Source organism: Oncorhynchus tshawytscha, linkage group LG06 (genome assembly GCF_018296145.1).
Source record: "Oncorhynchus tshawytscha isolate Ot180627B linkage group LG06, Otsh_v2.0, whole genome shotgun sequence".
NCBI classification, from domain to species: domain Eukaryota; kingdom Metazoa; phylum Chordata; class Actinopteri; order Salmoniformes; family Salmonidae; genus Oncorhynchus; species Oncorhynchus tshawytscha.
The window spans coordinates 21,266,752-21,410,930 of NC_056434.1; the positions used below are offsets into that span (position 1 = coordinate 21,266,752).

The 144,179-nt window shown below is 43.6% G+C and overlaps 1 protein-coding gene and 1 long non-coding RNA gene across 2 annotated transcripts; both read left to right on the forward strand.

Moving 5' to 3' along the window:
- The first annotated feature begins 1,947 nt into the window (after positions 1-1,947).
- LOC112252233 (potassium/sodium hyperpolarization-activated cyclic nucleotide-gated channel 2) lies at positions 1,948-113,270 on the forward strand. Its single transcript, XM_024423295.2, has 8 exons — positions 1,948-2,659; positions 31,503-31,926; positions 49,212-49,373; positions 61,114-61,332; positions 92,422-92,568; positions 92,850-93,090; positions 95,467-95,631; positions 110,370-113,270. Exons 1-8 carry the CDS (start codon positions 2,271-2,273, stop codon positions 111,335-111,337), a joined length of 2,715 nt encoding a protein of 904 aa, XP_024279063.1. The 5' UTR covers positions 1,948-2,270; the 3' UTR covers positions 111,338-113,270.
- Positions 3,586-15,579, forward strand: LOC112252234. Its single transcript, XR_002953818.2, has 5 exons — positions 3,586-4,593; positions 8,619-8,795; positions 8,900-9,015; positions 9,115-9,227; positions 10,166-15,579. It is a non-coding gene; the product is annotated as an uncharacterized LOC112252234 (long non-coding RNA).
- Positions 113,271-144,179: the final 30,909 nt, after the last annotated feature.

Consider the following 144,179-nt stretch of genomic DNA (forward strand, 5'->3'; position numbering starts at 1 on the left):
GCTAACTAGCTGCAAACGAGTGGCTACTGTTAACTAACGCCTCTGTCCCGAAGCAAGCACCAGCTAGCCTTGAGCTATGCCCACATACCAGCTAATTCTAGGGCTACAATACCTCCTTTGCCAATTGGCCTGGACCCTTTATTGTCGACACAGAGTCCAGCCATCACGACTGGACTGCCGACGTGATCGCCCAATGTGGTCTCAACAGGCTATTCTGTTACGATGTCACCAAAGAACCATCTACTAGCCCCGGCCCGCTAACTTTTCTGAATGCTGTGTCCCCTGCTCGCCTAGAGTAGTAGTGACGATCAAACGGCACCCTGACTCACCTATTGCTGCTCTTTTGACCCTATGATCACTCGGCTACACAGCTGATGCCCCCTGGACTGTTTCAATAACACGGTAAACATTTTGTTTACCTGTCGGCCCCAGCCTCAAACTCAGGTCCTGTATGTACCTAACTGACCTGCTCTGCCCATTCATTGCCATTTACCCATTGTTGTCTTAGCTCTCCTGGTCAACAACTGTGATTGCTTTATGCCTTTCTCTAATGTCAATATGCCTCTCTGTTTTGGCTAGTACTTATTGTTTTATTTCACTATAGAGCCCTGAGTCCCGCTCAAAATGCCTTTGATAGCTCTTTTGTTCCACCCCACACACATGCGGAGACCTCAGCTGGCTTAACTGGTGCTACCAGAGACGAAACCTCTCTCATCGTCACTCAACACCTAGGTTTACCTCCACTGTACTCACATTCTACCATACCCTTGTCTCTACATTATGCCTTGAATCTATTATTCCACGCCCAGAAATCTGCTCCTTTTATTCTCTGTCCCCAATGCACTAGACGACCAGTTCTTATAGCCTTTAGCCGTACCCTTATCCTACTCCTCCTCTGTTCCTCTGGTGATATAAAGGTTAACCCAGGCCCTATAGCCCCCAGTTCCACTCCTATTCCCCAGGCGCTATCATTTGTTGACTTCTGAAAAGCGTAAATGCCTTGGTTTCATGCATGTTAACATCAGAAGCCTCCTCCCTAAATGTGTTTTATTCTCTGCTTTAGCACACTCCGCCAACCCTGATGTCCTAGCCGTTTCTGAATCCTAGCTTAGGAAGGCCACCAAAAAATCTGAAATTTCCATCCCCAACAACATGGTTAAATAAAGGTTAAATATATATATATATATTTTTTAAATATTAGGGTAAGCCCATGTGCCTTACCCTAATAATTTAGTCTATTTTCCCCTCTTAATTTCCGCTACTGTTCTGACTTTGTGGTTCACATGTAGCCTATAACCTGTTAATGAGAAATGTAATCATTGAATATTGTAATTTATTGCTTGCCTACATTGTACTCCCTCCTCGATTTTTAGCCTGCCAAAATCCCCACTTCTAATTTCCTTAATTTTGTGTCTAGAGTCAAATACTTTCTATTCAACAAACTTCACTTCAGGATAGGCAACCGAAATTAATAATTCATGTCTGTTATATTAAACAGAGGAGGGAGTAAAATGTAGAAAAGCAATAAACATTTCAGAACAACTACTATTCGAATAAGACATGGGAGAGATGACGAAGTTTGGCAAATATATTTATTTATAGACTAATACACTTGAAACAAATAGCCAAACCGAAAACTGCAGACATTACTAGTGCCTCCCCCGCGATCAAACCGATATAAAAAATGTAATGAAACGCAGCCTAACGAGTTCAGAAATATCAATTAGCATGCAAATCGTAGCAATGAAGAATTGAGTGTGTGTGCGTTCAGTGAAGTGGGGAGGGGGGATTCTGGCAGGGGGGAAATTTTCGGCACAACACCGGCTCCTTTGGTGGTGGAGGTGATAGGAACCGTGGAAGTATGAAGATTAAGAAATTTACACCACGAGGGGGAGCAGCGTCAACAAGAACTGCAAGAACTCGAATAACAATGAGCTGTGGCTCATGCAAGGCGAGGAGTCCGCACCTAGTGTTCCTACACGCGCCACAAACTGTGCTCTGTTATGCCAGGGAGATGCTGCTGGCGGTGGCGCCTCAGACTACAGGGCTGAACAGGACTCAGCCACAGGAACTAACCGGGTTGGCTACTGGTTGGACAGGTGAAGGCATTACCGTTATGATATGCAACAAAAGCGGAGATTGCAGAAGGGACCCCAACATTTCTGGGAGCCTGTCCTCCATCATATTTTAGGCAGGAGAAGCAGACAGCAGGAATAGTTGAACCCGACGACGGGAAAAGGCAGTCTAGATGTAATTCAAGAGTCGCCAGCATGGACGGTTCTATTACCTCAGCGGGGTCCTTAGCACAGGGGCATGGGACCGAGGTGGCCGGGGCAACAACTACTGCCACTGTGAAAAAGGACCCCCGAGTTTCCTTCTCAAATGCCCCTAGTAGAAAAGCATCGTCCTCTGTGCAGAACCAACAGAAGATGAATTCTGTCTCATGTTTTAAATCTGAGGATATATCCCAGATTGTGACAGATGATGGGGAACCAAATGACAATCGGACATACATGCAGCGGCAATTTAGTTCCATGCTTCAGCCTGGAGTTAATAAATTTTCACTGCGTATGTTTGGGAGCCAAAAAGCTGTTGAAAAGGAACAACAGCGCGTCAAATCGGCCGGTAATTGGATTATTCATCCATACAGCGATTTCAGGTAAGTGTAAAGTGGCACTGAGGTTGGGCGCAAATTGGTCATCCATGGGCTGAACAAGTATAATCATTTAACCAAGACACATAACTTTAATTTAAATCACAATTAACCAAATTGATATTACGCATTGGAAGTAAACTATGGAGGAATGTTAAATGTGCAGATTTGTTGACATCCATCTTTTGCTGTCAGTGAGGTTTGCAGCTTTTCATCAGTAATGTATCGCCACTAAATGCAAATCTGAAATTATAGACCACAAAATATTGTCAAAACACCGAATCTAAAACCCGAAAAAGTCGTTTACACATTCTCCTCATCATTACGCAGTTTTGATAGATTTGTGTCTAATGACCTTTTCCATGATGGAACATAGTTGGTTTAGGGACCCGTGTTGCGTACTGCTCAAAACTTAGTAGTTAACATACAAAGGAAAGGCCGATTTATAGTAACGTCTCACGTTTGAAATGAATAGTCTGGGACTTGCGGTGATGCCTCCTGCATAAATCAGCTGACCAAAAATGACTTGTTGGTGGTGAAGTTACTTGGTAAACATAATATTAAACAATTATTTAGGCAAGCTAGCCTAGTGGTTAGAGCGTTGAGCCAGTAACAGAAAGGTTGCTATATCGAATCCCCGAGATGACAAGGTAAAAAAAAAACTGTCCTTCTGCCCAGTTAACCCACTGTTCCTAGGTGTTCATTGTAAATACAAATTGGTTCTTAACTGATTTGCCTAGTTAAATAAAACATTAAAGCTGCAATATGGAACTTTTTGGAACACATAGAAAAGTGAGTTATAGATCTGTCATCCTCAATGAAAGCAAGATTAAGAAGCAGTAGATCTATTCTATGTGAGCTATTTCCATGCTTCCCGTTCTTAAGTTTCATTTTTTAGTCTTTTACTTTCGGTTTTGTACACCAGCTTCAAATAGCTGAAAATACAATATATTTCACAGCTGTTTAGATGGTACAATGATTATCTACACTATCCTTGCTTGTTTTATCACATAAACTGATATTAGCAAGCAGGAAACGGAGGAACGATTTCTGCATAGTGTATCTTTAAATACACATTAAACAGTAAAACAGATTAAAGAAATAATTGTCCTATAGTTCCTTTATAAAAAATGCTTTATGGACAATGTATTAAGCATGCTTTCAGTTTATTTTTATTTAATTTTTATTTAACCTTTATTTAACTAAGCAAGTCAGGCTTTTCTATTATAACACATTTTGTCAAATTCCCTTATCGTGCCTGATTGATTACAGCGTTGTACTCAGATATCTGATATGTTTTTTGTTAAATAACTTGGTAAATTGAGTAAATGGTTTCAATCGTTTTTTCACCATTCATTTTTCCGTAGGGTAATTTCAAACTACTTCATAAGGTTTGTGTTTTGTGTATGCTTATCCCGGCATTACGTATTGATAACCACAGACAAGGTAACTTTTATCAGTATATTCTTCTGTAATAACTTTCCAAAAATAAAATGCTAATTAGCCGCTAATGTGGCTATGATACAGAACTACACATCTTGATGCAAGTTTTGACTTAACCACTCAAGGCGCAGGGTGGAAAGAACCTCCACATTTCTTCATGCAAACTCATCCACAAGTAACCTAGCAAGTAGATATTACAGCCTTTCTAGTTTCTCGTGTAAATCATTTATATTTTGTATTTCTTGTGTGTATTCTTGTTTAGCATTTTTCAAATTACCTAGCTAGCTACCGTAGCATTTTTCATTACTCTAATTTTTTTAATTACCCTGGCCTTTTTAGCTAACTAGCTAACCTTAGGTCTCTCCGTCGATCAGAAGCAAGGATGGTTCTGTACTCTACACCGGATTGTAACCAGTAACGTTACTTTGATAAGCACACGTGTATTTGATCGTTTTCCGTCCTCTGAGTGAGAGGCTTCGCTGGAGTTGTGTGATAAGGTAAGCCCTGTTTGCTAGCTGCTAACAAGCTATTTTGGTCAAAGAGCTGTGGTTAGCTAGATGCTTTTGAAAATTAGCTAGATAATCACCGACTGTAGTTACGTGTACAACACACTTTACTTTCCTTACAAGTAAAAAGAAAACCAACATAGGATAGCATAATGACTGTTTTGATCTTTTATTATTTACCTATTATTAAGTTCTTTGTGAGCTAGCCAGCTTCATAACGTTAGTCACAGTTTGCGTAGTCATACTTTTTCACTTGGTGACATGCTAGCTAACGTTAGCCTACCAGGGCAGATATGCAGCTAGCTGAATATCGCCTGGTGAGCTAGGTAGTTAGGCACCTTGGTTGGCTAGTTATCTACATTAGCTAACGTTAGCTAGCTAAAGGTTGCACGATATCTCACCCTGGTGTAGTGGGACTTTACCAATAAGCGGTGACATGTTAAAACAAATCAGATTTGATTTGTCACATGCACCGAATACAACAGGTGTGTAGACCTTACCGTGTAATGCTTACTTACAAGCCCTTAACCAACAATGCAGTTTTAAGAAAATAGAGTTGACAATATTTACTAAATAAACAAAAATAAAAAGTAACACAATAAAATAACAATAATGAGGCTATATTGTGGGTCTGCAGGGTAGCCTAGTGGTTAGCGCATTGGACTAGTAACCGGAAGGTTGCAAGTTCAAACCCCCGAGCTGACAAGGTACAAATCTGTCGTTCTGCCCCTGAACAGGCAGTTAACCCACTGTTCCTTCGTCATTGAAAATAAGAATTTGTTCTTAACTGACTTGCCTAGTTAAATAAAGGTAAAATAAAAATATACAGGGGGTACAGAGTCAATGTGCAGGGGTACAGTTTAGTTGAGGTAATTTGTACATGTAGTTAGGTTAAGGGTAAAGTGACTATGCATAGATAATGAGTAGCAGAGGTGTAAAAACAAAGGGGTGGGGGGGGGATCAATGCAAATAGTCTGGGTCGCCATTTGATTAATTATTAAGCAGTCTTATGGCTTGGGGGTAGAAGATGTTAAGAAGCCTTTTGGACCTAGACTTGGCGCTCCGGTACCGGTTGTCGTGCGGTAGCAGAGAGAACAGTCTATGACTTGGGTGACTGGGATCTTTGACATTTTTTTGGGGGCCTTCTTCTGACACGGCCGAGAATATAGGTCCTGGATGGCAGGAAGCTTGGCCCCAGTGATGTACGCACTACCCCCTGTACCGCCCAGGGTTGGGTAGGTCACTTTCTAAATGTAATCCATTACAGTTACTACTTACCTGTCCAAAATTGTAATCAGTAATGTAACTATTGGATTACCCAAACTCTAATGTAATTTGATCACATTCAGTTACTTTTAGATTACTTTCCCCTTAAGAGGACAGTCAACTTAGAGCATGTAAACTTCTGACCCACTGGAATTGTGATTGTAAGTGAAATAATCTGTCTGTAACCAATTGGTAGATAAATTACCTGTGTTATGCACAAAGTAGATAACTAACTAACTTAACTACAGGTTACCCCTTTAAGTCTATCAAATGTGTGCGAGTTTGAGCACGTGTCCATTAGGCCTATAGATTTTTTTTATCAGCGTATATTACATTGGCTGGGATCCGAACTATGCAGCTGTTGCAAGAGCGCATTTTTCACTGGCTGTCCACTGGTTTCAAAAACAATGATTGATAAGCAGCTTAAACTTCTTGAATTCAACCATTATTGGGTTGAAATACACATTTAGATTTGTGAACCACCATCCACAACAACCACAATCCGTAAATTGCAAATAGCTAAACGAGGGAGCAGCAGTGTGATTCACATAAATGCGCTATGTAGAAATCAATAAGTGATATCTGTATCGCCGTAGACTACATCACTGCTGTCATCCTTACCTCCAAGCGTTTATGGAAATTGGATAATCTTTGGATGCCGACAGCAGTCGCACCATTGGAAGACATACCTTGGACCAAAGCCTATTGCTGTGCTTTTCCCACGATCGATCAAAAACATTTGGTGTGTCATCATAGTGGTCTCTGTCTTGTGGTCAGACTCGCTCAGGTGGAACAAACTTAAACTTGCGCAATTTTTCAATGCTGATTAGAATGTCATTGAGAAAACTGGAAAGTGTGAAATATGTTTTTTCCAAAACATCCTTTCTGAATTTAAAAGTAATCCTTGAAGTAATCATCTAGTTTTTCCAAAGTATCTGTAATCTGATTATATCATTTTTTGTTGGTAACGTAATGGATTACAGTTACCGTTTTTTTTGTAATCCCTTAAATGTAACATGTAATCCTTTACTCCCTAACCCTGTTAGCGTCTTACGGTCAGATGCCGAGCAGTTGCCATACCAGGCGGTGATGCAACCGACCAGGATGCTCTCGATGGTGCAGCTATATAACTTTTTGAGGATCTAGGGACCCATGCCAAATCTTTTCAGTCTCCTGAGGGGGAAAAGGCCATCTTCATTACTTTCTTGGTGTGTTTGGACCATGATAGTTTGGACACCAAGGTACTTGAAAATCTTGACCCGCTCCACTTCAGCTCCATCGACGTGAATGGGTGCTTGTTCGGTCCTCCTTTTCCTGTAGTCCACGATCATCTCCTTTGTCTTGTTCATGTTAAGGGAGAGGTTGTTTTCCTGGCACCACACAGTCCCCGGCCACTAGGAGCGCCGCTTCTGGATGAGCATTTTCTTGTTTGCTTACGGCTTTATACAGCTCGTTGAGTAAGGTCTTTAGTGCCAGCTTCGGTTTGTGGTGGTAAATAGATGGCTACGAAAAATATAGATGAAATCTCTCTTGGTAGATAGTGTGGTCTACAGGTTATCATTAGGTACTATACCTCGAGACTACCATTACCTACTTGCCGGCGAATTCTCACAAGGCACCCTGATCTCCGCCCCCTGTATTTACTTATTTTCTTCACGTGAATGACAGGGATTTGGGCCATGTCTGGGAGCAACATTACTTATATCCTTTGCGTCGGACTCATTAAAGAAAAATCTTCATCCAGTCGAGGTGAGTAATCGCTGTTCTGATATCCGGAAGCTCTTTTCGGTCATAAGAGATGGTAGCATCAACATTATGTACAAAATAAGTTACAAACAGTGTGAAAAAACACACAAAATAGCACAATTGGTTAAGAGCCCGTAAAACGGCAGACATCCCCTCCGGCGCCATTCTTCTGAATTAAATGTGCCTAACATTAGTGATTAGCGCTAACTAGCTAACATTATTTAACATTAATTAACATGTCACCACAGGGAAAAGTGTGACTACATATGAACGGTGACCTAACATTAACTAGCTGGCTATCAAAGGACTTGTGGGTTCAATGTTTTCCCATACAAAACACAAAACGGTTTTGTTCCACGAGTGCATCTGTACACGACTAATCAAATGACCTGTGAAGTCAGTTATACACGTCAACAGGGATGGAAATTAAACTAGCCCGAGGATAATACTTTTCAGACTGGGCTAGTAGACAATGTGCCAAACTAGCCTGACACAACAGTGAAATGGCTAGTAGAAAATATGCCAAACTTTACAAACATCGCATGCCACAGATTTAGGACCCGGGCTAGTAGAAAATTGTGGTCTGCTGGCCAGTGCCCAAAATCCTTATGTTCCATCCCTGCATGTCAGTCCCTTTCAGATGATCCCCCTATCACTGTTTGTCCTCCTCAATGACCTCACCGCTGAGGATTTTAACTTCCCCCTTGATAATTAGAATCAGAAGTACAGTCATATAGCTCATCACAATACTAAACCTATTCGGCAAATAGTACCCTAGACAGTCCTGATCATCTAGTTGAGCATTCCAGATGATTCCATCCCAGCAGAAATGTCCCATTCACATTGTAGGATTTTAGATGTGCAGATAGATGAAAGCCCAGTCAATTTTACAGTTATTTTTTTGCAAGTGTTGGTTCTGTGGGTTATGGAATTTTAATATAGATTTGACCATTTTAGTAATCAACTTAGCTAGCTAGTAAAAGTAACATTTTTTTTTCTTTCAGATTGGTGGACCGGAAACCCAGTGGCAACAATCAGGTCTGTATCTGTCATTTTCCGGTGGGAAAGAGAAATGGCCCTGTATTTACCAGAGAAAGATCCAGACTGTTGATTGGGAAAAAAGAACAAACAATGAGGCATGAGGATTGGGTGTTGAGGGACCATTTGTCACATTGTCCAAGGTGGGTTTGTGTTATGATAAACAACGCATTTTCTGTCCAGATAAAGATGTTGATAGGGCATTGAGAAAGACCCACCACTGACCTAATGTCTCTTTGTTTTCCAGTCCAAAAGGAGTGCATCCCTTGTGCCATCTGGTGCACGGACATCCTTTGCCAGTGTGATCCGAGTGCAAGTGTCAAGTTGTAGAGACTACAACAGATCGAGCCTGTGGACGGACAGGTCAGTAACTCATCAAATATGATACAATATTGTGTAAAACATAGAATTCATAAATGCATCCACATTTTTACTTTATGTCCCCTTTTCCACATGTTTTAGACATGAGGAGTGACATGCGGAACACCAGGCTCACCCCACGAGAAGCAGTGCATATTCAACGCCATCCTCAGCAAGGAGATATGCTGGAAATGATGTACTCTCTAACTCTGGGGGTAAGACGTAATTTAAACATCACAACTATAAATTCCCACTGTGCCCATTATAAAATGCAATATGAATTGTGTCGTACTAGTGAATGAAACTGGGAGGAGATGCACTCAGACCAGCCTTTGTGATTGAACTTACATTAACTACATTACTTTAGTTGGCTGCTTTGAGCAACACTTGAATGTAATATAACCTATTCTAGGAGCCTATTGTTTGTGTATGATCTTTATTCATTGTTCACTTGTTTTTCAACAATTTCAGGTATAGATAGGGATGACTGGGACCTTAAGCTAGTAAGACACAGGGAGCAAGAAATTATTTGAACATCACAGTTATAAATTCCCACTGTGCCCATGATCAAATTAACTACATTACTTTAGTTGGCTGCTTTGAACAAAACTTGTATGTAATATAACTATCATGTTTCAGTTATGAGCCAGATGCAGACAGTGTCGAAGAATCAAAAGTTTATTTCTAGTACAGGGGCAGGCAAACAACAGGTCAAAGGGAGGCAGAGGTCAGTAATCCAGAGAGGGTGCAAAAGGTCAAGAACGGCAGGCAGTCTCAGGGTCTGGGCAGGCAGGGGTAAATAGTCCAGTGAGGTGGGGCAAGGTATAGAACGGCAGGCAGGCTCAGTGTCAGGGCAGGCAGAATGGTCAACACCGTGAAGGACTAGAAAACAGGAGCAAGAACAAACAGGAGCAGGGGAACAAACACTGGTAGGTTTCACGAAACAAAATAAACTGGCAACAGACAAACAGAGAACACAGTGATAAATACACAGGGGATAATGGGGAAGATGGGTGACACCCGGAGGTTGGTGGAGACAAGCACAAAGAAAGATGAAACAGATCAGGGTGTGACAATAACCTATTCTGGGAGCCTAGTGTGTCTGTATGAACTATGTGGAATAATTTTGGACCATTGGCTTCCCTGAAAACAGTTGCTGACAAGCGGAGCAATAGGAGGCTGTCAGATGTTGTCACGCTGGATGGGGATGGTGATGGAGGCTTTGGTGGTTCACACAACGAAGAAGCAGATATCCCTTCCAGTGATGTGGAGATGATGTTGGACCTGGTGCCAGGAAGGATTGTCTTCACAGAGGCAGTAAAACCCTCCTTCCTTCATATAGGAATCCTTCAACTTCACTGTCTCTTCAATAGTAAGGTCCCTTGCACCATAGGGACACTTGACCTCCAACACAGCTGTGGTGCCCACCCAGAATCCCAGACCCCGTGAACAAAAGCCCTCCTGCACATCCATCCCTGTAGCCATTTTAAATGCCTTGATGCCCTCCTCTTTGTTACCTGTGCCCCACTTTATAGACACCCATCCAACGACTGTGATCTGAGGACCCTTTTTTAGCAGTGATGGAGTAACACGCTTGGCCCTGCTCCATAATTTATGGCTGTCAACCTCCATCTTCTCATGGTGTGTCAGTTGGGGTTGGTGCACTGTCGAACTGTTGCCTGCCATATAGCTTTCGGCTGCTCCACCAACAGCGCCATGCCAACCAGGACGCCAGCTTGCCCAAGGTGCCTTTTTTTATTTACATTTTTTTTAACAATTTCCAGTACAGACAGGGATGACAGGGAGGGTAGCAGTTGTTCTGGCTCAGGTTCAGGGAGACATGCCATTCCACTGAACCTGCCCCAGAGATGGTTCCTTAGCTACTGAAGATCCTCCTCTGTGGGCTCTCAGGACAGAGGGTTGTAGTCTTCGGCCAGGTACAGGTCCTCCACTGACTGCCCCTAGTTGGGCACGGCTGGCTTCCTCCACTAGCATTCCACATCCGGCTGATATTGTGACCCACCAAAATAGGCTGCATGGCTACCCGTATGAGATCCACGGAGGCATAGAGGGAATCACCTGGTCACCTAAAGAGACCTGCCAAGACCTGCCAAGATGGAAGATGCCTTTCAATACATTAATTTGAACACCTTGAAATACATTTGTTGTAAAAAAATGTGCTGTATAAATAAAGTTTGATTTGAAGGATGACATAATCTGGTTAATGATAATTGATTAAGTGTATCTTTCTTTGTAGAATGTTGACAGCTGTATAGAACACATTGTATTGCTAAGATTCTCAAACTTAACTTGATAGCTACACTCCGATACAGGATAAACTTTATCTCTCATATTGGCCCTGACCAAACCGATAAGTTGCCCCTCACTATAGCTATACTTCTCCACATGGTATCATGGTATCAAGGTATCAACTGTCGCAGATGCAGACAGTTTTGAAGTAACAAAAGTTTATAACAAAAATGGGGGTAGGCAAACGACAGGTCAATGGCAGGCAGTGGTCAACAATCCAGATCAGAGTCCGAAACAGGAGACAAAGGGCTGTGAGACATAGTTTTAATCCTAGACACATGAAAAGTGGGATGTATACGGAGGGTACGGGGCAACAGAAGATGAACAGCAGAAGGGGCTAATCATTGTGGGGATGGGGAAAGGGCCAGTAAAATGGGGGGAAAGTTTGCAGGACTCCACCCGGAGGGGCAGATCTCAAGTAGACAGCCATACCCTCTTCCCGAGACGACACTGGGGAGCCGGAGTCCGGTGTCAGTCCGCTTGTCGCCGATACCTGGAGGTAGTCTTGAGAAGAGCCGACTGGGCTCTCTTCCAGGTACGGCGACAGTGGCGGACAAACATCTGGCCCGAGGGTATGCCGGCCTCTTGCTCCGGGAAGAGCGGGGGAGGGTGTTGCCCTCGAAAGGCGAGAGTCCGGTGGCAGAGCAGGGGAGGGTGTAGCGGGCTTATTCAACACACACGAGTTGCTGGCTCGAGGTGGTGGGGTTGGCGGAGACAAGGCAGCGAAGAGTGGTCTCAAGGTCTTGATTGGCTTGCTCTGACTGGCCGTTGGACTGAGGGTGGAACCTGGAGGACAGGCTGGCCGACGACCCAATGAGTGTGCAGAACGCCTTCCAGAACCGGGACTAGAACTGAGGACCCCGGTCGGAGACCATGTCCACCGGGAGTCCATGGATCCAGAAGACGTGCTGCACCATGAGCTGGACCGTCTCTTTGGCAGAGGGTAGCTTGGGGAGAGGAATGAAATGGGAGGCTTTGGAAAACAGGTCCTCTACTGTCAGGATTGCAGTGTTGCCATCAGACGGCGGGAGACCTGTGGAAAAGTCCAGGGATATGTGAGACCAGGGATGGTGAGGGACAGGCAATGGTTGAATGAGACCAGCTGGAGCTTGCCAAGGAGTCTTGTTCTGCGCACAGATCGTGCAGGCAGGAACCATGGTAGGTCACCAAAAGCGTTGCCGCACAAAGGCCAGGGTCTGATGGGAGCCCGGGTGGCAGTCTAGCCTGGAGGATAGGTCCCACTCCAGGAACGAGGGGTGGACAGCATCAGGATCAAACATCTGGTTATCTGGGCCCCCCGGGGTTTTGCTGGGAACATTGCACCTCATGGACCTGCTTCTCTATTCCCCAGCTGATTAACGTCGCCAGGCACGAGGAGGGAAGGATGGTCTCGGGGTCCAAGGGCATAGCCGCGGGGCTATAGTGGCATGGCAGCGCATCCGGCTTGATATTCTTGGATCCCTGTTGGTAGGAGAGGGAGAAGTTAATCCAGGTGAAAAGCAGGGCCCACCTAGCTTGCCTGGAATTGAGATGCTTGGCGGTGTGGAGATAGTCCAGGTTCTTGTGATCAGTCCACACAATGTTCCGCCCCCTCCAACCAGTGTTTCCACCCCTACAACGCCATCTTCACTGCGAGAAACTCACGATTCCCCACATCGTAATTCCTCTCTGTGGCGTTGAGGTGATGGGAGAAGGCGCAGGGGTGTAACTTGAGGTCCAGGGCAGAACGCTGGGACAGGACAGCCCCACTCCGACATCCGAAGCATCGGCCGGGACGGGTCAGGGCGGAACCGATATGGGAGCTGTGGTGAAGCAGTGCTTGAGGTCCCATAATGCCCGGTCAGCAGCTGGGGACCATGTGAACGGAACCTTGGGCGAGTTGAGTGCATACAGCGGGGAAGCCAGGGTGCTGTAGCCCCGGATAAAGTGGCTATAAAAGTTGGCAAAATTCCAGGAGACGTTACACACTGCACTCTGGACGTAGGCTGGTGCCAATCCAATACTGCTCTCACCTTCCCGGGATCAATATGTTAATTTCCTGCAACGATGATGTAACAAAAAAGGGGGATGGAATTCACATTTCTCCGCTTTCACAAAAAGCTGGTTCTCCAGGAGGCGCTGGAAGACCTGTCGGACATGGAGCACATGTTCTTGGGCTGAGTGGGAGAAAATGAGGATGTCGTCGAGGTGGACGAAGATGAACCGGTTCAACATGTCGCGGAGAACATCCTTAACCAGAGCCTGGAACACAGCTGGAGCATTGGTAAGGTCGAATGGCATGACCAGATATTCGTAGTGACCGCTGGCTATATTGAAGGCAGTCTTCCACTCGTCCCTTCCCTGAATCCGCACCAGATGGTAGGTGTTCCGCAGGTCAACTTGGAGAAAACGGTGGCCCCCTGGAGTGGCTCGAAGGCCGAGGTGATGATTGGTAGCGGGTAGCGGTTATTCACTGTGATGTCATTGAGGCCCCGGTAGTCGATGCACGGGTACAGGGTTTTGTCCTACTTCTCCACAAAGTAGAACCCTGTGCCGGCGGGGGAGGCAGAAGGACAGATACACCCTGCAGCTACGGAGTCCTGTAGTTCTCCATAGCCTTGGTCTCCGGACCCAACAGAGAGTACAGTCGTCCCTGGGGCGGGGTGGTGCCAGGGAGAAGGTCGATCCCACAGTCATAGGGTCGATGCGGAGGAAGTGAAGTGGCCCGGGCCTTACTGAAAATCTCCTGTATATCCTGGTATTCCGCGGGAATGGCAGAGAGGTCCGGGGCAACTACCGAGCCCACAGGAAGACTTCCCAGGGCAGGCTGTGCTGACTTCAAGCAATGGGTGTGGCAGAACAGGCTCCAGCCCATGATGGCTCCATCAGTCCAGTTAATGAGGGGATTCTGTCGCTGGAGCCAAGATGATCCCAATACCACAGGAACCTGAAGAGACTTAATTAGCATGAATTGGACTGCCGCGCTCTGTTCCCCTGACACTCGTAGGTTGATGGGAGTGGTATTGTGGGTGACCCGGCCTATAGAGCGCCCGTCCAGTGCTCTAAGATGCATGGGAATGGAGAGGGGCTCAGTGGGGATGCCCAGTTCGGACACCATGATAGCTTACATAAAACTCCCATCGGCCCCAGAGTCGATGAGTACGCAGAGAGATTTCGTCTGGTTACCCCACAGCAACATGGCATGGAAAGGGGTGCGAGTAAGGGGAGAGGAAAAGTTCTCCTTAAGGCCCACCAGAGTACTCGTCCCTACTGGTGAGCCTGATCTCTTAGTGGACAGGAGGACACATAATCACCAGTAGTCCCGTAATACAGGCAACTCTTCGTGTGAAGCTGGTGTAGGCATTCGGCTGGGGACAGCCTAGCTCTGCCTAGTTGCTTCGGCTCGGGAAGAGGTGAATTGGCAGACTTTGGAGACTCTCGGGTAGCCTCGGGTCCTCTCGGCCATGGATGACGTCGGGGTCTTCCGGGATACCTCGGAAGCGAGGTGAAATCTTTGGGAGGGCGTGTGACCTCCTCCTTCCTACATTACTGTAGCCTCCCATCGATCCGGATGGTCAAGGCAATGAGCGAGTAGAGATCCGTCGGTAGTTCTCGGGCTGCTAGCTCGTCCTTAACTAACTCCGATAATCTGTGCAGGAACGTGTCGAACAGCGATTCCAGGTTCCAGGCACTGTAAGTTGCCAGAGTCCAGAAATCCCCCGCATAGTCTGCCACACTTAGGGAGTCTTGCCAAAGCTGCAGTAACTTCCGGGCAGCCTCTCTCCCAGACAATGGAGAATCTAAAACCTTCTTCACCTCCACCACAAACTCCTCCAGACTGAAGCATTTGGCCGACTGTTGTTCCCACACGGCCGTAGCCCAGGCGAGAGCCCTCCAAGACATCAGCCTGATAAGGTACGTTATCTTCGAGCGATCCGAGGGGAAGGAGGAGGGCTGCAGTTCGACGATGAGATAAACGCCGGACAGGTTCCCGACTCTCCAGCGAAGCATTCTGTGGGAGGTAAGCAGAGTTCTCGGGAAACCGGGCTAACAGCCGGGTTACTGAGGGGCTGGAAGGTTACCATCGTGGTTGGCGGCCAGACAGACAACCTGCGGAATTCCTCCAGCAATGTGTTCAACATGCAGTCATGGCGTTTGGCCAAGGTTTGGAACCCTTCCATAAAACCACGAAGCAACTCCTCATGCCTTCCAATGGTGGCTCCTTGGGAGGAGAGGGCATTGCAGAGCTGGTCCGAGTCTGCTGTCCATCATGGCCAGACCCAGATGCAGACAGTTTCGAAGTAAGAAAAGTTTATTACAAAAACAGTGGGGCAGGCAAACAACAGGCCAAGGGCAGGCAGAGGTCAGCAATCCAGAGCAGAGTCCGAAAGGTACAAAACGGCAGGCAGGCTCAGGATCAGGGCAGGCAGAGGTCAGTAATCCAGGGTGGTGTGACAAGGTACAGAACAGCAGGCAGGCTCAATGGTCAAAACCGGGAAAACTAGAAGACAGGAGCTAGAGAAAGACAGGAGCACGGGAAATACACTGGTAGGCTTGACGAAACAAAACGAACTGGCAACAGACAAACAGAACACAGGTATATATACACTGGGGATAAATGGAGGATGGGCGACACCTGGAGAGGGCAGGAGACAAGCACAAAGACAGGTGAAACAGATCAGGGTGTGACACATGGCCAGACTTATTGTGGTATTTTCCCCTTTTAAATGCTCTAATGCGCATCATTGAAACATGTCATAAGGTCTGAAATAGACACCAAAGTTGACATATTGTACAAACAATTATCTAGTAATTATCTAAGTAATACAAAATACGTTTTTGATCTGCTGGAGTTTAGTCAGTGGCTAGCTAAGACAAAGGGGACAATAGAAGTTCAACACTTTATTCAATTCATTTCAATACAGCACATGGATTCATCATGTATTGTGCACAGGTATCTGATCGTGCTAGTGAACGGTAGCTGACAGTGTCGGCTAGAGATGACGTGCAGGAGCTTCCTGCATACATTTGTAGTCTTGCTGAGGTCTTCTCTGTTGCTAATTAGCATTTTACATTTTTGATAGTAAATTGAAGCGAATATATTGATGAAACTGACCTTGTCCGAGAGGTCAGTTTCATGTTATCAAAACATCACGCCAAGGTAAGCCTACACGAAACACATACTTTATTTGAAGTGTTTGTAAAATTCACAATTTCACCATTACATATTAATAAAATTATTTTACCTTTATTTAAAGTCAGTTAAGAACAAATTCTTATTTTCAATGACGGCCTAGGAACAGTGGATAGAACGACAGATTTGTACCTTGTCAGCTCAGGGATTTGAACTTGCAACCATCCGGTTACTAGTCCAAAACTCTAACCACTAGTTGAACTGGATGCCGAATTGGAATGAGCTGGACAGATGGATGAGCTACCTGGATGTCTTGTGGACAGCATAAGCTCAGCTGAGTTACATCCAGCATCCAGCTCAGAATTACATCCAGCATCCAGCTCAGAATTACATTCAGCATCCAGCTCAGAATTACATTCAGCATCCAGATCAGAATTACATCCAGCATCCAGCTCAGTTACATCCAGCAAGTGATTATTTGTAAATATTTTATTTATTTATTATTAACGTTTCAAATTGTACAACTATAAATGGCAGCTGGATTATACATAAAAAATGCAAATACATACCAAACACAAGTTTGAGAAAAATAACTAAATAATACAAAAAGAAAAAACTTAAAAGCATTTTTCAAATGTCACAAGTATTCAGACCACTTGACTTTTTCATTACAGCCTAATTCTAAAATTGATTAAATAAAAACAAATTCTCAGCTATCTACACACAATACCTAATAATGACAAAGTGAAAACAGGTTTTCAGAAAACAGAAATACCTTATTTACATACGGTTGAAGTCGGTAGTTTACATACACTAGTTTTTCAACCACTCCACAAATTTCTTGTTAACAAACTATAGTTTTGGCAAGTCGGTTAGGACATGTACTTTGTGCATGACACACATCATTTTTCCAACAATTGTTTACAAACAGATTATTTCACTTATAATTCACTGTATCACAATTCCAGTGGGTCAGAAGTTTACATACACTAAGTTGACTGTGCTTTTAAACAGCTTGGAAAATTCTGATAGGCTAATTGACATAATTTGAGTCAATTGGAGGTGTAGCTGTGGATGTATTTCAAGGCCTACCTTCAAACTCAGTGCCTCTTTGCTTGACATCATGGGAAAATCAAAAGAAATCAGCCAAGACCCCAGAAAAACAATTGTAGACCTCCACAAGTCTGGTTCATCCTTGGGAGCAATTTCCAAACGCCTGAAGGTACCACGTTCATCGGTACAAACAATAGTATGCAAGTATAAACATCATGGGACCACACAGCCATCATACCGCTCAGGAAGGAGACATGTTCTGTCTCCTAGAGATGAACGTACTTTGGTGTGAAAGGTGCAACTCAATCCCAGAACAACAGCAAATTACCTTGTGAAGATGCTGGAGGAAACAGGTACAAAAGTATCTATATCCACAGTAAAACGAGTCCTATATCGACATAACCTGAAAGGCCGCTCAGCAAGGAAGAAGCCACTGCTCCAAAACCGCCATAAAAACACAGACTACAGTTTGTAACTGCACATGGGAACAAAGATCGAGAAATGTCCTCTGGTCTAATGAAACAAAAATAGAACTGTTTGTCCGTAATGACCATTTTTATGTTTGGAGGTGAAAGGGGAGGCTTGCAAGCCAAAGAACACCATCCCAACCATGAATCACGGGGATGGCAGCATCATGTTGTGAGGGTGCTTTGCTGCAGGAGGGACTGGTGCACTTCACAAAATAGATTGCGTCATGAGGGAGGAAAATTATGTGGATATATTGAAGCAACATCTCAAGACATCAGTCAAGAAGTTAAAGCTTGGTCACAAATGGGTCTTCAAAATGGACAATGACCCCAAGCATACTTCCAAAGTTGTGGCAAAATGGCTTACAGACAACAAGTCAAGGTATTGGAGTGGCCGTCACAAAGCCCTGACCTCAATACTATAGAAAAATTGTGGGCAGAACTGAAAAAGCGTGTGCGAGCAAGGAGGCCTACATACCTGACTCAGTTACACCAACTCTGTCAGGAGGAATGGGCCATAATTCACTCAATTTATTGTAGGAAGCTTGTGGAAGGCTACCCGAAACGTTTGACCTAAGTTAAAACATTTTAAAGGCAACGCTACCAAATGCTAATTGAGTAAACTTCTGATCCACTGGGAGTGTGATGAAAGAAATAATTCTCTCTACTATTATTCTGACATTTCACATTCTTAAAATAAAGTGGTGATCCTAACTGACCTAAAACAGGGAATTTTTACTTGGATTAAATGTCAGGAATTGTGAAAAACTGAGTTTAAATGTACTTGGCTCAGGTGTATGTAAACTTCCGACTTTAACTGTAATTAGCTATTTTAGCATGATTTGTTGAACAGCTAAGAAAGTGTAAATTGATTGGTCTGGCTAGCTTCACCAAGTGTACAGTTGAGGACGCAGGTACTCCAGGAATTCCTAAGAAAGCGAAGCCTCCTGGCTTCATAACTCATGAAGCCGATGCAGTAAAAGACACTAATCTGATCGTGTCAATTAATTTAATGTCTATCAGCAAGTATCCCCCACGAATGACATGTTAACAAAGATATAAACAATTGACACAGTGATGAACTTGTGATCATTGCAAAATGTGTTGTTTACTCAGGAATTAGTCAGCTAATGTTGTTTTTTATTTATTCATTTATTTCACCTTTATTTAACCAGGTAGGCAAGTTGAGAACAAGTTCTCATTTACAATTGCGACATGGCCAAGATAAAGCAAAGCAGTTCGACACATACAACAACACAGAGTTACACATGGAGTAAAACAAACATACAGTCAATAATACAGTATAAACAAGTCTATATACGATGTGAGCAAATGAGGTGAGATAAGGGAGGTAAAGGCAAAAAAAAAGGCCATGGTGGCAAAGTAAATACAATATAGCAAGTAAAACACTGGAATGGTAGATTTGCAATGGAAGAATGTGCAAAGTAGAAATAAAAATAATGGGGTGCAAAGGAGCAAAATAAATAAATAAAATACAGTAGGGAAAGAGGTAGTTGTTTGGGCTAAATTATAGGTGGGCTATGTACAGGTGCAGTAATCTGTGAGCTGCTCTGACAGTTGGTGCTTAAAGCTAGTGAGGGAGATAAGTGTTTCCAGTTTCAGAGATTTTTGTAGTTCGTTCCAGTCATTGGCAGCAGAGAACTGGAGGGAGAGGCGGCCAAAGAAAGAATTGGTTTTGGGCGTGACTAGAGAGATATACCTGCTGGAGCGTGTGCTACAGGTGGGAGATGCTATGGTGACCAGCGAGCTGAGATAAGGGGGGACTTTACCTAGCAAGGTCTTGTAGATGACATGGAGCCAGTGGGTTTGGCGACGAGTATGAAGCAAGGGCCAGCCAACGAGAGCGTACAGGTCGTAATGGTGGGTAGTATATGGGGCTTTGGTGACAAAACGGATTGCACTGTGATAGACTGCATCCAATTTGTTGAGTACGGTATTGGAGGCTATTTTGTAAATGACATCGCCAAAGTCGAGGATTGGTAGGATGGTCAGTTTTACAAGGGTATGTTTGGCAGCATGAGTGAAGGATGCTTTGTTGCGAAATAGGAAGCCAATTCTAGATTTAACTTTGGATTGGAGATGTTTGATATGGGTCTGGAAGGAGAGTTTACAGTCTAACCAGACACCTAAGTATTTGTAGTTGTCCACGTATTCTAAGTCAGAGCCGTCCAGAGTAGTGATGTTGGACAGGCGGGCAGGTGCAGGTAGCGATCGGTTGAAGAGCATACATTTAGTTTTACTTGTATTTAAGAGCAATTGGAGGCCACGGAAGGAGAGTTGTATGGCATTGAAGCTTGCCTGGAGGGTTGTTAACACAGTGTCCAAAGAAGGGCCAGAAGTATAGATAATGGTGTCGTCTGCGTAGAGGTGGATCAGAGACTCACCAGCAGCAAGAGCGACCTCATTGATGTATACAGAGAAGAGAGTCGGTCCAAGAATTGAACCCTGTGGCACCCCCATAGAGACTGCCAGAGGTCTGGACAGCAGACCCTCCGATTTGACACACTGAACTCTATCAGAGAAGTAGTTGGTGAACCAGGCAAGGCAATCATTTGAGAAACCAAGGCTGTCGAGTCTGCCGATGAGGATGTGGTGATTGACAGAGTCGAAAGCCTTGGCCAGATCAATGAATACGGCTGCACAGTAATGTTTCTTATCGATGGCGGTTAAGATATAATTTAGGACCTTGAGCGTGGCTGAGGTGCACCCATGACCAGCTCTGAAACCAGATTGCATAGCAGAGAAGGTATGGTGAGATTCGAAATGGTCGGTATTCTGTTTGTTGACTTGGCTTTCGAAGACCTTAGAAAGGCATGGTAGGATAGATATAGGTCTGTAGCAGTTTGGGTCAAGAGTGTCCCCCCCTTTGAAGAGGGGGATGACCGCAGCTGCTTTCCAATCTTTGGGAATCTCAGATGACACGAAAGAGAGGTTGAACAGGCTAGTAATAGGGGTGGCAACAATTTTGGCAGATAATTTTGGAAAGAAAGGGTCCACATTGTCTAGCCCGGTTGATTTGTAGGGGTCCAGATTTTGCAGCTCTTTCAGAACATCAGCTGAACGGATTTGGGAGAAGGAGAAATGGGGAAGGCTTGGGCGAGTTGCTGTGGGGGGTGCAGTGCTGTTGACCGGGGTAGGAGTAGCCAGGTGGAAAGCATGGCCAGCCGTAGAAAAATGCTTATTGAAATTCTCAATTATGGTGGATTTGTCAGTGGTGACAGTGTTTCCTATCTTCAGTGCAGTGGGCAGCTGGGAGGAGGTGTTCTTATTCTCCATTTACTTTACAGGGTCCCAGAACCTTTTTGAGTTAGTGTTGCAGGAAGCAAATTTCTGCTTGAAAAAGCTAGCCTACTGTTAGCCTATTGTTAGCATACTAGCTAATGGTTAGCCGCTAGCTAGCTAGCTAAAGGACATTTCGGACTGCTCGCTCACTAGCTGTTGTGACAGTAGACCTTTCGTTTTTAGCCTGTATTACATGTCGACAGTTAAAAGACATTAACCTCCTAGTTATGTTATTTACTAATTATGAATTTCATGTCCAAATGTTGCTTCATATGTAAGTGCTCTTTTGGAGTTCGTAGCTATATGAACTAATCATTTCTGCTAGCTAACTACCATAGTAACTGAAGTGGTTTATCTTTATGAATAGCTATCCCATTAATATCTGGGGACTACAGCAACTCCAAGCCGTGCCCACTACATGTTGTGCCCACTGCCATTGTGGGTATTCGTGACAGTACGACACCCATTAGCATTACATCGCTACAGGCCGCGCCCAACAGCATTAGCTAGCAAGGTTATACACATATCTGCTGGAGCCAGACCCTATTGAACCCAACTCTCGCAGCGCACTACTTGGTGGGCGGGGTGTGTAGTCGATCGCCACTACACTTGCGCCCTACAAGCCATGCCCCCCCAGTCTGCGGTCCACAGATAGACCCTACTTGCCTAGTTATCTGTTTTCCATTTGTCTAAGTAGCCAGTTGGCTCTTTGCTATACTAAATGTGTTGTTGTTTTATAACGAATGTCTCTAATTCATGAATGTTGGGGCAGTTACCCACTCAGTTTGCGTAGCATGTACTTTTCTAATAGTAGGGTATGAGGGAACTTTACAGTGATCACAACTGTAGTTACCATGTTGATCATTTTGCATTTGTCCAGCTACTGTTACCAACTTTTATGTAGACCCACAACTTTTGTTTAGTCTGGACAATATTGCAAAACATGTTGATGCTTTCAGTAGCACTGAAGGTGTTGACTCATACTGATTTTCTATTCCTTTGCATGGGTGAACGGGATGGATGCCACACACCAATAACTCAAGCTGAACTGGAAGAGGTGGCTGCAGCTATGGTCCATGTTGTATCTACAATTGTCTCCCTACTGACAGGACAATACATACACTGTTTTGAAGGATCCTGCCCAACCCAAATGCTTCAAGTGGCACAATTACGTAAGAGGCTTGAACAAACACTTGTAGCTGAACGCATTGCTAATACCGTGCCAGAAACATTGCCATTCCCATGCTGTTTCATTCTGTGTATCTCAAATAAACGTGTGTGTGTGATACGTTGTGGTATTTCTTTCCCTGTGTTGACAGTTGCAATGGTTAAAATAACAAGCATTACAAATGTATTTTCATTTTCTTTCTTTGATTTTGGTCTAGGTGCCAGTTCCCACATCTTAAGTTGTGTACTCTGTAGGGTTTTCTCTCTATATAATATTACTTGTTGATGAAACTAACTCATACGCTGTAAAATATAAAGTACCAGTCAAACGTTTGGACACACCTACTCATTCCAGAGTTTTTATTTGGGATGGTGTGGGTGTGCTTTGCTGGTGACACTGTCAATGATTTATTTAGAATTCAATACACATTTAACCAGTATGGCTACCACAGCATTCTGCAGCGATACGCCATCCCATCTGGTTTGTGCTTAGTGGGACTATCATTTGTTTTTCAACAGGACAATGACCCAACACACCTCCAGGCTGTGTACGTGCTATTTAACGAAGAAGGAGAGTGATGGAGTGCTGCATCAGACGACCTGGCCTCCACAATTACCCGACATCAACCCAATTTAGATAGTTTGGGATGAGTTGGACCGCAGAGTGATGGAATAGCAGCCAACAAGTGCTCAGCTGGTTGAGAGAATGCCGAGTGTGCAAAGCTGTCATCAAGGCAAAGGGTGGCTACATTAAAGAATGTTTTTATAACATATAACATTATAACATATATTTTGATTTGTTTAAAAATGTTTGGTTACTACAGTATTCCATATGTGTTATTTCATAATTTTGATGTCTTCACTGTTATGTAGAAAATAGTCAAAAATAAAGAAAAAGCCTTGAATGAGTCGTTGTCCAAACTTTTGACTGGTACTGTTTATACAGTGAGCTCCAAAATTATTGGGACAGTGGCATTTATTTTGTATTTTTTGCCTCTGTACGCCAGCACTTTGGATTTGAAAGTGCAGACTGGCAGCTTTAATTTGAGGGTATTTTCATCCATATCGGGTGAACCGTTTAGAAATTACTTTTTGTACATAGTTCCCCCATTTTAGGTGACCAAAAGTATTGGGAAAAATTCATTTATATGTGTATTAAAATAATCAAAAGTTTAGTATTTTGTCCCATATTCCTAGCACGAAGTGATTACATCAAGGTTGTGACTCTACAAAAGTGTTGAAGGCATTTGCTGTTTGTTTTGGTTTTGTTTCAGGTTATTTTATGCCTAATAGAAATTAATGGTAAATAATGTATTGTGTCATTTTGGAATCACTTTTATTGTAGATATGTTTCTAAACACTTCTACATTAATGTGGATGCTACCATGATTATGGATAGTCCTGAATGAATCGTGAATAATGATGAGTGAGAAAGTTACAAACGTACAAATATCATACCCCCCCAGAAATGCTAACCTCACCTGTTATTGTAATAGTTAGAGGTTAGCATGTCTTGGGAGTATGGTATTTGTGCATCTCTAACTTTCTCACTAAACTGACAGTCTGAACTTCAACCTCATAGTCATTTGATAATTTCAAATCCAAAGTGCTGAAGTACAGAGCCAAAGCAACAACAAATCTGTCACTGTCCCAATACTTTTGGAGATTACTGTATACAGTGGGGCAAAAAAGTATTTAGTCAGCCACCAATTGTGCAAGTTCTCCCACTTAAAAAGATGAGAGGCCTGTAATTTTCATCATAGGTACACTTCAACTATGACAGACAAAATTAGAAAAAAAAGTCCAGAAAATCACATTGTAGGATGTTTAATTTTTAAATTTTAATGAATGATTACCTTGCGCACCAATCATTTTAACTAAGCTTCGTTGATGGACTGTATTTCTGCCCAATGACCACTGATCTTCTTGAAATCTAGCTGGGTAGATAGCCAATGAGCTGAGGTAAACGCCAGTATGTAATGGTTTTGGGTTGGAGCACCATTCCTTGTTTGATATCGCATGCGTAACGAACTCCATTCTCGCCTTGACGATCAGAGGAGTTGCTGTGAGGCTTGTTACGCGCAGCTGTATTCGGAAAGTTGTATTTTCAACGATTTCATTGAAGATATCATGGCAAATAAATCAGGAAAAGCGAAGTCAAAGTCTAAAGTGAAAGTGAAAAAGTGAAAGTGAGACAGATTTTTTGTTTGAGGAATCTTTGAGTGTTATGATTCAAACAGGAACTGAGAAGCTGTTTCTGCAAGGACAGGACGTACTTCTGGACAGGTAAGTGCTAATGCCGTTTTATGAAATATAAATATAAAAATGTATAATTTTAAAAAATATTTGCAATGAAATGTGTTGTTTGTTTGTGTGTGTGTGTTGGTTTGTTTGGGTGTGTATATATATATATATATATATATATATATATATATGGAATATATATATATTCCATGTCAGATAATATTTTCCATTGTTTATTGTTTTATTCAAATGGAATGGAGTAGAACAGCAAACACACACATGGCCACTGCGCCTGCTACTCCTCTTCATTTCTATATGAAATAGCCATTGGGTGCTGTTCAGGGGAGGGCAGGCCCACAACAATGGCCGGAGTTGAATGGAACAGCACTTCACCTTAGTGACTGTTCCCTCTGTTCTATATCTAGGGTGGCAGGGTAGTCTAGTGGTTAGAGCGTTGGACTAGTAGCCGAAAGGTTGCAAGTTCAAATCCCTGAGCTGACAAGGTACAAATCTGTTGTTCTGCCCCTGAACCCACTGTTCCTAAGCCGTCATTGAAAATAAGAATTTGTTCTTAGCTGACTTGCCTAGTCAAATAAAGGTAAAAAATAAGTGCAATACATATCTGTTCATTTTATGTGATGATAAAAGGCTCATACAATACAAATATTTTTTTAATGTTTTCTTTCACAGTGATAGCGACTCCGACTGGGAGCCCCCGCTGCCAAGCTGCCAGCTCTACCTCTGCCCCCAGTGGTTTTCATATGCCACAGTTCATTACTGCAGGCATGACTGTGCCTCAGGGCCAAAAGGGCACATCATGGAGGCGTCGTTGAGTTCTGTGTCACATGAACGGCACCACTTGTTCAGTTTGCCTCTGCTTTACATCAGAAAGAGACTGCTATGGGACATGGCACAGGCAGCAAAATATTGTGTCGAGGACTTCCAATGGGTGTACTGTTTTAAAAAAAAAAAATGTCTAATATTTTTTTAAACATTTTTTGTGTGTGTGTGTGTTACAATTGCTTTTTGATATGTTGTATATAGTTATTTGCACTGTTGTATATAGTTATAGGTAATTTCACCAATTCGGCCACTTGGGTACATTTGGGCAACTTGTGGGACATCTGGGTGACTTCATGCTAAATGTCATGTAGCTCACCCATTCCTGAAGTTATCAGTCTGAAACTTTGCACACCCACAGTTGCCCTCTTGTGTTATCCATCAAAGTGATCTCCAGCATCCTATCTGACTGTGTGGCTATTCTAGTACATGTGAAAGATGATACTACAACAATAAAAAACAGAACATGTATGCTCTTTCTTTCTCTTTTCTTCCACCAGATCTACTGTGTTATATTCTCCTACATTCAATTAACATTTCCACAACCTTCAGAATGTTTCCATTCAAATGATACCAAGAAAATGCATATCCTTGCCTCTGGGGCTGAGCTACAGGCAGTTAGATTAGGGTATGTCTTCAGGCGGAAATTGAGAACAAAGGGATGCAGCCATAACAGGTTTTAACAATTAATTTTATGACATTCCATCCTGGGGTTTTACTATTGAAATGAAATAAAATATAAATTAAAAAACGTTCATGAGAAATCGTGGGAATCGATTGGAAATGCAGGACTTATTTTGGCATGACAAATCAAGGGAGTCTTATTTTGAAATCAGAAACCACAGGACTTTTATTTTAGCATGACAAATCAAGGAACTCTTATTTTGAAATCGGAAATTGCAGGACTTGTATTTTGGCAAAACAAATCGAGGGACTCTTATTTCGAAATCGGTAATACGGGCCTCTTATTTTGAAGTGTGTTATACTGGATGTAACTCTGAGCAGGATGCTAGATGTAACTCTGTGCTGGATACTGGATGCTGGATGTAACTCTGACCTGGATGCTGGATATAACTCTGAGCTGGATGCTGGATTTTGTTAACTCTGCACGGGATGCTATACTGGATGTAACATCCAGCATCCAGCTCAGTGTCACAGCCCCCACTGATCATCAGCTTGAGCTACACTGAGTGTACAAAACATTAAGGGCCTCTTATTTTGAAGAGTGTTACATCCAGCTCAGAGCTGGATGCTGGATTCTGGGTGTAACTAAGCTGAGCCGGATGCTTGATGTAACTCTGTGCTGGATTCTGGATGTAACTAAGCCGAGCCAGATGCTTGATGTAACTCAGCTGAGCTGGATTCTGGATGTAACACTGAGCTGGATGCTGGATGTAAATCAATATTAGGAAGGTGTTCTTTATGTTTTGTACACAGTGTATATCCTCTCACCTGCTTTGTCCTTATCCCTCACTATTCTCATCCCATTGTCACAGATCCCAAACAGGGGCGGATTGGGACATGAATTCGACCCTGGCATTTTATCCAGCCCACACCACTGCATGTGTCACCAACTTAACCCCCCCCCCCGGCAGGCCATCAGCCATACACACACACCCCATACCCACACATACACCTTGACTCTGCACACCCTACTTAGACACAGGCAGGAGTGCTGATGCATAACATTGCATTTTGAAATGTTACATGATCAAAACACAATTTTCTATCGAGGATGGGGGAGAGGAGTGTAGCTTGCTCATCAAAGCAGAAGGCCCCAGCGTGGGCACAGGAGCAGACATTTTCATTACAGTAATCGTGAGGATAATGCACATTACTGTTTGACCCATGATTGTAGCCGCCCAAAATATATGATGTTTTGAGTGAGGTGACAATGTAGAATGTGCTCTATCTATGTTTATAAGCACACTTTCCTTTTAAAAAAATGTTTTTTTACAATCCATGACCATGGCGGTTTAACTGATGACAGAATCAGAGCTGGTCTCTTTGCTAATGTTTTATGTTTTACGTTTAATGTGAGTTTGCTTGACCTCAGCTCAGCCTATCAGCAAACACAACAAGCTCTCACACTCTCACATCAGAATTAAACGTTCATCCATGTTTCTTGTACAGAAAATGTTGAAGTTGTTCCAAACATCACATTTTGAAGTGTTTAAAGTTAAGTTTAGGCATTAACTCAGAATTTTAAAGATTAGGCATTAACTCTGAATGTTTAAGTTTAAGGATTAAGGTTTGGGATAGGTTTAAAATAAAAATCTGAAAAAGTACTTTCTATTGCTGGATTCAGACATGGATGGACCTCGAATACGGACTTGTATCACGGGTGACCTGGCTGAGAAAACCGGGCTGGCCCATCTGGATAGGCGGGAAGCCCGGCCATTTCCCATTGATCAGCCAAAGGCTCATTATAGATTTGATTAACAGAAATTGCACTCAAATATTTTGTCTTTAAAATATGCCCATATCATCCTTTTCATTGTTTTATTTTTATATAAAAATATGTATATTTGTGAGTGTCAATTTCGACCAGTCCACCCCCAAAAATGTTTTGTCTAGCCCATCTGGCATTTGACAGAATTGCCAGAAGGCCCGTCTGCCCCTGCTTCCAAATCAGTGGCTTCTGTCTAAGACAGTCTTTCCCTCCTATGGTGACAGCTATTTTTAAGCCAACTGATAATCAATGCCATTATGCACAGTGCCATTCTAAGAAGCTCCAGGATTTTTTATTTAGTCGATTCCAGGTCTTGATTTGCCAAGAAAGAGTTACAATATTATCTATTCTAGATTTAATGTAGGAGTGGTTTTTAAGGTGAAGTATGAATTATGCTATTAAACAAATCAAATCAAATCAAATCAAATTTTATTTGTCACATACACATGGTTAGCAGATGTTAATGCGAGTGTAGCGAAAACAGCGCACCCTCCACTCTTTCCCTCTTTCCTAATCATGAACTCATCTTTTAGAGAAATACAAATTACCAAAAGGGACTTACAATGACCCATAAGACTTCTTAGTGATGTAAATGTAAAGCATTACTGTTATGTCATGTTTGTAAGGTAGCGTACAGTTTTCAGGCTAGGTTGACATAGGAAGAAATATTTAGGATACGTTCTCATGAGGTCATTGGTGAGAAAATGGGGAGAAAAAAGGGTTTTACTCTAATATTACAGGCAGCTTTGATGAAACTGCTTTAAAACTATGTGTTGACATGTCAGTGATGAGTTTGACTTTCTTGTAAACTTGACAGAGACACTTTATAGCCAAAGGAGGTTACTCGGAACTGTTACGACTGCGAACAATGGGCTCCTGTGTTGTGACCTCTGAAAAGTCTTGATTGCAAATGTGATAGTCAGGGTTTTGTAGAATATGCACGTTTGACAGTTAGCCTATAGCCATATGTTTGAGTTTGATTACGGCCTGTTATGAAGTTATTACTTTTCCATTGACAGACAAAACTGCCAACATGACATACCATACTGACACATAGCCTACTGTGCACCGGGCTTGGTGTTTAGACCGAGGGTGGTTCTCCCATATGGTCAAGCCATTTGAAAACTTTTCTGCAAAATGTATGGCATTTTTGTCATGTAGCCAACTGCAGAAACTTCCCGTTATAATTATGATAGGCCTACATCTCATCACTCAAACAGTCGAGTCATCGATGTTAGATTCCAATCTAGCAGGATCAGTCAGTCAATACATGACTCAGCACCACACACCTATCAGTTACGCTCTTCACAAGCATTAGACTCCCGTTACCTTGAGTTGATTAGACAGCAATATTGATATCCACTGATATTATACTAGGTGCAATATTCAATATGTTTTTTCAGTTGTGCTCTTCAATATTAATCCATGTTATTGTCAAATGTAATATTCCATATTCCATACAGGCCTACTTGTCATTTAAAGTGTGACTATCTCAGGCTATAACTTAGCAGTCACAATAATTCAAATATGCTGATACTATCCTGGTTACACTTACACTATATATACAACAGTATGTGGACTCCCTTGTTGACAGGTATATAAAATCGTGCAAACAGCCATGCAATCTAAATTGACAAACATTTGCAGTAGAATGGCCTTACTGAAGGAGTCAGGGACTTTCAACGTGGCACCGTCATAGGATGCAACCTTTCCAACAAGTCAGTTTGTCAAATGTCTGCCCTGCTAGAGCTGCCCCGGTTAACTGTAATTGATGTTATTGTGAAGGGGAAGTCTAGGAGCAACAACGGCTCAGCCGCGAAGTGGTAGGCCAGTCAAGCTCACAGAACAGGACCGCCAAGTGCTGAAGCCCGTAGCGCCTTAAAATCGTCTGTCCTCGGTTGCCACACCCACTCATGAGTTCCAAACTGCCTTTGGAAGCAATGTCAGCACAATAACTGTTCGTCGGGACCTTCATGAAATGGGCTTCCATGGCCGAGCAGCCGCACAAAAGCCTAAGATTGTCAGGCGGTGGGTGTAGCTGGTGCATGAAGTCAGGCGCAGGAGAGCAGAGATAAGTGAACAACGCACTTTAATAAAGGCAAATGCACAAAGTAACAAACCCAATGTGCGAACAAAATAACGGTTACCACTAAACACGGGTAAAACAGCACCCTGGAATAAACCAGCCGGAAACGTACCGACCTGACAATAAACAATCACGCACAAAGACATGGGGGAAACAGAGGGCTAAATACACAACACATAATGAGGGAAATGAAACCAGGTGTGTGGTAAAACAAGACAACACAAATGAAAAATGAAAAATGGATCAGCAATGGCTAGAAGACCGAACATTGCCCGAACAAGGAGAGGCATCAACTTCGGAAGAAGTCGTGACAAAGATGTATTTTACATTTTTTACATTCCCTTAGTTCCAGTGATGGGAAATCTTAATGCTACAGCATACAATCACATTCTACACAATTCTGTACTTCAAAATTTGTGGCAACAGCCTTCCCTTTTCTGTTTCAGTATGACAATGCCCCCATGCACAAAGTGAGGTCCATACAGAAATGGTTTGTCGAGATCGTTGTGGAAGAACCTGACTGGCCTGTACAGAGCCCTGACCTCAACCCCATCAAACACCTTTGGGATGAATTGGAACGCAGACTGTGAGCCAGGCCTAATTGCCCAACATCAGTGCTCAACCTCACTAATGCTCTTGTGGCTGAATGGAAGCAAGTCCCCATCTTGTGGAAAGCCTTCCCAGAAGAGTGGAGGCTGTCATAGCAGCAAAGGGGGAACCAACTTCATATTAATGCCCATGATTTTGGAATGAAATGTTTGATGAGCAGTTGTCCATATACTCTTGGTCATTTAGTGTATGTCACCCTTTGTTATTGTAGCAAGGATTTAGAATCAATTCACCATCCAGCGCTACTCTCATAAGACCCCCTCTCTCTTCTCGGCTCCCCTAGTTAGAGTAAGCAGAGAGGGTATTTGTCAGATGGATACTGGCATGATATCTTTACTGGCGTGATATGCACAGCAAACAGCAACAGAGAACATTTGCTCATAATGAAAACAGTGCTACAACAGTTTTCACTTGCACTCAAACTCATGATATACCCCAGTGACTTACTGTACTTTTACTGTTATTACAATGAGTAACAGCCCATCAATTTCTACACTTTTGAATGGACGATTGAATTGCCAATTGATCCACATCATCATTCCTACAATAGAATGATGAATACAACAGAATACAATAGAATACAATACAACAGATGACTTTGATAAGAATTCAATTAATATATTTGTGTGATTTTTTTGTTTTGTTGTGATAACCAGTTGAGAGGGGGAAGGTGGATATTTTGTATAATCTTCCATCTCCCCTGATCCAACAGTTGATGAAGAATGCCATTGTGGGAGTCAACTGTTTATACCTAACCTTACCTGGAGTTGAAGTTCAGGTTTCCTGAGTTCCTCCACCTTAACTGTCTCTCTGTCCCCTAACCTGCTTCTCCACTTTGCTCTCTAGGTTCTACTGGGATTTCACCATGTTGATGTTCATGGTGGGCAACCTCATCATCATCCCAGTGGGGATCACCTTCTTCAAGGACGAGACCACCGCGCCCTGGATCATCTTCAACGTGGTCTCTGATACCTTCTTCCTCATGGACCTGGTCCTCAACTTCCGCACAGGCATCGTTTTAGAGGACAACACTGAGATCATCCTGGACCCCAAGAAGATCAAGAGGACGTACCTGAAGACCTGGTTTGTGGTGGACTTTATCTCCTCCATCCCTGTTGATTATATCTTCTTGATCGTGGAGAAGGGGATCGACTCTGAGTTGTATAAAACAGCCAGAGCCCTGAGGATCGTGCGCTTTACCAAGATCCTCAGTCTGCTGAGGCTGCTCAGGCTGTCCAGGCTAATTCGCTATGTCCACCAATGGGAAGAGGTAAGCTGGGCTCTAGAACTTACTTTGTCCAATAGCAGGAGGAGATGGGATTTGCAATACATTTCTATAATTTACACAGGCCAATAGACGCGTGGGTTGTTATTAAGCAACAAAATCGTTGTTATTAAGCAACAAAATCGTTGTTATTAAGCAACAAAATTGTTGTGTGTGCAAATTCAGGGCAAAACAACTGTGAACTCAAAATAATTAATGACAACATGTAACAACATGCACAAGCATTATTTTCGTGACGTTGTCAGGCAGCCCGTCTATGAGAGGCTACACACTATGGGTCAAGTACTTGCGTTGACCAATGGAAAGAGAGAAAAGGATGGACAAGGCATAGGCCAGAATCCCTTTTATAATACAATTTCAAGGCAGCAGTAGCAAGAATAAAACACAAGTGAGTCAGATTGAACATCATCAACCCATCCTATTTATGGGAAGTGTTTCTCCAATAATAGGCAAGTCTCACTATCACAGGCCTTCAACACTGTTGTCTCTGTACCTGAAGTGATGTATATCAGCAGGATGCTGAGATTCACAGCTTTGCTTTCTCAGCAGTCAGTGGTCATCATCACAGCATTGGGCCATGGAGTGCAGCCAGTCACATATAGCGACAACATGAAAGACAGCAGTTCATGTTCAAAGGAAAAGAACATGAAAACAGCATACCCACAACAAAGACGGTTTTGAATGAATTCCTGTGATCAACAGCTGTCCAGACAAGCAGTATGGCTTATTAATCACACAGTCTCGCTGTCTTCATGTATATTTCCTGTCTTAGATCAAAACCAAATATCCCATTTGATCAGCATGTGTGTTTATTGACTGTCTTGAATCTGAGGTGTGAATGTTAATGAGATGTGATTAAGTGGTTTGCCTAATACAGCACAGGGGAACTTCTAATGGTGCCTTCATAGACAAACAGCTCTATTACACATCTCTGACAGGAATAATTCAGGTTTCCATTCTACACTGGATAATCTATTTATATTAAGGATACAGTGCATTCGAAAAGTATTCAGACCCCTTCACTTTTTTCCACATTGTGTTACGTTACAGCCTTATTCTAAAATTGCTTAAATCATTTTTTATCCTCATCAATCTGCACACAATCTGCACACAATACCCCAATAATGACAAAGCGAAAATAGGTTTTGAGAAATGTTTGTACATGACTGATTGTACGTGATTTGGAAAGGCACAAACATGTCTATATTATGTCCCACAGTTGACAGTGCATTTCAGAGCATAAAACCAAGCCATGAGGTTAAAGGAATTTTCCGTAGAGCTCCGAGACAGGATTGTGTCGAGGCACAGATCTGGGGAAGTGTACCAAAACATGTCTGCAGCATTGAAGGTCCCCAAGAACACAGTGGCCTCCATCATTCTTAAATGGAAGAAGTTTGGAACCACCAAGACTCTTCCTAGATCCAGCCGGCTGGCCAAACTAAGCAATCGGGGGAGAAGGGTCTTGGTCAGGGAGGTGACCAAGAACCTGATGGTCCCTCTGACAGAGCTCCAGAGTTCCTCTGTGGAGATGGGAGAACCTTCCAGAAGGACAACCATCTCTGCAGCACTCCACCAATCAGGCCTTTATGGGAGAGTGGACAGACGGAAGCCATTCCCCAGTAAAAGGCACATGACCGCCCACTTGGAGTTTGCCAAAAGGCACCTAAAGGACTCTCAGACCATGAGAAACAAGATTCTCTGGTCTGATGGAACCAAGACTAAACTATTTAGCCTGAATGCCAAGCATCACGTCTGGGAGAAACCTGGCACCAGCACTACGGTGAAACATGGTGGTGGCAGCATCATGCTGTGGGGATGTTTTTCAGCGGCAGGGACTGGGAGGACTAGTCAGGATCGAGGGGAAGACGAACGGAGCAAAGTACAGAGAGATCCATGATGAAAACCTGATCCAGAGCGCTCAGGACCTCAAATCAAATCAAATCAAATTTTATTTGTCACATACACATGGTTAGCAGATGTTAATGCGAGTGTAGCGAAATGCTTGTGCTTCTAGTTCCGACAATGCAGTAATAACCAACAAGTAATCTAACTAACAATTCCAAAACTACTGTCTTATACACAGTGTAAGGGGATAAAGAATATGTACATAAGGATATATGAATGAGTGATGGTACAGAGCAGCATAGGCTAGATACAGTAGCTGATATCGAGTACAGTATATACATATGAGATGAGTATGTAAACAAAGTGGCATAGTTTAAGTGGCTAGTGATACGTGTATTACATAAGGATGCAGTCGATGATATAGAGTACAGTATATACGTATGCATATGAGATGAATAATGTAGGGTATGTAAACATTATATAAGGTAGCATTGTTTAAAGTGGCTAGTGATATATTTACATCATTTCCCATCAATTCCCATTATTAAAGTGGCTGGAGTTGAGTCAGTGTCAGTGTCAGTGTGTTGGCAGCAGCCACTCAATGTTAGTGGTGGCTGTTTAACAGTCTGATGGCCTTGAGATAGAAGCTGTTTTTCAGTCTCTCGGTCCCAGCTTTGATGCACCTGTACTGACCTCGCCTTCTGGATGATAGCGGGGTGAACAGGCAGTGGCTCGGGTGGTTGATGTCCTTGATGATCTTTATGGCCTTCCTGTAACATCGGGTGGTGTAGGTGTCCTGGAGGGCAGGTAGTTTGCCCCCGGTGATGCGTTGTGCAGACCTCACTACCCTCTGGAGAGCCTTACGGTTGAGGGCAGAGCAGTTGCCGTACCAGGCGGTGATACAGCCCGCCAGGATGCTCTCGATTGTGCATCTGTAGAAGTTTGTGAGTGCTTTTGGTGACAAGCCGAATTTCTTCAGCCTCCTGAGGTTGAAGAGGCGCTGCTGCGCCTTCTTCACGATGCTGTCTGTGTGAGTGGACCAATTCAGTTTGTCTGTGATGTGTATGCCGAGGAACTTAAAACTTGCTACCCTCTCCACTACTGTTCCATCGATGTGGATAGGGGGGTGTTCCCTCTGCTGTTTCCTGAAGTCCACAATCATCTCCTTAGTTTTGTTGACGTTGAGTGTGAGGTTGTTTTCCTGACACCACACTCCGAGGGCCCTCACCTCCTCCCTGTAGGCCGTCTCGTCGTTGTTGGTAATCAAGCCTACCACTGTTGTGTCGTCCGCAAACTTAATGATTGAGTTGGAGGCGTGCGTGGCCACGCAGTCGTGGGTGAACAGGGAGTACAGGAGAGGGCTCAGAACGCACCCTTGTGGGGCCCCAGTGTTGAGGATCAGCGGGGAGGAGATGTTGTTGCCTACCCTCACCACCTGGGGGCGGCCCGTCAGGAAGTCCAGTACCCAGTTGCACAGGGCGGGGTCGAGACCCAGGGTCTCGAGCTTGATGACGAGCTTGGAGGGTACTATGGTGTTGAATGCTGAGCTGTAGTCGATGAACAGCATTCTCACATAGGTATTCCTCTTGTCCAGATGGGTTAGGGCAGTGTGCAGTGTGGTTGAGATTGCATCGTCTGTGGACCTATTTGGGCGGTAAGCAAATTGGAGTGGGTCTAGGATGTCAGGTAGGGTGGAGGTGATATGGTCCTTGACTAGTCTCTCAAAGCACTTCATGATGACGGATGTGAGTGCTACGGGGCGGTAGTCGTTTAGCTCAGTTACCTTAGCTGGTCTGCGCATGCTCTGAGGGCGCGGCTGGGGATGCCGTCTGGGCCTGCAGCCTTGCGAGGGTTAACTTTAAATGTCTTACTCACCTCGGCTGCAGTGAAGGAGAGACCGCATGTTTTCATTGCAGGCCGTGTCAGTGGCACTGTATTGTCCTCAAAGCAGGCAAAAAAGTTATTTAGTCTGCCTGGGAGCAAGACATCCTGGTCCGTGACTGGGCTGGATTTCTTCCTGTAGTCCGTGATTGCCTGTGGACCTCAGACTGGAGTGAAGGTTCACCTTCCAACAGGACAACAACCCTAAGCACACATCCAAGACAGCGCAGGAGTGGCCAGACGGAAGCCATTCCTCAGTAAAAGGCACATGACAGCCCTCTTGGAGTTTTCCTAAAGGCACCTAAAGGACTCTCAGACCATGAGAAACAAGATTCTCTGGTCTGACGGAACCAAGACTAAACTCTTTGGCTTGAACGCCAAGCATCACATCTGGGGGATACCTGGCACCAACACTATGGTGAAACATGGTGGTGGCAGCATCATGCTCTGGTGATGTTTTTCAGCTGCAGGGACTGGAAGACTAGTCAGGGTCGAGGCAAAGGTGAACGGAGCAAAGTACAGAGAGATCCTTGATGAAAACTTGCTTCAGAGTGCTCAGGACCTCAGACTAGGGCAAATGTTCACCTTCCAACAGGATAACAGCAGTGCTTCTTCTCCGATTGATTTTGAGATTCAAGGGGGCTATCATCGTTAAATAATATAACTGATTTTATTTAACCTTTATTTAATTGGCAAGTCAGTTAAGAACAAATTCTTATTTACAAAGACATCCTACCAAAAGGCAAAAGGCCTCCGACGGGGAAGGAGCTCAGATAATAAAAAAAAGAAAAAGAAATATAGGACAAAACACACATCACGACAAGAAAGACAACACAACAGTACGTAAAGAAAAACCTAAGACAACAACATAGCATGGCAGCAACACAACATGACAACAACATGGTAGCAATACAACATGGCAGCAGCACAACATGGTAGCAGCACAAAACAGGGTACAAACATTATTGGGCACAGACAACAGCACAGTGGGCAAGAAGGTAGAGACAACAATACATCACGCAAAGCAGCTACAACTGTCAGTAAGAGTGTCCATGACTGAGTCTTTGAATGAAGAGATTGAGATACAACTGTTCAGTTTGAGTGTTTGTTGCAGCTTGTTCCAGTCACCAGCTGCAGCGAACTGAAAAGACAAGCGACCGAAGGATGTGTGTGCTTTGGGGACCTTTAACAGAATGTGACTGGCAGAATGGGTGTTGTTTGTGAAGGATGACGGCTGCAGTAGATATCTCAGATAGGGGCCTAAGAAGGTTTTATAAATAAGCATCAACCAGTTGGTCTTGCGACGGGTGTACAGAGATGACCAGTTTACAGAGGAGTATAGAGTGCAGTGATGTGTCCTATAAAGAGCATTGGTGGCAAATTTGATGGCAAAATAGTAAAGAACATCTAGCTGCTCGAGAGCACCCTTACCTGCTGATCTATACATTTTGTCTCTGTAATCAATCATGGGTAGGATTGTCATCTGAATCTGGGTTAGTTTGGCAGCTGGTGTGGAAGAGGTGAGATAGAGGAAACCAAGTCTAGATATAACTTTAGCCTGCAGATTTGATATGTGTTGAGAGAAGGACAGTGTACCATCTTGCCATACTCCCAGGTACTTGTATGAGGTGACTACCTCAAGCTCTAAACCTTCAGAGGTAGTAATCACACCTGTGGGGAGAGTGGCATTCTTCTTACCAAACCACATGACCATAGCCTTGTGGTTAGAGCATTGGGCCAGTAACTGAAAGGTTGATGGATTGAATCCCTGAGCTGACAAGGTAAAAATCTGTCATTCTGCCCCTGAGCAAGGCAGTTAACCCACTGTTCACCGGGCACCGAAGACATGGATGTCGATTAAGGCAGCCCCCCGCACCTCTCTGATTCAGAGGGCTTGGGTTAAATGCGGAAGACACATTTCAGTTGAAGGCATTCAGTTGTACAACTGACTAGGTATCTCCTGTTCCTTTGTTTTGTAGGTGTTCAGAACAAGGTTAAGGGCTTAAGCTTAAGCTTTGTTGTAGAGCGTTTCACACAAAATCCGGGGAGGGGCCAGCTGAATATAAGACTGTATCATCTGCATATAAATGGATGCGAGAGCTTCCTTCTGCCTGAGCTATGTTGTTGATGTAAATTGAGAAGTGCGTGGGGCCTAGGATCGAGCCTTGGGGTACACCCATTGGTGACAGGCAGTGGCTGAGACAGCAGATGTTTTGACTTTATACACTGCACTATTTGAGAGAGGTAGTTAGCAAACCAGGCCAAATAGCCCAAAGATAAACTAATTCTCCTTAGCTGGCCCACAAGAATGGAATGGTCTACCGTATCTAAAGCTTTGGCCAATTCAATAAAAATAGCAGCACAACATTGCTTAGAATCAAGGGCAATGGGGACATCATTGAGGACATTTAAGGTTGCAGTGACACATCCATAACCTGAGCAGAAACCAGATTGCATTCCAGAGAGAATACTATAGACATCAAGAAAGCCAGTCTGTTGATCATTGACCAGTTTTTCCAGCACTTTTGATACACAGGGCAAAATAGAAATAGGCCTATAACAGTTAGGATCAGCTTGGTATCCCCCTTTAAATAAAGATCGAACCGTGGCTGCCTTCCAAGCAATGGGAACCTCCCCAGAGAGGAGGACCTTACTCACAAATGTTTTTAATAATGTATGTGTTTTGGAAAACTAATGAATTTGCATGTTGATTCATGTTCGATGAAGAAGTCCATGTTTGTTTTTATATCAATCATTGACAGGTGTGATCTTTGAAAGGGTTATGTTCAGTGGTAAAAAATGCTGCAACAAATACATTCTAAAAGCTTTAACAAGAGCAAGGTATTGTGTTTCATTTGAAAACAGCATCACATTTTGTAAAAGCAGAATATTTCAGGTCCTCCTACCCCCCCTAACCTTTGACACCCTAACAGCTAATTCCATGGGTGAAAGCACATGATAAGCACATGAAAAGGTCAGAGATAGGCTTGGCAATGATAGGGGCAGCAACCTTAAAGAAGAAAGGGTCTAAACCATCTGACCCAGATGTTTTTTTGTGGTCGTTTAACTTCTTGGTGACAGGGGGGCAGTATTGAGTAGCTTGGATGAATAAGGTGCCCAGAGTAAACTGCCTGCTACTCTGTCCCAGATGCTAATACAGTATATGCATATGGTTAGTAGTATTCGATAGAAAACACTCTGAAGTTTCTACAACTGTTTGAATGATGTCTGTGAGTATAACAGAACTCATATGGCAGGTGAAAACCTGAGACAAATCCAACCAGGAAGTGGGAAATATGAGGTTTGTAGTTTCATTTAAGTGATTGCCTATCCAACATGCTGTGTCTATGGGGCCAGATTACACTTCCCACGGCTTCCAGCAGACGTCAACAGTCTTGAGAAAGTTGTTGAGGCTTCTATTGTGGAAGGGTGTCGAATAAGAGCTGTTTCAACAAGTGGACTAGGCTGAGACCAATCAGTTGTTTACTGCGCGGTCACGCGGGCACACCATTCCTTCTTTTAACTCTGTAATGAATACGCTATTGTCCGGTTGGAATATGTTTGAAGATTTATTATAAAAAGACCCTAAGGATTGATTGTAAACATTGTTTGACATGTTTCTACAAACTGTAATGGAACTCTTTTGACTTTTTGTCTGGATTTTGCGCTCGCGCATTGTGCCTTTGGAATAGTGAACTAAACGCGTGATCAAAACGGAGGTATTTGGACATAAATATGGACGTAATCGAACAAAACTAACATTTCTTGTGGATGTGGGAGTCCTGGGAGTGCATTCCGATGAAGATCAGCAAAAGTAAGTGAAGATTTATAATGCTATTTATGACTTTTGTTGACTCCACAATTTGGCGGGTAACTGTATGGCTTGCTTTTGTGGCTGAACCTGTTCTCAGATGATTGAATATTGTGCTTTTGCCAAAAATGTTTTTTGAAATCTGACACATCGGTTGCATTAAGAACAAGTTTATCTTTAGTTTAATGTAAACATATTTCTTTCATCAAAGTTTATGATGAGTATTTCTGTTATTTGATGTGGCTCTCTGCAATTTCTCCGGATGTTTTGGAGGCATTTCTGAACATGGCGCCAATGTAAACTGAGGTTTTTGGATATAAATATGAACTTGATCGAGCAAAACATACATGTATTTTGTAACATTGAGTCCTGGGAGTGTCATCTGATGAAGATCGTCAAGGGTTAGTGATTAATTTTATCTATATTTCTGCTTTTTGTGACACCTCTCTTTGGTTGGAAAATGGCTGAATGCTTTCTGTGACTAATTGCTGACCTAACATAATGATATGTTCTGCTTTCGCCGAAAAGCCTTTTTGAAATCGGACACTGTGGTTGGATTAACGAGAAGTGTATATTTAAAATGGTGTAAAATACTTGTATGGTTGAGGAATTTTAATTATGAGATTTCTGTTGTTTTGAATTTGGCGCCCTGCAACTTCACTTGCAGGGCGCCCCCAAGCCATATGAGTTCTGTTATACTCACAGACATCATTCAAACAGTTTTAGAAACTTCAGTGTTTCCTATGCATATCTACTAATAATATGCATATCTTAGCTTCTGGGCCTGAGTAGCAGGCAGTTTACTCTGGGCACCTTATTCATCCAAGCTACTCAATACTGCCCCCAAGCCATAGGAGGCTTTAATGGCTAGCTCAGAATATAAGGTTTTAATGGCTAGCTCAGAATATGAGCTTTCCAAAAGTTGTTTATATATTGGAGTCATCATGCCAGACTACCTGGCCTGATGACTCCTTGCTGTCCCCAGTCCACCTGGCCGTACTGGTGCTCCAGTTTCAACTGTTCTGCCTGCGGCTATGGAACCCTGACCATTTCACCAGATGTGCTACCTGTCCCAGACCAGCTGTTTTCAACTCTCTAGAGACAGCAGGAGCGGTAGAGATTGGCTATGAAAAGCCAACTGACATTTACTCCTGAGGTGCTGACCTGTTGCACCCTTGACAACCACTGTGATTATTATTACTTGACCCTGCTGGTCATCTATGAACATTTGAACATCTTGGCCATGTTCTGTAATAATCTCCACCCAGTACAGTCAGAAGAGGACTGGCCACCCCTCATAGCCTGGTTCCTCTCTAGGTTTGTTCCAAGGTTCTGGCCTTTCTATGGAGTTTTTCCTAGCCACTGTGCTTCTACACCTGCATTGCTTGCGGTTTGTGGTTTTAGGCTGGGTTTCTGTACAGCACTTTGTGACATCAGCTGATGTAAGAAGGGCTTTATAAATACATTCGATTGATTGATTGATATTATAGGGCTCATTAATTTTGGGAGCCCAGATAATTTATTTATGAATCCCATCATTGGATGGTTCGGTAGTTGGGTTTCCCAAGGGACTCCATAGGTCAGCATAGTTTACCTACACTACATGACCAAAAGTATGTGGATTAATATGAAGTAGGTCCCTCCTTTGCATCTTTAAAAGCTTACACTATAGGGAAGGCTTTCCACTAGATGTTGGAACAGTGCTGCAGGTACTTGCTTCCAATCAGCCACAAGAGCATTACTGAGGTCAGGCAGTGTAGTTGGGCGATTAGGTCTGGCTCGCAGTTGGTGTTCCAACTCATCCCAAAGGTGTTAAATGGGGTTGAGGTCAGGGCTCTATGCAGACCAGTCAAGTTCTTCCACACCGATCTTGACAAACCATTTCTGTATGGACCTCGCTTTGTGCACAGGGACATTGTCATGCTGAAACAGGAAATGACCTTCCCCAAACTGTTGCCACAAAGTTGGACAGAATCATCTAGAAAGTCATTGTATGTTGTAGCATTAAGATTTCCCTTCACTGGAACTAAGGGGCCTAGCCTGAACCATGAAAAACAGCCCCAGACCACCAATTCCTCCACCAAACTTTACAGTTTGCGCTATGCATTCGGGCAGACAGCGTTCTCAGATTTGTCCGTTGGACTGCCAGATAGGCAGTGGAGATTGCATGGCAATCATGTCATCAACAGGTGTGGCTGAAATAGCCCAATCCACGAATTTGAGGGTGTGTCAAACTTCCTTTTGTATATATAGTGTAATGTTGTAAATATAGAAAAAAAGGAGTTGCCTGGTAATGTGTATGTATCTTTCAAATCTTGGGATGTTCTCAAACCATTACTGTCCATGATATTGGCATGGGTATGGATTGCACATTTAGACCATTGTGGGGATGCAAAAGGCCACCCTCGAGATTGCAAAGCATTATTGTGTAATATTTCAGTATGGGCATGCCATTTTGATTCCCAGTTACATTGTTATTTAATTTTGTGCCAAATATAAATTGTGTGAGTAGTAATAGGACCACAGCGTAGTTTACATTGTTTAAGGAATATACAGTATGGCTGAGGGTTTTGCAAAAAGTACTTTAATCATATGAATGAAATTGGAGCCAATACCCATATGTTCCAAGACAGACCAAGAGGTATGACCATTCTAGTCTATCGAAAGCTTTTTCTGCATCAAGAGATACAGCCCAAGGAGCTGTTGTTTCTGATGAAGAATCTAAGATATGTAATAGTCGACAGAGGTTATCCGAGTATAAACACTTTATAACAAACCCGCTTGGTCTGTGTGGCCTAATTTGGGTAAGTCTCGAGATGACAACATTTTGGAAAACAGTTTTTTATCTGTATTTGTCTAAGACAGGGGGCGATAGTGAGAACACTGGGTGGTATCCTTACCTTTTTTCATAAAAGTGAAATTAGTGCTCTATTCACATCTCTCCCAAATGAACCTTTGTGAACTGCTATATTAATCATTTTGAGCAATAGTGGACCTAATTGATTCCAACATTTTAAATAGACCCCAGGAAGAAATACTGTTCCATCCAGGTGATTTGCCTTTATTCATGCTATCCAATTCCCTTTTTAATTCATTGAGAGAGATTTAGGCTCCCAGCAAGGTGGCTTCCTCTGTTGAGAGAAGAAGAGTTCGTAATTATTTTAGAAAGTACCTAGTCTGGCTTGGTGTGGATTTACAATCAGAGGTGTATATGCATCGAGCACAGTTCTTTATAGAAGCTTGAGAATCTTTGCTGATGAATTTGGGTTCTGACAGTAATTCCCCTGTTCCAGATTCAATAGATTCAATCAGTTAATTGATCATTACGTTTACTGTTGGCCAGTAAACAACTGGGACAATTACCATGGAAGTAATGGTTGAGTCTAACTTGATGGATGGCAAATTCTGCTCTCTGCCTGATCAATAAATATGTTCTGTCTTGACTTTGGAAAGAGTAATAGCTACCTGGTCTGAAAAGAGTTTGTTGAGAACGCTCCAACGCAGTTAACAACATTTGCATTATTTTTAATAAATCCTTCGGCAGCATCCCATAGTATCCAGGGGTCATCGACTTAATTTTTATTGATCATTATTAATTAATTTAGTCACATTTCAAATCGATCAAAGAATGTTTGATTCTGTAGTAATGAAATGTTGAAATGCCATCTTATGGCTCCTTTAGGAGATTCCGAAATGTGAAGTTGTCAGTAGTAAGCGTAGTGGTCAGACAAGCTCATATGTTGAAGATAGAAATAGAGGTGTAGATAATACTATGCAATCGATTCGTGAGAAAGATTTATGGCTGTTTGAGTAATAAGTGCACTCTTTTGATTCAGGATTATGTGCTCACCAGGCATCAATAACGTTGTAATCAGAGAGTATATACTGGAGAGCCTTGGTTGTAGTTGGTCTTATTAAATTTGTTTTGAATGTCCAAAATGGCATTCATGCCTTTCTCAATAACCAGATGGAATTCAGTTAATTCTAACAATATGCTGTTCAGAGAATCCAAAAACATTGGATCATATGAATTTGGAGTATACTCATTAATAAAGGCAATTTTCTGTCCATTATGGATACATTTAAGGAAATTGATTCTGCCTTCTTTGTCTTCGCCTCTACCCAAGAAAGTTTATTAGTATCATTATGATTACAGCTTCAGTTTTGTTTGGGGCTGATGAAAAAGCAGCAGCTTGTAGAAATGACTATATAAGTGTTTTTGGAGCAGGTGTGTTTCTTGGAGCATTGATTGATTTATAAATCTTGGTTCTCTTCAAACTAGAAACCACATATCCTGAGGCCGCATTTATTGTAGGTGGGGATTTTAACAAAGCAAATTTGAGGAAAACGCTACCGAAGTTCTATCAACACATTGACTGTAGTAGCCGTGCTGGAAAAACACTCAACCACTAATATTCTCTATTCCGGGATGCCGACAATGCCCTCCACTGCCCTTCCTTCGACAAATCAGATCACAGCTCCATTTTGCTCCTCCCTTCCTATAGGCAGAAACTCAAACAGGATGTACCCGTGCTAAGGTCTATTCAATGCTGGTCTGACCAATCGGAATCCATGCTTCAAGATTGTTTTGATCATATGGACTGGGATATGTTCCGGGTAGCCTCGGATAATAACATTGATGTATACACAAACATGGTGACTGAGTTCATCAGGAAGTGTATAAGGGATGTTGTTCCAACTGTGACTATTAAAACCTACCCAAATCAGAAACCATGGATAGATGGCAGCATTCGTGCTAAACTGAAAGCGCAAACCACCGCATTTAACCATGGCAAGGTGACTGGGAATATGGTCAAATACAAAGTGTGTAGTTATTCCCTCCATAAGGCAATCAAACAGGCAAACGCCAGTACAGAGACAAAGTGGAGTCGCAATGCAACGGCTCAGACACGATACGTATGTGGCAGGGTCTACAGACAATCACGGATTACAAAGGGAAAACCAGTCAGGTAGCGGAAACTGACGTCTTGCTCCAAGTCAAGCTAAACACCTTCTTCGCTGCTTTGAGGATAGCACAGTGCCATCAATGTGGACCTCTACCACGGACTGTGAGCTCGCCTTCAATGTGTCCGATGTGAGTAAGACATTTAAACGTGTTAACCCTCGCATGGCTGCCGTCCCATATGGCATCCCTAGCCGCATCCTCAGAGCATGCGCAGACCAGCTGGCTGGAGTGTTTACGGACATATTCAATCTCTCCTTATCCCAGTCTGCTGGGATAAGGAAACACTGAACTAACTTACTATCGCCCTGTAGCACTCACTTCTGTCATCATGAAGTGCTTTGAGAGGCTAGTTAAGGATCAAATCACCTCTACCTTACCTGACACCCTAGACCCACTTCAATTTGCTTATCGCCCAAATAGATCCACAGACGATGCAATCGCCGTTGCACTGCACACTGCCCAATCACATCTGGACAAAAGGAATACCAATGTAAGAATGCTGTTAATTGACTATAGCTCAGCCTTCAACACCATAGTACCCTCCAAGCTCATCAGGACTTTCTGACGGGCCGCCCCCAAGTGGTGAAGGTAGGAAACAACACCTCCCCTTCACTGATCCTCAACAATGGGGCCCCACAAGGGTACATACTCAGCCCCCTCCTGTACTCCCTGTTCACCCATGACTGTGTGGCCACACATGTCTCCAACTCAATTATCAAGTTTGCAGATGACACAACCATAGTAGGCCTGAATACCAACAATGAAGAGACATCCTACAGGGAGGAGGTGAGGGACCTGGCGGAGTGGTGCCAGGAAAATAACCTCTCCCTCAACGTCAACAAAATTAAGGAGATGATCGTGGACTTCAGGAAAAAGCAGAGGGAGCACGTCTCTATCCACATTGGAAAGGTGGAAAGCTTTAATTTCCTCAGTGTACACATCACTGACCATCTGAAATGGTCCACCCACACAGACAGTTTAGCAAAGAAGGCCAAACAGCAGGAGGCTGAAGAAATTTGGCTTGGCCCCTAAGACCCTTTTACAGATGCACAATTGAAAGCATCCTGTCGGGCTGCCTGGTACGGCAACTGCACCGCATGCAACCAAAGGGTGGTGCGCTCTGCCCAGCGCATCAACGGGGGCAGACTGCCTGCCCTCCAGGACACCCACAGCACCCGATGTCACAGGAAGGCCAAAAAGATCATCAAGGCACGGCCTGTTCACCCCACTATCATCCAGAAGGCGAGGTCAGTACAGGTGTATTAAAGCTGGTACCGAGACACTGAAAAACAGCTTCTATCTCAAGGCCATCATACTGTTAAATAGCCATCACTAGCCGGCTACCACCCAGTTACTCAACCCTGCACCTATATACAGTGCCTTGCGAAAGTATTCGGCCCCCTTGAACTTTGCGACCTTTTGCCACATTTCAGGCTTCAAACATAAAGATATAAAACTGTATTTTTTTGTGAAGAATCAACATTGTCTTGTTGGAAGACAAATCTCCGTTCCAGTCTCAGGTCTTTTGCAGACTCCATCAGGTTTTCTTCCAGAATGGTCCTGTATTTGGCTCCATCCATCTTCCCATCAATTTTAACCATCTTCCCTGTCCCTGCTGAAGAAAAGCAGGCCCAAACCATGATGCTGCCACCACCATGTTTGACAGTGGGGGTGGTGTGTTCAGGGTGATGAGCTGTGTTGCTTTTACGCCAAACATAACGTTTTGCATTGTTGCCAAAAAGTTCAATTTTGGTTTCATCTGACCAGAGCACCTTCTTCCACATGTTTGGTGAGTCTCCCAGGTGGCTTGTGGCAAACTTTAAACGGCACTTTTTATGGATATCTTTAAGAAATGGCTTTCTTCTTGCCACTCTTCCATAAAGGCCAGATTTGTGCAATATACGACTGATTGTTGTCCTATGGACAGAGTCTCCCACCTCAGCTGTAGATCTCTGCAGTTCATCCAGAGTGATCATGGGCCTCTTGGCTGCATCTCTGATCAGTCTTCTCCTTGTATGAGCTGAAAGTTTAGAGGGACGGCCAGGTCTTGGTAGATATGCAGTGGTCTGATACTCCTTCCATTTCAATATTATCGCTTGCACAGTGCTCCTTGGGATGTTTAAAGCTTGGGAAATCTTTTTGTATCCAAATCCGGCTTTAAACTTCTTCACAACAGTATCTCGGACCTGCCTGGTGTGTTCCTTGTTCTTGATGATGCTCTCTGCGCTTTTAACGGACCTCTGAGACTATCACAGTGCAGGTGCATTCATACGGAGACTTGATTACACACAGGTGGATTGTATTTATCATCATTAGTCATTTAGGTCAACATTGGATCATTCAGAGATCCTCACTGAACTTCTGGAGAGAGTTTGCTGCACTGAAAGTAAAGGGGCTGAATAATTTTGCACGCCCAATTTTTCAGTTTTTGATTTGTTAAAAAAGTTTGAAATATCCAATAAATGTCGTTCCACTTCATGATTGTGTCCCACTTGTTGTTGATTCCTCACAAAAAAATACAGTTTTATATCTTTATGTTTGAAGCCTGAAATGTGGCAAAAGGTCGCAAAGTTCAAGGGGGCCGAATACTTTCGCAAGGCACTGTACATAGATGTGGAATCACTGGTCACTTTAATAATGTTTACATACTGCTTTATTCATTTCATATGTATATACTGTATTCTATTCTACTGTATATATTTCTTAATTCCATTATTTTACTTTTAGATTTGTGTGTATTGTTGTGAATTGTTAGATATTACTGCACTTTTGGAGCTAGGAACACAAGCATCTCACTACACCCGCAATAACATTGCTAAATATGTGTATGTGACCAATAAAATTTGATATGATTTTATGCCACATTTCTGTTGATTTTGAAGAATAATGTGATAAATACCTTAGAAGTTTTTGAACTGTCCTACTTTATCAATATAAAATGGAAAATACCTGTTAATGTTTTGTGGTCATTTGATAATTAGAAAATAAATGATCAAGCATTTTAACCTTCAATCATGACTTGAAAAAAGTATTTAGTACACAATTATTATCATGGAAAAAAATGTTTTATTTTTATTTTTGCAAAACAATATATTTTTGTGTCCCTTGCTTGAGCATAGTACTTTGACATTTTGGAATTACCAATGAGGAGTTTGTAAATGCACCATATAAGAGCAGGGAATATACAATAACAGGAGGGAACAACACCAAAAGAGAAGGGATCTAATTCTGCAGTACACAGGACTTGAAACACCATAATAGTGTTTTTAAACTTTTCCCAGCCTCTGGCAAGGTGTTGCACATCTCCTGATTATGTGGTGTGTGGTACCATTTCATGTTTCAGAACACCTCAGGGTGAATGTTTCAGTACACCTTAAATCTGTCCCAATACCCTCACAACCATGTGTTTCAATCCTCCAGCAAAGTTAAGGTGCCGTCTCCTTTAAGGTATTGGCAGCTCAGTTACCACTAGTTTTAGTGTTTCAGTGTTACAAAACACTACATTTTAACATTGACAAGCCACTGCATTTATTTAGATATGTGTGCACTGCGGGTAAATTATACACAAGCAGAAACAGCTGTGCAGGCACCTTGAAAAACACCCACATACAGTACCACCCAAACACAGGAAACACAGGTGCCTCGGTAACACAGGGAGTTTGTTTTTAATTGTAGGGCTTTTGAGACAAAGCTGGAAAGAGGTGATACAAAAGGATGCTTGCTTGGCCTTTTTCACCACAGATATTCCAATACAGTCACTTGGAGAAACAGCAAAGGGATACATTCCAGCCTTCTGTTGTATATCAGAGCAGGTTCTAATTTTGCATTCAGTTAAGCTTTAAACACACGGGTTGGCGTGAGTGAGGTCTTGTAAGATGACTGAATCGCCTGGCTCACACTCTGTTGGAGCTCTACATTGTAAACAACAGTCGGGAGCATCTCTTCTCTCCCCTGTCTTCGTAGAGGGGTGTTAATGGCCTAGTTACTATATAGGGCAACTTCTCCTGTCTCAGGTGTGGTAGCCTTTTGGTCTTATGTTTTTGGGGGCTTAATTGGTTCTCCTGCAGGGGTTTTCTGGAACACACACGCATGCACACTTGCACGATAGGGAGACAGGCCCTTTGACCACAGCCAAAGGGCCACAGCTGAGAAGTGTTTACAAGGCTGTGACCATAACACCAGTGCATCACTCAGGGCTGGGTGTTCTAAACAAACACTCACCATAATAGGACAAGCCTTGGTCTTGGAGAGGGAAGGAAAGGGGAGGGAGGGAGAGGAGAGGTGGGTGGAGGAAGGGAAGGAAGGGAGAATGAGGGAGGATAGCTGTCTTATGTCTGATTGATTGAAATTTTTGACATTCCACACTTACTGTATCTCTCTTGATCATGTTCATCTCAAAAGAGCTATTAGTGCCTGATGAGTGCAGGAAATTAGTGTCATCATCGCAGAAGTTATTTGGTGTGCTTCATTTCTCAAAGTAACTTACGAAAATGCAACAGCTGTGTGTTCAGAAAAGCAACTGTGCATAATCGGTATCGGCAAACTTACTTACTGAATTTCGATAACTAATCCAATCATGAATCCAAATCCTGTCCATATCCTGTTGTAACCAGATAATGCAAATAATGTAATCTGGCTCCATCTTTTAATTTTTTTTATCATGTGTTCATTGTCTTTGTTAACGTAAGCTAAATCCATGTGAAATGGTGAATGAATAAGGTGTTACACACCACTGACTGTCCTCTCTTTCTGTCCCTCTCGTGACAGATCTTCCATATGACCTATGACCTGGCCAGTGCAGTGATGCGTATCTTCAACCTGATTGGTATGATGTTGCTGCTGTGTCACTGGGATGGCTGTTTGCAGTTCCTGGTTCCCATGCTGCAGGATTTCCCCCAGGACTGCTGGGTCTCCCTTAACAAGATGGTGGTAAGTGCTGCTAATGCCATGTTCAAAACAATTGGGAACTCTGAAAAATATTAGGTCAAATCATGATGTCAGTGATCTTCAGGTCAGAAAGTGGCACTCGCGAAAGGGGCCCAAATTCTCGAGTTGGAATACCGCTCAAATCGATTTTTCCCAGTCTGAGTTCTCAGTTGTTTTGAATGCACTGAAGTTAGATATCGAGGATTTCCGAGTTCCCCTTTCCCAGTTGTTTTGAACGCGGCATTAATACACACTCTAGAGCGGGAGTGTCAAACAAATTTCCCCCGAGGGCCGCACTGAAAATAGGTTACATCTCCTTGCGGTCCAAATTTGCTAAACATAGTCCTGTATCAATCGTTTTTTGAATTTTCGCTCCCTGACTGTCTAGCTTTCATTTCTGTGATTATTGTGAGCTGGACACAGTCAAGAGACTGTATGAATTTAAGTCCACTATAATTTCTACAGTTTCGATTTGGTTTTAGTCATTTAAAAGTATACTGGGTTTTGTTTTCCCCGCGGGCTGTATGTTTGACAACCCTGCTCTAGATTTTAGATCCATTCCGTACTCTAGGGGCTTGTTCCCGTACACCAGACTGGACTCACTGGACATACGTTTGGTATTTTACGTTAATGTTTGCGTCTACGAAAGTATGATGTGTTACATTTTCTCTGGCTACTGAAGACAGAAGGTTTACGTAGGAGCTGTGGCAATTTTAGCATATAAATATTGGTGGAGCAAAAAATATATATATTGGGGTGTGCATGCCAGCAAAATCACTACACAACACTAAACAATACAAGAATCACACTATAACGGTGACAAACGGTACCCACAAACTGTTAGGACCAACATAAAGCTGTCCCAACAGCAGTACCAACAGCAGTCCCAAAACCTTACCACTGCTACACCTGGCTATCAGCGGAGCCTTGTCCGCTTGCCCTGCGGTAGCAGAGAGAACAGTACTGCTTGCTGAATAGTGCCGCTTGCCACACGGCAAGCAGAGAGAACAGTCTATGATGACTAGGGTGGCTGGAGTCTTTGACAATTTTTAGGGCCTTCCTCTGACACCGCCTCGTATAGAGGTCCTGGATGGCAGGAAGCTTGGCCCCAGTGATGTACTGGGCTGTTCGCACTACCCTCTGTAGTGCTTTGCTGTCAGAAGCCGAGCAGTTGCCATACGAGGCAGTGATGCAACGAGTCAGGATGCTCTCAATGGTTCAGCTGTAGAACCTTTTGAGGATCTGAGGACCCATGCCAAATCTTTTCAGTCTCCTGAGGGGGAATAGGTTTTCTCGTGCCCTCTTCACAACTGTCTTGGTGTGCTCGGACCATGTTAGTTTGTTGGTGATGTGGACACCAAGGAACTTGAAGTTCTCAACCTGCTCCACTGCAGCCCCGTCGATGAGAATGGGGGCATGCTCGGTCCTCTTTTTTCTGTAGTCCAGAATCATCTCTTTTGTCTTGATCACGTAGAGGGAGAGGTTGTTGTCCTGGCACCACACAGCCAGGTCTCTAACCTCCTCCCTATAGGATGTCTCATTATTTTCAGTGATCAGGCCTACCACTGTTGTGTCATTGGCAAAACTTGATGATGGTGTTGGAGTCGTCCCTGGCCGTGCAGTCATTAGTGAACAGGGAGTACAGGAGGCGACTGAGCACGCACCCTTGAGGGGCCCCTGTGTTGAGGTTCAGCGTGGCGGATGTGTTGTTACCTACCTTTACCACCTGGGGTATTTACAAATTCTACCTATTGGGAGGGGCAGAAAACAGTTTTCAGCCAGCGTTTGAGTTGTGAGACTCTGCTGTAGAGCTCATCACTCCCCCTAACTGGTAGGGGGCCAGAGACAATTACTCGATGATGACACATGTTTCTGGCTGATTTACACGCTGAAGCTGTGTTGCGCTTGGTGACCTCTGACTGTTTCATCCTAACATCTTTGGTGCCGACGTGGATAACAATATCCCTATAGTCTCTACACTCGCCAGTTTTAGCTTTAGCCAGCACCATCTTCAGATTAGCCTTAACGTCGGTAGCCCTGCCCCCTGGTAAACAATGTATGATCTCTGGATGATTCGTTTTAAGTCTAATACTGCGGGTAATGGAGTCGCCAATGACTAGAGTTTTCAATTTGTCAGAGCTAATGGTGGGAGGCTTCGGCGTCCCAGACCCCGTAATGGGAGGAGTAGAGACCAGAGAAGGCTCGGCCTCTGACTCCGACTCGCTGCTTAATGGGGAGAACAGGTTGAAAGTTTCTGTCGGCTGAATGAGCACCGGTTGAGCATTCCTACAGCATTTCCTTCCATAAGCTATGAGAAAGTTATCCGGCTGCAGGGACTGTGCGAGGGGATTTATCATACTATCTGTACTTACTGGTGGCACAGACAGACTCTGTTTCATCCTTTCCTACACTTGAACATAGCCTTATTATTATTACAGCATATTGGATGACTATCATTCATATCCCACTAGCCCAGCTCAATGTAACATCGATAGGTTTAGGCTACTACATGATACTAAAATTTTCCCAGTACCCATCAAGAGATTGCTACAACCTAACCTATGAATGAAGGTTTGCAACGTGGGTGCACAGGTCATGATCATTTTTTGTAATCAAGGTGACAGACAGTGACACATTCAATACCGGATTGCACACTCTTGCCTGCATCTAGGTTATAATCATTAGTCCAACAGTTGCAAATGAGAGTTTCTATTGGACAAATTCAGGTATGTTTATCTCCGTTTGGATTGCTTCCATTAAGAAACATTTTTCAACAATGAATACACCCCTGATCACGTGCAAACACAGATCACTTTCATAGCAGCCACTTACAAACAGCTTGTTGTATATATAATTCCTTCTCACATCTATCTATGTTCTCTCCTCCTTTCACCTTTTCCCTTCACTTGTGGATTAGACGTGTTTAGATAATTTACCTAAACACATCAGCTGTCTGTGACCAGGCGAAAAAACATTTGCAACCTGCATAATATCATGACTGCTAACCACTACACACAGCCTACATCATTGTCACGTCATAGTCAACATAGCTAGTAGAAGTAACGTGTTAGTAAACCAGCTACAATCATGCAGCACAGTGTACACTCAGCTGCAAGCAATTTAGCGGTTAAACTGGTGGAAGAGTTCTAGTGTTGGATTGCCATAGTCAGCTAGCTAACATAGCATCCCTTTCTGTTTGATCCAGGTGTTTGAGTAAGCTAAACTTGCTTGCTGCATTCGATGCTAGCTAAGAAAGTGAAAGCGAAGTGTAGAAAATCTATACTATGAAATATAGCTAGCTCTCTCTCTCGCTTCTCCTTAATTTTGGAAGAAATTAATTTGTTCAAAACTGTTGTCTTTCTCCCTATTTGAGTCAACTACTCATCACATTTTATGAACTGCAGCGCTAACAAGATGTAGCTTATGCTTTCAGTACTAGATAAATTCTCTGAAGCTTTGATTGGGTGGACAACATGTCAGTTCATGCTGCAAGAGCTCTGAGAGGTTGGAGGATGTCCTCCGGAAGTTGTCATAATTACTGTGTAAGTCTATGGAAGAGGTTGAGAACCATGAGCCTCCTAGGTTTTGTATTGAAGTCAATGTACCCAGAGGAGGATAGAAGTTAGTTGTCCTCGGGCTACACCATGGTGCTACTCTACAGAATGCTGCTGAGGATACTGTAGACCTTCATTGCCAAACAGTGTGTTTTATTTGGTGATGTGAATATATTTAGTATAGTTTTTATCTAAAAGTAAAAATATTTTAATGTTTCACTATTCCATTTTTATGAAATTCATTGAGGAGAATGGTCGTCCCCTTCCTCCACTGAGGAGCCTCCAAATGTATGATAAGTTACATCATCCAATTCGTATGCTATTGTACGACTGGGGTAAGACGTATGATACTATACGTCCTCTAATTAGTATGATATTGCACGACCACTATTCCATTCATGATGTAACGTAAGGTACTAAATGTAATGTAATGTATCGTAGTAAATGGAAGGGAACAGATTTACATACGGAATGTCATGAATTGCCCTGAGGCCAGGTTGAGACACAGATGAAGCCTATTCCTGGACTAAAAACACTTTCAGATTGAGATTCTCCACTGAGGATGCTTTATAGTCCAGGAGTAGATTTAATCTGGGTCTGGAAAATCTACCAATCTACCTCAAAAGAAGTCTGAAGTAACTAATCCATAGCTCACTACACTTTAGTAAGGGGATGGATTCAGTACACATCACTGCATTCTGTATCAGAAAGTAGGCTGACCCTCTTTGAAGTTGTAGATCGATGCTTTGCACTCTTTATGTTTATAAACCCTGCTGCATAAACTTCTGCCTACCTTACTTCATTGTTAACTTACAGACGTACAAGATACCAGACCCAGTCTCAGGAATAGCTAACCTGGGAGATTCTGTAAATCTGCTTTTAGTTTTTTCGCACCTTCCTTGTTGAATAATCTCCAAGGCTCTCTAAAATGTGACGAATTGGTGACTCTAAGGCAATTGAAACGGCTGATTGAGGACCTTTTTACTGAAGAATGTGTTTGTTTTCTATGATTGTGTTTAGATTTTCGTGTATTGATGTGAAGATTAATGTCTATATTAATGTGTGTTGATGTGAATCGGAATATTGATGTGTATCGTGTATTGATGTGTGTACAGGAATCTGTAAAAGGGACCTTGGTCTCAGCATGACACCCTGCCAAAATGAAGGTTAAATAAAAAAAATACATAAAAAAACACACACACGAACACACGCATCTCGGTCCCTTTACGTTGCTCAGAGCTGGGCTCTCTCTCTGTGTGTACTCCGCGCCAGTTTCCCTGAGAACAGTTGTCCCGGTGATCAGTCACAGCCTGAGAGCAGGCATCTCCCAGCAATCAAGGTCATCATCTCTCCAGAGGCGAAAGGCTTCAAATGAAAGACGCAGCGTTAAATGATCCATCTCCATGTCACTCGAGACTTGTTCACTTTGAGTGGCTGCTTGACTACTCACTGCATCCCGCTCCCCTACACGGCAAGCTCTGCAACCTCCATGCTGCTCAGAGAACAGAGAGAAATACACACAAATTTTTGTTTTATGCCTTCCACAAGCCATAGCCCTAACTTTAACCACTTGGACCTAAACTTAACCCTTTGAGTTCTTGTTGTAGACTCAGGTGTGAGAGGCTTTCTGCCGACTAGCTTTAGGCCCTGTGGGAGAGAATTGCCAGAAGGTCTCTCCATCAAACAGTCAGTCATCATGTTAGTATGCATTACCTGACCCTCCCTGATCTGACCATTGACACAGACTGTTCTGCTATAAGCCAGGATTTAAGTTTACAGCAGGCTGATCAAATTAAATCAAATAAAAAATGTCCCCTCTGTTATGTAAGTCAGGGCCAGGTGCTTTCATTTGATGTACTGTATACTGTATAGGTCTTAGATCAATGGAATTATAATAAATCCCTGGATCTGGGTAGAGTAATCCGAATCCCTTGCCAGGGATCATCCGGTTAGAGGACGCAGAACAGCCATGGGAAATACAATTACTCATATGAATGACATATGCACTTACACACGCGTGCGCACGTGTGCATGCACACACACACACAAAGTATACTTGACTGATGTGTGTGTTATATCACTGTCTCTTTATCTTTAACCCCTGTAGCATCAGACAAGAACACACTCACTCGCTCACACATGCACACACACACACACACACACACAACACACACACACACACACACACACACACACACACACACACACACACACACACACAGTAGCTGATCATTAATATTTCAAGCATCCTACCATGCCTACACCTGGCCCTTAGGGTTGGCAAAAATGCCCAGACCAGTTAAGGCAGCTAATATGGTAAATGTAGCTGAAGAGGTTACACATAAACTCCGAGCCACAGCAACCATTACACACACACACACACACATCCACGACCACCTGCATGCACACAACCACGCAGGCATGCACCCTCACACACCCACACACACCATGAACCCCCTTCTCCTTGTACCTCGCACCTCCCTCCAGGATCTTGGAACAGATCATCAGAGATAATTTCATACATCGAGCACCACCCACATTCCACAGTCTTCCTCAGAGCCAGTGCCTTATGAGAATCAGAGTCTATACAGAATATATAGAGAGACTCACCTGTTCTAGTCTAAACACCATGCAGGCTGTCTGTTGATTTTATTGCTATGGGGATTGGGGGACTTGGTGGCCCAGTGTACTCCCCCATGTTTTCTTATTTGATCCCAGTGGGGCTCCACTCCCATACCTGTAGAGATGGATGCTTGTTCTCTGTTAATAGATCAGCATTACTGTCAGCTGCCTGGCTCTGTGGCTGCAGTACTGGCGTGGTGCCACACACACACACACAGACACACACAGACACACCCACACCCCCACACACACACACACACACACACACACACACATATATATGGTATTGTCCTACCGAGACACATAGGAAATGAATGTGTCAGTGCAGTGGAGGTTGGTCAGTCATCTGCACTGGGGACTGGGTTTATAGATCACAGACACTCTGTGTGTGTGTGTGTGTGTGTGTGTGTGTGTGTGTGTGTGTGTGTGTGTGTGTGTGTGTGTGAGGCAGCATAGAGACGTTAGTATAAAATCCTGTAAATTCAGATAAGCTACAGCGAGCGGGCCGAGCCAGAGCAGCTCGCTACAACATGCCTCCAATAGTGGCCCTTTTTCATCCATGTTTGTACCGTTACCTCTGGCTCTGGCACAGTTATTAGCTACCTAAACTCATATGTCAAATAGGCCTGGTGATTGTGAGTATACATCATACTGATAGATCTTTTATGTATTGGGGCTTCATCTTCCATTAGATGGATGTGTGTGTTTCCTTGCACATAGTGTATGTGTGTGCATGAATGTGCCGTGTTTATTTCCATCTCAGAGCTTTGTGAGGGGCTGCTGCTGGTGTTTGCCTGGCAGGCACACTCTGTAGGCAGCATGCTGATAGACCAGAGAGAGAGAGCAACCTTGGGAAAATCCTCTGCATTATCATTAACAGCAGACTCGCACATTTCCTCAATGAAAACAATGTACTGAGCAAATGTCAAACTGGCTTTTTACAAAATTACCTTACAACAGACCACTTATTCACCCTGCACACCCTAATTGACAAACAAACCAAAACAAAGGTAAAGTCTTCTCATGCTTTGTTGATTTCAAAAAAGCTTTTGACTCAATTTGGCTTGAGGGTCTGCTGTACAAATTGATGGAAAGTGGTGTTGTGGGAAAAACATCCGACATTATAAAACCCACGTACACAAACATCAAGTATGCAGTTAAAATTGGCAAAAAAACACACACATTTCTTTCCACAGGGCTGTGGGGTGAGACAGGGATGCAGCTTAAACTTCACCCTCTTCAAAATATATATCAATGAATTGGCGAGGACACTAGAACTGCAGCCCCCGTCCTCCGCCTACTAGAATCTGAAGTCAAGTGTCTCAAGTCAAGTCAAGGGCCCACAGCAGCACCTACAGGTTCTGCACAGATTCTGTCAGATCTGGGCCCTGACAGTAAGACAAAAATCATGGTGTTCCAAAAAAGGTCCAGTCACCAGGACCACAAATACAAATACCATCTAGACACTGTTGCCCTAGAGCACACAAAAACTATACATACCTTGGTCTAAACATCAGCGCCACAGGTAACTTCCACAAAGCTGTGAACGATCGTAGAGACAAGGCAAGAGGGGCCTACTATGCCATCAAAAGGAACATAAAATTTGACCTACCAATTAGGGTCAGGCTAAAAAATACTTGAATCATTTATAGAACCCATTGCCCTTTATGGTTGTGAGGTCAGGGGTCCACTCACCAACCAATTATGAGACAAACACCAAAATGAGACTACATGTAGAATTCTGCAAAAATATCCTCTGTATACAATGTAAAACACCAAATAATGCATGCAGAGCAAAATTAGGCCGATATCCGTTAATGATCAAAATCCAGAAAAGAGACGTTAAATTCTACAACCACGTAAAAGGAAGTGATTCCCAAACCTTCCATAACAAAGCCATCACCTACAGAAATATTAATCTGGATAAGAGTCCCCTAAGCAAGCTGGTCCTGGAGAATATAACACAATTAGACCCAGCCAAATCATGAGAAAACAAAAAGATAATTACTTGACACATTGGAAATAATTAGGAAAAAACTGACCAAACTAACTGACCAAACTAGAATGCTATTATCAAACTAGAATGCTATTAGAAAACAAACCCAATTGTTATAAACTCCCATATCTATTGAGTGAAATTGTCACACCCTGACCATAGTTTGCTTTGTATGTTTTTATTTTTGTTTGGTCAGGGTGTGATCTGAGTGGGCATTCTATGTTGTGTGTCTAGTTTGTCTGTTTCTGTGTTTGGCCTGATATGGTTCTCAATCAGAGGCAGGTGTTAGTCATTGTCTCTGATTGGGAACCATACTTAGGTAGCCTGGGTTTCACTGTGTTTGCGGGTGATTGTTCCTTTCTTTGTGTTTTGCACCAGATAGGGCTGTTTTGAGTTCTCACGTTTATTGTTTTCGTTAGTTTATTCATGTATAGCGTCTTCATTAAAGAAACATGAATAACCACCACGCTGCGTTTTGGTCCTCCTCTCCTTCAGATGAAGAAAACCGTTACAGAATCACCCACCACAACAGGACCAAGCGGCGTGGTAATGGGCAACGGCAAAAGCAGCAGCAGGAGAAGCAGCAGCAGCAGTGGGAGAGGCTGCACTACTTGGAAGAATGGACATGGGAGGACGAATTGGATGGTAAAGGACCCTGGGCTCAGCCAGGAGAATATCGCCGCCCCAAAGAAGAACTGGAGGCGGCGAAAGCGGAGAGGCGCTGGTATGAGGAGGCAGCGCGGCGTCGTGGATGGAAGCCTGAGAGTCAGCCCCAAAAATTTATTGGGGGGGGCTCACAGGGAGTATGGCTACGCCAGGTAGGAGACCTGAGCCAACTTCCTGTGGTTACCGGGGGGCGAGAGAGACCGGGCAGGCACCGTGTTATGCTGTGAAGCGCACGGTGTCCCCAGTGCGGGTGCATAGCCCGGTGCGGTACATTCCAGCTCCGCGTATCGGCCGGGCTAGAGTGGGCATCGAGCCAAGTGCCATGAAGCCGGCTCTACGCATCTGGTCTCCAGTGCGTCTCCTTGGGCCGGCTTACATGGCACCAACCTTGCGCACGGTGTCCCCGGTTCGCCTGCATAGCCCAGTGCAGGCTATTCCACCTCGCCGCACTGGCAGGGCGACCGGGACCACTCAACCGGGTAAGGTTGGGCAGGCTCGGTGCTCAAGATCTCCAGTGCACCTGCACGGCCCGGTCTATCCATCACCACCTCCACGCACCAGCCCTCCGGTGGCAGCCCCCGTACCAGGCTGTCTCTCCGGTCCATCCTTACAGGGGCTCCCTCTCCAGCGCTGCCGGAGACTCCCGCCTCTCCGGCGCTACCAGAGCCTTCCTCCTCTCCGGCGCCGCCTGAGCCACCCGTCTGCCCAGTGCCGCCTGAGCCACCCGTCTGCCCAGCGCCGCCAGTGCCGCCCGTCTGCCAGGAGCCGCCAGTGCCGCCCGTCTGCCAGGAGCCGCCCGTCTGCCAGGAGCCGCCAGTGCCGCCCGTCTGCCAGGGGCCGCCAGTGCCGCCCGTCTGCCAGGGGCCGCCAGTGCCGCCCGTCTGCCAGGGGCCGCCAGTGCCGCCCGTCTGCCAGGGGCCGCCAGTGCCGCCCGTCTGCCAGGGGCCGCCAGTGCCGCCAGTCAGCCAGGGGCCGCCAGTGCCGCCAGTCAGCCAGGGGCCGCCAGTGCCGCCAGTCAGCCAGGGGCCGCCAGAGCCCCTCTGTCCCGAGCTGCCGACCCTCTGTCCCGAGCTGCCACCCCTCTGTCCCGAGCAGCTGCCCCTCAGTCCAGTGGGGTCATGTAGTAGGGTCGCCGTAGATAGGAGGCCAAGGAAGCGGACAAGGTGGCGGACTAAGACTATGGGGAAGAGGGGGCCACGTCCAGCACCATAGCCGCCACCGCGGACAGATGCCCACCCAGACCCTCCCCAATAGGTGCAGGTTTTGAGGCCGGATTCCGCACCTTGGGGGGGGGGTACTGTCACACCCTGACCATAGTTTGCTTTGTATGTTTTTATTTTTGTTTGGTCAGGGTGTGATCTGAGTGGGCATTCTATGTTGTGTGTCTAGTTTGTCTGTTTCTGTGTTTGGCCTGATATGGTTCTCAATCAGAGGCAGGTGTTAGTCATTGTCTCTGATTGGGAACCATACTTAGGTAGCCTGGGTTTCACTGTGTTTGCGGGTGATTGTTCCTTTCTTTGTGTTTTGCACCAGATAGGGCTGTTTTGAGTTCTCACGTTTATTGTTTTCGTTAGTTTATTCATGTATAGCGTCTTCATTAAAGAAACATGAATAACCACCACGCTGCATTTTGGTCCTCCTCTCCTTCACCACAAGAGAACCGTTACAGAAATACCAGGGTGTGCCATCACAGCATCAAGATTTGTGACCTGTTGCCACAAGAAAAGTGCAACCAGTGAAGAACAACACCTTTGTAAATACAACCCATATTTATGTTTATTTATTTTCCCTTTTGTACTTTAACTATTTGCACATAGACATTTGTAATGTCTTTATTGTTTTGGAACTTTTGTGAGTGTAATGTTTAATGTTCATTTGTATTGTTTATTCCACTTTTGTTTATTGGTTAGTTCTCTTGCTTTGGCAATGTTAACATATGTTTCCCATGCCAATAAAGCCCTTAAATTGATTTGAGAGAGAGCTCTGCCTCTGTCACACACCCAAGGCGTTGGGACCAGGTCGGGGGCTGAAGCTGCCCCTAGCACAGAGAGAGAGAGGAAGGGCCATATGAGCACACATGTATACACATCCATTGGGAGTGCTGAGTGCCCCCAAGATCAGCACCTATCTATCACCGTCCCGTTATTTCCTTCCATCCACGTCCCTCCGTCACATTTTAAAACAATCTGATGCCTCCCTCACATTTCCCTTTATTTCCCCCTGAACCATTTCCCAACAAAATAATTTTTAATGGAATGCAAATGGGGTCGAGTGAAATTCAAAACGGATACAATCCAATCCAGAAGGAGTCAATCAATGACAGTTGGGACTGCTCTCTTTGGGACTGCTTTGTACAGCCAGGACAGTCTAACTCCGAACCAACAGTCCTACAATTAGCTGAGTAGAAGCAGTGACATCACTCTAAAGGATTAAACCTGTAGCCAGGCAGCGTTTTTTAGTCAGTGTTGCTGTTAGCGGGCTGAGGAGAGAGTGTTTAACATTTCTCTAGTCTCATTGTATAGACAAATCAAAGGCAGAGTGGCTCCTCATTAGAGCCCAGTCTGAAGTGGCCTTCTACACTTGAACCAACAGCACTGTGCTGGAGTGATTAGGCCTTCAACAAGCAGCTAGCTAGCACAATGGAGTCATAATGTCTTAACTACTACAGAAAGGGGATTGCAGCTTTCTTTCACACACTTTCTTTTATTGCCTCTCTATCTCCATCTTTCTCTGTCTTTCCACTATCTTTTCATTTCTCACCTAAGCCTTACAATTTGAGAGTTTTAGGTTGACCGTAGTCTTGTTTCGGCACAGTGATATTGAAAATGTGGTTTTATTGCAGTGTTACTCTTTCTCTATAATGCACTCTTTTGTAATTGAAACCCTGCTCTTTCTCTCCCAACAGAATGACTCGTGGAGCGAGCTGTACTCCTTTGCCCTGTTCAAAGCCATGAGTCACATGCTGTGTATCGGTTATGGGCGCCAAGCCCCAGAGAGCATGTCTGATATCTGGTTGACCATGCTCAGTATGATCGTGGGAGCCACCTGCTACGCCATGTTCATCGGCCACGCCACCGCCCTTATCCAGTCCCTGGACTCATCCCGGCGCCAGTACCAGGAGAAGGTAGGTACACCTTCCAACTCATCCCAGGCCGTCAATGAGGTCTAAGCCATTTAACAAAAAAAGAAAATCATTTTTATTGAACCTTTATTTAACTAGGCAAGTCAGTTAGTAAGAACAAATTCTTATTTACAATGGCAGCCTACCCCGGCCAAACCCGGAGGATGCTGGGCCAATTTACAATGACCAGGTGAAAATTCAGGGCCATAGACATAAGTTATAACTATTGCCTGGAATTTTCCCTGGTTAAGTCACAAACTCAGGAAAATTCCTGTCACTGCCAGTGTTACTCAGTCTCAGTGTCCTCACAGATCATCAAAGCACGTGGTCATGTCTCCTAAGAAGGAGAACATTGCTCTATAAGGATATTGCTTCTTAGATCCTCTGTGATCTGGCAGTGTGTTATTCAGTCCGTAGCAGCACGTCCCCCTGGGTTGCAGTAATTGGTCCGGCTTTGTTGTCTAATTGCAGCATCTGGCTAATGTTGAGAACAAAGGAGCACAGATGAGAACAGTACCTCCAACTCTGCTTCTGTCATCTACTGTTTGGCTCCTCTTGTCTTGTTCCTGGCCCTCTCAAACGTAGTTTTTTAATTATCTTGGAGAGATAATCATCTTGTTTTCTGGGTCACAATACAGTATCAGGGAGCAACTAGGGGAAATGAGGAGTTTATACAGTATTCAGTATTTTTGGTTAAAGCTATGATTTGAAGATGTTATCGCAGGTGTAGAGGAATACTTGTGTTTCTAGCTCCTATAGTGCAGTAATACAGTTGCCTTCAGAAAGTATTCACACTTGAACTTTGCCACATTTTGTTATTACAAAGTGGGATTAAAATGTATTTAATTGTAATTTGTTGTCAACGATATACACAAAATACTTTTATCAAAGTGGGAGAAAAATTCAAACATATGTAAAAATATATATAAATAAAGATGAAAAATAAAGCACTAATATACACTACATGACCAAACGTATGTGGACACCTGCTCGTCGAACAGCTCATTCCCAAATCATGGGCATTAATATGGAGTTGGTCCCCCTTTGCTGCTATAACATCCTCCACTCTTCTGGAAGGCTTTCCACTCGATGTTGGACCATTGCTGCAGGGACTTGCTTCCATTCAGCCACAATCATTAGTAAGGTTGGGCACTGATGTTGGGCGATTAGGCCTGGCTCGCAGTTGGCGTTCCAATTCATTCCAAAGGTGTTCGATGGGCTTGAGGTCAGGGCTCTGTGCAGGCCAGTCAAGTTCTTCCAAACCGATCTCAACAAACTATTTCTGTATGGACTTCGCTTTGTGCATGGGGGCATTGTCATGCTGAAACAGGAAAGGGCCTTCCCCAAAGTTGGAAGCACAGAATTGTTTAGAATGTCATTTTATGCTGTAGCATTAAGATTTCCATTCACTGGAACTAAGCAGCCTAGCCCGAACCATGAAAAACAGCCCCAGACCATTAATCCTCCTCCACCAAAAATGTACAGTTGGCACTATATATATTCGAGCAGGTAGCATTCTCCTGGCCTATCCCAAACCCAGATTGGTCCGTTGAACAGCCAGAAGGTGAAGCGTGATTCATCATTCCAGAGTCCAATGGCGGCGAGCATAACACCAGTCCAGCCAACTCTTGGCATTGCACATGGTGATCTTAGGCTTGTGTGCAGCTACTCGGCCATGGAAACCCCTTTCATGAAGTTCCCGACGAACAGTTCTTGTGCTAACCTTGCTTCCAGAGGCAGTTTGGAACTCGGTAGTGAGTGTTGTAACCAAGGACAGGTGATTTTTATGCGCTTCAGCGCTCGGCGGTCCGTTCTGTGAGCTTGTGTGGCCTACCACTTCACGTCTGAGCCGTTGTTGCTCCTAGACGTTTCCACGTCACAATAACAGCACTTACTGTACAGTAGACCAGGGCAGATCTAGCAGGGCAGAAATTTGATGAACTGACTTGTTGGAAAGGTGGCAAACTATGACGGTGCCACGCTGAAAGTCACTGAGCTCTTCAGTAAGACCATTCTACTGCCATTGATTGTCTATGGAGACTGTATGGCTGTGTGCTGGATTTTATACATCTATCAGCAACGGGTGTGGCTGAAATAGCCAAATCCACTCATTTGAAGAGGTGTCCACATACTTTTGTATATATAGTGTGTCTTGATAAGATAAGTATTGACCCCCCTGTGACAATACATTTTAAAATCACCTTTGGCAGTGATTACAGCTGTGAGTCTTTCTGGGTAAGCCTTTATTAGTTTTCCACACCTGGAGTGTGCAACATTTGACCATTATTATTTTCTAAATAGTTCAAGCTCTGTCAAAGTAGTTGTTGATCATTTCTAGACAACCAATTTTAGGTCTTGCCATAGATTTTCAAGCAGAATTAAGGCAAAACTGTAACTCGGACACTCAGGAACATTCAGTGTCTTCTTGGCTACATTTATTTATTTTTATCCTAAAAACACCCCAGTCCTTAATGATGACGAGCATACCCATAACATGATGCAGCCACCACAATGCTTGTAAATCTATAGAGTGGTACTCAGTGATGTGTTGTTGGATTTGCCCCAAACATAACTCTATGCATTCAGGACATAAAGTTAATTTCTTTGCCAAGTTTTTTGCTGTTTTACTTTAGTACCTCATTGCAAACAGGTTGCATATTTTGGAATATTTTTATTCTTTACAGGCTTCTTTCTTTCCACTCTGTCATTTTGGTTAGTTTTGTTGAGCAACTACAATGTTGTTAATCGATCCTCAGTTTTCTCCCATCACAGCCATTCCATGTAACTGTTTGAAAGTCCCCATTCGCCTCATGGTGAAATCCCTGAGCGGTTTCAAATAAAATCAAATAAAATTTGATTTGTCACATACACATGGTTAGCAGATGTTAATGCGAGTGTAGTGAAATGCTTGTGCTTCTAGTTCCGACAATGCAGTACTAACCAACGAGTAATCTAACCTAACAATTCCACAACTACTACCTTATACACAATAGTGTAAAAGGATAAAGAATATGTTCATAAAGATATATGAATGAGTGATGGTACAGAATAGAGTAGATGGTATCGAGTACAGTATATACATATGAGATGAGTAATATAGGGTATGTAAACAAAGTGGCATAGTTTAAAGTGGCTAGTGATACATGTATCACATAAAGATGCAGTAAATGATATAGAGTACAGTATATAAATATACATATGAGATGAGAAATGTAGGGTATGTAAACATTATATTAAGTGGCATTGTTTAAAGTGGCTAGTGATACATTTTTTTACATCAATTTCCATTATTAAAATGGCTGGAGTTGAGTCAGTATGTTGGCAGCAGCCACCCAATGTTAGTGGTGGCTGTTTAACAGTCTGATGGCCTTGAGATAGAAGCTGTTTTTCAGTCTCTCGGTCCCTGCTTTGATGCACCTGTACTGACCTCGCCTTCTGGATGATAGTGGGGTGAACAGGCAGTGGCTCGGGTGGTTGTTGGCCTTGATGATCTTTATGGCCTTCCTGTGACATCGGGTGGTGCAGGTGTCCAGGAGGGCAGGTAGTTTGCCCCCGGTGATGCATTGTGCAGACCTCACTACCCTCTGGAGAGCCTTAAGGTTGTGGCAACTGATTGTGAGGAATTCTAAGTCAGGTGAACAGAAGGACTTTAGTTCCTGTATGTTGTTATGATCACACCACGTCTTGTTAATCATAAGGCATAACCCCCCCCGCCCCTCTTCTCACCAGAAAGATGCTTGTTTCTGTCGGCGTGATGTGTGAAGAAACCAGCTGGCTGCACCGACTCCGATAGAGTCTCTCGAGTGAGCCATGTTTCCGTGAAGCAAAGAACGTTACAGTCTCTGATGTCTCTCTGGAATGCTACCCTTGCTCGGATTTCATCAACCTTGTTGTCAAGAGACTGGACATTGGCGAGTAGTATGCTAGGAAGTGGTGCACGATGTGCCCGTCTCCGGAGCCTGACCAGAAGACCGCTTCGTTTGCCCCTTTTATGATGTCGTTGTTTTGGGTCGCCGGCTGGGATCCGATCCATTGTCCTGGGTGGAAAGCAGAATACAGGATCCACTTCGGGAAAGTCATATTCCTGGTCGTAATGATGGTGAATTGACATTGCTCTTATATTCAGTAGTTCCTCCCGACTGTATGTAATGAAACCTAAGATTACCTGGGGTGCCAATGTAAGAAATAACACGTAAAAAAAACAAAAAACTGCATAGTTTCCTAGGAACGCGAAGCGAAGCGGCCATCTCTGTCGGCGCCGGAAGTTTCCTTCCTCTCTGGCAACTGAGTTACAGTAGGCAGGACGCCTATATTTATGTAGTGACTGGGTGTATTGATACACCATTCAAAGTGTAATTAATAACTTCACCATGCTCAAAGGGATATTCAATGTTTGCTTTTTTATTTTGACCCATCTACCAGTAGGTGCCCTTTTATTTGTATTATTTGAAAAAAACATTTTTGCATTTAATTTTAACCCTCTATGGTATGGTGTTGCCCTCAGGCAACAAACAACCTTTTTGGACCTCACACCGCCCACACCGCCCTTTTTTAAATAAAAATAATAATATATAATATCACACAACATGTCTGTGTCCAATGAAATGAGGGGCTGAAGTGGGTGTGGCCTTTTGTCTGGGGGTGGAGCAGTCCTTTCAGGAAGCAAAGCCACATGGGACACAGTGCCCCCAATTGGTAAGATAAAATCACTTTTTAACATGTTTAAATTTCAATAACTTTATATTAAAAAGTATGAGTATGTAAAGAAGTATGTGTAATTGTTTAAAGACATTTGGTTTTTATTTGTACACTAAAACTGTGTTTTTTGGTTCATTGCCTCAGGGAAACATTGTGCAGTTAGACTACTTTTGTCCAGGCAATATCATGCTAAAGTGTGAAGATGTGCTTACATGCATATTTATGACCATAGTCAATGTTTTTACTTTACTATCTACTGATACTTACTGGAAATGGACACAAGAACATTGTATGGGCGGAAGGAACATGATCGAGCAGTTAGGGTCATTCCCTCTGACAGTGAGCTTGAGGAGAGTGACAATAAAGACAGTGAGCTTCAAGAAAGTCAGGAAGAGTGGATCCCCGAATCCAGTTTGAGAGACAGTTAGGAGGTCAGGGGTCAGTTAGGGGTCAGTCAGCAAAGTAACGTGTGTGTGCACGTGTGTGTGTGGTGTGTGTGTTTGTTTGCAAGACCTGATGATATCATGTCCCCCCACCAGTACTTCAAGCTGTTTTTCTCTAAAGACATTCTGTAAGTTATTGTAGGGTAGTCAAATCTATATGTGATACAATGTAATGCAAACAATCCCCTTAACCTCACTACAAAAGAATTGGAGCAGTTTCTGGGTATTGTGGTGTACATGTCATTGTTTGGTTTACCAGGCACCCACATGTTTTGGAACGAAGCCTGCCGAGTGTCCCAAGTAGCTGACACCATGATACTGAATAGATGGGAGGCCATCAAAATCCCTGCACTTCAGTAACAGTGAAGAGAGACAGAAGGAAAAGATTATCCACTCCACAAGATATGACCACTGATCACTCATCTAACCTCAAAACTGAAGTCAATCCCAATGGGTGAGAAGCTGGCTGTTGATGAGCAGATGGTCCCATTCAAGGGAAGAAATAGATTGAAGCAATACCTGCCATCAAAACCAAAGACATGGGGCTACAAGATACTCGTCTTGGCTGGCTCTGATGGTGTCCCGCACAACTTGGAAATCTACACAGGGAGAGTTGTATAACCACCTGAGCTAGCAGATGTGGGAGCAAGTGGCAACGTTGTCCTCTGCCTGGCCCAGCCTATACCCAAGCAAGAACTACAAGCTCTTCTTCGACAACTGGTTTTTCGAGTGTCCCTCTTGTCCTCACACTGGCTCAGCAGGGAATTCACTGCACTGGTACTGTTCGTGGCAACAGACTACCAGGCGTCAACTTGATGTGCGATGCTGAGCTGAAGAGAGCAGGACGTGGATCTTTTGAACAGAAGATGGTCATGGATGGAGAAACCACCTTGCACGTTGTGAAGTAGTACGATAACTGCTCAGTGACCCTTCTGAGTGATTACACTGGAGACCTCCCAGTTACCGAGGTTGACAGATGGGATCGCAAGTGAAAGATGATCACCAAAGTCCCTTGCCCTGCTGTGGTGAAAGAATACAACAAGAATATGGGTTGGGTGTATCTGCTGACTCACTGATTGCACTGTACCGGAACAAAATCAGATCAAAGTAGTGGTACCACCGGCTGGTGTTCCACTTCCTGGATATGATCATCGTGACCACCTGGCTGCTCTACCGAAGTGATTGTGAACGCACTGGTATGAGCAAGAAGGAAGAAATGAAGCTGTATACCCTCAAGTCATACATCGCTGAAGGCCTATGCAAAAGTGAAAAGAGTCTGGAGTGCAAGAAAGGTCGTCCCAGTTCCACAATTGCTGGTGAGTATGAGGAGAGGAGGAGAAAATAACCCGCTGCTCCAATTCCAGTCCCTGATGTGCGCCTGGATGCCACAGCCTACTGGATGATTATGGCTGAAAAGAAGGGGAGATGTAAGGTACCAGGGTCACAGGTACACCAAAAGCCAAGTGCCGGAAATGCGATGTCCACCTCTGTTTCACATCCACCAGCAACTGCTTCCTGAGGTTCCACACAGAATAGGAAATCAGAGTGTGCTTTGTCAAAAAGAGAAACACTGATTCAAACAATAACCCACACAAGCACACATTCAGACACACTGAAACACACATATACTCGCACACACAGGCTAACCCCTCCACACACACACACACACACACAAATACACACTCTCACACACACATAGACAGTCATTTGGATGTTGGTTTATATGTTTATATGAAATGTGAGAAACATTTATACATGAGGTGTTCGTTGTAATTAGTAGTAGTTTGTTTATTTGATTGTTTGACGTTTTGACTTTAAAGCTTCTAATTGTGATTGGTTGGAACCATTTGTGGTTGATGTTTGTCAAAATATAACTTTTTCTAATGCATATATTGCCTGTTTTCCTTATTCCACTTATCATATGTACTATAGAAAACCTTGGTGTTTCAGTAACCTCGTAGCAAATTTAATGATGGATATATTATCAGGGACCCCCAAGCTCCCAAAAAAATGGGGTGAAATATTTTTTTTCCCCCCAAAATAAACATTCATTCCATAGAGGGCTAAATTGTTGTCAACTGTGTGCGTACTGGTTGCGAAGTCAGGTGCAGGAGAGCAGAGATTTGTTAACAGGCGCACACTTTATTTAGGCAAAAGTGCCAAAACATGCAAAACAGTCACAAGAATTATGTTTAACAATAAACATTTTTGTGAAAAATTACATGGAAAAGACAAGCCAGTCTGGCGCGTCAACAATACACAACAAAACACACGTAACACAAACAATCTTACACAAAGACATGAGGGGAACAGAGGAATAAATACATGTAGATTGATTGGGGAATGAAAACCAGGTGTGCAGGGAACAAGACAAAACAAATGGATACATGAAAAATGGAGCGGCGATGGCTAGAAAGCCTGTGACGTCGACACCCGAACGCCGCCCGAACAAGGAGAAGAGCCGACTTCGGCTTTTTTTCTATTCTTTTTCTCTTTTTTTAATGGTTTTTCATTAACCCCTCCACCACCACCACCCCCTCTTCAGAGGACAAATATCTATTTTTATTTATTTTTACAGCTTTTCTGCTACACATGCATATTTTGCATATTTTGCATTTCCATCCACTTAGCTTGAAGCTAGCCCGGCCAGAGCTCCTGTGCTACCACCGAAGCATACTCCTGGGCTACAATATCCGGACCCACGACCGCTCTATCGATGTCACCGCATGAAGAGGCATAAACAGACTTAACCCCCATCGCGACATCCCCCAAAGGCTAACTTTCTAGCCCTTGCTATCTGCTTGCTTGCTAATTCAGCCTGCTAACTGCTAGCTTGTTTAGCCCCGGCCTGCTAACTGCTAGCTTGTTTAGCCCCGACCTACTAACCGTTAGCTTGTTAGCACAGGCCTGCTAACTGTCTGAATCGCCGCGTCCCCAGCCAGCCCAACCTCTCACTGGACCCATATTTACTTTCAATCTCTTTTCGATTTTTAATTCGATTATACCTTCCGGTAACCTGCCTCACACAATGTGATACGGAATCGCTACTATTTTTAATTTTTAGAACACATTCAAGAACCTCCAGAAGCTAACCAGCTAACTAGCTACAAGCTATTTAGTCATTGTTAGCCACTGCTAGCGGCTTTTACCTTCTGCACAGCCAGCCAGTTTTTTTTTGCCTGGATAATACTCGCCAGTCTAGCTTCCCTGTCCCATCCACCGCTGCCCCATGGACACTGTGATCACTTGGACTGTCCATTAATCACGGTACTCCATTCTGTTTGTTTATGTTTTATCTGTCGGCCCCAGCCGCACTCAGGCTCTGTGTGTAGTTAATACGACCCTCTCTGCCTAGTCAACGGCATTTTACCTGCTGTTGTTGTGCTAGCTGATTAGCTGTTGTTGTCTCACCTACTGTTTTAGCTAGCTGGATGGTTCCGACCTAGAATATGTGAACATCTATAAGTACCTAGGTGTCTGGCTAGACTGTAAACTCTCCTTCCAGACTCATATCAAACATCTCCAATCTAAAATCAAATCTAGAGTCGGCTTTCTATTCCGCAACAAAGCCTCCTTCACTCACGCCGCCAAACTTACCCTAGTAAAACTGACTATCCTACCGATCCTCGACTTCGGCGATGTCATCTACAAAATAGCTTCCAATACTCTACTCAGCAAACTGGATGCAGTTTATCACAGTGCCATCCGTTTTGTTACTAAAGCACCTTATACCACCCACCACTGCGACCTGTATGCTCTAGTCGGCTGGCCCTCGCTACATATTCGTCGCCAGACACACTGGCTCCAGGTCATCTACAAGTCCATGCTAGGTAAAGCTCCGCCTTATCTCAGTTCACTGGTCACGATGGCAACACCCACCCGTAGCACACGCTCCAGCAGGTGTATCTCACTGATCATCCCTAAAGCCAACACCTCATTTGGCCGCCTTTCGTTCCAGTTCTCTGCTGCCTGTGACTGGAACGAATTGCAAAAATCGCTGAAGTTGGAGACTTTTATCTCCCTCACCAACTTCAAACATCTGCTATCTGAGCAGCTAAACAATCGCTGCAGCTGTACATAGTCTATCGGTAAATAGCCCACCCAATTTTACCTACCTCATCCCCATACTGTTTATATTTATTTACTTTTCTGCTCTTTTGCACACCAATATCTCTACCTGTACATGACCATCTGATCATTTATCACTCCAGTGTTAACCTGCAAAATTGTAATTATTCGCCTACCTCCTCATGCCTTTTGCACACAATGTATATACTCTCTTTTTTTTCTACTGTGTTATTGAGTTGTTAATTGTTTACTCCATGTGTAACTCTGTGTTGTCTGTTCACACTGCTATGCTTTATCTTGGCCAGGTCGCAGTTGGAAATGAGAACTTGTTCTCAACTAGCCTACCTGGTTAAATAAAGGTGAAATAAAAATCAATAAATAAAAATACACATTTGACATACATGGTACTTTTATATAAAGCAGTCACATAACAATAATACATGACCAAACATAAGCTATTTAATCCCAACCTTCAGCCACTCTCAGCCCATCCCAACTTTCACCATAGACTACCAATAGGTGCCCTTTTTTTGTGCGGCATTGGAAAACCTCCCTGGTCTTTGTGGTTGAATCTGTGTTTGAAATTCACTGCTCGACTGAAGGACCTTATGTGTGGGGTACAGAGATGAGGTAGTCATTAAAAATCGTGTTAAACACTATTAGTATATGCAACTTATTATGTTAAGTTATTAAGCACATTTTTGCTCCTGAACTTATTTAGGCTTGCCATAACAAAGGGGTTGAATAATTGACTCATGAATTTCTAAACATTTCTAAAAACATGATTCCACTTTGACATTATGGGGTATTGTGTGTAGGCCAGTGACAAAAAAACTAAATTTAGTCCATTTTATATTCAGACTGTAACACAACAAAATGTGTAAAAAGTCAAGGGTTGTGAATACTTTCTGAATGTCTTTATGGTGTGTAAAGACAGTATGGACCGTATATGAATAGAAAAGGTGTGTAAAGCAGTAGTTATATAGGATAAGCCATACTATAATTAGGGCTTTGGCTGTCACAGAATTTTGTCAGTTGGTGATTGTTTAAAAAAAAAGTAATAATTTCACCTTTATTTAACCACGTAGGCCAGTTGAAAACAAGTTCTCATTTACAACTGCGACCTAGCCAAGATAAAGCAAAGCAGTGCGACAAAAACACAGAGTTACACATGAACAAACGTACAGTCAATAACACAAAAGAAAAGAAAAATTTAAAATCTATGTACAGTGTGTGCAAATGTAGAAGAGTAGGGAGGTACGCAATAAATAATTACAATTTAGCATTAATACTGGAGTGATAGATGTGCAGATGATGATTTGGAAGTAGAGACACTGGGGTGCAAAATAGCAAGAGGGTAAGTAATAATATGGGAATAAGGTAGATGGGTGTGTTATTTACAGATGGGCTGTGTACAGGTACAGTGATCGGTAAGCTGCTCTGACAGCTGACGCTTAAAGTTAGAGAGGGAGATATAAGACTCCAGCTTCAGAGATTTTTGCAATTCGTTCCAGTCATTGGCAGCAGAGAACTGGAAGGAAAGGTGGCCAAAGGAAGTGTTGGCTTTGGGGATGACCAGTGCCATATGCCTGCTGGAGCGTGTGCCATGGGTGGGTGTTGCTATGGTGACCAGTGAGCTGAGATAAGGCAGGGCTTTACCTAGCAAAGACTTGTAGATGTCCAGGAGCCAGTGGGTTTGGCGACGGATATGTAGTGAGGGCCAACCAACGAGAGCATACAGGTCACAGTGGTGGGTAGTATATGGGGCTTTGGTGATAAAACAGATGGCACTGTGATAGACTACATCCAGTTTGCTGAGTAGTGTGTTGCTATTTTGTAAATGACATTGCCGATCGGTAGGATGTTCAGTTTTACGAGGGTATGTTTGGCAGCATGAGTGAAGGAGGCTTTGTTGCGAAATAGGAAGCTGATTCTAGATTTAATTTTGGATTGGAGAATCTTAATGTGAGTCTGGAAGGAGAGTTTACAGTCTAACCAGACACCTAGGTATTGTCAAGCAAATAACTGTTGGTCTCACAGTAATTGACAGTTAATTAACATAAACACATTTAGCATCTCCTGGCTTCCAGCCACTGCAGACCTTTGGAACATCTACATTTTAAAAAGTCTAATAAATCCATGTAATATAGCCTATACCTTCACAATAAATCCATTATTTATTTTATACAGGTCTAAAGAAACATGATATTATGAAAATGTAGTCTATTTCAGAAGAACAGAATAGCATACTCTGAGTTGTCCTTAGGTTAAGTCCCGATCTGGCTATGCCAAATGGCTGTGCGCTACACTAGTTCTTATAGTAGACAGGATTTTCTTAAAATTTTGTGGCATTATTTTATATTATGACGAATACAATTGAATAAAGCTGAATAAAATAGAAAGGATATTTTCTCCAAACGATTTGAGGGAGTGCGCACATGGGCTATTCTGTGTTGAGTGGTCAACAAATAACAAATAAATAGGTACTCCTATTTCTTTGTCTATTTCTAGCAAGGCCCCCAATAACATCAGCGTGGCTGTAGTGGAGTGGTTCGAGAGTTTCAAGTTCCTTGGTGTCCACATCACCAACAAACTATCATGGTCCAAATACACCAAGACAATTGTTTGGGCCTTCCTCTGACACTGCCTAGTACATAGGTCCTGGATCGCAGGAAACTTGGCCCCAGTGATGTACTGGGCTGTGCGCATTACCCTCTGTAGCGCCTTACGGTCGGATGCCGAGCAGTTGCCATACCCGGTCAGGATGCTCTCGATGGTGCAGCTGTAGAACCTTTTGAGGATCTGAGGACCCATGCCAAATCTTCTCAGTCTCCTGGGGGGGAAAAGGCATTGTCGTTCCCTCTTCACAACTTTCTTGTTGTGTTTGGACCATGATAGTTTGTTGGTGATGTGGACACTAAGGACCTTGAAACTCTCGACCCGCTCCACCCATTGATGTGATTGGGGCCGTGTTCGACCTCCATTCCTTTTGTCTTACTGACGTTGAGGGAGATGCGAGTCTAATGATGATTTGAAAAAAGTTGCTTGAAAGGCATGAGCTCTGCTAAGTTTTTTAAAGGTTGGGCATAAGATTAGCAGTATGGTTATGGTTAAGCTAACGTTAGGTTTAAAATCACATTTTAAGACGATCAGTTGTATAAATAGGCAGGGTTTATAACTTTGGCTGTGGTAACTAGTGATGACCTGACACAACACATCCGTCCCTACTACTCCCTATTCAGGGACCAAGATTTCCTTGACTAACTGGTGCCCCCGCACTTTTGACTCTGTACCGGTACCCCCTGTATATAGCCTCGCTATTGTTATTTTACTGCTGCTCTTTAATTATTTTTTAAAACTTTGATTCCTTATTCTAATGTTTCTTTAAGGTATTTTTATTTTATTTTTTAAACTGTGTTGTTTGTTAGGGCTTGTAAGTAAGCATTTCACTGTAAGGTCTACACCTGTTGTATTTGGCGCATGTGACAAATACAATTTGATTCAACTTGATTTGAGATAGAGAGATAGATCGCTAGCTAAAGAGATGCACACGTCTCCTGTCACTGGAAAAGCATGCAAAGCCACAAAGGCCCCCGTTCTTCCTGGAACTGCACTCTCTCTCATGCTCCACTTCTATAATGTCTAAACTATGTGACTATCGTGGTCCAGCTAAGACAGCTCATCACATCCAGATCTCCCTCAGGCCCACATACATTATGGCTTTTTATTAATCATCAACTACTCAACTACAGTATACAGTGATACACACTGAAGCAGTCATCAGATAACATAGTGATAATGGTACAATGAGTCTGAAAGTTTCTTTGTACAGGATAGTGTAAAAGCAGATGACAATGCGTGGTAGTATTGACCCAGCTCAGTGTAAACAGTTGGCCATGGTTTCAGTGTTGAGACAGAATTGCCATAATACTTTTGGCACCCAGCAATCCTCTTTTCCAGATACTAGCGTCACAAATGAGAAAAAGCTATGGTCATTGTTTGCATGGTCCACACTGTTAGACATTGCGTAGGCTACTGATTTATCAGAATGCACACAGTGTGGTGTCTAGGCTTCAGTGCATCAGGGCTTTTTGTTTCTGATTAGACACACTAAAGGTACACTCTGTTCCTCTCAATCTACCTCTCTCGGTCACACAGTCCATGTAGACGAACACATGCTCACATGGACGCACATATGAACGCATCACACACAGACACACACAGACACACTGAGATACACACAGACACACACACATAAACACACATATACACTGAGATACACACACATAAACACACATGGGCATGTCTGCTGGGTGGCTTCTCTAGTTTTCTCATATAGGATACACTGTTGTTAACCTGTCTGTCTGTCATATTGAGGACAGTGCAGAAAGAGTGCAGCAGCAGCATGTCCCTGTGTCCTCTCCTCTACTGTTGGAGATGACACAACCCCCATCCCTCTCTCATCTTGACGTCCTTGGGGTCCTTGACGTCTAGCTGGGTGAAACACAATTTGCCTGAGGACACAGCGTTCCCGCGGTCACCCCACCTTGAGCATTAGGCGTCATGTAACTGTTACTGTCCTCCTCCGGAGGGATGGAGGGATGGAGCAGCACTTCTAAATAGGTTCTGAGGAAAATGTGACCCAAGCGGCCTTTAGGGAGGTACAGTGCTCCACTCAACCGACTGTCACCATTTACTCAACGCAACCCCTAACGAGTCAATATTTCCATAGTGTGATGGGTATGTATTTGCCCGAACCTTTGCTACTTGTGAAAGCTCGTAGTAATAAGAGTCTAGAAAAATTGAGCAAGCTTTAAAGACCTACTCCTTCTGTCTGACTTCTAGTGAAGTGGAATATCTAATACATGAACTGTCGTATGATGGACTCTCCATAGACTCACATAGGGGTCCTTCTCACACAAGATTTGTATGGGTCTTTGTCTTGTGCACTGTTCGCAGGCTCTATGTGTGTGTTTGATTGCTATGGGGTCCCTTTATCATATACGTCTTGCTCAGTTTGATGTTGCTGCTCATTGGCCCGCAGTTAAACAGTGAGTCAGAGCTGTAGAGATCAGAGCTACAGACTAACATCCATCAGCTACCTGCACCCACCAACAGCCCGACAATTTAGTAGTAGGGCTGGGTACAGCACACACTCTGGTTCAGGAAAACCGCAAACACAGTGGGGGAACCCAAACATTTTCCTGGTCAGGTCAAAAGGTCAGGAAAAACTACTGGCCAGTGGTGTAGTGGAGGGTATACGTCATATATACCACTTACTTTTCAATGGACATTGTGTATACTCATTATTTAATCCCCACTATGCATACCAAAGTAGTCTAGTGGAGGTATTCGCTGTATAAATTAATTGGGCTGATGGAACAGATCAGAATGTTTAGCTTAATGTTGATAAGGTATTATTTCTTAAATTTTTGGGGCGGAGCAATGTGCACGGTTGTAGAACGCTGTTCTAAAATGAGCACTGCACATGTGAGTGGTTTCATGGACAGAGATGGAAATGTCCATTCGAAATTTAGAAAGAGGGGAGATCTAAAGATGCAACAATTGTCATGGATTGCTTATATTGTATGACTAGGATAATGCCTTTGGCTGCTAGACAATGAAAGTAAGTTGAAAGGAAACCAATAGAACAGGAGAACGCATATGAGGAAGTCTTTATAAAATAGTTTCTATGGTGGGATTTTAGCTATAGGCAACTTTGAAGCAAAGTAAGACATGCCTCAATTTTAAGTAAAACATCCAGGTTTCAAACAATTAAGGAACAGGAAAAATAGACCTAACCGTCTTCTGGAAGATGGAAAGGCTTTCCCAAAAACCATCTAAATTAAATGTTAACTACCATAAAACTTAAATCAAGTTCAGTCACATTTCAGCAAAATAAATGCCTGTTTCAAGTAAATGACTGGTCTAAATGAATTGTTAATGAGGTTACCATGAATTGTTTATGAAATTTGTTTGATTTGTTCCATTAAATAATTCAATAATGACTCAAAAAAATTATTGCAAAAATACATTTTTATCATTAGTAAGAAACTGCTAGCCATTGGCTGCGAACGGCTGAGAAGCAGCCAATGGACCCTCAGACAATCGTCCAAAAGTAAAAACGGTCAAAAACGCACAGTCAAAGAGGAGAATAAATGAGTTTGTCAAGGATAATACAGTTGAAGTCGGAAGTTTATATACATTTAGGTTGGAGTCATTAAAACTTGTTTTTAAAATTTCTTGTTAACAAACCATAGTTTTGGCAAGTCAGTTAGGACATCTACTTTGTGCATGACAAGTAATTTTTCCAACATTTGTTTACAGACAGATTATTTCACCAATAATTCACTGTATCACAATTCCAGTGGGTCAGAAGTTTACATACACTAAGTTGACTGTGCCTTTAAACAGCTTGGAAAATTCCAGAAAATTATTTCATGGCTTTAGAAGCTTCTGATAGGCTAATTGACATCATTTGAGTCAATTGGGGGTGTACCTGTGGATGTATTACAAGGCCTACCTTCAAACTCAGTGCCTCTTTGCTTGACATCATGGGACAATCAAAAGAAATCAGCCAAGACCCCAGAAAAAAAATGTAGACCTCCACAAGTTTGGTTCATCCATGGGAGAAATTTCCAAACGCCTGAAGGTACCATGTTCATCTGTACAAACAATAGCACACAAGTATAAACCAACACAGTCTCACAATCAATTTGTGCATATATGTACAAAATGCATTTCAGCAAATTTCATGCGTTGTTGTGCGTTTTTCTGGCTTAATTCGTGAGAAAAGACACAAATTTATGTGCTTCTTAATTTGTGCGAAAAGACACAAATTTAACTAGTAGGCTACACACAAGCCTTTTCAACAACCATATAGACGCGATAGTTTATATTTAATTTTTGTTCTTAAACTCCATGTAGGATCAGGAAAAATCCCTTGAGTTGCGCACCTTATGCAGGTTTGGTCCTCGTTTGGTTACCATGTGTCCATATCGAGTGGTGTGGTCATGATGTCTAGGTCCGCTTGTCAACGGATGTGGAAAACATAGTGCAACCTAGAAGTTTGGTTTCTAGTTTTGAGTCGGTTGATCCACTTCCATCTCTGACACGTGGAAACCGGTGGGGGGAAGGGAGGGGGTGCACTCCACACATATGCACGTAGGCCGGAGGGGTCCGGGCGCGGCCGGCCAAAGTTGTGGTTCCCATGGTTGCCCACTTGTAGATTGACCCATTGGTTGTGTTAAAGAGTCGTCTGTCCGTAGGGTGGGGGTTAGGGTGAGGTCCAGTTGGAGTTAGGGTTAGGTATAGTTAGTAGAATGGTTAAGGTTAGGGTTAAGGTTAGGGTTAGGGTAAGGTATAGTCGCGTATATGGTTGTTGCAAAGGCTTGTGTGCCTACTGGTTAAATTCGTGTCTTTTCACACTAATTAAGTAGCACATAAATTTGTGTATTTTGGAACGAATTGAACCACACAAAAATCTGCTGAAATAAATTTTGTACATATATGCGCGAATTGGAAGTGAGTCTGGTATAAACACATGGAAATAGAAACACATGGGACCACACAGCCGTCATACCACTCAGGAAGGAGACACGTCTCCTAGAGATGAACGTACTTTGGTGCGAAAAGTGCAAATCAATCCCAGAACAACAGCAAATGACCTTGTGAAGATGCTGGAGGAAACAGGTACAAAAGTATCTATATCCACAGTAAAACAAGTCTTATATCGACATAACCTGAAAGGCCGCTCAGCAAGGAAGAAGCCACTGCTCCAAAACCGCCATAAAAAAGCCAGACTACGGTTTGAAACTGCACATGGGGACAAAGATCGTTCTTTTTGGAGAAATGTCCTCTGGTCCTGATGAAACAAAATAGAACTGTTTGGCCATAATGACCATCGTTATGTTTGGAGGAGAAAGGGGGAAGCTTGCAAGCCGAAGAACACCATCCCAACCTTGAGGCACAGGGGTGGCAGCATCATGTTGTAGGGGTGCTTTGCTGCAGGAGGGACTGGTGCACTTCACAAAATAGATGGCTTCATGAGGGAGGAAAATTAAGTGGATATATTGAAGCAACATCTCAAGACATCAGTCAGGAAGTTAAAGGTTGGTCGCAAATGGGTCTTCGATATGGATAATAAAGCATACTTCCAAAATTGTGGCAAAATGGCTTAAGGACAACAAAGTCAAGGTATTGGAGTGGCCATCACAAAGCCCTGACCTCAATCCCATAGAACATTTGTGGGCAGAACTGATGAAGCGTGTGCGAGCAAAGAGGCCTACAAACCTGACTCAGTTACACCAGCTCTGTCTTGAGGAATGGGCCGAAATTCACCCAACTTATTGTGGGAAGCTTGTGGAAGGCTACCCAAAATGTTTGACCCAAGTTAAACAATTTAAAGGCAATTCCACCAAATACTAATTGAGAGTATGTAAAACTTCTGACCCACTTGGAACGTGACGAATGAAATCAAAGCTGAATAAATCATTCTCTCTGCTATTATTCTGACATTTCACATTCTTAAAATAAAGTGGTGATCCTAACTGACCTAAAACAGGGAATCTTTACAAGGATTAAATGTCAGGAATTGTGAAAGACTGAGTTTACATGTATTTGGCTAAGGTGTATGTAAACTTCCGACTTCAACTGTATATATATATATATATATATATATATATATATATATATATATATATACTGTATATATATATATATATATATATATATATATATATATATATATATATATATATATATATATACACACTGCTCAAAAAATAAAGGGAACACTTAAACAACACAATGTAACTCCAAGTCAATCACACTTCTGTGAAATCAAACTGTCCACTTAGGAAGCAACACTGATTGACAATACATTTCACATGCTGTTGTGCAAATGGAATAGACAACAGGTGGAGATTATAGGCAATTAGCAAGACACCCCCAATAAAGGAGTGGTTCTGCAGGTGGTGACCACAGACCACTTCTCAGTTCCTATGCTTCCTGGCTGATGTTTGGGTCACTTTTGAATGCTGGCGGTACTTTCACTCTAGTGGTAGCATGAGACGGAGTCTACAATCCACACAAGTGGCTCAGGTAGTGCAGCTCATCCAGGATGGAACATCAATGCGAGCTTTGGCAAGAATGTTTGCTGTGTCTGTCAGTGTAGTGTCCAGAGCATGGAGGAGCTACCAGGAGACAGGCCAGTACATCAGGAGATGTGGAGGAGGCCGTAGGAGGGAAACAACCCTGCAGCAGGACCGCTACCTCCGCCTTTGTGCAAGGAGGAGCAGGAGGAGCACTGCCAGAGCCCTGCAAAATGACCTCCAGCAGGCCACAAATGTGCATGTGTCTGCTCAAACGGTCAGAAACAGACTCCATGAGGGTGGTATGAGGGACCTACATCCACAGGTGGGGGTTGTGCTTACAGCCCAACACCGTGCAGGACGTTTGGCATTTGCCAGAGAACACCAAGATTGGCAAATTTGCCACTGGCGCCCTGTGCTCTTCACAGATGAAAGCAGGTTCACACTGAGCACATGTGACAGACGTGACAGAGTCTGGAGACGCCGTGGAGAACGTTCTGCTTCCTGCAACATCCTCCAGCATGACCGGTTTGGCGGTGGGTCAGTCATGGTGTGGGGTGGCATTTCTTTGGGGGGCCGCACAGCCCTCCATGTGCTCGCCAGAGGTAGCCTGACTGCCATTAGGTATCGAGATGAGATCCTCAGACCCTTTGTGAGACCATATGCTGGTGCGGTTGGCCCTGGGTTCCTCCTAATGCAAGACAATGCTAGACCTCATGTGACTGGAGTGTGTCAGCAGTTCCTGCAAGAGGAAGGCATTGATGCTAAGGACTGGCCCGCCCATTCCCCAGACCTGAATCCAATTGAGCACATCTGGGACATCATGTCTCGCTCCATCCAACAACGCCACGTTGCAACACAGACTGTCCAGGAGTTGGCGGACGCTTTAGTCCAGGTCTTGGAGGAGATCCCTCAGGAGACCATCCGCCACCTCATCAGGAGAATGCCCAGGCGTTGTAGGGAGGTCATACAGGCACGTGGAGGCCACACACACTACTGAGCCTCATTTTGACTTGTTTTAAGGACATTACATCAAAGTTGGATCAGCCTGTAGTGTGGTTTTCCACTTTCATTTTGAGTGTGACTCCAAATCCAGACCTCCATGGGTTGATAAATTTGATTTCCATTGATCATTTTTGTGTGGTTTTGTTGTCAGCACATTCAACTATGTAAAGAAAAAAGTATTTAATAAGAATATTTCATTCATTCAGATCTAGGGTGTGTTATTTTAGTGTTCCCTTTATTTTTTTGAGCAGTGTATATATATATATATGGTACTGTATACAGTACCATTCAAAAGTTTGGACACACCTACTAATTCAAGGGTCTTTCTTTATTTTTGCTATTTTCTACATAGTAGATTAATGGTGAAGAAATCAAGACTATGAAATAACACATATGGAATCATGTAGTAACCAAAAAAGTGTTAAACAATATTTTAGAATCTTCAAATTAGTCACCCTTTGCCTTGATGACAGCTTTGCACGCTCTTGGCATTCTCTTGGCATTCTCTCAACCAGTTTCATGAGGTAGTCAATCTGGAGTGCATTTCAATAAATTTATTTCATTCTTAATGCATTTAAGCCAATCAGTTGTGTTGTGACAAGGTAGGGGTGGCATACAGAAGATAGCCCTATAAGTCCACATTATGGCAAGAACAGCTCAAATAAGCAATGTTGAAAATATAAAAAATATAGAAAAACCCACGGATGGTCCAAACCTTTGACTGGTACCATGTATAAAGAGGCATACTAAGACCAAATAAACTTGATGCTGTGTGTAAATGATAACACATTAGTGCAGAAAATTAATACATTTATTAAAATGCTGCAAGTGAATGCTGTAATTTATCAATTAAATGCAAGTCAGAAATAGCTGTGCGATTTAAGGAAATAGACGCCTGGCTCAAATAGAAGCCTGTCTCTAATAAGTGTCCATAGTGTTCAGTGATTTAAGAAAATAAACAGTCTGGCTATTCTTTGAAGTTTTGTGGTAGCTAAGTAGCCTATGCCTACCTGGCAGAATGATATCATGATTATTTGCATCAATCCAGTGGCCATCAATCCATCTAACGTTCTGGGTGTAGTGGGTGAGAAGTCAGGCGCAGGAAGCAGAGAGTTCAGGGTAGTGCTAATTTAATGCACAAAACGGCGAACATAAGCCAACCCCACGAAAACACAGGGCGTACAACAAAACAACGCCCCAAACACGGGGACTTAAACTGTCCAGCAAAACCCACGAAATGGGAAACACGTAACCCACAGACGTGCACACAAGTTACACAAAACAATCCCACACAAAGAGCAGGCGGGCCGGCTGGCTAATAAAGCCCAACTAATCAGCAAATACACAACAGGTGTAACCAATAAACAGACAAGGAGGGGGAGGAAAGAATCAGTGGCAGCTAGTAGGCCGGTGACGACGACCGCCGAGCGCCACCCGAACGGGAAGGAAGGGGAGCCACCTTCGGTAAGAGTTGTGACAGTACCCCCCTCCCGCAGCGTGCTGACGCCGGCCTCGAGGTCGACCCAGAGGGCGAGGCGCAGGGCGATCCGGATGGAGGCGATGGAAATCCCTCATCATCGACGGATCCAAAATGTTCCCCACCAGTACCCAGCACCTCTCCTCCGGACCGTACCCCTCCCAGTCCACGAGGTACTGCAGGCCCCTCACCCGGCATCTCGAGTCCAGAATGGCCCGTATCGTGTACGTCGGGGACCCCTCGATGTCCAGAGGGGGAGGAGGGACATCTGGCACCTCACCGTCCTGCAGGGGACCAGCTACCAACGGCCTGAGGAGAGACACATCAAACGAGGGGTTAATACAATAATAGGAAGGGAGTTGTAATCGATAACACACCTCGTTTATTCTCCTCAGGACTTTGAAGGGCCCTACACACTGCAGCTCCAGCTTCCGGCAGGGCAAGCGGAGGGGTAGGGTTCGGGTCAAGAGCCAGACCCTCTCCCCCGGTTCAAACACGGGGGCCTCACTGCGGTGGCGGTCAGCACTCCTCTTCTGCCATCCACTGGCTTGTTGGAGGGATCCCTGGACGGTCCACAATCACCAAAACCGTAGTGTTCCCCTGAGACGGTCAGGAAATCTATGGATAGGTGAGACCATGGTCGTTGTGGAACGGGGAGGGGTTGTAAATTCCCTATAGGAAGGTGCCTAGGAGCCTTACTCTGGGCGCATACCGAACAGGAAGAGACATAAACCCTAATGTCCCTAGCCAAGGTGGGCCACCAATACATCTCCCGGAGCCCCCCCCACTGTCCTTGCCACCCCAGGGTGACCCGAGGAGGGTAGGATGTGAGCCCACCGAATCGGTTGTTCCCGGACACCAAGCGGCACGTACTTCCGCCCAGCCGGACACTGAGGAGGCGCGGGCTCCGCCCGTAACGCCCGCTCGATGTCCGAGTCCACCTCCCATACCACTGGTGCCATCAGCCTCGAGGCGGGAAGGATGGGAGTAGGCTCGGTGGACCGATCCTCCGTGTCGTAAAGGCGGGACAGTGCGTCAGCCTTTACGTTCTGGGAGCCCGGTCTGTATGACAACGTAAAACGGAATCGGGTGAAGAACATGACCCACCTTGCCTGACGTGGTTTCAGTCTCCTAGCTGCTCAAATATACTCCAGATTCTGGTGGTCGGTCCAGATGAGAAAGGGGTATTAGTCCCCTCAAGCCAGTGTCTCCACACCTTCAGAGCCCTGACCACCGCTAACAACTCCCGGTCCCCCACATCATAGTTACGCTCCGCTGGACTGAGCTTCCTCGAAAAGAAAGCACAGGGGCGGAGTTTTGGTGGCGTACCCGAGCGCTGTGATAACACGGCACCCACCCCAGCCTCGGACGCATCCACCTCCACTATGAATGCTAGAGAGGGGTCCGGATGCGCCAACACGGGTGCATCCGTGAACAGCGCTTTCAACCTGTTGAAAGCTCTGTCCGCCTGTGCTGACCACCGCAAACGCCCCGGGCCCCCCTTCAGCAGTGAAGTAAAGGGAACCGCTACCTGGCCAAAACCCCGGATAAACCTCCGGTAGTAGTTGGCAAAACCCAAAAAACGCTGCACCTCCTTCACCGTGGTTGGAGTTGGCCAAATACGCACAGCATTAATGCGGTCACATTCCATCACCACCCCCAAGATGGAAATGTGATAACCCAGGAAGGAGACGGCTCATTTGGAGAACACACACTTCTCAGCCTTGACGTATAGGTCATGCTCCAGCAGTCTACCAAGCACATTGCGTACCAGAGACACATGCGTGGCGCGTGTGGCTGAGTAGATCAGAATGCCATCGACATAAACAACCACGCCCTGTCCGTGCAGGTCCCTGAGAATCTCGTCTACAAAGGATTGAAAGACGGCTGGAGCATTCTTTAACCCATACGGCATGGCGAGGTACTCATAGTTTCCCGATGTGTACCAAACACGGTTTTCCACTCGTCTCCTTCCCGAATACGCACCAGACTATACGCTCTCCTGAGATCCAGTTTTGTGAAGAACTGTGCTCCGTGAAATGATTCCACTGCTGTAGCGATGAGAGGTAGTGGGTACCTAAACCCCACTGTGATGACATTTAGACCTCTATAATCAATACACGGACGCAAACCTCCCTCCTTTTTCTTCACAAAAAAGAAACTCGAGGAGACGGGTGAGATGGCAGGCCGAATGTACCCCTGTCCCAGAGATTCCGTGACATATATTTCCATAGCCAACGTCTCGTCCTGGGACAATGGGTACACGCGACTCTTGGGAAGCACAGCGTATTTATTATGGATCCCCATTAGCTACACTTCCTGGGGTCCAGCAAAACTAAGGCAGTTATAAAAAAATGTCAACATTACAATACATTTACAACAGATTTCACAACATATTAAGTGTGTGCCCTCAGGCCCCTACTCTACAACACAAAATCCTTGTGTACATGTGTGTATAGTGCTATCAGGGATCAAGGTAAGACCCAGGTGCAGGCTGTCGAGGTAACAATGTTTATTGTCACAACAGGGGCAGGCAAAGACAGGTCAAGGCAGGCAGGGGTCGAAGATCCAGGGTAAGGCAAAGGTACAGGACGGCAGGGGGAAACAGGGTCAGGGACAGGCAGAGTTCAGTAATCCAGAGGTGGAGCAAAGGTACAGGATGGCAGGCGGACTCAGGGTCAGGGACAGGCAGAGTTCAGTAATCCAGAGGTGGAGCGAAGGTACAAGATGGCAGGGGGAAACAGGGTCAGGGACAGGCAGAGTTCGGTAATCCAGAGTTGGAGCGAAGGTACAGGACGGCAGGCGGACTCAGGGTCAGGCAGAGTTCAGTAATCCAAAGGTGGAGCAAAGGTACAAGACGGCAGGGGGAAACAGGGTCAGGGACAGGCAGAGTTCAATAATCCAGAGGTGGAGCGAAGGTACAAGACGGCAGGGGGAAACAGGGTCAGGGACAGGCAGAGTTCAGTAATCCAGAGGTGGAGCGAAGGTACAAGATGGCAGGGGGAAACAGGGTCAGGGACAGGCAGAGTTCGGTAATCCAGAGGTGGAGCGAAGGTACAGGACGGCAGGCGGACTCAGGGTCAGGCAGAGTTCAGTAATCCAAAGGTGGAGCAAAGGTACAAGACGGCAGGGGGAAACAGGGTCAGGGACAGGCAGAGTTCAATAATCCAGAGGTGGAGCGAAGGTACAAGACGGCAGGGGGAAACAGGGTCAGGGACAGGCAGAGTTCAGTAATCCAGAGGTGGAGCGAAGGTACAAGACGGCAGGGGGAAACAGGGTCAGGGACAGGCAGAGTTCAGTAATCCAGAGGTGGATCGAAGGTACAGGATGGCAGGCAGACTCAGAGACAGGCAGAGAGGTCAGGCGGGCGGGTACAAGGTCAGGACAAGCAAATCAAATTTAATTGGTCACATACACATGGTTAGCAGATGTTAATACGAGTGTAGCGAAATGCTTATGCTACTAGTTCGACCATGTAATAATATCTAACAAGTAATCAAAGAACGCGGAGCAAGGCTAAAAACCAGGAGGACGAGGAAAAAGAGGCTGGGAAATGATAGGAGCTGACAGGAAACCGCTGGTTAGCTTGAACGAACAAGACGAACTGGCCACAAACAGGCATAAAACACAGGTATAAATACACAGGGGATAATTGGGATGAGGGGCGACACCTGGAGGGGGTGGAGACAAGCACAAGGACAGGTGTAATAGATCAGGGCGTGACAAGTGCGGATGTTATCGTGTGTTTGTATGCATGTGTCTGTACCTATGTTTGTGTTGCTTCACAGTCTCCGCTGTTCCATAAGGGGTATTTTTATCAGTAAAAAAAATCGAATTCTACTGCTTGCATGAGTTACTTGACGTGAAATAGAGTTCCATGAAGTCGTGGCTCTATGTAGTACTGTGCGCCTCCTTCACTTTGAGCCAGGAGAGATTGACATGAACATTATTAATGTTAGCTCTCTGTGTACATCCAAGGGTCAGTGTCACATAGTCGATTTAGAGCCATCACTAATAAACCCAATGTGTCTTCAATGTTAGTGACATGCTGCAAATTTGTAAAGTTGAAGTGACACAGCTTTAGTCGTTCTTTACCTGTTGCTGTGGTTTCATAGCATTAGAAAAGGAGACACCCTTACATTGGCCTACCTACCTTGATATTGACTACTATGGAAGATGATTGTGAACTGAATTACTGCTCTCTCCAGTCAAGCAGCCTTGTTTAACACTTTTGAATAACTTTATAAGCAGTCATAAATATTAATAAGCATTTTAAACTTTCAAGCATGACAAATTACAAGCATCATAGAGATAACTAAATAATCTATGAACATTGATTTTGCTAAATGTTTTATAGGAAGGTACAAGGAGTGTGAATGACATGCTTCCATGGATGTTTATGCCAGGACCGATTGCAATTAAGAATGAATTAGATTATGATTATGAGGAAAACAAAATAATACGATTAAATGTTTCGAGGGGGATTTCCATACCTAGTTAATTAGAGAGAATGATATTAACAGCTACTTGTTCTTATAGGTATCCAGATGTGAGTGTGTGTGTGTGTGTCCCTGCCACAAGGACTGGAGCCCTACATAGGGTCACAACTGTGTTTCTGACATTACCCTCTGTAACCTTCCCATTGTGTTACACTGTCACTTGTCCAATGTGCTTGTAATACAATGAAGGTGCTTTAACAGAGGAGAGCGCATTATAGGCTACATCTGCATGGCTTGGCAACCGTAAGACTACTCTAGCAGAGAGTCAACAGACAGAGAGCCAATCTGTGAGCTCAGGGTCAGCATGAACATGTAACTCTATCGTGTATCAGGACTTAGAAATAATGCAGGCAGAAATACAGGAGAGCACATTCATACCCCAACGAAACTGACATCTCGCTGTACGGCACAAAAGGGCCTAGACACAGGCCCGACTACCGTTCTGTTTTAGCTCAACCTGCCCCCCCCCGAGTTATTCCCAACAACAAAACATGAAGAGAGGTAGAAAGGGGAGGGGTAGAGATGAGAGAGAGACTAGATAGAAAAAGGGATGATGGATAGAGGAAAGGTAGATCAAAGAGAGAGGAAATTGAGGTAGAAAGGAGAGAGAGTGAGAGAGATGACAGAGATATGGAAGAGAGGTAAAGAGAGGAGGGACCAGTACGGAGGTAACAGAGGTAGAGAATGGTAGAATGGAGAGAAGTGTGGAGAGGATATAAAAATAGAGAGAGGAGATAGAGGTATAAAGGAAAGATGGTTGGGGAGGACGGACTCTGTGTTGTCCTGAAGAGAGTAATGATACCAGGCGATGGAAGCAGACAGGGTCACATCTCAGCACATCAAACTGCCCATATGTCACTTACCTCCTCAGCAGTGGCAAAACAGGCGAGGTCATTGTTGCTTCCATCCTCCCATTCATCCATTCATATAAATCCTGCCTGTTGGGATGGGCTATTGACATGCATGGAAAACATCAGTACTCTAAATGAATGCATGCATTACGTGTCTGATAATACTTTACTGAATTCCCCTCACTGCATAACCACACACATTTGGTGATGTGATGCATGTCTTATGTGATGCATGTCTAATGTGATGCATGCTATATGTTGAAAGGATACATCCATGTTCGATACACATCTGTCAGTCTGAAAGAAACAAGCATTGCGTCTGAAATTACACCCTATTCCCTAGATGCCATGATTATACGATGGGAGTGACCATGTTACTCGTGTAGCCTTGATTGATTTCCTGCTTGACAGCTGACTTGAAAGAAACAGTCCATTTTAGCACATATTTCATATTGTTGATATAAAGTGGAAAGGAATATTTACAATTGAGCCAGACAGTATAAACAATCATCAGTACTATGACTATCCACTGTATGACTAACTTCGACAGTATGTTCAATGAAAAAGCTAAGCACATAATATACCTCCCCAGGCCCATACATAAAGAAGGCAACATGTTGGGGCAGAGAGGGAGAGGGACCAAAGCCCCTGAGGTGGGGAGTGGCTGGATTGGCCCCTGAACTCCCAAGTGAGCCCGGTAGTGAGTCCTGAATCTGTATTGCAGCAATGAGTCACAGCTGGAGAGAGGGAGAGAGAGAGAGAGAGAGAGAGGCAGAGAGAGAGAGAGGCAGAGAGGCAGAGAGAGAGAGGCAGAGAGAGACAGAGGCAGAGAGAGACAGAGGCAGAGAGAGACAGAGGCAGAGAGAGACAGAGGCAGAGAGAGACAGAGGCAGAGAGAGACAGAGGCAGAGAGAGACAGAGGCAGAGAGAGAGACAGAGGCAGAGAGAGAGACAGAGGCAGAGAGAGAGACAGAGGCAGAGAGAGAGACAGAGGCAGAGAGAGAGACAGAGGCAGAGAGAGAGACAGAGGCAGAGAGAGAGACAGAGGCAGAGAGAGAGACAGAGGCAGAGAGAGAGACAGAGGCAGAGAGAGAGACAGAGGCAGAGAGAGAGACAGAGGCAGAGAGAGAGACAGAGGCAGAGAGAGAGACAGAGGCAGAGAGAGAGACAGAGGCAGAGAGAGAGGCAGAGGCAGAGAGAGAGGCAGAGGCAGAGAGAGAGGCAGAGGCAGAGAGGAGAGGCAGAGGCAGAGAGAGAGGCAGAGGCAGAGAGAGAGGCAGAGGCAGAGAGAGAGGCAGAGGCAGAGAGAGGCAGAGGCAGAGAGAGAGGCAGAGGCAGAGAGAGAGGCAGAGGCAGAGAGAGAGGCAGAGGCAGAGAGAGAGGCAGAGGCAGAGAGAGAGGCAGAGGCAGAGAGAGAGGCAGAGGCAGAGAGAGAGGCAGAGGCAGAGAGAGAGGCAGAGGCAGAGAGAGAGGCAGAGGCAGAGAGAGAGGCAGAGGCAGAGAGAGAGGCAGAGGCAGAGAGAGAGGCAGAGGCAGAGAGAGAGGCAGAGGCAGAGAGAGAGGCAGAGGCAGAGAGAGAGGCAGAGGCAGAGAGAGAGGCAGAGGCAGAGAGAGAGGCAGAGGCAGAGAGAGAGGCAGAGGCAGAGAGAGAGGCAGAGGCAGAGAGAGAGGCAGAGGCAGAGAGAGAGGCAGAGGCAGAGAGAGAGGCAGAGGCAGAGAGAGAGGCAGAGGCAGAGAGAGAGGCAGAGGCAGAGAGAGAGGCAGAGGCAGAGGAGAGAGAGGCAGAGGCAGAGAGAGAGGCAGAGGCAGAGAGAGAGGCAGAGGCAGAGAGAGAGGCAGAGGCAGAGAGAGGCAGAGGCAGAGGCAGAGGCAGAGAGAGAGGCAGAGGCAGAGAGAGAGGCAGAGGCAGAGAGAGAGGCAGAGGCAGAGAGAGAGGCAGAGGCAGAGAGAGAGGCAGAGAGAGAGGCAGAGGCAGAGAGAGAGAGAGGCAGAGGCAGAGAGAGAGGCAGAGGGGCAGAGAGGCAGAGGCAGAGGCGGAGGCAGAGGCGGAGGCGGAGGCAGAGGCGGAGGCGGAGAGAGAGGCGGAGGCGGAGAGAGAGGCGGAGGCGGAGAGAGAGGCGGAGGCGGAGAGAGAGGCGGAGGCGGAGAGAGAGGCGGAGGCGGAGAGAGAGGCGGAGGCGGAGAGAGAGGCGGAGGCGAGAGAGAGGCGGAGGCGGAGGCGGAGGCCGGAGGCCGGAGGCGGAGGCGGAGGCGGAGGCGGAGGCAGAGAGAGAGGCGGAGGCAGAGAGAGAGGCGGAGGCAGAGAGAGAGGCGGAGGCAGAGAGGAGGCGGAGAGAGAGGCGGAGGCAGAGAGAGAGGCGGAGGCAGAGAGAGAGGCGGAGGCAGAGAGAGAGGCGGAGGCAGAGAGAGGCGGAGGCAGAGAGGCAGAGGCAGAGAGAGAGGCAGAGGCAGAGAGAGAGGCAGAGGCAGAGAGAGGCAGAGGGAGAGAGAGGCAGAGAGAGAGAGAGGCAGAGAGAGAGAGAGGCAGAGAGAGAGAGAGGCAGAGAGAGGCAGAGAGAGAGGCAGAGAGAGGCAGAGAGAGAGGCAGAGAGAGAGGCAGAGAGAGGCAGAGGCAGAGGCAGAGAGGCAGAGAGGCAGAGGCAGAGGCAGAGGCAGAGGCAGAGGCAGAGGCAGAGGCAGAGGCAGAGGCAGAGGCAGAGGCAGAGGCAGAGGCAGAGGCAGAGACAGAGATAGAGAGAGAGCTTATGCAACATCATCCTACTTCAGATAGGGCTAGCATCACTACACTATTATCAGTCCATGTGGCTTGCCAATTAGTCACTTTGAATCAATAGGACCACAACTTCCTGTTGGTTCATTCATGTGTAGATTCATTAACACTTCCCCCTCCATGATGTCATGGTGGGTAGGGCCAAATGGGTGGTATGAAAAACAAGGCTGTTGATTCAATCACAACATATTTCCCCATTGTTTGTGGCTGTTTCTGCATCTGTTTTTGTACAATATTTTATTCACATATTTTATAACTAAATGGAAAGGGCAAAGGTTGTCCATGGTTGGAGGGGTGTTGTTCACTGTATTGCTCTAATACACAAGCTGTGTCACATGGTTAGGCTACCGTTTTCTTCTCTCACCACTAGCTTTGTTGTGTGACAGGAGTGTGCATTGTTTACTGAAACCCAATGATGCTCGAAACTGGGAGAAAACCCAATTATCTGCTCTTATAAAACCTAGACAGCATTGTCAATGAATTAGCAAATACCCTGTTTATTCTTCTGTTCAGCAACAAAGACATTATACACTGACTGTACAAAACATTAGGAGCACCTTCCTAATATTGTGTTGCACTCCCTTTTGCCCTCAGAATAACCTCAATTCATCGGGGCATGGACTCTACAAGGTGTCGAAAGAATTCCACAGGGATCCTGGCCTATGTTGACTCCAATGCTTCCCACAGTTGTGTCAAATTGGCTGGATGTCCTTTTGGAGGTGGATCCCAGCAGCGCTGCAGTTCTTAACAAACTCAAACCAGTGCACCTGGCACCTACTACCACACCCCCGCACTTTAATCTTTTGTCTTGCCCATTCACCCTCTGAATGGCACACATACACAATCCATGTCTTAATTGTCTCAAGGCTTAAAAATCATTCTGTAACCTTTCTCCTCCCCTTCATCTACACTGACTGAAGTGGATTTAACAAGTGACATCAATAAGGGATCATAGCTTCACCTGGATTCACCTGGTCAGTCTATGTCATGGAAAGAGCAGGTGTTCTTAATGTTTTGTACACTTAGTGAACATTAAAGGGCATCATAAGACAATACTGGAGCTACAATATATCTTTCATAAAAGTAGGTGTAAAGTGTGTTTTAAGCGAGCACAATTGACACAATTTGATCGGCAGCTCCCTCAAAAAGAGAGAAGGAAACACTAAATTAAACTTAAATTGTGTAAATCATAAAAATTACATTTGAGCAGGGATCTTCTCTCTATGAATAAGCATAGAATATACTTAGCCAGCTACCGCTTTACAAACATCAGTTCAGAACTGTAAGCTACCCCTGTGCATATACTCATCAATTCCATTTAAAATAGTGTACATCTAAGCCTCTTAGAATGGTGTCCAAGTACAGAAATGCATGCTGCTCACATTAATAACTAACCCTGTCTTCCACTGAATACAGTCATCATCATACCAAAGAGTGGTTCCATGTCCAATAATAGGACTACTGTAGGCAGCTAAACAGTTGTGGCAGGGTTATATTGGTTTGTGTTGACTGAGAGCAGGCCTGTGTTTGGATATACATTAAATATAGCAGGTACACTTCTCCACTGACAGAGTAGAGCATGAATACATCTCTGTAGGTTTCCGGAGCTGTCACGTTTCCTCAAAAACTTTTTTGGGTCCTCCCAACAGCTCTCTAGCATATATAGGTCAGGAGATGGCTGTGAACGTGTCCTCCCAGTCTTTCCTATATGTTCAATGTACACCATGAGGCATAGGAAACATATAGTATCACTGAAAGATGTTTAGCTCATGGTTTAGAGATATACAATCTGTTTTTATGGTGAATTATATTGAATGAGAATGCATATATCGACCACAATGCATTGAATACTAGTATTAATGTTCGTATGACATTGAAAGAATAGTTTGGTTAAAATGTACATTTGTCAAACATCGTCTAATACAGTCTACAGATGCCATTGAATATTGACTTTCGGAAATTGGACTAGCTTATATATACACACGTCTTTGTCCCCCAAACTTTAATTTGGGGAATAACTTTTTCCTTTAATAAGCAGGTGCTGTAGAGCATATTCCACATTCTCCATTCATATAAACAGAATGCTGTTTACTTTGACCTTTTTCTTCCCTCCCTCTGTCTCTCTCCCTCTGTCTCTCTCCCTCTGTCTCTCTCCCTCTGTCTCTCTCCCTCTGTCTCTCATTCTATAGTACAAACAAGTGGAGCAGTACATGTCTTTCCACAAACTGCCAGCTGACTTCCGACAGAAAATCCATGACTACTACGAGCACAGATACCAGGGCAAGATGTTTGATGAGGAGAGCATCCTGGAGGAGCTTAATGAACCACTGCGGGAGGTAAAACAACAAAACACACCATCAAAACTCTGACAATGTCTCACACTTAAAGAGTGGAACAAATGATCCAAAAATACATGGATTTCTCTGCAAAGCTTCATCGTTGTCTTTTGCAAATATGTCCCTTAACAACATTTGAAGTTCTGAGCCTCTTGTTCTACTAAGTCATTAAACCAAACAAATGAGTCCATACATTTTGTTTCCATTTCCCCACCTTTGCTATGTTAGATTTAGACTTAACAAAATTGCAATTCAGTAAAAGTCATGATATTTACCCTTAGGAAATTGTCAACTTCAACTGCCGTAAGCTGGTGGCGTCCATGCCCCTGTTTGCCAACACCGACCCCAACTTTGTGACGGCTATGTTGACTAAGCTCCGCTTTGAGGTCTTCCAGCCTGGAGATTACATCATCAGGGAGGGCACCATCGGCAAGAAGATGTACTTCACCCAACATGGTGTGACCAGTGTCCTGACCAAAGGAACCATGGGCATGAAGCTCTCAGATGGATCCTATTTTGGAGGTGTGGATGGTCAACAATATACAGTATTACTACTTTTCTAGGATTGAGTTTTCTACAACTTTCCTAAGATCTGCTGCTGGAAAACCTGGGATCAATAGATTCTATATTATTCTATTCTATAATGGTGCTAATAACACACATCTACTATAGAACATAAGTTGCATACATTACAGTACATTCATATAGACTTAATTCCTGTTCTTTGCTCCATATAAATCCAATGGTTTACATTAAAACTGTAGCAGACAAGAGAATGAAAAGGAAAAGAAAAACACCCTGACATTTGAGTTTGACTTCTTCTCGTTAGTCTTCTCGCCCCGCAGCCAGTTTTATCCCACTTCCCCATGCAGCCTGTCCTCCCCCTGCCTGTTTGGGGACTCAGCGCTGTTGTTGATCCACAAAAAAGCAGTCATTTTCTCAGGGTCTGGGGACATTCTTCACACCCGGCTCCTCTTCAGATGAGTTTCCACTAATTACCACAGCCACAAAGGCATTTGTAAAAATGTATGAATCGAAAATGAGCTTTAATCACTTAGCAGTGTGGTCAAGGTTAGGCTGACGTTAGGTTTAAAATCACATTTTAAGATTAATTGTAGAAATAGGCAGGGTCCATGACTTTGTGGCTGTGGTAACTAGTGACGACCCTTTAGAAGAGCAGAGTTCACTTCAGTGGTGCTGTGGGTTGGGCTGTGAGGTGACAGGAGCATGGGCGGGTGTTGAAGGAATGTCTGAGATCCACAGCAGCACAAATGCCCATTAATAACAGCTAATTAGTCCACAGAACACTGATGACAGAACCATTATATGCCACTAGGAAGCCAACCTTTTTTTACATGGCATGGGTTAGGAGGAGAATACTTGATCAGAATATCTGTTAGATTTGTGGTGGTGTTTGTGGTTGATTCATCTGCTATTGCTGACAATGTATATGATTGCTGGAGAAAATAGGAAGAGTGAATATGGAAAGAAGGTAGAAGCAAGGTAATGGAGTGGCAGGTAGCCTAGTGGTTAGAGCATTGGGCCAGTAACTGAAAGGTTGCTTGATCGAATCCCTGAGCTGACAAGGTAAAAATCTGTTGTTCTACCCCTGAACAAGGCAGTTAACCCACTGTTCCTAGGCAGTCATTGTGAATAAGAATTTGTTCTTAACTGACTTGCCTAGTAAAATAATGTAATAGTTGATCAAATATGTTATTTTACCTTTATTTAACTGGGCAAGTCAGTTAAGAATAAATTCTTATTTTCAATGATGAGGGATTAAATGTGGGCATTAGGGAAGTATATGTCATCTCTACATGACATAGCCCATATTTGTTTTTAAAGGGTGAGTAAGTGGGTGTAGTAGGGTCAGAAAAGTCACATCCCAGCATTGAGTTCTGCTGTTTGCCTCTGCATCGCTCAGCACAGCTGAGAAAACAGAGTATGATTAATCTTGTGAAGAACTGTAAATCCCCCACTAAATAGCGAAGAGACACATGGCTGCGCTGACACTCAAGGTCACACTTTAATACCCTCTGAATAAGGAGCCATTTTGAGAGTGGGGGAGCGGATCTGGGGTGGAGAAGGTCACTGAGGTTATTATGTAAATGTATAACTCATGTATAGAACATCACTTTGTTGCTATTTAATGGTGTGTGGGCGTCTATCCCGCGGGTGGAAGCTGATATTGACTGCGCTTGTTAATTCCTCTATTTCCATGGCCCCCAGGGGGTTTGCCTACCGCTGGAGAGGCTGATCTGTAGAGTGAAGCCAGTGCAGGGTTTCCACTTGTTGCCAAAGCCACAAAGGCGATATTCTAAAAATGAGTAAAAGCAAGTAAATTACTGCATACAGTAAATTACATTCCAGTGGGGGGTTTTCTTCACAGAGAGCCAGAAGATACCTTTCACACGTGACAGGGGAGTGAGTCGGGAAAGCCGGGGAGGCAGCGGAGTAAAAAGAGCACATGGTTGCCAAGACAACAGTCAGTCACAGGCCAGAGAAGGAAGGGTAACACCTGAATGAAATGAACCTTGGCTCCACCACCTCTCCAGCTCTGCAGCTCCCTCCCTTCACTAAGCTGTCACAGTTGGGTCTTTGTTTTAACGGCCTATCTCAGTAAAATGACCCATTTCCACGTGTGATAAATTGATACTGTAGGATTGTGTGTGCTTTGTATTTGATTCCTACTAGTGTAACCATGTTTTTTCTGAGGTTAGAACAACAGGACTAAATGAGCGTGTCATGTCCAAGTGACTTTTGTCATGAGCATGACATTCAAATGGCTCATGTTTCTTTGACATGTTTCTGTAGCTGAGATACAGTAATGATGGTCCCTCTGGCTGTGTAGTAATTGTGTCTGTCTCTGACACTCCTGTCTCTCTCTCCCTCCCACAGAGATCTGTCTGTTGACCCGAGGTAGACGGACGGCCAGTGTGCGAGCGGACACGTACTGCCGTCTCTACTCCCTGTCTGTGGATAACTTTAATGAGGTGCTGGAGGAGTATCCCATGATGAGACGAGCCTTCGAGACTGTGGCCATCGACCGACTGGACCGGATAGGTGAGACCATCCTACCACCAATAAAAAAAGCCGATACATGATTAGCTATGGGCATAGTTGAGGCATTTTGTGTCATTCATAGAATCAGCAGAACAAAGACGAACATATCTATCGATGAAACCTATTGTAACTATGCAACTAATAATTTATCTTTGATTTCCCTTTTTTTATATGTCATATTAACATGTCATATTCATAGCTATCAAAAGGATATGACTTTTGCAAGATGTGAATATTGTCTATGACTTGAGTGTGCCATACTCCCCTTGTTTACACTAAATGTGCTCACAGGATGTGTGATGCTCATTTGTAAAAGTGATTTATCAGCACACTGTCTAAACAGCTGTCTATGCTCTCGTGTGTGGGAAGGAGGGAGCCGTTTTCCCTCAGTTGCTGCTCTTACCACCAGTGTTGCTACGCTGTCAGTCACTCAACTGTCATCAGAAAGCACCTGGTTAGTGAATTCCGTGCCATGAGTGTAAACAAATCATATATTTTTGCTAAACGGAGCAGGCAAGCCCCCTGTCTCGCCCAGGTTAATGTGATGATGACGTTATCCCTCGTTCACGTGACTTCACATGTTTACAAAAGGGGCCCTGCATCCCCCACCTGCCAGTGGTTGCCATGGCAGCTAGATTCCACATCACGTACGAGCTGTTCGTTTCACTCATTTGGAGGAGATTAAGGTGTCTTTGGTCATTGACAACAGGCTAACAGCTACCCTGAACAGAGCATAGTGGAACATAGGACTAGGAATATTCTGTTTAATTTGCCTGCTGTTTCCTGACAGCAGAAGTCTCTTGCATCAAAGGCTCAGTATTTCATGTGGCCTGACTAACAAGTATAGAACGCTAATTAATTCCAAATCTAAACAGAAATTCAAAGGAGGATGACAATTATCTTTCAACCTAGGAGTTTTTTTGGAACACGGAGTCTTTTTCCGAGACCTTCAACTGAAGCCCTAAAGAAATCATGTTTATATATTTAATATCTGCTGTCTCACAGTTTACATAGTGTATTACAACGCTCTGGCTCCTTTAGATGTCTATGGGAGAGACAGCCCAGCAAACTGGGAACATTCCCAGAACATTAGCTAAGATACCCATTACTTTCTAGTTAGGGTTTTATCTAACATTAGTATGATAACATCCCAAAAACATTCAATTGATAACATTTTTTTTAATCCTTTGAGTGTTCGCATAACATTCACAAAAATGTTGTGCACAACATCTTTAAAACCTACAACAGAACATTCCCCAAAAGTTCTCATTAGGTTTCCAGGTAATGTAATAACCCAATTTACCAGAAGAAAATGGTTCTGTGAAAGTTCCCAGAACATTCGTTAGGTTGCGGCAAATGTTAACATGGTTAATTGTTAATTGCAGCAAATGTTAACATAAAATTGTCCAGTCGTGCTGATGATTATACAATGTTTGTATAAAATATTCACCTGATGTTGCCAGAACATTTCCAGAACACATGTGGGGGCGTCACAAAAGATATGTTCTAAAACAGAAGAAACTGTCCAGTTGTGCGAATAATTATACAATGTAAATTGCCATTAAATCTGGAGAGAAACATAATGGAGATGTTTTCCAATCTGCTTAAGTTTTAAAAATTAAGGAGCTACAAACTTGTGTGCTGAGAATGTTGTGGTAAAACCGACATTTTCTGAGGACCTCCAAGACCAGGTAAAATGTATATTGCGTGAACATCAATGGAATATTATGTTAAACCTAAAACAAATATGTTATTTTAACCACATCAAATGGACTATTTTGGAAATTGTGGAACATTGTGGGAATTGTTAGATTTTTTTATTTTATCCTTATTTTACCAGGTAAGTTGACTGAGAACATATTCTCCTTTTTATTTAATTTTATATTTCACCTTTATTTAACCAGGTAGGCTAGTTTGCAACTAGTTTGCAACTGCGACCTGCCCAAGATAAAGCAAAGCAGTTCAACACCTACAACAACACAGAGTTACACATGGAATAAACAAACATATAATCAATAATACAGTAGAAAAATCTATATACAACATGTGCAAAGGAAGTAGAATAAGAGGTAAGGCAATAAATAGTCCATGGTGTCGAAGTAATTACAATATAGCAATTTAACACTGGAATGGTAGAATGTTGCAGAAGATGAATGTACAAGTAGAGATACTGGGGTGCAAAGGAGCAAGATAAATAAATAAATAAATACAGTATGGGGATGAGGTAGTTTGGATGGGCTATTTAGAGATGAGCTATGTACAGGTACAGTGATCTGCTCTGACAGCTGGTGCTTAAAGCTAGTGAGGGAGGTAAGAGTCTCCAGCTTTAGTGATTTTTGCAGTTTGTTCCAGTCATTGGCAGCAAAGAACTGGAAGGAGAGGCGGCCAAAGGAATAATTGGCTATGGGGGTGACCAGTGAGATATACCTGCTGGAGCGCGTGCTACGGGTGGGTGCTGCTATGGTGACCAGTGAGGTGAGACAAGGTGGGGCTTTACCTAGCAGAGACTTGTAGATGACCTGGAGCCAGTGGTTTTGGCGACGAGTATGAAGCGATGGCCAACGAGAGCGTACAGGTCACAGTGGTGGGTAGTATTTATGGCTTTGGTGACAAAACGGATGGCACTGTGATAGACTGCATCCAATTTGTTGAGTAGAGTGTTGGAGGCTATTTTGTAAATGACATCGCCGAAGTCAAAGATTGGTAGGATGTTCAGTTTTACGAGGGTATGTTTGGCAGCATGAGTGAAGGATGCTTTGTTGCGAAATAGGAAGCTGATTCTAGATTTAATTTTGGATTGGAGATGTTTAATGTGAGTCTGGAAGGAGAGTTTACAGTCTAACCAGACACCTAGGTATTTGTAGTTGTCCACATATTCTAAGTCAGAACCGTCCAGAGTAGTGATGCTGGATGGGCGTGCAGGTGCGGGCAGTGATCGGTTGAAGAGCATGCATTTAGTTTTACTAGCATTTAAGAGCAGATGGAGGCCACGGAAGGAGAGTTGTATGGCATTGAAGCTCGTCTGGAGGTTGGTTAACACAGTATCCAAAGAAGGGCCAGAGGTATACAGAATGTTGTTGTCTGCGTAGAGGTGGATCAAAGAACCACCAGCAGCAAGAGCGACATCATTGATGTATACAGAGAAGAGAGTCGGCCTGAGAATTTAACCCTGTGGTACCCCCATAGAGTCCGCCAGAGGTCTGGACAACAGGCCATCCGATTTGACACACTGAACTCTATCAGAGAAGTAGTTGGTGAACCAGACGATGCAATCATTTGAGGAACCATGGCTGTTGAGTCTGCCAATAAGAATGTTGTGATTGACAGAGTCGGAAGCCTTAGCCAGGCCGATGAATACGGCTGCACAGTACTGTCTCTTATCGATGGACCTTGAGCGTGGCTGAGGTGCACCCATGACCAGCTCTGAAACCAGATTGCATAGCGGAGAAGGTACGGTGGGATTAGAAATGATCAGTGATCTGTTTGTTAACTTGTCTTTCAAAGACCTTAGAAAGGCAGGGTAGAATAGATATAGGTCTGTAGCAGTTTGGTTCTAGAGTGTCTCCCCCTATGAAGAGGGGGATGACCGCGGCAGCTTTCCAATCTATGGGAATCTCAATCGATACGAAAGAGAGGTTAAACAGGCTAGTAATAGGGGTTGCAACAATTTCGGCAGATCATTTTAGAAAGAGAGAGGTCCAGATTGTCTAGCTCTGCGGATTTGTAGGGGGACAGATTTTGTAGCACTTTCAGAACATCAGCTATCTGGATTTGGGTGTAGGAGAAGTGGAGGAGTTTGGGTGAGTTTGCTGTGAGGGGTGGAGGGCTGTTGATCGGGGTAGGGTTAGCCAGGTGGAAAGCTTGGCCAGCTGTAGAAAAATGCTTATTAAAATACTCAATTATAGTGGATTTATCGGTGATGACATCACTTCCCAGCTGTCCAGTGGGCATCTGGGAAGAGGGGCAGCTGGGAAGAGGTGCTCTTATTCTCCATGGACTTTACAGTGTCCCAGAACTTTTGGGAGTTTGTGCTACAGGATGCAAATTTCTGCTTGAAAAAGCTAGCCTTAGCTTTCCTAACTGCCTGTGTATATTTGTTCCTAACTTCCCTGAAAAGTTGCATATCACGGGGGCTGTTCGATGCTAATGCAGAACGCCACAGGATGTTTTTGTGCTGGTCAAGGGCAGTCAGGTCTGGAGAGAACCAAGGGCTATATCTGTTCCTGGTTCTAAATTTTTTGAATGACACATGCTTATTTAAGATGGTGAGGAAGGCACTTTTAAAGAATAACCAGGCATCCTCTACTGACGGGATGAGGTCAGTATCCTTCCAGGATACCCCGGCCAGGTTGATTAGAATGGCCTGCTCGCTGAAGTGTTTTATGGAGCTTTTGACAGTGATGAGGGATGGTCGTTTGACCGCAAACCCATTACGGATGCAGGCAATGAGGCAGTGATCGCTGAGATCTTGGTTGAAAACAGCAGAGGTGTATTTGAAGGGCAAGTTGGTTAGGATGATATATTTGAGGGTGCTCGGATTTGGGGTTGTACCTGGTGGGTTCATTGATAATCTGTGTGAGATTTAGGGCATCAAGCTTAGATTGTAGGATGGCCGGGGTGTTAAGCATGTCACAGTTTACGTCAACTAGCAGCACGAGCTCTGAAGATAGATGGGGGGAAATCAATTCACATATGGTATCCAGGGCACAGCTGGGTGCAGAGGGTGGTCTATAGCAAGTGGCAACGGTGAGAGACTTGTTTCAGGAAAGATGGATTTTTAAAAGTAGAAGTTTGAATTATTTGGGTACAGATCTGGATAGTAAGACAGAACTCTGCAGGCTAACACCGCCCCTTTTGGCAGTTCTATCTTGTCGGAAAATGTTATAGTTAGGGATAGAAATTTCAGGGTTTTGGGGTGACTTCCTAAGCCAGGATTCAGACATGACTAGGACATCCGGGTTGGCAGAGTATGCTAAAGCAGTCAATAAAACAAACTTAGGGAGGATGCTTCTAATGTTAACATGCATGAAACCAAGGCTTTTACGGTTACAGAAGTAAACAAATGAGAGCACCTGGGGAGTAGGAGTGGAGCTAGGCACTGCATGGCCTGGATTAACCTCTACATCACCAAAGGAACAGAGGAGCAGTAGGATGAGTACGGCTAAAGACTATCAGGACTGGTCCTCTAGTTTGTTCAGAGCGGAGAGTAAAAGGATCAGGTTTCTGGGCGTGAGAGAATAGATTCAAGTTATAATGTACAGACAGAGGTATGGTAGGATGTAGGTACATTGGAGGTAAACATAGACATTGAGTAATGATGAGAGAGATATTGTCTCTAGAGACGTTTAAACCAGGTGATGTCACTGCATATGTGGGAGGTGTAACTAAATGGTAGGTTAAGACATATTTACAGCAACAACCTGGGGAATAGTTACAGGGGAGAGGAGGGGGGATGAATTAGCAAATTTGAATGTTCTGTGCAACCTACAGTACCAGTCAAAAGTTTGGACACACCTACTCATTCCAGAGGTTTTCTTTATTGTCACTATTTTCTACATTGTAGAATAATAGTGAAGACATCAAAACTATGAAATAACACATATGGAGTCATGTAGTAGCCAAAAAACTGTTAAACAAATCAAAATATATTTTAAATTCTTCAAAGTAGCAACCCTTTGCCTTGATGACAGCTTTGCATACTCTTGACATTCTCTCAACCAGCTTCATGAGGTAGTCACCTGGAATGCATTAGTTGAACATTTATTTGTGGAATTTCTTTCCTTCTTTATGCCTTTGAGCCAATCAGTAGTGTTGTGACATGGTAGGGGTGGTATACAGAAGATAGCCCTACTTGGTAAAATACCATATTATGGCAGGAACAGCTCAAATAAGCAAAGAGAAACAACAACAAAAGTTGTGGCAAAATGGCTTAAGGACAACAAAGTCAAGGTATTTGAGTGGCCATCACAAAGCCCTGACCTCATTTCCACAGAAAATATGTGAGCAGAACTGAAAAAGCGTGTGCGAGCAAGGAGGCCTACAAACCTGTTTCAGTCACACCAGCTCTGTCAGGAGGAATGGGTCAAAATTCACCCAACGTATTATGGGAAGCTTGTGGGAGGCTACCCGAAACATTTGACCAAAGTTAAACAATTTAAAAGCAATGCTACCAAATACTAATTGAGTGTATGTTAACTTCTGGCACACTGGGAAAATGATGAATGAAATCAAATCTGATATAAATCATTCTCTCTACTATTCTTTCTACTATTTTAAAATAAAGTGGTGATCGTAACTGACCTAAGACAGGGGATTTTTACTAGGATTAAATGTCAGGAATTGTGAAAAAACTGTTTAAATGTATTTGGCTAAGGTGTATGTAAACTTCTGACTTCAACTGTATATGTATATATATATGTATATAGGTAAGCGTATGTATGCATGTATATGGATATATAAATATATGGGTGATTGGAAATGATGCAGACAATTACATTGATGGAAGCAACAATCTATCGGCAACATTAAAGCTGACCCAGCCCCTAAAAAACCCCAACATAAAACCTTATACAAATCTGTTCATATACACCCTAAAGAAGAGTATTACACATTTTAAAAACATTTTCTGAGAAGCGAGTACTTAGATATGTTCATTTTCACATTTTAATATATTTTTTGGAATGTTTGGGAATTACAGAGACCTTTGTAAAAATTATATAGTAATATAGAGTGGGAAAGCAACCGTGCTTTTGGACAATTAATAGGACACTGCAGTATATAAAACCGAATAAAAATATCTGTCTTGTCCAGGACCAGAGACTACGCAGACCGGTGCACCATAGCCAACCAGAGCTACAGTAGGCCTTCATGCAAACAAGCCATTTGCCACATAGGCCTGTCATCATTCACTTTGAACTGGACTGTGTGTTTACAGGCAGTAGGACCTGTCATCACTCACTTTGAACTGGACTGTGTGTTTACAGGCAGTAGGGCTTGTCATCATTCACTTTGAACTGGACTGTGTGTTTACAGGCACTAGGGCCTGTCATCATTCACTTTGACCTGGACTGTGTGTTTACAGGCAGTTGCAACAGAGTGACTTTAGATCACTAGAACACATTCGCCAAAAGCCACCTGAATGGATTTCTACAAATATGTTAATACCACAGGAGTCCTCTTACATTTGTGAACTGTACAGTAATCAAACAACTATGAATGTTGTCCTCTTAGGTCTCTCTTTATGTTGTGTTGTCCAAAATATTGAGTCATTGACACTGAAACAGTGCATGCCGAATGGAGGCAGCTGACAAGTTACCAAACCAGCTGTGATTTACAACCTGAGAGCAATATTTATTGGACTACCAACAAATGTACTGGTGAATTATATTAATCATGCATTGACCTGCATCCATCTATTCTGTCAACAAAGCCTTAGTGTACATCATCAAATGTTGAGTCAAACATAATTTATTTTTAAAACCTAAAGTTGGTTTTGTAGCATAAACTGGGAATTTTATATTTTTGACTGACATTATAATTGTCTGTATGGAAATGCTATCAGTTCCACATTAAATAACAGATTAAATATGTACTAGGAACATTCTTGCAACATCAGTTGAATGCTTTTTGGACCCTAAAAGAAAGATTGCAGAATCATCCGCACAACTGGACAGTTGTTGTGTTTTGTGTACAGTACTGTGCAAAAGTTTTAGGCAGGTGTGAAAAAATGTTGTAAAATAAGAATGCTTTCCAAAATAGGCATGTTAATAGATTATATTTATCAATTAACTAAATGCAAAGTGAGTGAACAGAAGAAAAATCTAAATCAAATCCATATGTGCTGTGACTACCCTTTTCCTTCAAAATAGCATCAATTCTTCTAGGTACATTTGTATTTGTATTTATTATTTATTATTTATTTATTATGTATTTATTATGAATCCCTATTAGCTGCTGCCAAAGCAGTAGCTACCCGTTTATACAATTTTAAAAACCTTACAATACATTCACAGATTTCACAACACACTGTGTGCCTTCAAGCCCCTACTCCACCACTACCACATATCTGCAGTACTAAATCCATGTGTATGTATAGTGCACATGTTATCGTGTGTGTGTGTGCGTGTGTGTGTGTCTGTGTGTGTGTGTGTGTGCGCGTCTGTGCCAATGTTTGTGTTGCTTCACAGTCCCCGCTGTCCCATAAGGTGTTTTTTAATCTGTTTTTTGAAATCTTATTTTATTGCTTGCATCAGTTACTTGATGTGGAATAGAGTTCCATGTAGTCATGGCTCCATGTAGTACTGTGTGCCTCCCATAGTCTGTTCTGGACTTGGGGACTGGGAAGAGACCTCTTGTGGCATGTCTTGTGGGGTATGCATGGGTGTCTGAGCTGTGTGCCAGGAGTTTAAACAGACAGATAGCTCTCATAAATAAAAGTAGTGATGAAGTCAATCTCTCCTCCACTTTCAGCCAGGAAAGATTGACATGCGTATTATTAATATTAGCTCCCTGTGTACATCCAAGGGCCAGTCGTGCTGCCCTGTTCTGAGCCAATTGCAATTTTCCTAAGTGTCACGGCTGGCTGAAGGACTGGACCAAGGTGCAGCATGATAAGCGTACATTTTCTCTTTATTAAAAATGACGCCGACAAAACAAAGAACAAAACCAAACCGTGAAGCTTTGGGCTATGTGCCCTGAACAAAGTCAAAGTTAACTTCCCACAAAACAGGTTGGGGAAAAGGGTACCTAAGTATGGTTCTCAATCAGAGACAACGATAGACAGCTGTCCCTGATTGAGAACCATACCAGGCCAAGACATAGAAATACAAAACATAGAAAAAAGGACATAGAATGCCCACCCTAGTTACACTCTGGCCTAACCAAAATAGAGAATAAATAGCCTCTCTATGGCCAGGACGTGACAGTACCCCCCCACCCCAAATGTGCGGACTCCGGCCTCAAAACCTGACTCTAAAGGGGTGGGTCCGGGTGGGCCTTCTTACGGCGGCGGCTCAGGTGCGGGACGTGGACCCCGCTCCACCTCAGTCTTGGCCCACGTAGGCGCCTCTGGAGCGGGCCCCGGACTGAAGACCCTCGTAGAGGGCGCCACTGGACTGAGGGGCGCCTCTGGACTGAGGGGTGACTCTGGACTGAGGGGCTGCGGCTCTGGCAGCTCCGGACAGGAGGGCTGCTCTGGCAGCTCCGGACAGGAGGGCGGCTCTGGCAGCTCCGGACAGGAGGGCGGCACTGGCAGCTCCGGACAGGAGGGCGGCTCTGGCAGCTCCGGACAGGAGGGCGGCTCTGGCAGCTCCGGACAGGAGGGCGGCTCTGGCAGCTCCGGACAGGAGGGCGGCTCTGGCAGCTCCGGACAGGAGGGCGGCTCTGGCAGCTCCGGACAGGAGGGAGACTCTGGCAGCTCCGGACAGGCGGGGCACTCTGGAGGGAGGAGATGGAGAGACAGCCTGGTGCGTGGGGCTGCCACCAGAGGCCTGGTGCGTAGTGGAGGCACTGGATACACAGGGCCGTGGAGGCGCACTGGCGGTCTCGAGCGCAGAGCTGGCCCCACCCGTTCTGGCTGGATGCCAGCTTCCCCCCGGCAAATGCGGGAAGCTGGCACCGAGCATACAGGCCTGTGAATACTCCGCCTCGGTACCGTGCGCATCACCCCATAGCACGGTGCCTGACCAGTCCCATACTTGCCACGGTAAGCATGGGGAGTTGGCTCAGGTCTGCTTCCTGACTCTGCCACACTCCCTGTGTGCTCTCCCCCCAAAAAGTTTTTGGGGCTGCCTCTCGGGCTTCCTTGCCAGCCGTGTTCCCACATACCACTGGTTCCTCTCTCCGGCTGCCTCTGCTCTCCTAGCTGCCTCCACCTTTTCCCATGGAAGGCAATCCCTTCCCACCAGGATCTCCTCCCACGTGTAGACTCCCTTGCCGTCCAGAACGTCCTCCCATGTCCAGGAGTCCACCTTACCATGCTGCTTGGTCCGTTGGTGGTGGGAAGTTCTGTCGGCGTAATTTTTTAATAAAGTTCAAATGTACGCTTACCATGCTGCATCTTGGTCCAGTACTTCAGCCAGCCGTGACACTAAGTCCTTTTTTGTGACACCTGACCACACAACTGAACAGTAGTTAAGGTGTGACAAAACTAGGACCTGTTGGACTTGTCTTGTTGATAGTGTTGTTAAGAAGGCAGAGCATTGCTTTATTATAGACAGACTTCTCCCCATCTTAGCGACTACTGCATCAATATGTTTTGACCATAACAATTTACAATCTAGGGTTACTCCAAACAGTTTAGTCATCTCAACTTGCTCAATTTCCACATTATTTATTACAAGATTTAGTTGAGGTTTAGGGTTTAGCGAGTGTTTTGTTCTAAATACAATGCTTTTACTTTTATAAATATTTAGGGCTAACTTATTCCTTGCCACCCAGTCTGAAACTAACTGCAGCTCTTTGTTGAGTGTTGCAGTCATTTCAGTCACTGTAGTAGCTGACGTGTATGGTGTTGAGTCATCCCCATACACAGACACTCTGGCTTTACTCAAAGGCAGTGGCATGTCGTTAGTGAAAACTGAAAAAAAGCAAGGGGCCTAAACAGCTACCCTGGGGAATTCCAGATTCTAACTGGATTATATTTGAGAGGCTTCCATTAAAGAACACCATGCTCTGTTAGACAAGTAACTCTTTATCCACATTATAGCAGGGGGTGTAAAGCCATAACATATACGTTTTTCCAGCATCAGACTATGATCGATAATGTCAAAAGCTGCACTGAAGTCTAACAAGACAGCCCCCACAATCATTTTATCATCAATTTCTCTCAGACAATCATCAGTCATTTGTGTAAGTGCTGTGCTTGTTGAGTGTCCTTCCCTATAAGCATGCAGAAATTCTGTTGTAAATTGGTTTACTGTGAAATAGCATTGTATCTTGTCAAACACAATTTGATAACTGGCTGATTGGTCGGCTATTTGAGCCAGTAAAGGGGGCTTTACTATTCTTGGGTATCAGAATAACTTTAGCTTCCCTCCAGGCCTGAGGGCACACACTCTCTTGAAGGCTTAAATTGAAGATGTGGCAAATAGGAGTGGCAATATTGTCTGCTATTATCCTCAGTAATTTTCCACCCTGATTGTCAGACCCCAGTGGCTTGTCATTGTCGATAGACAATATTTTTTTCACCTCTTCCACATTGAATTCACGGAATTCAAAAGTACAATTCTTGTCTTTCATAATTTGGTCCGATATACTTCGATGTGTAGTGTCATCGTTTGTTGCTGGTATGTCATCCCTAAGTTTGCTTATCTTGCCAATGGAGAAGTCATTAAAGTAGTTTGCAAAATCAGTGGGCTTTGTGATGAATGAGCCATCTGATTCAATGAATGAAGGACCCGAGTTGGCTTTTTCCCCCAACATTTTATTTAAGGTGCCCCAAAGCTTTTTACTATTATTCTTTATATAATTTATCTTTGTTTCATAGTGTAGTTTATTTTTTATTTAGTTTAGTCACATGATTTCTTAATTTGCAGTATGCTTGCCAATCAGTTTGGCTGCCAGACTTAATTGCCATACCTTTTGCCTCATCCCTCTCAACCATACAATTTTTTAATTCCTCATCAATCCACGGGGATTTAACAGTTATTACAGTAATTTTCTTAATGGGTGCGTGCTTATTAGTAACTGGAATAAGTAGTTTCATAAATGTGTCAAGTGCAGCGTCTGGTTGCTCCTCATCACACACCACATACCAGCAAATAGTCTTTACATCATCAACATATGAATCACTACAAAACTTATTGTATGACCTCTTATACACTATTTTAGGCCCAGCCTTTGGAACTTTGGCTTCCCTAGATATGGCTATTATATTGTGATCACTACATCCTATGGATTTGGATACTGCTTTAAAGCAAATATCTGCAGCATTAGTAAAGATGTGATCAATACATGTGGATGATTTAATTCCTGTGCTGTTTGGTTGTAGGTTGACCAGGGCAGTTACCCTTACACAAAGTCAAGGATTTTGTAGGCAAATAGTCAGGTGTGATTAAACAATTATACCAAACAGGTACTAATAATCATCAATCCAATATGTAGGTTGAAACACAATCATTAACTGAAACAGAAATAGCTGCGTAGCTGGAATAAAACTGGGTGAGGATCAGCCAAACTCAGCTAACAAGGTGAGGTTTCTGAAGACAGTTTACTGTCAAAAGTCATACACCATGGCAAGACTGAGCACAGCAACAAGACCCAAGGTAGTTATACTGCATCAGCAAGAAATTTCAAGGCAGACAGGGGTTTCCATATTTGCTATCCAAGCTCTTTTGAAGAAGCACAAAGAAGCGGGCAATGTTGAGGACCGTAGACGCAGTGGTCGGCCAAGGAAACTTACTGCAGCAGATGAAAGACACATCATGCTTACTTCCCATTGCTATCAGAAGATGTCCAGCAGTGCCATCAGCTCAGAATTGGCAGAAAACAGTGGGACACTGGTACACCCATCAACTGTACGGGGAAGTCTGGTCAGAAGTGGCCTTCATGGAAGACTTTCTACCAAAAAGCCATACCTCCGATGTGGAAACAAGGCCAAGCAACTCAACTATGCATGAAAACACAGGAACTGTGGTGGAGAAAAAGGGCAGCAGGTGCTCTGGACTGATGAGTCAAAAGCTGAAGTATTTGGCTGTAGCAGAAGGCAGTTTGTTTGCCAAAGGGCTGGAGAGCGGTACACGAATGAGTGTCTGCAGACAACAGTGAAGCATGGTGGAGGTTCCTTGCAAGTTTGGGACTGCATTTCTGCAAATGGAGTTGGAGATTTGGTTAGAATTAATGGTCTCCTCAATGCTGAGAAATACAGGGAGACACTTATCCATCATGCAATACCATCAGGGAACCATCTGATTGGCCCCAAATTTGTTCTGCAGCATGACATCGACCCCAAACATACAGCGAAAGTCATTAAGAACTATCCTCAGTGTAAAGAAGAACAAGGAGTCCTAGAAGGGATGGTATGGCCCCCACAGAGCCCCGATCTCAACTTCATTGAGTCTGTCTGGGATTACATGAAGAGAGAGAAGCACTCGAGGCTGCCTAAATACACAGAAGAACTTGTTGGTTCTCCAAGACGTTTGGGCTAACCTACTTGCCGAATTCCTTCAAAAACTGTGTGCAAATGTACCTAGAATAATTGATGCTGTTTTGAAGGCAAAGGGTGGTCACATGAAATATTGATTTGATGTACATTTTTCTTAATTTCACTCACTTTGCATTTTTTAAATTGATAAATATAAACTATGTCTATCTTTGAAAGCATTCTTACTTGACAGCATTTTTTCACACCTGCCTAAAACTTTTGCACAGTACTGTATATCGTTTGTGATGTCCCCACAATCCAATGAAAAATTCTGGAAAACCTTTAAAGATTAAATGGGTTCTAGGAAGGTTTTTGCAGCACCAGACAAATGTTTTATTCAAATATTCTATAATTATCAGGACGACTGGACACTTTTTGTGTTATGAGAACATTTGCCAGACCTAACAAACGCTCTGGTAACTTTCACTGAACCAATTTTGGCTTGCTGGAAGTAGACCGGATTCACTGAACTCTATCCTGACCCTAAAGACTCATCATGCAATTAGCCTTTTTGACTTGACACGTAGGCTACTGTACAGAGCATCCACCCACTGCTGTGAACTAGACTAAGTTGTATCATACTAGCTAGTTATGCAGCTTGAATAAGAGAGAGTTAATGTGCCTGTCAGACTGCACTGTGTTCCATCTCCTCCCAGTCCCTCAGACTACCTCATGTACCAGTTGGAGCCCAATTCTTCTTCTTTTATGTGGGTGTCGCGCTATTTGTTTTTAAGAGCCCAATAGAGACAGACAAGTTGAAAATCCCCTGCTGATGGGAAAAACAAAGCGTAAAGATGCAACTCAGAAACATGAGAGGGGAGCGGAAGTAATAATCAGAGGAGTTTTTATGTGTGTTCAATTAGAAATGGTTTGAAAGCTGGGGAGAGATGGATCTGGGATCTCACTGGCTGCCTGTGTAAGCTCCGTGAAGGAAGCAATTTCAGCTGCAAATTGGTTTCTCCCCCTACACCACTACCAACCCACACACCACACACACACACACACACACACACACACACACACACACACACACACACACACACACACACACACACACACACACACACACACACACACACACATAAACACACACTCATGCCATAGGCACGTGTTCCTCCTCCTCACGTCTTCTCTGGGTGACTCTGCAAAAATACTGGCCACCCATCCTCACCACAAGAGATCTGTGTGTGTGACATAATTTGTGTTTACAATTCAGCTTGGGGGCATACACACAACACAAACACACACAGTGTCTACAGTGAACTCACTGACACACATACTGATGCTCAAGCGTCTCTTCCCTTGTCAGTGCAAAATTACCGTCTGTGAATTCAATTAAAGACTAACCTCCAGATAGGCAGGCTGAAACAGTGTATAAATACATGTCTGTCTTGCTTCCAGCTGCCCCAGACTCTTTTCTGCTATGCCAGTGACTGCTCTAATACCAACCAATTAGGGGGGAGAACTGTAGGGCACTATCAGGAGTAGTCATTGAACCTTTTGGCTATTACTTTGTATAATGTATTGATTATACTGATTCTACAGAGGAACAGTGTCTGCTCAGTCTCATCTCCCGTCTTCTGTCTCACCTCCGCAGGGAAGAAGAACTCGATCCTAATGCACAAGGTTCAGCATGACCTCAATTCGGGCGTCTTCAATAACCGGGAGAACGAGATGATCCAGGAGATTGTGAAATATGACCGTGAGATGGTGCAGCAGGTGGACCTGCATAGGCCACGTGCTATGTCCATGTGCAACCCACCCACACATGGCGGCATCTTCACCCCCTCTGGCCCTCCCCAGAGCTCAGCCATCGCCACCCTCCAGCAGGCTGTGGCCATGAGCTTCTGTCCCCCCATGGTAGGCCCTCTGGCAGGGGGTGGGGGCCTGCAGTCCCCCCGGATGGTGCGGAGGTTCAAGGTGATGCAGAGTGTATCCAGCCCAGTGCCAGCCTCCCCTCCCCCCCAGACCCAGCAGACCATGCATCCCCAGCTATACGCCAGTGGTGCATTCGTCGCGGCCCTCTCCAGCCCCCCCATCCAGAGCCCCTTAGCGGCTGGGGGACGGACATTCCAGTACGGGCCCTCTTTTGGCTCCCAGATCTCCCTGGTTCAGCAAGTTGTGCCCAGCCCCACACACAGGCCCAAAACCCATAACAGCACCCGGTCTCTGCACATGGGCAGTCTGGGTCAGAATGCCAGGGCACTGTCTGCCTCTCAGCCCTCCCTGCCCCAGGGAGGAGGGGCTCAGCCCGTGGCTCCCTGCCCATCACAGTCCGCCCGTGTCTCCTCCACCTCCATCGGGCCCCCTCAGGCCCCCTCGGGCAATGCAGGGGTCAGGAGCGCTATGACTCATAGGATGGTGCTTCCCCACCAGATGTCTGCGGGGGCGTTCCCTCTAGCCTCCCTCCCGGGGACTGTTACATCGCTGGGGATGGGCATGGGAGTGGGCACGGGGGCAGGCTTGGCACCAGCCCTGCTGGACTCAGGATTACCCAAGAGTGATTTTGTAGCCAGCCTCCCTGAGACAGACCGTGCTAGATCGAGGCTCTCTTCCAATTTGTGACCTTTATTAGATTCCTGCAGAGCCCGTGCTTTTTGGTTGTGGGAACTCTAGTCGTTTCTTCCTTCTACCCTATAATTCTCCCTGTCAGGCGGGGCTAAATCTGACTTAAATAATGTATGCTGTGTGACTGGTGATGACAGGGAGAGAGAGACGAGAGCTGATGGAAAATGTATGACTAACAATATGAAGTCTGTATACAGAGTTATTGTCAAAGGTGTGATGTTTCTACTCCATCCACAGACAGATACTGACCATACGTAATGGTAGCACCTTGTTCCCACATCTCTTCTCCTTTATTTTCTGTGTTTACTGTAACCGTATTCAACATACATAACATCTGTCACCCAATATCTATATACTCCCAACAATACAAACTGGCCGGGACAAGAAGAAAATCTGGGACCTGCTTCAGATGACAACGATGACATCCACACTTTGCAGAAGTGTTCTGAGATTTCCTCTTTTGCCTGTGGACCGGCTTTAACACATGTTCTACTCATGCCACCGTAATATTGTTTCAGAAAACAAGAACATGCTAAAAAAACACACCACATCTTAAATGAATGAATTCAAAGGCTTTCAAGGGAATTGTTTTACATTCGTATTTTTAATCAAGACTTGTACAAACACAATATGGCCTGGGATTAGTAATATATCACTGAAGAAAATAAAACTATGATTGTAACATTTGAAGCCATGCCCTTCGTCCATAAGTGTGTGTATGGGTATAAGTATGACTGAGTTTCTTCATAGGGAATTCATATAACATATAACTCATCCCCGCTCTCTCAAATGATCTTTGCAGAAGATGGTGGAGGTATGTTTGATTTTTTTGCTATGGAATCAACCACATCATACATGACATTCCATTCTGACTTTGCCTTTTCAAAACACTACAGCTTGGGATTAAGTGATACAGTTTCAATGAGGTCATCCGTCCCCATAGGATGATGCATATGCATGTTGATATGGGTTATGAGTCACATGAATATCAACATACTGTAAATCAACATACTGTATTTCAATAAACCCTGATGGAATTTCATATCAGGTTATTTGCATAGTTATGTTTAGAATAGGCAGTTCATACTGTTGCTTTCTTTGAAATATATCCAAGATAATAGTCTGGCTGAAGTTCTGAATGCACTTTGCAGCGTAATTGACGATGCTAATATCCAGACAGAGCATGTCCAGACAGAGACTGATGCCTCGAGGTTAGACTGCATAAATAATCCCATTTAATGAATACATTAAACATTTAATTGATATTTTTCATCTCATCTGTATTGTCCATCCATTATAAGACTTTTTTTAGATTAATAGAAATTCTAAACAAATCTATTTTTTCCCCACTTTCAAACCAAAGTCATACAGTAATATAACATCTCATTAAGGTAGACTGGGTGTTCAATGTGCATAATGCTCCCAGCTAAATGCTCCCAGCTAAATGCTCCCATTCTATTCTAATCTGTAGCAAGGGCAGTGCAGACATTTTGGAGGGTGATGTGTTTCCTACCCCAAGTGTTCCCACTAAATGTGTTTATCAGCCTGAGCGGCCTCCGCTGATTAGTGTCCAAAAGCATTAGAGGAAGAGGCTTCCCAAGCCCCAATATCCAATGTATCTGCATCTCAATCACCTGCCCTTCCCCCGCCATTACTATGTAATGAGAGAGAAGATTGGACCCCCCCAGGCCCCATTTAGTTTTGACTGTTATTACTTTCCTTCAATTGTGTTTCGTCATGAGTTTTACTGTATCATTCACCTTGAGGGTGGTGAAAGACAGTAGTACAAGGTTGTGGGTTTGGAAAGAATCCGTTGCTGGAAATTATGCCCAGTGAAACTTCTTTGGAAACTTGCATGTGCTTTAAGGGGAAGTACAGTGCCTTCAGAAAGTACTCATACCCCTTGACTTATTCAACATTTTGTTGTGTTACAGCCTGAATTCAAAATGGATTAAATTGATTGATTTTCTCAGCCGTTTACACTCAATACCCCATAATGGCAAAGTTAATCATTTACGTAAGTATTCACACCCCTGTGTCACAGTCAATACTTTGTAGAAGACCTTTGGCGGCGATCAAAGCTGTGAGTCTTTCTAAGTAAGTCTCTATGAGCTTTCCACACCTGGATTGTGCAACATTTGCCCATTATTATTTTCAAAATTCTTTGAGCTCTGTCATATTGGTTGTTGATCATTGCTAGACAACCATTTTCAGGTCATGCCATAGATTTTCAAGTAGATTTAAGTCAAAACTGTAATTTGGCCTCTCAGGAACATTCCCTGTCTTTTTAGTAAGCCTGTCTTCTTACAGTGTAGATTTGGCCTTGTGTTTTAGGTTATTGTCCTGCTGAAAGGTGAATTCCTCTCCCAGTGTCTGGTGGAAAGCAGACTGAACCAGGTTTTCCTCTAGGATTTTGCCTGTGCTTAGCTCCATTCTGTTTCCTTTTTATCCTGAAAAACTCCCCAGTCCTTAACGATTACAAGCATACCCATAACATGGTGCAGCCACCGCTATGTTTGAAAATATGGAGAGTGGTACTCAGTAATGTGCTGCATTGGATTTGCCCCAAACATAACACTTGTATTCATGACAACAAGTTCATTACTTTGCCACATTTTTTGCAGTATTACTTGAGTGCCTTGTTGCTAACAGGATACATGTTTTGGAAAATGTGTATTCAATACAGGTTGAATTTGTATTTAGTATTGTGGAGTAACTACAATGTTGCTGGTCAATCCTCAGTTTTCTCCTATCACAGCCATTAAACTCTGTAACTGTTTTAAAATTACTATTGGCCTCGTGGTGAAATCCCTGAGCAGTTTCCTTATTTTCTGGCAACAGGGTTAGGAAGGATGCCTGTATCTTTGTAGTGACTGGGTGTATTGATACACCATCCAAAGTGTAATTAATAACTTCATCATGCACAAAGGGATATTCAGTGTTAGCTTTTTGTTTTTACCCATCTACCAATAGGTGCCCTTTTTTACGAGGCAAAACTAATTTCACTTTGACATGGGGTTTTGTGTGTAGGCCAGTGAGACATTTTTTCACTTAATTAATTTTAAATTCAGGCTGTAACACAACAAAATGTGAAAAAAGTCAAGGGGGTGTTAATACTTTCTGAAGGCACTGTAGATGGTTTTAATGGCTGAATTCTGGTCAGACTATTTGAAGAGCAATAAATGAGGAACCTTACAAAAAATATATATAAATACAATATCATAAAATGTTGTGGAATTTTGAACTGCCGATTAATGTTTGTTTTCGGAAGCCTTTCTTAAAAGTACATGGCAAATCCGTTCTGAAGCCCCTATATACATTTTTTTCAGGGTCTAATTTCTCAAATAACACTTATCCTCTCCAATAGCTAATATTGCTGTCATGTGTTTAGCCTTTTTCCAACATCTTTCTTGGGATGTTTGTTGAAACTTGTAATTTGAATAAATATATGAAGCAATAACAAGTGAAATAAGAAAAAGTTATTGATGTTTTGGTTTACATTTCCAGGGAGAGACTTTTAATGAACTTTAAGCCTTGAGGCGTAACTGTACATATGGGTCATATTTTATAACAATTAGTATATTTTTTGTTCTATTCAGAGGAACTGAAATTATTAAACTTGTGGCACTGTTATTCAACTCTATACACAGCAGCAACTCTATCAAGAATTTGACAGATGTGCATATTTGCTTATTTATGTTTGAAAGCATCAAGTTATTTTTCCGGTGCAATACAACAATTCTAACATTAAATATATGTAAATACTATCTTCAGGGCATTGTTGTCTCTCAGCTTTGCAAATTTTCCTGAACACTTCTCCTGAAGTATCCTCAAACCAATTACCAAGTTAGCCCTTGACTCCTGACTCTGGTGTAGACATTTTCTCACTGTCAGACTTCAGAGAAAGTTTAAAAAGGTCACCCCTATGCTAAGTTAAGTGTCTATGTTCTCCAAATAGTTTATTACCCCCTGTCCGAATTCAGTGTACTTTATAGGAACTGTGACGGTTTGAAAAATGTGGTAACTTATGGAGATGCTGATGTACAGTGTATTCAGAAACTATTCAGACCCCTTGACCTTTTCCACATTTTGTTAGGTTACAGCCTTATTCTAAAATGGATGAAATTATATATTTTTCTCCTCAATCTATACACAATACCGCATTATGACAAAAGCGAAACACAGGTTTTTAGAAATGTTTGCAAATGTACTAATAAAAAACAGAAATACCTTATTTACATAATTATTCAGGCCCTTTGCTATCATGTTTGAAATTGAGCTCAGGTACATCCTGTTTCCATTGATCAACTTTGAGATGTTTCTACAAATTGTATGGCGTCCACCTGTGGTAAATTAAATTGATTGGACATGATTTGGAAAGGCACACACCTGTTAAAATAAGGTTCCACAGTTGACAGAGTAAAAACCAAGCCATGAGGTCAAAGGAAATGTCCGTAGAGTTCCGAAACAGGATTGTGTCAAGGCACAGATTTGGGGAAGGGTACCAAATAATTTTGCTTTGAAGTTCCCCAAGAACACAGCGTTCTCCATCGTTCTTAAAGGGAAGAAGTTTGGAACCACCAAGACTCTTCCTAGAGCTGGCCGCCCAGCCAAATTGAGCAATCGGGGGAGAAGGGCCTTGATCAGGGGAGGTGACCATGGTCACTCTGACAGAGCTCTAGAGTTCCTCTGTGGAGATGGGAGAACCTTCTCTGCAGCACTCCATCAATCAGGCCTTTACGGTAGAGTGGCCAGACAGAAGCCACTCCTCAGTAAAAGGCACATGATAGCCCTCTTGGAGTATGCCAAAAGGCATCTAAAGGACTCTCAGAGCATGAGAAATTTTTTTATCTCGTCTGATGAAACCAAGATTGAAGTCTTTGTCCTGAATGCCAAGTGTCACATCTGTAGGAAACCTGGAACCATCCCTACGGTGAAGCATGGTGGTGGCAGCATCATGCTGTGCGGATGTTTTTCAGCGGCAGGAACTGGGAGACCAGTCAGGATTGAGGGAAAGATGAACGGAGCAAAGTACTGAGAGATCCTTGATGAAAACCTGCTCCAGAGCGCTCAGAACCTTAGACTGGTGCGAAGGTTCACCGTCCAACAGGACAACAACCCTAAGCACACAGCCGAGACAACACAGGAGTGGCTTCGGGGACAAGTCTCTGAATGTCCTTGAGTGGCCCAGCCAGAGCCCAGACTTGAACCCGATTGAACATCTCTGAAGAGACCTGGAAATAGCTGTGCAGCGACGCTCCCCATCCAATCTGAGCTTGAGAGGATCTGCAGAGAAGAATGGGAGAAACTCCCAAAATACTGGTGTGCCAAGCTTGTAGTGTCATACTCAAGACTCGAGGCTGTAATCGCTACCAAAGGTGCTTCAACAAAGTACTGAGTAAACGGTCTGTACACTTATGCAAATGTCTTTTATTATTATTTTTTTTATATAAAGTTGATAAAAAATTTAACTGTTTTTGCTTTGTCATTATGGAGCATTGTGTGGAGATTGATGAGGGGAAACATATTGAATCTGTTTTACAATAAGACTAACAAAATTTGCAAAAGTTAAGGGGTCTGACTACTTTTCCAATGCACTGTATTACTGGCAGTTTTTTCTATGATGCTGAGTAAGTAATTGTGGAGAATGAGCATGTAAAGCTGGGAGATAAATCAAGGAAGAACATGGATTAGAGAAGGATGACACAGAGATTTAATGCTCACAAATGAAATATTCATATAGTTGCTCCGGGGAAAGAGGTAATTTTGAAGAGTGGGCCAATCATGGTGAAGAGAGAGTGTTTGGAGAAAGTGTTGCGTGAGTTGACATTTTCAGGCTTTGTAATCTACCTCACACACTCAATTCTAGAGGAGATATTAACTCACAATTAGACAGACATCCTGACTGGGGCCAGAACTACTACAAACACAGTAGGGCTTAATTTCAAATTTGAGATACAAACTTGAATTTTAAAATAAATCCCATTGACATTTCTGCGTGGTGGGGGCCCAGACCTGGGTAGAAATATAAGCTTATTTAAGTGTTTTTTATTTTCTGTGTGTTTTAGTATTTTAAAATAATTTGGCTGAATCAACTATTTCTATTTGAAGTATTTGAAGGTATTATTAAAAAAAATCATATAAATACGATTTGAAATGATTTTCAAATAATTGTTTCCAAATACATTTCAAATACCCATAGGACCAAGTAGATCTGGGTTCAAATGCATGTATTGGAATACTTATATTTGAAATTACACTTGTCTGTGTATTTGAGAAATTTAAAATACATGCCAATATTTTCCAAGTGTATTTCCAAATACATTTCCAAATATTCAACTACTTTTAGTGGCTTGCGAAAGTAGTCACCCCCTTGGCATTTTTCCTATTTTGTTGCCTTACAACCTGGAATTAAAATCGATTTTTGGGGGGTTTATATCATTTGATTTACACAACATGTCTACCACTTTGAAGATGCAACATTCTTTTTGTGTTAAACGAACAAGAAATAAGAAGAAAAAAAGAAGAAAACTTGAGCATGCATAACTATTCACCTGCCCAAAGTCAATACTTTGTAGAGCCACCTTTTGCAGCAATTACAGCCAAAGTCTCTTGGGGTATGACTCTATAAGCTTGGCACATCAAGCCACTGGGATTTTTGCCCATTCTTCAAAGCAAAACTGCTCCAGCTCCTTCAAGTTGGATGGGTTCTGCTTGTGTACAGCAATCTTTAAGTCATACCACAGATTCTCAATTTGATTGAGGTCTGGGCTTTGACTAGGCCATTCCAAGACATTTAAATGTTTCCCCTTAAACCACTCGAGTGTTACTTTAGCAGTATGCTTAGGGTCATTGTCCTGCTGGAAGGTGAATCTCCGTCCCAGTCTCAAATCTCTGGAAGACTAAAACAGGTTTCCCTCAAGAATATCCCTGTATTTAGCGCCATCCGTCATCCCTTAAAATTCTGACAAGTTTCCCAGTTCCTGCCGATGAAAAACATCCCCACAGCATGATGCTGCCACCACCATGCCTCCCTGTGGGGATGGTTTTCTCGGGGTGATGGGAGGTGTTGGGTTTGCGCCAGACAAAGCATTTTCCTTGATGGCCAAAAAGCTACATTTTATCTGACCAGAGTACCTTCTTCCATATGTTTGGGGATTCTCCCACATGCCTTTTGGTGAACACCAAATGTGTTTGCTTATTCTTTTCTTTATGCAATGGATTTTTCTCTGTCCACTCTTACGTAAAGCCTAGCTCTGTGGACTGTACAGCTTATAGTGGTCCGATGGAAATATACTCCAATCTCCGATGTGAAGCTTTGCAGCTCCTTCAGAGTTATCTTTGGTCTCTTTGTTGCCTCTCTGATTAATGCGCTCCTTGCCTGGTCTGTGGGTTTTGGTGGGCGGCCCTCTCTTGGCAGGTTTGTTGTGGTGCCATATTCTTTCAATTTTAATAATGGATTTAAAGGTGCTCCGTGGAATGTTCATAGTTTCTGATATTTTTTATAACCCAACCCTGATCTGTACTTCTCCACAACTTTGTCCCTGACCTGTTTGGAGAGGTCCTTGGTTTTCATGGTGCTGCTTGCTTGGTGGTGCCCCTTGCTTAGTGGTGTTGACTCTGGAGCTTTCAGAACAGGTGTATATATACTGAGATCATGTGACAGATCATGTGACACTTAGATTGCACACAGGTCTGTCACATTCTGACCTTAGTTCCTTTGTTTTGTCTTTGTTTTAGTATGGTCAGGGCGTGAATTGGGGTGGGCAGTCTATGTTCCTTTTCTATGATTTGGGATTTCTGTGTTTGGCCTGGTATGGTTCTCAATCAGAGGCAGCTGTCAATCGTTGTCCCTGATTGAGACCATACTTAGGTAGCCAGGTTTCACCTTTGAGTTGTGGGTGATTATTTTTCAGTTTCAGTGTTTGCACCATTCGGGACTGTTTCGGTTTTCATTTGGATTTTCTTGTTCTTTTGTATTTTGTATTCATTTTTCCATTATATTGCATTATGGATACATAACACGCTGCATTTTGGTCCTCCAATCCTTCCTACTACTACTCCTCAGAGGAGGAAGAAGAAACCCGTAACAAGGTGGACTTTATTTAACTAATTATGTCACTTCTGAAGGTAATTGGTTGCACCAGATCTTATTTAGGGGCTTCATAGCTAAGGGGGTGAATACATATGCACTCACCACTTTTCTGTTTTTTTGTTTTGTTGTTTTTTAAACATGTTATTTTTTCATTTCACTTCAACAATTTGGAATATTTTGTGTATGTCCATTACCTGAAAAATAAAAATAAAAATCCAGTTAAATTACAGGTTGTAATGCAACAAAATAGGAAAAACACCAAGGGGGATGAATACTTTTGCAAGGCATTGTATACTTTCTTTGAAATTACATCTAAATATTTACTTTGAAATGTATGTGAAAGTAATGGAAATATCTGCCTGTGGAATAATCACTCCACCAAATCAAATACATTATCAGTTATTAATTTCAGTTGAACTTTGTGTTCAAGTGATGCCATATTACACAAATATTTGAGACATTTATTTGGACAAAATCCGGTTTTCTTGGTTTATTACCGATATTCTAAACTCTAAGCAACAAGATAGATGGTATTCATGAATGTTATTCTAAAAGGGCTGTATGTTTAAGTAGCAAGTAGGAAATAATCTCTCTTTTCTGATCAGTTCACATGTTCAGCCACAGATTTGTGTGTAATGTTGTTTCTCATAATCATAACCTGCATATCTTACTCCTAACAGTTTACTTTTCTGTTTGTTTGGTGCTGTCCATTATGACATCTCTATTGGTGAACACTGTTGTGACTGATGTGATTACATGAATGCAACATGTACAGTATGCTGCTTTTTTACTGTTCTTTTCTATGCTGAACACATGTAACCTGTCCCTTTTAGCTGTGTCACAGACTATTGATAACATTTGAGTGAGTGTTTGAGTGTATATAGACAATGAGAGAGATTGGGGGGAGGAGACTCCAGACAAATTATGCTTTGAGCACAAAGTGGCAGCATAGACTGTTATTGCCAAACCTTGGCCCTAAACTACAGCACTCAATTAATTTAACAGCTGATGGCCTCTTTAAAATCTTTTTGGAAACCCAGGCTTGCCATGAAGCAAATAGGCTACTTACAGCTAGTCAGGGGATATTACAGACTATGACAGAAACAATAAAGGTACAAATGCTCATGGGAATAAGGTCCTAGTTATTTTATAGAACAGTAAATGTGTCATATTTCTATAAAAGTCATCCCCAATAACATGGACTGTATATACCTAGTGCCTAGCTTACCTAGTTCCCATATACTGTACATTTAGACTATTTTCTTTGTGAGTGGCTGTAAAATGGAAGGTCTGCAAATACAAACCAACCCAGTTGTGATTTATATCTGATTGCACTACATGTAATGAGGAAAGTTAATAAATACAATTTAAATGTCAATGTTTGTTGTTTTCTGACCAGATTATAACAATGCACACATTGCACTACTTTTATTTTTATTTTTATTTTTTTATTTCACCTTTATTTAACCAGGTAGGCTAGTTGAGAACAAGTTCTCATTTGCAACTGCGACCTGGCCAAGATAAAGCATAGCAGTGTGAACAGACAACACAGAGTTACACATGGAGTAAACAATTAACAAGTCAATAACACAGTAGAAAAAAAGGGGAGTCTATATACATTGTGTGCAAAAGGCATGAGAAGGTAGGTGAATAATTACAATTTTGCAGATTAACACTGGAGTGATAAATGATCAGATGGTCATGTACAGGTAGAGATATTGGTGTGCAAAAGAGCAGAAAAGTAAATAAATAAAAAAAGTATGGGGGTGAGGTAGGTAAAAATGGGTGGGCTATTTACCAATAGACTATGTACAGCTGCAGCGATCGGTTAGCTGCTCAGATAGCAGATGTTTGAAGTTGGTGAGGGAGATAAAAGTCTCCAACTTCAGCAATTTTTGCAATTCGTTCCAGTCACAGGCAGCAGAGAACTGGAACGAAAGGCGGCCAAATGAGGTGTTGGCTTTAGGGATGATCAGTGAGATACACCTGCTGGAGCGCGTGCTACGGGTGGGTGTTGCCATCGTGACCAGTGAACTGAGATAAGGCGGAGCTTTACCTAGCATGGACTTGTAGATGACCTGGAGCCAGTGGGTCTGGCGACGAATATGTAGCGAGGGGCAGCCGACTAGAGCATACAAGTCGCAGTGGTGGGTGGTATAAGGTGCTTTAGTGACAAAACGGATGGCACTGTGATAAACTTCATCCAGTTTGCTGAGTGGAGTGTTGGAAGCAATTTTGTAGATGACATCGCCGAAGTCGAGGATCGGTAGGATAGTCAGTTCTACTAGGGTAAGTTTGGCGGCGTGAGTGAAGGAGGCTTTGTTGCGGAATAGAAAGCCGACTCTTGATTTGATTTTCGATTGGAGATGTTTGATATGAGTCTGGAAGGAGAGTTTACAGTCTAGCCAGACACCTAGGTACTTATAGATGTCCACATATTCAAGGTCGGAACCATCCAGGGTGGTGATGCTGGTCAGGCGTGCGGGTGCAGGCGGCGAACGGTTGAAAAGCATGCATTTGCTTTTACTAGCGTTTAAGAGCAGTTGGAGGCCACGGAAGGAGTGTTGTATGACATTGAAGCTCGTTTGGAGGTTAGATAGCACAGTGTCCAAAGACGGGCCGGAAGTATATAGAATGGTGTCGTCTGCGTAGAGGTGGATCAGGGAATCGCCCGCAGCAAGAGCAACATCATTGATATATACAGTGCCTTGCGAAAGTATTCGGCCCCCTTGAACTTTGCAACCTTTTGCCACATTTCAGGCTTCAAACATAAAGATATAAAACTGTATTTTTTTGTGAAGAATCAACAACAAGTGGGACACAATCATGAAGTGGAACGACATTTATTGGATATTTCAAACTTTTTTAACAAATCAAAAACTGAAAAATTGGGCGTGCAAAATTATTCAGCCCCCTTAAGTTAATACTTTGTAGCGCCACCTTTTGCTGCGATTACAGCTGTAAGTCGCTTGGGGTATGTCTCTATCAGTTTTGCACATAGAGAGACTGACATTTTTTCCCATTCCTCCTTGCAAAACAGCTCGAGCTCAGTGAGGTTGGATGGAGAGCATTTGTGAACAGCAGTTTTCAGTTCTTTCCACAGATTCTCGATTGGATTCAGGTCTGGACTTTGACTTGGCCATTCTAACACCTGGATATGTGTTACGATAAATGAGTGAGGAGGTGTGGAGTCAGGCGCAGAGAGCAAAAGATGTGGGAAAAAACACGCTTTAATGTCCCGGAAACATAACATGAACCAAAAGTAGAAAAACAAATGATCAGAAATAAAAACGGACAGCGTGAAACCCAAATACAAACAAAATACACTCAAACAACAAAACAGACTAACAAGCCCGCACGAAACAGAAGCGGGCTGAACAAACTATATATAACCCTACCCTAACAACCAAACAAGAAACAGGTGATACCAATCAGACAAAACCAAAGGAACACAGAACAACGGATCGGCGATAGCTAGTAGACCGGTGACGACGACCGCCGAGCGCCACCCGAACAAGAAGGGGAGTCACCTTCGGTAATATTCGTGACAATATGTTTATTTTTGAACCATTTCATTGTAGATTTTGCTTTATGTTTTGGATCATTGTCTTGTTGGAAGACAAATCTCCGTCCCAGTCAGGTCTTTTGCAGACTCCATCAGGTTTTCTTCCAGAATGGTCCTGTATTTGGCTCCATCCATCTTCCCATCAATTTTAACCATCTTCTCTGTCCCTGCTGAAGAAAAGCAGGCCCAAACTATGATGCTGCCACCACCATGTTTGACAGTGGGGATGGTGTGTTCAGGGTGATGAGCTGTGTTGCTTTTACGCCAAACATAACGTTTTGCATTGTTGCCAAAAAGTTCAATTTTGGTTTCATCTGACCAGAGCACCTTCTTCCACATGTTTGGTGTGTCTCCCTGGTGGCTTGTGGCAAACTTTAAACAACACTTTTTATGGATATCTTTAAGAAATGGCTTTCTTCTTGCCACTCATCCATAAAGGCCAGATTTGTGCAATATACGACTGATTGTTGTCCTATGGACAGAGTCTCCCACCTCAGCTGTAGATCTCTGCAGTTCATCCAGAATGATCATGGGCCTCTTGGCTGCATCTCTGATCAGTCTTCTCCTTGTATGAGCTGAAAGTTTAGAGGGACAGCCAGGTCTTGGTAGATTTGCAGTGGTCTGATACTCCTTCTATTTCAATATTATCGCTTGCACAGTGCTCCTTGGGATGTTTAAAGCTTGGGAAATATTTTTGTATCCAAATCCGGCTTTAAACTTCTTCACGACAGTATCTCGGACCTGCCTGGTGTGTTCCTTGTTCTTCATGATGCTCTCTGCGCTTTTAACGGACCTCTGAGACTATCACAGTGCAGGTGCATTTATACGGAGACTTGATTACACACAGGTGGATTGTATTTATCATCATTAGTCATTTAGGTCAACATTGGATCATTCAGAGATCCTCACTGAACTTCTGGAGAGAGTTTGCTGCACTGAAAGTAAAGGGGCTGAATAATTTTGCACGCCCAATTTTTCAGTTTTTGATTTGTTAAAAAAGTTTGAAATATCCAATAAATGTCGTTCCACTTCATGATTGTGTCCCACTTGTTGTTGATTCTTCACAAAAAAATACAGTTTTATATCTTTATGTTTGAAGCCTGAAATGTGGCAAAAGGTCGCAAAGTTCAAGGGGGGCGAATACTTTCGCAAGGCACTGTACAGAGAAAAGAGTCGGCCCGAGGATTGAACCCTGTGGCACCCCCATAGAGACTGCAAGAGGACCGGACAGCATGCCCTCCGATTTGACATACTGAACTCTGTCTGCAAAGTAATTGGTGAACCTGGCAAGGCAGTTATCGGAAAAACCGAGGCTACTGAGTCCGCCGATAAGAATATGGTGATTGACAGAGTCGAAAGCCTTGGCAAGGTCGATGAAGACGGCTGCACAGTACTGTCTTTTATCGATGGCGGTTATGATATCGTTTAGTACCTTGAGCGTGGCTGAGGTGCACCCGTGACCGGCTCGGAAACCAGATTGCACAGCGGAGAAGGTACGGTGGGATTCGAGATGGTCAGTGACCTGTTTGTTGACTTGGCTTTCGAAGACCTTAGATAGGCAGGGCAGGATGGATATAGGTCTGTAACAGTTTGGGTCCAGGGTGTCTCCCCCTTTGAAGAGGGGGATGACTGCGGCAGCTTTCCAATCCTTGGGGATCTCAGACGATATGAAAGAGAGGTTGAACAGGCTGGTAATAGGGGTTGAGACAATGGCGGCGGATAGTTTCAGAAATAGAGGGTCCAGATTGTCAAGCCCAGCTGATTTGTACGGGTCCAGGTTTTGCAGCTCTTTCAGAACATCTGCTATCTGGATTTGGGTAAAGGAGAACCTGGAGAGGCTTGGGCGAGTAGCTGCGGGGGGGGGGGCGGAGCTGTTGGCCCGAGGTTGGAGTAGCCAGACGGAAGGCATGGCCAGCCGTTGAGAAATGCTTGTTGAAGTTTTCGATAATCATGGATTTATCGGTGGTGACCGTGTTACCTAGCCTCAGTGCAGTGGGCAGCTGCACTAATAGATGTGTAAAGGGATTTTTATATTGTTATAATAATCAACTGGTGTTTCCCTGTTCTCCGCACCCCTACACCACTACTTTTGATGGACATATTTCAAATACACCATTTATTGTGTAATAAAGCATTGACTCATAAGATCACATTGCTTTTTCCTCCATTAATGACAATTTAACTGCATCAACATGACTAAGTGGTCATGACCCTTGACATGAATTGTCAATGTCTATATTGATGGAACATCCTCTTGACTGTTCTTGGTTGAATTATAATTGTACACAGCAAAATATTGGCAAGGTTTTGAATACATTCTTCCAATGTCAATTTACTCAACGCAATGATTTCCCAGCCCAATACTATTACTGATTCACACACACAGGCACACTCAAGCTGCTTCATCACTCCTCCAACTCTGTGGCTTGTATTGAGCAGTCAGTGAAAGTACCTAGGTTCGCTGCATCAGTGATGAGGTGTGTGTGACAGTCAGTGAGCCACGCCACCCATCATTGTGCGTCAGAGCCCAAGGTCAGACCAAGTACACTCCTCCCCAGACTCTACCCTCCAGACACAGCACTCTACCTCTCTGCACCCTTGCCCACTGCCCCCTTACCTGCCTCTGGGGCTGCCAGTCCCAGCACCCCCCAGCTGGCCCTGCTGAGAGGTGGACACACATCACGCCACGGGGCAGCAGATACGCAGTGATACTGGAGGAGCCTGGCAGACGACTGTAAGTGCTCTCTCAATGAGTGAGTGGCCTGGCTATCTGGCAATGGCTAGCACATGGGGACATTTTGATCCCTTACAGCAGTGCTTCCCAAACTCAGTCCTGGGGAGCTTAATGATGAGTTGATTATTTGAATCAGCTGTGTAGGGCAATGGCAAAAACCAAAACAGGCACCTATTGGGGACTCCAGGACCGAGATTGAGAAACACTGCCTTACTGCTTGAGCCATGCTAAAAGCCCTAGGCTGCTTCAACAGCTAGGATGGGTCGTGTGCAACTGGGTCCTGGACTTTCTGACGGGCTGCACCCAGGTGGTGAGGGTAGGAAACAACATCTCCACCCCGCTGATCCTCAACACTGGGGCCCCACAAGGGTGCGTTCTCAGCACTCTCCTGTACTCCCTGTTCACCCATGACTGCGTGGCTCAAACTCAATCATCAAGTTTGCAGACGACACTACAGTAGTAGGCTTAATTACCAACAACGACGAGACGGCCTACAGGGAGGAGGTGAGGGGCCAAGGAGTGTGGTGTCAGGAAAATAACCTCACACTCAACGTCTACAAAACAAGGAGATGATCGTGGACTTCAGGAAACAGCAGAGGGAGCACCCCTCTATCCACATCGGCGGGACAGTAGTGGAGAAGTTTGTGAATCGTTTTTGGTGACAAGCCAAGGTTGAAGAGGCGCAGTTGCGCCTTCTTCACCACGCTGTCTGTGTGGGTGGACCAATTCAGTTTGTCTGTGATATTTACGCCGGGGAACTTAAAACTTTTACAGATACGGAGAGTGCCTCGGGTCGTGTGTTGTTAGCGTCAGAGCAATGAGTGATAAATTCCATGATTTAGTCAGTTAGGCGAAACGGGAATATTTCTGTCGGTCAATATTAATTTCTGTAAGTAAGGGCATAGAGCCAGTAAGGTTATACATTAGATTATAGATCTGTTCGGCGACCGAGCCGAAGTATTCTGTCTGCCTACCGCAGTGTGGGTAGGCCACAGGCGTATCTGTAGTTATGTACCGGGTCGCTCCAGTTAATAAAAGGCTAGCAAAGTATGCCAAATGGGTTAATGTGAGACGTCACTAGTAAAAAAAACTTTCCAGGGTGAAGGGGACCCTAATTTGCACTTGGAAGTGAGATTTCTGAACAAAGTAGGATTAGCTTGCACGAGATGCTAAGCTAACAACGGGGAAACAGTATTTTATTTTTCCTGTGTCCTGTTTAAATTCCTCCGCCTGGCGCGACGGCAGTCCCACCCTTTGCACTTCCATTTGATTTCAGCATTCTGTGATCACGGGTGCTGAAGAGTCTCCAGTACATCTCTTGAAAAAAGAAGTATGTGACACCCAAACGTGGATCACGTTAAGATATCCAGCCAATCGTAATTGACTGGATATCGACGTCTCATTCAATTTAACTAACAAGTGAAATTGCCAGATTTACCTTTCAAGTCGATCTTTTAAATAGTATCCAAATTGATTGGGTTTCTACAATGAGACAAGTTAAAAACTTCTTATGGCTAGGGGTTTCCCCTTGACAGCATTCCGCTGAAAAGGCAGCGCCCGAAATTCCAAAATATTTTTTGAAATATGTAACTTTCATAACATTAACAAGTGCAATACACCAGATGAAAGATGAACTTCTTGTTAATCTCCCCATCGTTTCCGATTTCAAAAAGGCTTTACAGCGAAAGCACAACATATGATTATGTTAGGTCAGAGGCTAGTCACAAAAACACACACAGGCATTTTCCAGCCAAAGAGAGGAGTCAGAAAAAGAAAATAGATAAAATGATTCACTAACCTTTTGATGATCTTCATCATAGGATTTCATGTTACACAATACATGTATGTTTTGTTCGATTACATTGGCGCGTTACTGTTCAGTAATGTTGTGCCTCGAAAACATCCGGCGAATTTGCAGAGAGCCACATCAATTTACAGAAATAGTCATCATAAACTTTAATATAGGGTACAAGTGTTATGCACAGAATTAGACATATACTTCTCCTTAATGCAACCGCTGTGACAGATATCAAAAAAACGTTACGGAAAAAGCAAACCATGCAAAAATCCCAGTACAGCGTTCAGACAACAAAACAAGCCATTACAGATATCCGCCATGTTGTGGAGTCAACAGAAGTCAGAAATAGCGTTATAAATATTCACTTACCTTTGATGATCTTCATCAGATTGCACTCCCAGGAATCCCAGTTCCACAATAACTGTTTGATTTGTTCGATAAAGTCCATCATTTATGCCCAAATACCTCCTTTTGTTAGCGCGTTCAGTTCACAAATTCAAACTCACGACGTGCGGGCAAGTCCAAGCGAAAGTTCAGACGAAAAGTCATATTACACTTCGTAGAAACATGTTAAACTAAGTATAGAATCAATCTTTAGGATGTTTTTATCATAAATCTTCAATAATGTTCCAACCGGAGAATTCCTTTGTCTGTAGAAATGCAATGGAACGCAAGCTAACTCTCACGTGAGCGCACGTGATCAGCTCATGCCACTCTGGCAGACCTCTGACTCATTCAGCTCCCATTCCCCCCTCCTTCACAGTAGAAGCATCAATTAAGGTTCCAAAGACTGTTGACATCTAGTGGAAGCCTTAGGAAGTGCAATTTGACCCCATAGACACTGTATATTGGATCGTCAAAGAGTTGAAAAACTACAAACCTCAGATTTCCCACTTCCTGATTGGATTTTTTCTCAGGTTTTTGCCTGCCATATGAGTTCTGATATACTCATAGACATCATTCAAATAGTTTTAGAAACTTCAGAGTGTTTTCTATCTACTAATCTACTAATCTACTAATAATATAATTATATGCATATCTTAGCTTCTGGGCTTGAGTAGCAGGCAATTTACTCTGGGCACCTTATTCATCCAAGCTACTCAATACTGCCCCCCAGCCATAAGAAGTTAACTCAAAGAATATCAGAATATCGATTTTACAACAGTCGAAAATTAATTAATTTCCTCTACAGTCTCATTCTGAATGTCGCATAATCTGGCAATCTGCACAAACCCGAGTCCCACTAAATAAGTCGTACCACACAAATTGAGTTGATTGTTTATTTACTAACAAGCTAAAATTATAATATAAGATGCACATACACACAGTCTAGGCTATTGATTAGAACTTAGTACAATGAAACAGGTCCCTAGCGGATCAACACAATATAACACGTGTTACACAAAATGAACTGTCATGGTCAAGAAACCATTCGCCACATCGGCGGTGGAGAAGTATTTGGCGTTTGCCACCTTTGGCAACTCTTGGTTGAGCTGTGTCATTGGCCAACGAGACAACGGAACCAGCTTGTTGAGTTGTCTATAGTCAAAGGTAAGACGCCATTTACCCATTTGTTTCAGAACAGGCCACACGGGAGCGCTGTACGTACTGTTACATTCCCTGATTATCCGTTTAGCTAACAGGGAGTCGATCATCTCTTGTACCGCTGCATACGCTGCAAGCGGAATTTTGTATTGCCTCATAAACGTAGGAGCAGCTCTGTGTGGCTTAGGAATACGCACCACATGAATGCCCGTAACTCCGCAATCCAGTGAGTCTGTCGACCAAATCTCACTGTGTTTGTTATACAATTCTCTCAACTGATGCTGTTCAGTGTCATTAACAAGTACCTCGCCTCCGACAGTAGTTGTACTACCTGTGCATGGAAACCAGGATATGGTTTGATGACACTGTACAGGTCTTCATCGGGTGGTGACGGCATGTCAAGGGTGGGAGAATCATTGGTTGTTACCTCACAAGAGTGTACCTCACATGCAGGACGAGATGCGATATCGTCCTCCGTGACGATGGAATATACTAACAAGTTGTTGTCAGAAATGACATCCAGCCTGAACGTCGATGTGTCGTCAAGTGGCAATACGGGAGTTATTGCAATGCTTTTGATGGACAAGTAAACAGCGTACCTCCCTCGCCACCTAGGTCTAGAGAGGACGGAATAGGCCCAATCACGGGAACAAGTTAAAAATCATGGAAGGAGTAATCAATCAATGTTCCTAGCTGAGTGTGCCGAGGAATGGAAATATCCACTTGAGTCAGATTCTGTACCAGGAGGTAAGTGGATCTAGCGTTTATTTCCAACAGTGGGTTGACATTGATTGTTAGCCCCAAGTCGAATAGTCACGTAGAGGGTTGGAAGAACACACTGGTGCCTTCCATCCGGTAGCCGAGCACCAGGTTCAGTCTTATGGAAATCTCTGTGGTTCTTTCCGGAATCACCATGGCGGACTCTTTTATCACCTTGCAAGCTTCAGCAATAGTCTGCCCGGATGCCATTCGCACCAGGTTGAAAGAGAAGGCATGTTGGTCTGGCTGCACCAAAGACCAAAAACTTGGTGTATGGTATCGAGTTTAACACCCAATCTTACCAAAATATCCGCTCCCACATGGACTGTATGTGGGAGTTCCGCGACAACCTGTGGGTAGTGAGATACTTCCTTGGTTCCAATGCGGATTGATAGCGCACACACCCCAATAGCGGTGAGTGTCGTCAGGGGAGTCGTTCCCAGTGGAAATCTGAACATTTTTGGAACAAGGGGATGGCAGTTATCCGTTTTCGAAATTGCATTGAACATTTCCAAACTGATTGCAGATTTTTCCGACCAGGTTTCCAGTATGGCATCCTCAACCATAGTGCCGTTTAGGCACACGCCCCCTATTAGAGGAAGGTGGTAAGTGTTGGATGGTGAATCACCCAAGCTACATAGGAAAACCTCATGCTTGGTTAAGTTCCGAGTTGAACTTGTCATCTTGTCATTTGCCACCAATGGCGGACTCATGACCAAGTTCACCTTGGTTGCGTGGTTGCGTCAGTTGCTGACGTCGAACCCAAGTCGTTGCTCAATGTATGCCATGTAGCCTTGGAAGAATGCATTGAAGTCAACGGAGTTGGCATAGTTATTTGTGACCAGATTTGGTTGGTTTTCCAATCCATTGGCAGTACCAAATGGTCAATTAAATATATCACAATCAGCATCCGTTCAGTGTCAATGCAAGTCATGTACACAGTGTGGATCAGTGACATGCTTTCGAAGTTGAGTTTAAGTTGGAGACGCTTGGTCAGGGGCGAGGTAGCTTGAGTGAATCTTTGAAGATACGTGTCTCAACGTTCCGTTTTCAACCAATGTTTTGCTGGGTCCACTGCCCTTTTATGTTCATCCAGCAAAATTTCAGATATGAGGGAAATTGTCGAACCCGAATCTATCAGAGCATCACAGGTCAAACAGTCCTCCAAGACTGCTCTAAGGTATGGCCTGTTCGAGTTGGTTGAATCTCATCATATCTGTGTCGATCCGTGTCAATTTTCAAGACAGATAACCCACCTTCGTGACCCAGTGGGTCCTCTATCGGAATAGGAGAGTAATCATCTGTTGCAACGCTGCTTACATTGTGCGTCTCCACATTCGTATCAAAGTCTGTAGACAAAACCTGCGGGCTTGTGTCTAGAACGAGCGGTCCCTGGACAGGGATTTGAGTGAGGGCGGGGGTAATGGGAATGTTGACATCTTCACTAATTGCCTGAATTTCGGCGGACAACAATTTTACGCCTAGTCATGATGACTTATCCTTGTCCTCTTTCTCAAAAATGTTCCATTGGTTTGTGGGTGTTCATTTCGAGTTTGTTTGATATTGTTAGCCAATGAGCTGTAGCGTTTGCGAGTCGCAGAACCACTGAATTCTATTTTCAAAACCGTGGCAAGTTTAGCTTATTTGTGTCTCTACGCCCCATGACAAAATATGTATAATTGCAGAAAATTTCCTTTAAAACTGCAAAATGTTGTCTCTGGAAACAAGAGGGAAGTGAACAGTTTGAACAGTTTGGGGTCACATGAGTCACTATGCCAGTAAATGACGATATCCACCCAGACCATTGTCTCATAAGACATTTGTGTGACAGGACCTTCTCAAATAGTACTTGAGTACCTCTGTTGTATAACAATGTACAGCTAGTATTCATTCCCTGTATCCTGTTAGAGGAGACAGCCAGGGGTTACCTTGGTGATGGCCTCTGTGTGGTTTGGACACAAAGCAGACCACCACACCTGCCTGAGTCATGTAAGAAGATTATGCATGGTGGATGGAGGTGGGAAGACAATTAATGGTAATCAATTTTATGCAATTCAGCTGCTGGTACCAACCATCCTCTACAGATGGACAGAGAGAGGTTACACAACCACAAAAGCCTCCTTCAGAACTGACGGGAGGGCAGATGTGGTGCTGACAGAACAACTGACACTGTAATCAATCATCTTCTGTGCTGTGGGGATTATACTTGGGATCTGATGGACAGAATACACAGGTTGCATAGGATGCAGAGAGAGAGAAAGACAGAGAGAGAGACAGCGATATAGAGAGAAAGAGAGGGAGAGCGAAACAGAGAAAGATAAACAGAGAGCGAGAGAGAGATGCAGAGGGCGAGAACGATGCAGAGAGAGTGCGTCTTTTCATAAAATAAAAATGCGTCTTTTCATAAAATAATTTGTAGCGTCCGAATTATGACCCCTCCATGGAAAGATGAGAATGTCACAAACACGTTGGTGTTCTCCGTTTTGCTCTACGACTCCCACAAGCGTCTTGGGACTCGACTGAAGTCGGAACAGCCGATCTGCCAACTTCTGTCTGTATCATCGGAACAGTTTGGGCTACATGCCAATCTTTATAAAGGCGAGACTGTCACAAACACGTACATGTTGGTTGTTTTACTCTAGGATGCCCATAGGCCTCACAAGACTCGTCTGAAGGTTCCCTGGTACTAGGAAACATGAATGGAAGTACAGTGCATTCGGAAAGTTTTCAGACCCATTGACTTTTTCCACATTTTGTTACTGTTACAGCCTTATTGTAAAATTGATTGAATATCTTTTTCCCCCCTTATCAATCTACACACTGTCGTGTCTTTGGCATCATTAAACTGAAGACTGTTAGTTTATCAAATCAATTCCCTGTAATTATTATTACGTGATTAACTAATCAGGTAAATGTAATTAACTAGGAAGTTGGGGCACCAAGGAAAATATTCAGATTACAAAGGTATAATTTTCCTAATATAACTTTCAGATATTTTAATATCTGATCAATTAGTCAGTGCACGCTACCCAAGGTAGGGATATCCTTGTCTCATCGCGCACCAGCGACTCCTGTGGCAGGCCGGGCGCAGTGCACGCTAACCAAGGTCGCCAGGTGCACGGTGTTTCCTCCGACACATTGGTGCGGCTGGCTTCCGGGTTGGATGCGCGCTGTGTTAAGAAGCAGTGCGGCTTGGTTGGGTTGTGTTTCGGAGGACGCATGGCTTTCGACCTTCGTCTCTCCCGAGCCTGTACGGGAGTTGTAGCGATGAGACAAGATAGTAATTACTAACAATTGCATACCACGAAATTGGGGAGAAAAAGACAGCGGGCATGCTGCCACAAGGATGGGCAGTGGGTGTCCGGATTTGGCATTGCCGTTCCAGACCCGTCGCCTGGTCGTCCAGACTGGAAGATCTGGGCAGTAACTTAGGCAGATGTTAACAACACACACACACTCATGAAATATATATAATTACATTAATTCCCCAATGAGCGGCGTTGTGGCACTAAGTGATGGTTGTATGGGGACTTTGTTTATGGCTCTATCACTTCCTAAGTGTCAAAGCAACTGAACCGAAAAGGAATGAAAGCATAAACAAAAGATATAAAAAATATAGTTCTTACACAAAAATCATCTAATTGAACTGTATTCTATATACGTCCAATGTTCTGGCAAAATGACTATCATGGCATTGTCTCTAATGCCATATCTAAGGTTTTCCTACTTGGTGTGTTGCTTAGGCACTATCCTAAGTTGATAACTATATGATAAGTCTACAGCTGTAAGGCACTAGTTTTGGGCAGTCTACAGGGATGACCTATGGACTTCTGGGAAGAAAACTGGTGAGTGCTATAGAGTCAAAGCCCTCAAAGTAAATGTTCAACTTTACTAAGGCTGGTATTTTGCTTGGACCCTTAAGTGATCCTAGCATAAATCCTAATGGGATGTTCCGTTGTGCATGTGCGTTTATGCTTACACAAGCGCGCATGTCAAGGGAAGAAAACAAGTATCCTGACAGATTACAACTTGTAATTTTCAGGTCAATGCCTGGAGGTCAGTCAGAATTGGTGTCGAGGGAGTCTGTAGTGGTTTTACTACTAGTCACTGTGTCTTCCACTGTTATAGTGGCGATAGGTATGAAGAAGTCTATTTCATAGCTATGTTATCCACAGAGGAGCTAACCTCAGGACTGAAGTACTCTTGAAGTATTGGACCAGTCGTACGTGGTGTGATCATGGTTCATGACTTCTAAATTTCCCTCCTGAATGGAGGATTCTATTTATTAGTGGCATGTGTGTTAATCATTGGAGGAGTGCACTGGAGATTCACTTCCCCGTGTTGCACTCTGAGTGACTCCTAACTACTATGTCGCTCTTGTCAAGGGTAATTTGATTGGTTTGGTCTCTAACCTTCTTACTGATTGTAGCTGGACTGACTGTTGCTGGTATTGGTACTGGTACTCAAGTGGACCAGTTATTCTCCCGATTTATTCTGAAATATTATTCTATCGGAACACATGATTGGAGCATTTTACTAGTTGTCTTGTAGTTGAACCTACACATGGCAAGGAATGATTATTGTTGCCATTTGTTTTGGAGGTGGACAAGTCCACTGGACTTCCTTTACGACCAGTGTGGTACACCTCGGTACTATCTTAGATGTGTTCTAAGATAATCCCTTTCTAGGGGCCTATCTGCTCCTCACTGTTCTCATAGGGGAGTTTACAACTAGATTTGATTCATGCTCTGGCAGCCTCGTTCGGTTTTGTCTGTAGTCTCGACCCCCCCACCGGCCTCGATGAGGCTCATCATGGGTCTGGGCTACTATTCCCCCCCACCAGCAGGTGGTGTTGGTGTCCGAGGAGCAAACGCAAAGGTCGGACCCTATGTACGAGTTGTCAGCGGCCGAGTTATGAGAATGGCTGTAACCTTATAACCAAATCTCCTGGTGTTTGTGCTTCAACACCCTCAGTGGCTGTCAAGGCCTGCCAGTCACCACCGCGTCCGCATGTGGCAACCTCTTCAGTACCTGCGAACTGAGACGAGGATATGGGTCTGTGATATCGCAAAGTGTTTCACCAGTGGGAGTCATTGGGTCAGTTGCTGGACAGACGCCATTAGTGTCTTTGTAAGGGGTGACAGTCCCCCACAAAGTGGAAGGTGTATCATCGGAAGCAGAGTATACTCTGCGTATCAATGTTTTTCTTGCTGAGACGGCTGCAGCGCTTGCGGAAGTGTCCGAAGGGCAAGAGAAGTTCATCTCAACTACCGTATTATTCACAGAGACAGCTGGCTCGAAATCATGAAAAGCATGGTAAATCAGGTTAGCTGAATGGACAATGTCCCCAAGCATTCTTCCAAAGGTGTTGCAAAATGGCTTAAGGACAACAAAGTCAAGGTATTGGAGTAGCCATCACAAAGCCCTGACCTCAATCCCATAGAAAATGTGTGGGCAGAACTGAAAAAGCGTGTGCAAGCAAGGAGTCCTGCAAACCTGATTCAGTTACACCAGCTCTGTCCGGAGGAATGGGCAAAAATTCACCCAACTTTTTGTGGAAAGCTTGTGGAAGGCTACCCAAAACATTTGACCCAAGTTAAACAATTTAAAGTCAATGCTACCAAGTACTAATTGAGTGTATGTACATTTCTGACCCACTGGGAATGTGGTGAAAGAAATCAAAGCTGAAATAAATCATTCTCTCTACTATTATTCTGACATTTCAAATTTTTTAAATAAAGTGGTGATCCTAACTTACCTAAGACAGGGAATTTTTACTAGGATTAAATGTCAATATTTGTTTAAATCTATTTGGCTAAGGTGTATGTAAACCTCCGACTTCAACTGTATGTTCATATTCCATTCATCCCTTTACATTTGTGTGTACAAGGTAGTTGTGAATTCGTTAGATTTACTTGTTAGGTATTACTGCATAGTCAGAACTAGAAGCACAAGCATTTCGCTACACTCGCATTAACATCTGTTAACCATGTGTATGTGACCAATAACATGTGATTTGATGATAGAACACTAACACGAACCAACACCACTACTCAACTCTCCAGCGTAATTGACACAGGACTAGTCAGACTGCTTTAGTGAATTATGGTATGGTCTCCATTGGGGTCGCTCAACTTGTCCTCTCCAGTCTGTCTATATTGTGTGAATGAGAAGATCTAAACTAGGTTGATGAAGCCTCAGAAATACAATCCCTCTGAGAGGAAGGATAGGAAGACAGTCACAGACCCTGATCATGTTTTTAGAGCACTGCCCCTTGCCTTTGTGTTCAATTGGCTATGTAATGAGGGAAGAGCACTTTGAGATTTAAACATGACAAGAAATAATAACAATACTGGGAAATAACCGTTTCAATGCTAATCATTGTAGATTGTTTGAAGACGTAACAGTTGGATGCTCTTTTCTTTGCATAATTCACACAGAAATGCCAATATGGTAATTCAGCCATTATGGATCTTAACAGAACCGAAGCATCGCAATTTAGTCTTGTTGACACCTCGGAGTCACGAGGAACAGGCTACCACAGACATCTATACTGGGTGATGGCCCTCTGTGACAGAACGCAACTCCAGGACATATGGCTCTGCCTGCTGCCAACAGCTGTAAAGGCATTTATTAATGGCCAGGCAGCCAGTGGTGTAAAGTAATTGACTGGCCACCAGAGAAGGCCTTTACAGGTTAGTGTACTACCACACCTGGCTACAAGGAGCTATGTGCTAAGATCTTAAAGGTTAAGAAGGAGTGATGAAGGTGAAGATGGTACAGTACTTCAGTACCTTGTTCTTAGTGTCGACTGTGAGGGGATAGGTCCAGAAGCAGTCGTGGACAGAGCCAAACATCAGGCTGGCGCTGGAGATGCACAGAGAAGTAGATAAGAGACGTTGGGATAGGATAGGGTGGAAAGAAATTGTGGTGGAAACTGGATACCGTAACATGTGGTTACACAGCCTGAGACATACTGAGATGTGACATACCACGACAGCAGTTTATGGGATCAAACAGAGATGGTTATTTAGATGGGTCTTCCCTGGAGACTTCCGAAGGTTCTTAAGAGACAGTGTATCAGCTGAATGTTGATAGAGCGGTCAGCATCATGTGTATAGAGTCCAGAGCTTGGATGAAGTTCAGGAGGGAAGGCATTCTTTGGTGTCACTGTGGCGTCCTGCGGAAAGAAAACAGGACAGTTGTTCACAACAGGAGAAGACACACAGTGTGTCTCTCTCGCACAGCCACAGCCACAGGCACACACACACAATTAAGTCCCTGATGATGCAAGCGCCTGAAAAGCCGGTGTCTATGTCCATGAATCAGTGCACAGGTAGGTCACAGTATGATTTATGAACTAATGACAAACAAACAGAACAGATGTTCAACTGACAAAGAAGGCGTCTTACCAACACAACTGCACTCTATACTTCCACTTCCGATAGAGGTCGAGTTTAAGCTTTAGAGCTGGAAATTGCCAGGGACTACACGATACGATATTATCACGATACGGTGCCAATACAATATGTATTGCGATTCTGACGATTCTATATGTATTGCGTATCAATACTGTGATTTTATTACGATTCGATGTTCCAAACATATTGCTCACCATACGTCTGCTGCAGATGGACAAGAGAGAGCCATGAAAAAAAATGACTTTTGATCAGTCATGTAAATAAAAAACCTGAAAACATGTTGACTCCCTACTTTAAAAAGAAGCTGGAGAACAAGCTATGAAGGAAAAATACTGGCATTTTGATGCAGGTACATCCAACTAGCACAAAAATAATATAGCGATAATGCCAAATCGATACGATATATCGGCAAACATAATATCCTGATATGTAACTGTATAGATTTCCCCATCACTAGTAAGCTCCCAGCTAATTGGGTGTTGGCGAGTAAGGAAAACATATTGCAGGCTTAGTAGCTGTTTTGGCCACTGTCTTCCAACTGACAGATTGGGGAAATGTAAATGTGCATTGACCTCTGCTGAAAATGAGCACTTTCCAATCTGTATATGCACACATTATCCTCATTAGTATGGGCCCCTGCCATTCCAATCCTCTGCTCCAGTGCACTTTTAATGGGGATGGAGTACAGGGGGATAATAGGTTGGGCTGCACCCAGCAGCACAGACTAGACACAGGCATGCCATCTATACAGGTGTCAACTCCACTCCCCTATTGGGCTATTTGGCTGGAACTGTATCAGTGCTCAGCCTGTATTAGTGCTCAGGGGCAACTTCTACCTATCTAGGCTGTAAACTCTGTCTCTTTATGGGGAACGGGATAGACTGTGAGTTTAGCTAAATGCATTTTAGCAACAGTTAGTGACTCCAGGGCTGGTTATTGTATGAGTTAGACCACTACCACCAGCCAGTCTATTTGAGTTTTGGTCATGTACCTGAGAGATGGGTAGAGGGCTGTAGCCACAGCAAATCACTCCACCTCATTACTTATTTACATTATTTTTAAGCCTTTAATTAGAGAGAGAGAGAGAGAGAGAGAGAGAGAGAGAGAGAGAGGTCAACCCTTCTAAAGAGGAAGGACTTCCACCCTGCCACAATCCAAAGAATAAACACAGCCTCTCCCGGGACTGTGCCCTGCGACCCAATGTACACCTGGCCCACCATCCCACCCTTGATCTGGACTGTCTCTTTGACCATGTTCACCTGTACAGGGAGACAGTCCCCTTCCTTGCTAAGACTCCCAAGGACGTTGCTTTAAACCGCAGCCCGACCTGTTCCTGGGTGAATTCTTTATCAGGAGAATTCTTTATCTGGTTAAAAATCAACAAGGAGGCTCTCTTAACAGATAAAAACGTCTTCCTCTGTGACACATACATTCCCCCCTCAGAGTCACCCTACTTCAATGAAGAAAGTTTCTCCCTTCTAGAGGGTGAGATTAGTCACTTTCCGGCCCAAGACAACGTACTGGTCTGTGGAGACTTGAATGGTAGAACAGCAGAAGAACCAGACACTATTAACAGTCATGGGGGCAAACACATACTGGGAAGAAACAACCTTTCCCGCCACATGTACCCCCCGAGAAACAAGTAGGACAAAGTGAAAAACAGAAATGGAGTACAGTTTCTGAAGCTCTGTCGAACACTGAGTCTGTACATTGTCAATGGCAGGCTGAGAGGGGACTCTTTTGGTAGGTACAGCTACAGCTCATCCCCTGGCAGCAGTACTGTAGACTACTTCATCACCGATCCCAACCCAGAGTCTCTCAGAGACTTCACAGTCAGCCCACCAACACCTCTCTCAGACCACAGTAACAGTGTATCTGAGAAGAGGGGAACCCAACCATGAAGCATCACGGCCCAATAAATTACATGGAACTAAACAGGCCTATAGATAGAGTGCAAACAGTACAGAAATATACCAAAAAGCAATTAGTTGTCAAAAAAGACAATCTCTCCTGGACAACATTTTAGCCTTAACATTCTCCTACAACAATGAAGGTGTACATTTGAAAAAAAGATTTGTTCTATTTGAACACACCAAAAACTACACGTATCTAGAACTAAATATCAGCAACACAGGTAGCTTTCACATGGCTGTGAATGAGCTGAGAGACAAAGCAAGAAGAGCATTCTATACTATTAAAAGGAACATTAAAATCGGAATTCCAATTAGAATCTGACTCAAAATGTTCAAATCAGTAATAGAACCAATTGTTCTATATGGCAGCGAAGTATTGGTTCCGCTCTCTAATAATTAATTTACCAAATGGGACAAACATCCAATCGAAATGCTGCTTGCAGAGTTTTGCAAGACTAAATTGCTAGTGCAAAGAAAAACTCAAAATAACGCATGTAGAGCAGAATTGGGCCAATACCCCCTCCTCATTCGAATAGAAAAAAAGAGCCATACAATTTTACAACCATCTAAAAACAAGTGACTGTAAAACACTCCATCACACAGCTCTATAATTTCAAGAGATGAAACAAGAGAGGATTCCCCTCAGCCAGCTGGTTCTGAGGCTCAGTTCAACAAAACCAACCCAATAGAGTCTCAAGACATTACTGGGAAAATCTGGCCCAACCAAATCATCACAAAACAAAAATAAAAGAAAGACACCACAAAAAATCAAAGTAAACATCAATACTATTTGGCTCTAAACAGACAGTTCATGGTGGCAGACTATCTGACCACTGTGACTGAGGAAAACACTGACTAGGTACAGACTCAGTGAGCACAGTCTGGCTATAGAGACCGGTCGTCACAGGCAAACCTGGCTGCCCAGAGAGGACAGGCTGTGCTCACTCTGCTCCAGGGGAGAAGCAGAGACAGAGCTGCATTTCCTATTTCACTGTAACAAATACTCAGACCTAAGATAATCTATATTTCCCAAAATTATCATTCAGTATTTCATTCAGTATCATTCTGAATTTGAAACTATAAAATATGAAGAAAGAATTGAATTGTTATTGGGTGAAAGGCCAAATGTGTAGTTTTGTCTTCCAAATATGTGTCCTCCTGCCACAACCTTTTTAAAAAACCTTTATTTAAATAGGCAAGTCAGTTAAGAACAAATTCTTATTTTCAATGACAGCCTAGGAACAGTAGGTTAACTACCTTGTTCAGGGGCAGGACAACAGATGTTTACCTTGTCAGCTTGGGGATTAGATCTTGCAAACTTCCAGTTACTAGTCCAACACTACAACCACTAGGCTACCTGCAGCCCCAACATGATGGATAGCCAGAGAAAAGTGCAATGTAATGTCAATAATATTTCCCATTTAGTTTTGTTTTGGCTTTCGTATCATGTCATGTGACTTCTCAGTCAGGTTGTGACTGGTCTCCTACTATAGCTTTAATGTGTTATTATTCTAATGAATATTGTTGTTGTAGTTTCTGTTAATAGTAATCCCATTTCCACTACTACTATTATTATTGCTGTTGGTCCCACCATTTTTGTTTCTATATATACTTTGACAATGTAAGTCATTTAGTAAGTAGTATACTTGGGAGCGGTGGGCGATCCTGTTTTGGGTCAGCTTCTGGGATTAGATCAATTGTCCTGGGTGGTATCCAATAGTTCTTCCCGGCTGTATGTAATAAGACTTAAGATTTCCTGGGGTAACAATGTAAGAAATAATACATAAAAAAATACAAAATACTGCACAGTTTCCTAAGGACTTGAAAGCGAGGTGACCATCTCTATCGGCCACTCGTGTATGTATGGGAGTGATATATATAAATAGTCTGTATGTATAGTAGTGACAGATATAGATAGTGTGTATGTATAGGAGTGATAGATATAGATAGTGTGTATGTATAGGAGGGATAGATATAGATAGTGTGTATGTATAGGAGGGATAGATATAGATAGTGTGTATGTATAGGAGGGATAGATATAGATAGTGTGTATGTATAGGAGTGATAGATAGTGTGTATGCATAGGAGTGATAGATATAAATAGTGTGTATGGATAGGAGTGATATATAGTGTGTATGTATAGGAGTGAAAGATAGTGTGTATGTATAGGAGTGATAGAGAGTGTATGTATAGGAGCGATAGAGAGTTTGTATGTATAGGAGTGATAGAGAGTGTGTATGTATAGGAGTGATATATAGTGTGTATGTATAGGAGTGATAGATATAAATAGTGTGTATGGATAGGAGTGATATATAGTGTGTATGTATAGGAGAGATAGATAGTGTGTATGAATAGGAGTGAAAGATAGTGTGTATCTATAGGAGAGATAGATAGTGTGTATGTATAGGAGTGATAGATATAGATAGTGTGTTATATATAGGAGTGATAGATATAGATAGTGTGTATGTATAGGAGTGATAGATATAGATAGTGTGTATGTATAGGAGTGATAGATAGTGTGTATGCCTAGGAGTGATTGATATAAATAGTGTGTATGTATAGGAGTGATATATAGTGTGCATGCATAGGAGTGATAGATAGAGTGTATGTATAGGAGTGATAGATAGTGTGTGTGTGTATAGGGGTGATAGATAGTGTGTATGTATAGGAGTGATAGATAGTGTGTATGTATAGGAGTGATAGATAGTGTGTATGTATAGGAGTGATAGCTAGTGTGTATGTATAGGAGTGATAGATAGTGTGTATGCATAGGACTGATAGATACAGATAATGTATGCATAGGAGTGATAGATATAGATTGTGTGTATGTATAGGAGTGGTAGATAGTGTGTATGATTCGGAGTGATAGATATAGATAGTGTGTATGTATAGGAGTGATAGATAATGTGTATGTATAGGATTGATAGATAGTGTGTATGTATAGGAGTGAACGCAGGGGAAATCAGTAGAGTGAAGGTAATACAGGTAATAATACTGAGCTCCACTGTAACTGGCAGCCTGTGAAATACTGATGCTCTTTCTGACATCAATCTAAGTTTAGAGGAAAAACTCTTTACACTGCAGCATCACTCTGCCTGCCTGCACACACAAAACACACATACTTCCGTGGAAAAGAAGGACGCCTTTTGGTCTTGAGAGAGAGAGTGTGTGTGCGTGCATGTGGGAGTGAGTGTGTGTGGCCATCGTTGTGTGTGACAGTGAATGTCAGGGCAGGCAGACAGAAGGCTGTCAGTCTGTCTCCTCTCTCTCAGTCAGTGTTGTGTTTATGGTCAGCAGAAAGCCTCACAGAGGAGGCTGCTGAGGAGTGGACAGGTCATTCTAAATGGTTGGAAATCATGTGTTTGATCTATTTGATACCATTCCACTCATTCCGCTCCAGCCATTACCACGAGCCTGTCCTCCCAACCTCCTGTGCTCACGGTATAGGGAAGACTGTCACAAGACATACAGTAGGCCTCACCCCACTGAGGGACCAGACAGTAGGCTACAGTACAGCATCAATTAATAAAGGTGAGTTCTGCTCCAGTTCCTTGTCGCTAGATGAAATAGTAACAAAACTTGTGTGGGTGTCAGTAGGCATGGACACTGAAGAGAAGAATGAAATGAATTGACACAACAGTATGAAGTGAGTTGCTGTCCTTTTAATTTTAGTTAGGGATTACCCATATGCATTCTTCCAATCTTAGTGATACAGCTGGAGAGTGGGATTTCAAGTACTTGAGCTTCAGTTATAGCATAAGCCCCCCATCAAGATGTACACTAACTACACTATTTTTTTTAAAATATATTTATATTTCACCTTTATTTAACCAGGTAGGCCAGTTGAGAACAAGTTCTCATTTACAACTGCGACCTGGCCATGAAAAAGCAAAGTGTGACAAAAACAACACAGAGTTACACATGGGATAAACAAACGTACAGTCAATAATGCAATAGAAAAATCTGTATACAGTGTGTGCATTAAAATAAGGAGGTAAGGCAATAAATATGCCAATCATGGCGAAGTAATTACAATTTCGCAATTGACACGGGGATGATATATGTGCAGATGAGGATGTGTAAGTAGAAATACTTGTGTGCAAAAGAGCAGAAAATCAAAAACAAATATGGGGACGAGGTAGGTAGTTGGTTGGTTGGATGGGCTATTTACAGATGGGCTGTGTACAGCTGCAGTGATCGGTAAGCTGCTCTGACAGCTGACACTTAAAGTTAGTAAGGGAGATATAAGTCTCCAACTTCAGTGATTTTTGCAATTCATTCCAGTCATTGGCAGCAGAGAACTGGAAGGAAAGGCGACCAAAGTAGGTGTTGGCTTTGACCAGTGAAATATACCTGCTGGAGCGCTTGCTACGGGTGGGTGTTGCTATAGTGACCAGTGAGCTGAGATAAGGCGGAGCTTTACCTAGCGAAGACTTATAGATGACCTGGAGCCAGTGGGTTTGGCGACAATTATGTAGCGAGGACCAGCCAACGGTGATTTTTTAAAGTTTGAAACCAAACACACATTTATACTGCACTCATTAGGAATTAATGAACCAAAGCAATAAATAACTCCCGTTGTAACAACCTCTGATACGAATCACACATTCAATGGCCATCTTACAGGATCATTCAGCGGTGACATTTCAGCCCAAATGTCACCCTACACAGGGTCATCAGCGGCCTGTCTGTCTGTCCATCTGTCTGTCTTGTGCAGTGTTAAAGTCCAGAATCTGCTGCTGTGTAATAATCACTGTAATTGGATGGCTGGGCACCCACATCCCAAAGGGCTCCTCTCTGTCTGTCTGTCTGTCTGTCTGTCTGTCGGTTTGCCGATCTGCCTGCCTGCCTGCCTGCCTGCCTGCCTGCGAGACTGATTCATTCATGGGGCATAGTCAAGGTCTGGCGCACAAGGGCCAATGGGGCCAAGGCAATACATCAGACCACCGGGCCCCAGCTCTGAGGGAGTGAATGTGGCAAGGGAGGCGGACGCGTGGGCGATTGACTGT

Bases quoted from the DNA above. Each gene is read 5' to 3' on its own strand.
- LOC112252233 (XM_024423295.2), top strand. From the start codon at position 2,271: ATGGACGGTTCTATTACCTCAGCGGGGTCCTTAGCACAGGGGCATGGG. The intron at 49,374-61,113 runs GTAAGTGCTGCT...CTCTCCCAACAG, and splicing joins TCTCCCTTAACAAGATGGTG to AATGACTCGTGGAGCGAGCT. The intron at 92,569-92,849 runs GTAAAACAACAA...ATTTACCCTTAG, and splicing joins TTAATGAACCACTGCGGGAG to GAAATTGTCAACTTCAACTG.